Below are 144,179 nucleotides of genomic sequence, written 5' to 3'. Positions count from 1 at the left end.
GCTGGTCAGACCTAAACGTACAAAAAAATCACCTACTGCTATTTTGATCTATATACGTTAATTATATTTATCTAAGCGTGACAAACTTGTTTTGTTCATAGGGGAGCAAAAAGAACTGTCAAAAAAATTTAATTTTTTTGTTTTTAATGCAATGTTTAAATTATTTCAAATGTTTCATAATGCCTTTGTAAATATTTTTTAGATCCTAGCCTTTAAAGTAAATAAACAACATTTTCAATTAATTAGAATTAAAATTTGTCTTATTTGTATGGGCCTTTTTGCGATTAAGCCATGACGAAAACTAATTTAAAAAAAAAAAACATTTAAATGATGTATTGATATATCATTATAAAATTTCACAATATTCATTGCTGTAGTTAAATGCATATGCCTCACTTTTTAGCAGGGTATTCCTGTAAGAAGACTATATACATATATCAAATATAAATTCAGAACGATTGCTCGCCTGCTGCTGCTTTCATTTCAACAAGATCGGGACGGAACGGAACGCCAGCCAAGCAAGTATAGAGCTGGCTCCCAATATCGTCCCGCTGTGTTTTTGGCCATGTTGCGGAATACACATAAATTTGTGACTTAAGCCAGTACACCCGTCAGCCCCCCGATTACTGGCCACCCCAGGGGTGCCACATGGTTGCGTGTAATGTAACAATGCGACGTTGCGTGCTGAATTTGTGGGCTGTGTGTGTTGCATAAAGTAGATGTGTTTATAAAGCGTTGGACATGCTGGTAAGCGAGCTTGTCATCTAATTTCAACAAGAATTTCAGCGGCTTTGCGGCATTTGGCGCTAATTAAACCAAATGCCAAAGATGCTCAATTCACGCCCAAGTGTTTATAGCCATAAACAGAAAGTTGCTCCGATTACGCGCTCAGTTCTAATGCGGCTTGTCTTTCTGTGTCTGTGCTTTGGGCATGTCTGTGCTTGGGGCATGGCAACCAGCTGCCATACAATTTGTTATTGACTGGCCGTAAATGGACTCTCTCCAACTGCCACATCGATTTGGAGCTGTTCTTGCACTTGGACTTGCAGCAGTTAACTGTAACCGTTGGTTGTCCCCGTCTGTGATTTTCATTTCAATTGAGTTATCTGCGACTCATACGGCCAAAACGGGCACACGTTAGGCTTAAAGCCAAAGCCAAAGCTAAAGCTAATTTGCGGTTAGAGCTAATGAAATACAGACAAGAGCCCGACAAGAACCCGTCACTGACACCCAGTTCGACTTCAGATCTAATTCCAGACCGAGCACAACTTTGCCAGCTGGCCACCCACTCGTCAGCAAACGAGTTCCAGACAAAAAAAAAAGTGGAAAACAAAAAAGAACACAAATTTTTGGGCAGGCCAGGCCAGGCCAAACGGTTGGCTAATATATATGTAACGGCTAACTGTACACGAAGCGACAATATCTATGGCATCATCGCGGGTTAGCGGCAGAAAAAAAACCCGCAGGCACATAAGATTCGCCTTGCGCTAGCTTGAGAGCAACAACTGTTTTATACCCAGTCATAGAAATAATTAAAGGGTATATCTCATTGTTAGTTAAAAAATATTGTACATCAAAAATAAAAGTAAGCCTTTTGACGAGATTAACATTAGTTAAGTCTTGAGCTTCAAGTTTAAGCTAATATCAATTATTTTTAAAGATGAGAAAACAAAATGGTAAAGGTATTCTATAAATTATTTATACCTAAGCGTTCAGTGTTTTGTGAGCTTTTAAACTTAAACTTTTGTTGAAGCTTATAAATGTAAGCGTTAACTTTAAAGTTCAAATAGCTGTCATTAATTTAATACGCAGTGATAATGATCTACTTAACATTTTGTCAAATTTGTTAATTCTTACCATGCCAACAAATTTATTGCAGCAAAGAGTTTCCTGTAATGTGTTTATATTGTTTTCAGCGAATACAGGGTATACCTGAATCAAGCAGTTACAGCAATAATATTCAGTCTTGTTTACACAGCTTTAGAGCCGGCGTTTGTCTGTGTGCAGTTGCAGCCGCGTGTGCACACAGATAAAATCATACGTAGAGTTTTACTTAGTTTTCCTTGTATCTGCGGCACGACACGAATCGGATTGGATCGGATCGCCCAGAAATGCTTTCCCAATATGCCTAGGCCTGCGCACTAGCACTTGATTTTGGCTTGTAGCCTTCGCCTGTCCACACATTGCACTAATTATGTGGTGTGCTCAGTGCTGTGTGTGTGGTGTGTGTGTTGTGCACAAGCACAAACTAGCGGTGCGGTGCAATCTAGCAAGCATTTCCGTGGGCGAGCTGGCAGGTACATTTTCGGGCTGCTGGGAGAGTTCTGCGTGCCGCCAGCTGTAGAGTTGGATCAAGTCGGGGCGAATTGCTGTTGCATCCATAAATTAGAAGTATGTCATTTGGCAGCTACCGCAGGAGAGAAATCCAGAATCCAGATTGCATTCGGCCATAATTTCATGACCAAGTCAAAAGGCCAAAGACGTAACAAAAACCGCAATACAGAGTCGCAGTTGCAGTTGCAGTCGCAGTCGCAGTCGCAGTCGATGATATCCAATTTCGTAATAAAGCATAACGAATTATGCACTCGACTTGGTTTATTTCAGGCAACTCTTCGCTGTTGCTGTTGTTGTTATTGTCGGTTAACGGTTCTGGTTTTGGCTGGCTGCCTGTTTGGGTAGCGCGCACTGAAAGATGAAATTGCATGCTGCAAATTCTCAGGCGGCGGCTGCAGATACTTTTGCATCTTATGCATTTGCTGGCAGAAAGCAGCTAACTCTCATCGAATATGCGATTTATGCGGCAATTTGTAAACGAAAATGGCTTTTGCCAAGAATTATTATTGTCCATCATGGCAGGCCTTTCTGGTCAGCCCGGCCACAGCCCTCACCCGCGCTCCAATGGAATGCCATTCCTGAAGCCACAAAGTTGAAAGCCTTTTAGAGCTCCATCAGCTGCACTTAGCAAATATTACGAATACGAATATTTCAGTTGCCGATTACGAGAATCAAAGGCCCATAAAAACAAACAATTTTTTAGTTGTGTTTTTGCGGTTGGTTATTGCTATTTGTGGCATTTACATTTAAATCGGCTTATAGACGTATTCAAGTAAATTCACGTTTTGTGGTCACCAAAGTGATGAATTGGCAGAGCATCCTCCATTAGAACAGCTATCATGTTGGACATACATCGTACTAACTCTTAACTACTTGCCCCATGCAATCAGTCAAAGCAAACGATTTCCGTATTCATTTAAAATTTTCGCATGAGCATAAAACGTTCCGAGACATAAACTTTTGTTCTATGCAATGCAATTTGCACACAAAAGAAATACTTTGAATATAAATTAAAATACTTATTTAATTTACTAAACAGTCTTCAACATGCTAATAAATATTTCGTTAAGTACAAAATGTATTGCATAAGATCAGAATTAAAAATTTTGTTTTTAACAAAATACTTCAAAAATTGTGAGAGAAGAATCAATTAGGGATAGCCAACATAAACAAAAAATATATTACATATTGATCGGCAATACTTTTAGTTTTCTTAGTACGATCAAAAAAACCCAAGCTTAAAAACGTTTTAAGAATGGTGGTATTTTATTAATTAAAAACTTTAAGTCAGCTAATTATTTTAATATGGAGCACAAAGGCCTTCTAAATCAACATAGCATTTCGAGACATTACACGTTCTTTACCCTTTAATATCGTAAATTCTCTCTGGGCATGAGGAAGTGTCAGCCTTAGCTCTTCTAACACTTTAATAGTCGTAGGGGCCACTCTATGGTCAACTCCGACTTCGAACCAGGGCCAATATCATTGTGTGCCAATTTCAGCTGCAGTGCGTTCGGGGCACATTAAATTTTAGCGGGCCAGCGCGAAAAACGCATAAAAGTCGCAAAGTGGGAAGCCTTGAACTTGACCCAGCCAACAAGAGCAGCAGCAGCAACAACATTGCCAATAACAATAACTACAAGAGGCAGCGGCCAATAAGCGAGGAGCTGTTGCTGTTGCTCTTGCCGGCGACGTGTGTCAGGGGACCCGACTTGGACTTGGACTCGATGCGCTGACATTGACGCAGATGGAGGCGCAGCATTGTTGTTGTTATTGTTGCTGTAGTGCAGCCAGTCAGCCATGTAAGAGGTTCGGGTTGAAGACCAAAGAGCGCAGCATGAAATGTTATTACAACCAGCGACGGGAGTGACGGCAGGGCGGGAGGGTTTTCAAGCAAGGCAAAGGCTATGGGGTGTGGGCAAGGGTAAGGGTATCGAAGCAAGGGAGAAAAAAAAAATTAAACCTTTTGACACAAGCGACGCTTGGACGAGCAACGCAACAGTTGATGAAGATGATGAGGCTGCTCTTGTTGCTGTTGTTGTTGTTGTTAGTGTGGTTAGTAGAGTTGCTGTGTTGGTGTTGGGCCGTCGCCAACATGTGGATGCTGCCAATTACTTGTTGTAAGCCATCAACATCAAGCGATTTGGCTGCGTACCCACCTAACCACAACACCACCAACTGTAGAGCTGCTCAGCCGGGATAGCTGGGATACATCACTCTGTTGAGGCTGCGTCCGCTTATGCTTGTTGGCGGTGTTGGTGGTGTTGATAGCCATCTTCTTCAGCTTAATTTAGCATGTCTGCGCGGTTCAACACTTTGCACAGCATTCCCAGACCGCAGCCCGCAGTCCGCAGTTCGCAGTTGCCAGCTCGCAGATGCTGCAGTCCCTCTCCAGCGGACGTGCCCATTTGGCAACTTGATAATCTCTTTCTTAAGCGGCAGCGCCAATCACTCAGGCGGCACTCAAACGTGAGCGCTGTGTTCCTCTTTTCTGTAATTGTCTTAAATCAATCACAGAAAAGTGTTATTATGACAGCGTTATTAATCGTGACAGCGCAAAGCGCAAATTGCGCCGAACAAAAGACTCTCTGGCAACGAACTCGCCGCGTCCATAGTTACCAGCGCCTAATGATTTTGAACTTGCACCGCCATTTGCAGTTAATTCCATAGCCAAAACCACATACATGCCCATAGCTGTTCCAAAGTCTAGCCGCCAGCCACAGCTCCAGCTCCAGCTCCAACTCAACTCGGCGTCCGGCCACATGCGGCCCACGCGGCGAGCGCCATTAAATGCAAATTATTTCATTTCTGTGCCAATTGTTGTGCTACTTTTTTTTGGGTTCCGTTCGTGCGCATCATCAAAAGCAAATCATCAGCGAGAAATAGAAAAATAGAAGCAGAGGAAATGCTGTTTGTGCTTTTATTGATTTTTCATGTACCGCTGAGCTCGTCATAATTGCGAAGCGGCTCTGATTAGAATTATACAACAGCGGGCTGGGAGATGGGAGCTGCGATCTGAGAGCTGAGAACTGGAAAGGTAGATGGAAATGTGATTGCAACTGGCAGGAAATTGAGGTCAGTGTTATGATTGTTTTGTGAATGAGTTTTTTGCAAGCTTTTGTTTCAGCCATAGCCGCATAGCTTTGCAATTTGCGCCACAAATTGGCTCAGACAAACAAAAGTCCATTGGCAAAAGTCAGTCAGAGAGAGAGAGAGAGAGAGAGAGAGAGAGAGAGAGAGAGAGAGAGAAAGAGAGAGAAGCAACAGCGCTTGAGGCTAATCAAGTGGAGAGCTAAGCAAACAATCTGTTGGACTGTCATTAGAGGCCAAAAACTACACACACAAAAAGTTCAGTAGTTGCAATTTGGTCTAAACAAATGTGTGGGCGTGGCAAATGAGTTAAGAGCGGCGCATGTTTGCCCCGACCAACATTCGCGCCTTTCTGCCAGCAAATTGACAGGAAAAATATTTTCTAACTTGCCTTGCCGCGATGCTGCTGCTCTCCTGCTGTTGCCACTGATTTATTATTATTTGTGTGTGTTATTTGGCGCGTGTGTTTGCCACACACACCTCCAGCTCACGCCCCGGCCGTAGATCATCGTAGTACAGGCGCATATTTCAGTTGACAGTTCATTTGCCTGCCTTGATTGGCTTGCCGACGAAGGGGGCACACGCATGAGGTAGGAACTGGCACACACGCAGTTGTGCATGCCACAATTTATGACTGCCAACTGGCTGCTGCTGCAACTGCTGCACATTGGTTGCTGCATTTCTAATTAGCATTTACAAACGGCTGCTGCTGGTTTCGAGTGCCCTTCGGGACATGTTGTTGGCTCATTTGAAGCCGAAGTGCTGACAAGCAGCGAGTGCGAGTAGCTAATTTGTCGTTGAAAGGTATTTGCTAAGCGCTTCAGCCGCTTGCAGCCATTTGCCGTGAACTCAAAAGGATTTCAGTGTTTCAAATCCTATGTTTATCAAACTGTTGGCATTGCGTGATTTTACTAAATGACTTTTAATGGCATTTGCCGGCTGCCAGCACACAAATTGCATAGACAATGCAAAAAGCAGCTGATCATCGGTCGCAATTAACCCATCACTTAACATTCTAATGCAAAGAAAAAACGCCAAGATCGAGCTAAGGCAAGACACACTTGCCAGTTGACCACGTTTCTTCACTCCACGCAGCAAATACTTATCCTAGTGCTGCTTTGGGCTAGACACGCGGCCCCATAGCTGAAGCCTCTGCTGTCAGGCGTCATCTGGTCGACAGCGTTGTCTGCATACCAAGGCGGCGCTAATCAGCAGCCTGCGTCTGCAATGCCCTGTGGCTGTGTGACACCTCCGGCCAACGACCGAGTCGCGGTTAGCATATAGTTTTTATGGGCCAGCAGACATGTAAGCTGCCTAATGCCATAACCCCACCCTTCCCGTCTTACTATCGATGACAATCATAGTAGACGAGTCGATATTTAAGCCGTGCACAACCGATGATCAGTGACTGGTTTTGGCCAGGAATGAAGCGCCAACAGGTTTGCAGATCATTGGCCATTTTGCCTCTAATATTTGGTCATGAATTCGCAGTTATGTGAGAAGTGATGATGACTGCTGTGTGACTGTCAATTAAGTGGCCAACATTTGATAGATTCCCATTTCCGAATCCTCCAATATCCCGAAAGTATGTCACTGCATTTGTGTGCCGGCCGGTCTTAATTGGTTGTTCGGTGGGTGATTCTTTCTTTTAACCAGACAATCAATCATTTTAGCATGGCTACTGTTCGTATTGCCATCCACTTTCTTCCTCTAGATAGCACCTGACGAGTCAACTGTACCAACTTGACAGGCGAATCATTTGGCCTGGCCTGTCTTGGCTTAACTTAGGTACAGAGACAGAGACAGAGACAGACGAGTCGACCCTAGCGGCGATTTGGCCAACCGAGAGACCCCTCATTAAAACTACTTAAGTTGCTGCTACTTCAGAGATCTGAACGTCTGTGGGGGACCTTCAGCGTTCGGATTTAATTTGCAACGAGCATGCAACAATTTCATTTTTCAATTTTAACTGTAAAAACCAACACGTTATCCACGACGTTGTAAACAAATCAATTTGCCAAGTAAGGACCACACTAGATTCATGCATGACTTCGACTTGGATTTCAATTAAGCCAATGGGATACCTTAAATCAAATCTACCAACCCCCAGAGATGCTGTACGTAATCTAGAGATGGTACGAAAGGAGATTTTAGATATGTGTACAATGGAAAATAATAAGAAGCGTGTGAGACTCTAAAAGCCAATTTGAGCTACTCAATAAAAATTCCTCCAAGGTGAAAGCTGAATTATCTTCTTAACCAATTGTTAACATAATAGGAACCGTATTAGATTATTCTTTTAGTAGTTCTGAGTTTTCCCAAAAACTTTTAACGAAACCATACCAATTAATTAAGTTGCAGTCGTGTCTTCTTGGCTTTTGAACGAGCACGCAATACGTATTCAGAGCACGGTTTATGTTCATCTCTAACCAAAAACCCCGAACGCACAACTCGCCGGAGCTGCAAGTGAAACCCATAATTAAAAATTTCAACTTTGTCTGAAATTAATTTTGAATACCGCTCTCGCACAGGCGAAGCAGACAGACAAACACTTGACTTGGATGTGGCTGCTTTTGCTTTTGATGACGCGCCGACGCCGCGCAAATTGCCTAGGCACGTCCAAAGGGGCCTCACACATAAGAATCAGAGCTGTTGCAGCTCGGAGAGTGACGCGCGGATTAAGTTGAGCATTCAAATTGAAACTGACAGCCCGGCTCGAGCTCTGGCCAGCAGCTAAGCAGCTGGTACGGAATGTATCCTGCCAACTAGCTGTCCATAAAAGTGCCAGGCCCCATTTGGGAATCTGTTACTTTGTTCGCACGCACTGTAAACTTGTAAAAATAGTGCCAAAGTCATAAAAGTGGCAGCCATAAAGCGCATATCGAGTTATATGGCGGCATAAATTCAACTGTGCTACAGCTCTGATTTAACCTTATCTTATCGAGCACTCTGCTTGGCTGCCCTCTTTGGAGATGGGCCCAACTTCAATGCCAAAATGCTAATAATTAAATGCACATAAAAATCGTGCAAAAAAAACATTTGCGAGCCACTGACTGCTGTTTGAATGATGCATAAAAAAGCGGCGATAATTTAATTAGTTAAAAGTGCTAATAGCCACAAATAAGAGGCGAGTCGAGTACTCGTACTTATGTTTGAGCTTGACTTTGTGTTTGTATTTGTATTTGAATATGAGCTACTGCTGTTTGCATACACTAATTGCCACAAACAACTTGAGTAGGTGTTGGAAGTGGGCTGGTCGGCTGCCGGTTACGCAATCAGGTCAGCTGCGTCACGATTTGCATTCAATTTACCCACTTTGGTGGACGCATCCGCTTAAAAAAAAACAAAAGACTAAGGGCACGAACAACACCAAAGCTTAATATAAAAATTTAAGTTATGTTATGGAGTTCTTCCTTCGGTTTACTTTTCCTAAGAGGCACTTAAAATAAAATACCTTGTATATATGCAACTTAATGACCTTATAGAGTATAGACTATAGGGCAGTAGACGGGATCGGAAATGGCATATCAGTTAAGCTCATCAATAACTAATAATAATTCGCAACCCATAAACTATAAAATTTATCTATGACTTGTTTTACTTACGGATGCAAGCTTAACGGCCCGAGAGATTAAAGCTATCTATAAAAAAGGCAAAATCGGCACAAATAATAGAATCTCTTGCATATGGTATTACACATTTAGAATTACACGGTAAGCGTTAATTATAAGGCATACAATAATAGCGGATTTACATGATGTCATTGCACCAGTCGATGAAATCGAATGCCAAAATTTGACACACACCATTAATAAGCGTATGGATTTATGTTGACTGGAGACAAGTCACCGGCATCGTCTGGCGACACGCAGAGGTTGGAGGACACCCACGCAGGCGTTGATTTTAAGCCGATTTCAAAGCCAGACAAATGTGAGGCTCAGCAAAAGAACAACCATTTGCACGCCCAAGCTTAATATGAAATTCAATATCTTTTTTTTGCCATTAGTGTGCTTCGCTTTAACAAAGTTTCAGTTTGGGTCAGTGTGCGCCAGTCAAGTTCGTTGCTTAAGTCTTTCGTTTTGGCCAACACAAAACTCACCACGAACATGCTCGTGACTACCGCCGCGTTGATCACTGTTGTTGCCAATTGGAAGTGTCAAAACGGTGACGTCACAGCTGTAAACAAAGCTAGCCCGGCAAGTTAAGCCGAGCCGAGCCGCAGCAGCAGCTAACTTCGAAAACCAAAACAAACCGAAGCCGGCCACGTGATTCGCGCCAAACCAAAACTCGTTCCAGCTGTCAGTTGCTGACACTGGAACGCGGGCTTGTTTACAAGCGAGAGACTGAGAGCACGAGCGTTAGTGAGAGAGAGATTCGTCGCTCTCCCACTCACGTGCCGCCTCTGCAATTTGTGCATTTGGTCAAGTTCAAGTGTGGTGGCCACTGGTGAATTTCTCTCTTGCCGGTTTCGTCTAATACCTCTCCGTCTCTTCATCTTCAATGCCAGCGCAAACGTCTCCATCTTTTATAATTGCAGTTTGGTGAGACGCTCGCGCTCAGTCTTGCTGCGCACCTCGTCGTGTAAAGTGGTCGTCGTCGTCGTCTGCCTGACTTCTTTTTCAGTAAGTCAGTTAGCAACAATTGTCAGCTCCTCTACGTCAATTGCTGTCCCGCTCTAGCTGTGGCTTACGTAGTTACGTTCGTTGACCGACCGCCGTCAGCCCGCGTTCGCTTACGTCATTCGCCGCTTACGTCGTCTCTCACTGGGGGTTCGCAACAGCAGCGCCTGCGCAACTTGCCACATTCCGAGTCGCGCTTACTACCGAGCTACAAGTCGCCCACTGTGCGCACCGCAAAAAAAAAAAAAACACTCCAAGAAAATTTGCGAAGTTGTTTTCGTTTGCGTCGGGTTAGCAACAATAAATAAAAAAATTTTAAATTATTTTATATAAATTAAAAACTTGGATACGAGCAATTCCATTTAAATATTAAAATACCGGATTTAACAAATTACAACAGTATTGTTAATGAAATTAAATTAATCTTCCAAAAAGTTCGAGAACTTGACTTGCAACGATTATCGGGTTACTTTAAAAAGGGTTCTGCTGATTGAAAATAAAAAAAATAAAATAAAATGAAAGAAATTTTAATTGATATTTACAATTAGTATATCAAAAGAAACTTTTAATTTGTAAAATTAATTTACAAAAAATAATTTTCATTTTTTGTTTAATTTTCAGTTAATGTTCAATTAAATAAAATAAAATTACTGCTTAATGCTTGAACGTCAAAGATATAGCAATATAGCATTAAGTCTACCTTTGTTTGTTTAAGTTTAATTTAAAAATTAAAAAAAAAAGGAAAAATTCTAATTTACAAAGAAAGTAATTACAACCAGCACTACTTGCAACAAATTACAATTTAGTTTCACTAAATTTTCTTATTATCAACTTAATACCAAAATAAATACTTCTTTATTACAACCAAAATAATTGGTAGATATCAAAACCTATGAGGTTTTATATTATTTGGAATAGTTTAAAGAACGAAATCAGAAGAACCTTTCAGCTTAAGTCCTAAGTCTGTGTGTGCTGTGTTTTATTGACAAATTTAAATGCCGTCAGCAGTTAGCATATTTCGCATTTAACATTGTCGACATAAATACAATTAGCTAAATTGGCAGCAATAAAATTAAAGTGCAACTGCAGCGAGTGGAGACTAAAATACGAATATCGAAATCAAAATAAAAATAAAATAAAAAAAAAAAATCAAAAGGCAACGCCAACGCTGCAAACTGAACAACTTTATAAAGCTAAGCACGAGCCGCCCCGACAATTGGCATGAGTCGGCGGCATCGGCAGCTGTGAGCGTGGGTCTTGGTTGTTGTTGTTGCTGGCATGCTGCCACCTTGGAATAGGCAAAATTAACTAAATTACAACATCAACGAAACGTAGGAGCATCAGCAGCAGTAGCAGCAACTAAAAACGAAGCAGCAGCAAATTTGTTGCACATGCAAATTTATGTGTAAGTGAAGCGGCAGCAAAGTAAAATGCAACAGCAACAGCAACAGCCTCTTGGACCAGGCAAATAATTGTGTTTAAATAAAGCTGTAGCCAAGAATTTCGTCTAGGCCTGGCCAATGGCCACTGGTCAAGTTGCTGTTGTTGTTGTTGTTGTTGCTGCGGCTGCTGTTGCTGTTGCTACTGCTGCATTAAGCCATATCCGGTTCAGCTTCAGGTTCGGAGCACTATGGGCACTGCCTGTCTAAATTTAGCGCTTAATGAAGCTGGTGGTGCTGCTGCTGTTGCTGCGACTGCCGCTGCTGCGTCTGCTAGAGTTGCAGATGCAAATTATTGCAGCGCAAGCAGATCTAGAGTCGCATTCGCTGCCACAAGCCCTTGCGCACTAGTTTGTAATAATTCATAAAAATTGGCAAATTAAACGCCAACACAACAAATGATCCGCGTGGCGACTGCAATTTGTATGCAACGCTGGGGCAACATGCAAAAAAACAAATAATGACCAGCAACTGCTGGGGCATGCAACAGGCAAATGCTACAAAAAACAGTTGGGTTTCTGTTGCACAGTCCCCAGCGATGATAAATGTGCGCCCACTTTGCTTATTTATGGCCACTCAAATTGAATGCAATTGATTTTTTTCGCTCTCCGCTCACTCGTCCATCTTGTACCCGCGTTGGCGTTGCATAACTCCCAACCCTCAACCAACTCTTACAGGCCCTTAAGAAAAACTGCCCGAAACAATTCATAAAGAACTAAACATACATAAGAAAAATACTCGTCCCATTCGTGTGTTTTGTGTCCGTGTATGTGTAAAATGATTTTACACTGAGCACGAGCAATATTTTACTAAAAAATATTATATACAAAGTGTTTCTAAATTGAAACGTTAAGAGAAGAGCTGACATCATTTAAAGCAGACCAACAATTTTTTTGCGGAGACATGAGTTGCAGCAAATTATTGGTAAGTCCAGTATCCAAATATCTTTCTAGTTATTTGTTTTTTATTGTTCGCTAATTAAGTCAACATTTAATATGCATACATTAAAAGTAAAGCCACAAAATTTAAACCGCCCAAATGGCAACCGCAAGCAAGTTGAGTATCTACGAGCATTTGGGTTTCAAGTTGACAATTTATTTATTATTTTCCGTATGTTTAAATTTTAAATTGTTTCGAAGCTGCGGTAAAACATTTTAAGGGGCGGTCTCAAAATTTATTGCTTGGTTGCAAAGAAACTTAATATTAATGTTCATTTAGACTGATTGTTGAAATTATTAACTAATTGACTATTTATGTATTTTTAAATTGACGTATATGAGTTGAAAAATAGTTTTCATTGCTTTGCAAATATGTCAAGTTTTGCTTCAGTTCACTCGTCAAAAGTGACATAAAATGACATTTGTACTTATTTTTTGCAAGATTTTGCTATTGTTTTCTTTCATTTTGGTTGAGGCGATGGTCTGCTCAAATAACTAACTAACTATTTCTAAGCTTTGAATACATTACGTTTTATTTAAAAAAACACAAGAACATACAAATTTTGTAGAATGAAGGAGATATTTCAAACTAAAGATTTCAATTATTCATAATTTACACACAACCATTAAAGTAGATTTTTAAAAATCTCTGGATTTAAACATAATTGTGCGTTAAGTTAAATTTAAATGTTTTCGTTTGAATAGAAAAATTTTAACTAATACAAATATTTTTAATGACAACATACCACATAATTTAAAAAATGTTTTAAATGATTATTCAACTTATGTGCATGCTATACCAAGATATTTCAGCTCATCAGCTGTCAATCAAACAGTCACTCAAATCACTCCGTCTGCCATTTTTTTTCTCTTCTTACAATTTATACGTTTGCTGTCCATTGAAGCAGCACGGTAATATCTACCGCCCCTTGAAGGTCAGCAAAAAAATAAATACCAAAAACAAAAAAAACACTTAAGCGGGCGGCACATGATAAAAAGTAAATTTTAGTTTTAAGTTTCAATTGTGTAGACAATTATTTTCGCATGTTTTTACTTTAGACTCTTTTTTTTTTAACAATGTGAGGAAAAAATTCAGATATTTTTAAGTTTTAGTAACTTGTTATACCATAGCTAGAGCCTTAACTATGATATACCCATCAAAAAATGTATTAATTTGAGAAACGCATGTTTAGATATTGTTATAATTATTTAAAAATATTCAAATTTAAAATATATAACGCAGAATACTTGAACTTAAAATTTGTTCAAGAAATGCCTAAAAAAGTTGATCCAGCAAAAATGAAACGCATTATTATATTATATTATTATGTTCAACGAAAATGCGCCATAATGGTCTGTGAAGACACAACTTAATTGTATATCCACCTTCAACTCAATTTGGATGCCGAACTTTGCAATTTTCGTCCCTCTCTTTTTTAATATATTTAAACAATCCAAAGCTTACATCCCGTAACTAGTCCATTTATTTTGTCAAATAAGTCTGCGGAATTGGCAACACGTTTTTATTTACTTATTACATTTATTTTGTGTTTTTGTTATTTTTGTATTTTTTTTTTCCTATTTGTGCAATTCATTATTTATTTTAGCTCAAAAAAGAAAAACAGAATTAATTGAGCGTTTGTCTTGTTTCAATGAAAACGCAAGAGAACTACAAACAAATTTCGCATTGCCGCCTGAATAGCCACAGCCTTGAGATAAACAACAAACTTTTGTTTAAACAATACACAGCCGCATTCATTATTAATTCCGTATATAAATAAGTTTATATATGTGAATAATATGTATATTGAATAATAGAGGTAAACGTGGCACTTGCACGAACAATCGACCTAATATTGAGTAATTTTCTGATTGGGTCTTAAAAATAAATCTATTACGCAGATGCTGCGAGTTGCTCGTAAATTACAGCAGCTCCTAATTGAATTAAAGTCATTTTGAGGAGGCGCATCCTGCCTCCGTTGGTGTCTCGAGAGAGACATAAATTCCGCCACCTTCGAAGCGCGGGGCTATTTTTGGTGTCCATGTGCCAGGAGGCCAGACGGCTCAGCTCTGGCTGATGCATACAGGACCAGCAATATATTTATTGTAAAGCCCGTTGAACATAATCATTAAGCGCAATTTACCTACAAAGTTTCATGCCGCCAACAACGTTGGCAGAGGGACGGACTGACAGGCAGCCTGTGCAAAATGATTATTACCATACGCCCCGCCAATGGGATTGGGTTCGGAGGCCAGCAGTTGAGCACGAGCGCAACGAAAGACTCAAGACACGAACTTGACTTGCCACAAATACAAAGTGTGGCAAATTTAACTCCACACTTCACATACATAAATAAATAAAGTAAATCAATAAATAAATAAATAAACAACTGCAACTGCTTGATCGTTCGTACAAAGAAGTGAAAGCTGCTGTTGTTTGGGGCTGGGTCCGCCAAGGCATTTGGCATTTACGAAACTCTTTTTCAACTGCATATAACGGACAACTGTCAATAAATAATCAAAATAAGCCAGAGCCAAAACCCAATACGGACAATTGACTATTTTTGGTAACTGGTCGCTTGTAAAAATATACGAATAAGTTCCGCTTAAAGCAATTTCGAGCAGTAAGCATTTCATGAATTTGTGAAATTGTCCAATGATGCAATCGCTGCACAGTCTTTACCGTTACAAAAATGTATTTTATGTGGGTGCCAACAAAATGTTGCTATAGAACTGATATTCCTTGATTTCAGTCGCTTGATATTAACACTGCACGTTTTAAATGTCAGCAAAAAATAAAATTAAATGAAGACAATAAAAAATAAAATGGCTAATGCAAAAGCCAAACGAGTTTCTGGCCAAATAAAATTTGCATATAAGAAAACGCAGTCACCGAAAATTAAATTATATTAAATCACTGTGCACTGCTGAGCGCTGCTAGCCAAGTCGCTTCCAAGTTGCTTGCCTTGAGACCACATATCGCGCTACAGTTCACAGACGTGGCAAAAATACAAGTCAGTACTTGCGTCACAAAACAAAGAGAGCCGCTCACTGGGCATTAGAAGCAGCAACAGGCACACAGCTGACCGCATCTAGTCTAAGCAAGTAAGAATGCTTCGACAACGAGATACCCAGTACACAGAATTGTTGTTGTTACACAATATTTCTAACAGCATGTTTATAGGCACGTCTCTCAAGAATCATGTGCGATGGGATTATAATATTAAATCGATTGGCGAAACATCATGTATGGTCCGAACAGAAACATATACCATTTACTCTCAGAAAAACGAGTAGGTTTAAAAAACTTAGTTGTCTATAGCTGCGTCTCACATATATTCGCACAATTACTTGCCCCTCTTATCTGTTCACAATTGAGCCAAGCATCCATTAAATTACGATCAGAGTCTGTAATAAATGCCATCTATTAGCAACGACCTTAATTATGGGCAACATTTTTGAAATTATGCGAAAGCCAAACAAAAGACTCAGGACACAAACTTGCCACTGTTTATACCAGAGTCAAAGTTTATGACATCTTAATTAGATTAATCGAAACATAAAACAGCTGCTGGGTAGAAATAGACACTTGAATCTCTCACCGGGAGTCCACGGCCACTGGAAGAATATTTATGGTTAGCATAAAATTTAAGTGTTATATAAGTTAGGCGACGGCCGGCTTCAGTTTTCTTATGATATTTAAGCCATTGTAACAGTTGACTATAATGATTAATGCCTATTTGTTGTGAGCCCTTCTCAGCATTCTTTGGGTATGCACGAGTAACGGAAACTAGTTGTATTATTAAACGCAATTACTGTCAATAGGTTTTTAGCCTTCTTTCATTTTGGCCATAATGAATTGCACGAATTTTCGAGCTTGTCGGCGCCCAAAAAACCGCCAAAAGCCAAACCCCAAATGCGAAAGTTCAAAGACACGCACCAGACAAGCTGAGGGGGAGTTGCGTGTGTGCCTGAGGGGGGTTGCCATTCGTTTTGCCATTAAGAAAATTTATTTACGTCTGTGTCTTATTTTTTTCCCGAAAGCTCTTAATAGGATTTTTATTTAACATATGTTTTCTTCCTCTCCTCTTTATTTGCTGCCCCGAGACGTGCCTCGAAAGCTTGAGGCTTCATTGATGCGTGCTGATATTATTGATGATGTCATATCGCTTTGAAGGGGCGCTGTGATTGGTTGTGCCTTTCGATGACTACAAATATTTAAAGTGACATTAAATTTGGGATGTGGGAAAAGAGGCAAAAAGAAACCTTTTGCTAATCAATGTAAAGCCTAATGAAGATCGTCAGAGCAGAATTTACTATCTTTAGGCTAACTCTTAGCTTTTTAACAACATTTTTATAACCTTTGACAAAGTTTGTGCGCTCTCTTAGCACCCTTATATGCCTATAAAAGCAGGCACATAAAAAACCCATTTGATTTTTAAGTCAATTCAATGACTATTAAATTCGAAGTGGCGCTCTAAATAAATGGCAATCTCTGCAGAAAAAAAACAAAATTAAATAGAATATGTAAATACTTTAGCATTTTTACAGCTTGTACTTCAAAGTTGTATTAAGTTTTTTTTGTACAATATTTTTTCCAATTAATTATATATTTGCCGGGAAGGACTAAGAGTGTTCCGATGCAAGTACTTATCGCATAAGTCTTATTTGGAATGGTTTCACGTTTGGTCAAGAACAGGGATCGATATATAAACTTGAGTACATATATAATACTCATATAATAAATAAATAATTGCAAGCTTAACTTAATTTATTCAGATAAGGATGAAAAAATTGACTTACACAAATTCAGATCTTTTAGAAGATGCAAAGATAATTTTCATTAAATAACTGAAATAATTTTGAGCAGATTCATTTTTTTAGGAAACTGACCGTTATCTTCATATATTTCGCAATATTAAGAACCTGAAATTATATATGTGTATGAGTCAGTATTGTGAAATAGAAAACAATTTAAGATAAAATAATTTATTTTCTTATAAATTGGCTATTATGTGAGTCAGCTTCTAGAACAAATACTTGAATAGTCGTAAAGGCCCGGCTTAGCAACAAAAAATAATAATCAAGTTGGGCCACCACAGAGCCGGCAACCAAAAAGGAATGCTCCAAATGTTACGCCCACGCCAATAGGCAACAGACAGCGTCGACAGAAAACAAGCTGGACTTAAAAGCATAAACTTATAAAATACGCCAACTTATGCCACACACAAGAGCCACAAACATTTTTATGGAGACATCAAAATCACAGCTCAGCTGCCTTAGCCGCATCTTGAGCGAATAGTGTGAACAGTGTGAGTTGAGGGGAACTTGGGAACTAGGCAACTTGAGTATTTTGATGCGATATACAGCAAATAAGCTGTGAACTAGTCGGATTCTGTGTGCCTGCATTTAGGCAGAGCCATTATCATGATGATTAAAACTTATTATTGGACCTGTATTACTATTATTAGTTGGAGCTGTGCCAATGTCCAGGGCGGTTACACGCACGCCGCTGCCGCTGCCGCCGCTGTTGCCTCCTTTCATAATTCTCTGCGCCTAGGCCTCCCCGCATGCCGTATGCATATTTTTAACCAGGCTGCGATTGCATCCAACATGTTATTAATACGTAGAAACAAATAAGCAAAAACAATAAGAAAGAGCCGTTTGCGGGTCGCTAGCTAAGGCAGAGGCTCAGCAACAACAGCAACAGCAGAAACGCGTTACAATTCTGCGGGCTACACCCCAGAGTCAGTGGCTGAGACGAAGCTGAGACCAGCTAAGAGCAACAGCAGCGCATTCACCTGGAGCTATAGCTGGAGACGGAGCTGGAGCTGGAGCTGGAGCTGAAGCTGAAGCTGGAGCACGACGACGGCTTTGGCTATTGTTTTGTTCGGCTTGGATTTACCTTGATGGTCGTTCACTCTACCTACAACGGCAACAACTTTTACTACTAACACACACACACATGTGGTTTGGGTTGACTTTCAGCGCGCCATCAAAACAAAATATGAGCGAACCGCGCACATTCGCGCAGCCGGCACTAAAAATCGCTCAATAATATGTACACTGGCCAACTAGCAATTGAGCCAACTAGTTGGGCCACGGCCCCGTATCTGATAAATAGAGTGGTTCACAAAATGCTGACCGGGGCCACAGATCTGAGCCAGGCCCAGTCGCCCAGTCTCAGCGGCAGTCCCAGTTGTAGTCTCAGTCCTGGGCCATTTGTATGTTGCCGTGGCCAAGCCTGTTTTTTTTTCTTTGCTGTATTTTAATACCCTTGCACTTGGGTTATTTTACATTTATGGGCGCATTTGCAATCTGTGCATTATAAAGTCTATTTACAATATGTTATGTTTTGTGCGAAGATCTTATATGAAGCACAAAAGTCAAAATATTTCAATTCACATGGTCTTTTTATCCATGGGCTTTTAAAGGGCGTTTAGCATAACTTGGTATAACCAATAATTGTATTCATTCAAGCATAATATTTAAAAGTATATACCATTTATATTTTAATGAAAAGTTATATGCATATAAACATTTTTAGTAGTGGCTCATTGGAATATCATAGAAAAGAATTGCGCGACTCAACTCGAAAAGTTAGTTGAGTTATAAGTGATGCGAAAAATAAAATTAGTCTCAAAAAATGTTGACATGTGTAAAAGCCTGTAATGATTTTTCAGTCTTCAGCATTTGTAACTTAAGGTAAAATAACATTTAATAAAATTGAAATGGCGATCTGAATTGGTTAATTTTTTTTGTATTATTTCTAAATTTCATCACTCCAGAAAATAAATATTTTATCATCATAATTTTACTCACATCATTTTTCTACTCTCAATAGAGAGCCATCACTAACAATATACACCAAATTTTGATTCACGATTAACTCTTTTGCTGAAGCTTACTTTACGTTCCTGCCTATGTGCTAAGGTCTGACTGTCTTTCGCTGTGATAAGGTTCTGTGCCTACTTCTAATTCGTATAGTTTCACATACTTGACAGAGCATTTGCAAATCGGCATACTAACCAGGGCTGTGCGGTTTGTTTGTTGTTGCTCGCAATGTTTGCGAATAACTTTTTTGCCCGGCGTTGCTTATCACGATTTGTGGCCATATTATTTCAGTTTTTTCTCGTTGTTGCTGCTGCTGCGGCCGCGGCTGCGGCTGCTGATGCCGGTCGTGTCGAGTTATGCAGCATGCATTTTAACGCATATTTTGTAATTGTTGCTGCTGCCGCTGCCGCTGTATGACCTTTCGCCAGGGCGCTGCCTAAGACACATTTGCATGTGCACACACACGTATCCATACCGGGCTCACACACACATGCACAGGCAGCTACACAATCAGCAGGTAAACTCGTAGACCAAATCAAGTTCGTTGGACGGGGGCAGTTCATTGGCCCATCCCGAAGAGGCAACCGCAATTCTTAAGCTGCTTTAGCTTGCTGCCTCAATGTCTAATTACCAAGTGCGCTTTGCTGCCAACAGCTGCTTCCCGCAGCCGTTGCCGTTGCTGCTGCTGGTTGTTCATAATTACCAACAAATGAATGTTATAACCATAAAAATTAACTTGACGCCGCAAAAGTTATGCTTCAGTAAAACGCCTTTTTTTTGGACTTGGCCACAAAGTTGAGCGGCAGCTAGAACAATGAGAACAACAACAGAAACAGCAAAGACTGAACTTCAAAAAACAAAAAACTTCTTAATCATTGCTCGCTTTTGGCTTCGGCTTTGTTTTTTTTACCAGTTGCTCTTCGCGTCTAATTATTTACACGCTCCGCGCATGCATATCGCTTACCATTATTATAGCCACAGCCACAGCCATGGCTAGAGCTATAGCTATACTTATAGCCCTGGCCCAAAGTGTCCAGAACGCCCCCCGAGTCATCGCAAAGGGGCACCGAGAACAAAGTGTTTAAAATCTTGTACAGTTTAGCAGATTCAAACGCTTCGCTGAGCTTCATTTCGAGGGGCGGAGCAAGTGTGTGAAGAAGGATGGAGGAGGGGGCCGTGTTACCTGCAGCTTGCATTACATAATTTCGTTTACCGTTGTGTAGCCGTTTGATTAATTTACAAGAACAACTTTGAACGTTGTCTCTCTTGAATGCGCAGCCAGCTGAAAATTTATGCAAGTTCGTTTCCTAAGTCTTTTGTCTGCCTAACTGTTCTAAATGCAATTGCGCAAATGTCCCGCTAATTTTTCATATGCTATTGACAGCTGTGGCACAAAAGCGACGAGAATTTGTCTTGTGAAAGAAAAACAGATTTGGCATATAAAAATATATAAAAAAATGTAGCTTAAGTTAAAATGACTTGCATCTTGAATGAAACTGTATAACAAACATCAGAAGGTATGGGAAGACCATTAATTTTGGGTTCTCAAATATAGCCATAAATGTAAGAAAAAGCTGGAAAATTGCAAAACTTTATGCAACTTAGTTTAGTTAGCAGCTATAGTCAAGCAGTTTCCAAAGAGTATTCACCTATTGTTCCCCTAATAAGAGAAAGATATGGACCCTCAAAACATAAGAGAATCCACTGCAACTTAACGTTCGTTTTATACAATTATGTATTTATCAAATACATGGCAATTTTAGTAATGAACACTTTGCTGTAAGCCGCTTAATATGACGGAATATTAAGAACATTGAAGATATAAAATATAGCTTACAGACCCCTGCGCTACTTGGTATTACCAATCTGGTTGCTTCAGAAATTCGCTCGGACCATTTCAGCAGCATAATGTAATAAGGAAATGCAGCGTCAAAGTTCTAGTTGCCAATTACTGGAGCAGCCAGATCATATACGGACTCATAAACATGCGCGCCTTTACATGCTTCAGATAACCAACAAAATGCTGTTATTTATATTCTAATTAGGAGCACATTTCGAAATATCTATCAAAAGTTAGGCCACTTGGCGGGCTACTTTTCACACTGTCTGCTTGTTACCAGCTCACGTAAATGGCTGATTAGGCACTTTTCACATGGACAAAACCCCAAGAAAAGTATATTTTGTATGTCTTCACAGCGCGATGTTTTGTAGGCGTTTCGGCCACGTCCCGTAGAGAAAATAAAAACCGACAGCGTCATGTTCGAAGTGTCGGTACCGGCTACCAAAAACTATCAACGTATGATGACGATGATGATGCCTTTATACGCAAGTGTCGGAGTTTCCAACTATGCCAGAGATACACGGCCAATTTTCATTGCCAAAAACAACAACAACAACACAAACAAAACACGTACAGAATATTCTCTGCTTTTGTTTTGTGGCATCCTTTAGGCCAACAAGTTGTCCGGCAAACACAAAGAGCGTTCGGCTGTGTGCGTTTGTGTTTGTAACTTCAAAGGAATTTCCATAACCGCTAACATTCCATGTGTGTTGTTGCTACTGCTGCTGCTGCTGATGCGCCTAATGGCCAAAGACAACGACAACAAAAGAGGAAACACATACATAATTCTCTCTTTCTCTCATTTTATCTTCTTTCAATGCCTTTTGCTTTCTGCGGCTGTACGTAACGAAAATGAGCGCAAGCCATAATGAAAAAGCGGCAGGAAAAACAGAAAACAACCAAACAACAAATACCTAATGCACAACAAGACGAACAGGTTTTCAGGGCAGCCCGAAGATGCGTGCGTGGAAAACTGTGGAAAATGCAAAGAGAGACGCAGCACAATTGTGCTCCACTCTCTGACCGCAACTTGCCAGCGCTTAGATGTGCATTGTCCGCGCTTGACCCTCAGCGGACTATTTGACACAATTCAACTGTAAAATAAAAGCAAGAAGGATCGGCTATCCAAACCCATGCTTAAATGCCCTAGAAGACGTACGGCTAACTGTTTTGCAATTATGTTAAGAAAATTGTAAAGCACGTATTTGCTGAGCTTAGCGAAGATATACGAAATAGTATTTCAAGTTTGAAAGAATTTTGCTTAAGTGTGGCATTGAAATATTTATTATAAAAAAAAACAATACATTGAATAAGTAGAAGTTTACTTCTGAGCTTTACACATTTCATAACATAATTGTTATACCCTTCACAAGGGTGTAAGAATCAAGACAAAAACCATAAATGGTTAAATTTCAAACTTAATTTATTTGTATCTATTATATAAAGTAGATCAAATTAAAAGAGTATATATGTTTCGGATATAACCACAATATAAAATCGGATTAGTTTCGAATTACTTTTGAGCACTTTGCTTAATACGAATCAAATCAGAAAGAGTTGCGATTTGGTAAGAAAGTTGCATAAAATAAAACTGATTACCGTTAAAAAAAAAAGAGTTGTCATGGAAAGTCAAGCAAGGATCTTATAACCGTATTTATATGGTGCTCAGTGGAAATTCTGCACCAATCCACAGATTAATCTGTCATTGGCAGCATCTCAATCTAATTAGCACACTTGGGGGGTATATTAGAGTAAACAGAAACTGCTTTTAGCTGGCATATATAAACGTTCCATAGTGGAAATTCCGCATCAAGCTATAGATTGATCTGTCATTGGCAGCATCACATTCTCATTAGCACACATGGAATATGTAAAATTTACAGGGTATATTATAGCCAATGGCATACTTGGTTGCAGCTAGCTTTCAGTTATCTCATCGCAACCACATTCCACGCACGCATGCGTCGTGGCGCATTAGGCTGCTTAGCATGTTCGAGTGCGAGTGCAAGTACGAGTGCGGATGTGAGTGTGAATGAGTGCGAGTGCGAGTTTGAGTACTCGCTCCTATGTAGGTTGGTGTGGCAAGCAACGGTACTGCAACTGCAAGCGACTGCCGGCGGTTTTTGGTTGAATCCCAGGTAATTTGCAAAGCTGCCAAGCGAGGCGCATTCAGCCAGCAGGGGTAGGCGCATGGGGCGGATTCAGGCTCATCACTTGGCCATCTAATGTCTAACTGCATTTAGCTGTCAAGTCAACTTGTTTACGCTAAATGCAGTTGGCAGTCGTTGCCGCTGCCACTGCCACTGCGGCCGCTTCTGCCGCTGCGTTGGCGTCAACTACCGTAGCTAAAGTTGTTTTTTGGGTCAGCCGCATCAGCACGCGCCTCGCATAGGCGCTTATATAAATGCAACAATAACAAAAACAAGCGGGCATAAATCATATGACGTGCGTATGTGCCTTGGCCTGGCCAATTATGCAAGGCGCGTAAATATTTAGCCAGCTTGTGTACAACAAATAGTGAAAATCAGCTTACATTACAACGTGGCCAAAGTCAAAACAAACTGCAACAAACGTTGTACTTTTTTTGGCTTAAACGAAGCATATATAAACAACCGGCATTTAAAATTTACGATGCCTACGTGGCATTAACAAGCGTCGGGCAACGTGACTTTCAGCTCAAACATATAGCATAAATTAAATAAACCGACTGCACCGAAATTACGCCCAACATATCTTAAAGATGTATCAAAGATCTCCCCCCATAAGGCCAAAACGTGAGCGGCCACTTGCAATGAGCGAAGCGAATCTGCAGCACATTTCAGTTTTCCAGCTTTAATTTGGCGGAAAATAAAAACACATGTATTAAAAAGTAAATGGGCAATGTAATCTTCCTGTATATATTGTATAATGAGACTGCGCCAAAAAACGTTTCGATGGTTCGGATCACGGTTCAAAACAAATTCTGGTCTTAAAGTTTGATTTGGACTATTGAACAAATAAGCTAAGCTAAGTTGTTCTTTATTCACCTGGATTGGGTTCGGCTTACGTTTCGCTTCATGGTAAAAATTAAATACACTCAAAACGGTTCGGCTCAATCGGTGCACAGTCATATTTCAATCAGATATTTAACTGATGAATCTGAATTGATCTATTTTTATGTGTACACTTCAATAATTTCAAAGTTAAGTTTCCAGCCGGTTCACAAGTATTAAAAATATTCTTTGAATAATTGTACCATTCAAAATGAATATTATTTATATATACTATTTGCAAATATGTCTGTTTCTGAAGTGTCCTACTTAATTTTGTTTGTAAGAAAATAAATATACCAAATCATCGGAATATCATGTAGATTAATATCGTCTTTTATTTTACACCCCATCTGTCAATTGCCTAATGGTCCAACTTTTTCGTTTACTGTCAGAAATATATTGAGGTCAGAATAATATACAAGTAAAATTAATGTTCCGCAAGATATAAAACGATTTGTATGCCAGTGTCATAGATCAATAAAAAGATTGCAAAAAATAGTTTATCATGATTGTTCTGATTGGACTGAATGTGTTTTGAATACAAAACTAGTCTTGCAATTTGAAATCCATTTATTATATGACTTTCAATTTATGATCATATGATGTTCAAAAAACAAGTTTGATTTTTTATATAAGCAAATCTTTTTTTTGTGCCTTATCTAAAAAAAACATTCATTTTGGCCAAATCTCGAAGCGCGTCACTGTTCCAGTTTATAAACCATAATTAATTTATTTTCAATATCAACTCAATTTATCAGTTGACTTGACAAACACAATAACAAATACAAATTACCTGGCGACAAATACGGCTGCCTCTCACTGCACTCTCTCGAGCAGCAGCTTCTCTCTCACCTTCCCTCTCTCTCTTTCTCTCTCTCTCTCTATACACCTCTATTTCTCTCGGGCATAGCACAGTTTGCAAGCAACTGTTATACACGCCAACAGAAACTGATTTTCAAATGCCCAGAGACATTTAAACGAAACTAGTTTTCCTTTTGTGTGCTTGGGCATTAGAGACGTCAGCAGGGGGCAACGGTTGCCGTCAGCTGTTTGGCTGTAGACTTGGCTCAAACGCTTAGCTGCAGTGCGGAGCGTAGACAGCTCGCTCAGTTAGTCTTAGCCGGCACGTCGCGTTGTGTGCACCTCGACAAAAGTTTTTGTGAAACGGTTGGTTTTTCCAGTGGCAATACCCCCCCTCAACGCGTTCTCTGGCCCCATATCTAGAAACTATTGTACAATACACATTTGCACAGCTGTTGTCGAGTTTCTTGGGTGTTGTGTGTGTGTATATGTGTAGTTGGTATAATTGTATTCCAATGCAAAAGCCATCAAAATTAGCAACAATTTCTATTGCTATTTGTTTAATTTGTTGACGCCATGCAATTTGCGCTAGAAAAAACAAACTGAACACTAAAAACGATCTGCGCTTACGTAATACATGGATAAACTATTTGCTTTTTGGCTGTTGTTATGCGAATTTATTCAATTTTTTTTGCAAATTTATTTTTTGCGAATTAGTTTTGCGAATTTTTGCAAATGACTGCGTCGATTTTCTAGCAATTTTATTTGTGATTTGGGGCAGAGCATTTATATTTTCTGGCGATAAGTAAATTGCAAATTGCCGGCGTCATCAGCCACGTTTGAGTTGCTTTCTAGCTCAGCAGCAACAACAGCAGCAGGTGCAAGTGCATACAAAAGACTTAAGCAACAAACTTTCCTTTCCCCTCCTTCATGCTAAAAAAGTCGCTCAGCGTTTTGCCATAGTGTAATGCTAATAAAGAAGTAAAAAACTCGTAAATAATCATACAAAATAAAACAACAACTTACATCATAAGCAGCTCGCAAGTTGCTGGCACACTTTTCGCAGCTGCAACAACAACGAATGCGCAGGAAAAAAGCGCACAGTCGCTGCATTTAATTAATCAAAAAGAGCTTTTGCTTTTATGAATGAGCGAAGTGAATCAGTGAATATGAGTGAATGAGTGAGTGACTTATCGTGAGGCCCTGCCCTTGCTTTGACTTTTGTCATCCTGCCTCAGAACTGCGACTGCTGCGCTGCTGCTCTTGCTGCTGTTGCTGCCTCATATGTTACAGCAAAGAACATAAATTATGAGCGGCTCAAGGCGGCTGCTCCTACAGTTACGAAGTATTCATAGTATATAAAAATATGACTTATTAATAAAAACAGACAACAGCAGCAACTTAGGGCCCGAACAGCAACAACAACAACTTAATAAAGCCAACAAGCTGCTGGCGCCAGCGGCTGCCATCAACTTGCAGAGAATCGAGACCAGAGTAGCTCGGAGATCGGAGGCACTGCCCCGTCGTAAATGTTGATGTTTTGTTGATTTTTCATTAAATGTGTTAAATATGCCAAGTGTAGGACGGCGCGTGTGGGTTTTTCTCATTTTTTTTTTAGCTGCACTTGTTTGCAACGGTCTACACAGGTTGCTGCTACTGCAGCTGATTGCTAAATAGCTAACCTAATAAACTTTCCGAGCTTTTTATAGCAATAGTGGCACTCATTTTGAATGATTGGACTATATTTAATAAATATTTTGAGGATGTTTTAGTTTCGAATTGATTTGGCTCGTTTCCAAATAGCCCTTATTTTCAATTAATGTAGAGCTAAACGTCAGCTTCACAGAGCATTCCTCGCTTAACCATCTGCTTTTTTAATTATGCAGTTGGAGCGATACACTCACTTTGAAGGTACTTTGTATGTGGCACACGTTTTGCGCTTATGTTGTTTCATACTTCATTTGCAGCATGCAATAATTGCGGGGCGTACAAATTAATGTGCGGACAAGACGCTCCCAAAAACGAGAAAGAGAAAGGAAAAATGGAGAAGTTAAAAAAAGTTACCGTAAGATGGGCTATCAGACAGTATCGGCCCTTTTTTAAGGTGTATACGGAAATAACTTTATTACAAACAAAATTACAAAAATAAATTGCCAAAACACAAGCCTTTTGTTTCACTGGACGGACATGCAGAGCGATAGCTGTCTGATAAAATGCCGCAACAGCTTGCTAGAGTTGAACACATGGACGTTTCTAGTGTCTGCTGAATGGCCCAAATAATTGGACACCCACGAGCAAGGTCAGGCCAAGCTGCATAAACAAGTTCGTTGCCTAAGTTATTCGGGTTTTTTCCAAGAACTACCAAAAAGGCAGCCACGTAAAGGGCAAAGTTTAAGGTGTTTAATTAGCATAGCAACCAAGCAAATCGAATGAGTCAAAGCTGACGCCTATAAAATAAGCCCACTCGCACCGCTCGGTGCCGGCCAGCGAAAGTTCAGCTTGAGAAATTCCATGAAACATGTGTAGAAATAAAATGTTTAAGACGCCTACAAATGCTATCAACCTGTGGATGTGTGTGTGTGTGTGTGTGTGTGTGTGTGTGTGGGTGTTGTAGGCGTGTAATGTGCGCCTGACACCAAAATAGTTAAATGTGGAAATACAAGAAATTCAAGTGAATATCAAGCGCAAAAATTACGTCAATCAAAAAGTCAAAGCAACTGGCAACCAGCAGCCAGCAGCCAGCAACTGGCAGCGCGCCAGCCGCAGCCAGCAAATATCAAAGCTAAAGCTAAGAAAAATGTTTTCTGCAAAGGCGTCCATACAACAAAATGTGAAAAAAGAAAAAAATATTGCTTGGTTTTTTCTGTTTTTTTTTTGCCGCTGAGCGGTCCAAGCCAAAAATGGACCATGCAGAGCCACAGCAGCAGCAGCAGCAGCAGCGCAGTTAGCAGCGTCGCAGCAGCGCAGCGTGTGGGCAGCAAAGTTGCCTAACAACCAACAACACGAACAACACCAACACGAACAACACCAGCACGAGCACTAGTCTCAAGTCTCCACTGGTCGTCAAAGACGACAACTTCGACGCTTCGGGATCGGGCTGCAGCTCCAGCTTCAGCTCGAACCAAAGGCGAATTCGAATTGTGTTTCAGTTCGTTTTTAGCGCGCGTGCGGTGCGGTTCTCTCTCTCTCATTCATTCAACTGGCTTTCAACTTCTCGATCAACAGCTGAACAGTGTGCGGGGCTCTGAGGTCTGCAGTTAACCATCATCAGCAGCAACTGGCAGCCAATCGCAAGGCAAATTTAATTTGATTTTTCAAAAATCTGCGCCGTTTAATTACAGTGAAAGTTTTGTGAAGCGTCCGCAGAAATAAATTTTTCAAATTTTACCAGTGAAAATTTCAAGAAAAACCCCCAAAACGCAACGCGACGCGCGCAAATCAACGGCACCAGCCAAGTGTTAAAAGAAAAGCGTCAATATTTCTGAAATATAACAACAACGAAAATACCAAGTGTCTGTGCACAACTCAGTGTGTGTGTGCACTACCTGAGTGTGCCTGTGTGTGCGTGTGTTTCAAAGCGCATTTGGCAGCTGTGGCGCAGCCAAAAATCAAAGTCTCGAAACAAATTTTGCTGGCGTTGTTTTTCGTTGGCAGCTGTTGGCAGTATGAACTGATTTTGCCCGAATTTTGATGAAGAAAATGGTGAGCAAATATTTTTTACTCTTTTCATGGTGTTAAATTTAAGTAAAGCTAATTAAATTTGCAAGAACAATTTATTTGGAGCTGAAATTTCAGAGTTGAGACGAAGATGAAATATTTTAATTTAAATAACTATTTTCATGTTTGCTGTGAAATAAAATGACCACACGGGCTTATAAAATGGTTTATTTTTTTATCAAAAAACTATGAAAATCCTTTGGGATATTTTTTCGTATTAAATAAGTGTCTTTAGATGTTAAAACGTGAATCATTTAAATAATTTTTTTAAAAAAAGCCCAAGACTTATTTTCTAGATAAAAATTTGTGATCTCACTTAGTAACTGATAAACAAATCCATTGAATTTGAATGACAAACGGCCGTTGCCAAGTACGAAAAACCCCAACCAAACCCACATCAAGCAAACATTTCACTTTCATTTGTGCAAATCTCCCTTGCCTTGGTCAATTGTTATTGTGAGACGCAGATGAAGATGAGGATGAAGATAATTATGTAGTTGCTTTGTCACTAATGTTGTTTGTTTTCTCTGCAGCGCGCAAATAGGGGAAAATATGACAAATGCCCGCTTGACACACTTTAAAGCCGTCACCAAATAGAAATTCAAAATATTTGTCCAGCAAATGACGAAAGAAAACAAAAAACCATAATGAAATTTACAAGTAACCAAAAATAAAATTTGGCGTTAAGGTCGCCGCACCAAAATCTTTGAATGATGCGGCGTTGTCTAATATGGACTTGTGGATTGCTGATTGAAAGCTCGAGTGCTGTGGCTCAAAGACGCACATTAGCAAGATTTTTAGTACCCACGACTTCGGTAAAGTTTATTGACGAAGTTTTGAGCTTATCTTGGCCTTTGTTTTCCTTTTATTTTTGCTTGGCTTATTTTCGGTCAAATGCAAAAACTGCCACTGCTTGCTACAGTCTGCAAACTGAGCTCATTTGTCAGTCGGCGCCAGTTCGGACTTGCTGCTAGTCATTTGTAAAATTCATTGTTTAGCAATCTGCACAGTCGTGTGTTGGGATTTTTTTTTTACTTTTTCACAAGTTTGTGGCTCATCTGTGGGCCACGGCGGGAAGATCCAACCAACTGACTGACAAACTAACTGACTCGCTTTGGCTGCTTTGTTTTGTTTTCTTCGGCTGTTTAAATTGTGGCGTTGCAAAGCTGAAGCGAAGGTGCAAAACTTTCACTTTATGTATTATTGTTTTGCGTGCGAGCTGCGGCTTAACGCAGCCTCGCAATTCAGAAAGAAATTGCAATATTAATGACCATAAATTATGAGCCTGACTCAGGTCCCCCATTTGCTGCGTGGGCTGAAATTGCCGCCATTAAAAGAGCGAAAAGGTCGTGGAGCTTGACGTGTAATTTTACGCAAATACAAGAAAGGCTGACTTAAGCTGCACAACAATGTAGAGAAGACAGTTGTAAAATATGTCACTAAAATTGTTTCTCTGTGTATGCTTATCCGAAAGAAATCGAAAATTGTACCACTCCATCTGTTTCACGATTTTGCTATGAGTGTAACTTCTTCTTCTGACTAGTAGCTTCTCCAAAAGTCACGACTTATACGTTCGATTGGGTGAGGCAATTTGTTATTTTTTATTTAATTTTTTTTTTTAGATAAACTTGAACATTATATTTTTCACAACTTTTCTTTGCACATATATTCCATTATATTATATTATTATATATACGTGTATCACATCTACTTTAGATGGTGCATAAAAGAAGAACTTGACAAAAGTAAAGCTCTCAGCTTGGAAGCCAACAGACATTTTTTCTAGTAAATATATCCTGAATAAAAATGTATGTAGCTTCTAGAAAACAAAAGACTTAGGCAACAAACTTGTTGAGTCCAACTCGAAAGTTGATCACAGTAAAAACTAATCGATTTGAGCTACAAAAAGCCTTCAGAAACTGACTCATGCACCACCTTTGGTCACATCAACTTGTATTGTGCACCCCACACAGTCTGTTGAACTTTAGTGGCTGCGGCTCAAGGCCATTCCCACCGCCAGCGCAAAAACTCGCACGAAAAGCCGCAGCAGCCGCAAATTCTAATAAATTTTGCAGAAAAACCAAATCAATTTTTTTTGCACAGTCTTCTTTTACGGCAAGAATTCTCATAAATTGTGTACGACCAAAAAAGTCAAAATGTGTGCGCGCCCACAAGCAGATCAACGAGCGTCAGATCATTGTTGGAGCAGACGATGGTGCCACAGTTTCATCTAACAGCAGCAGCACCAGCAGCAGTCGCATCATCATTAGTCAGAGTCGGAGCCAGCCAAGGCTGTAGTCGGCTTTTACGAGTAGTTTGGCTAAATTGGCGTGTGGTGGGCGTAGTGCTGATTGGAAAAGATTTTGTTGCGTGGGCTGCCTCATGACACAATCGTTCATAGCTGAAGCCACTTGAAGTGTGTTTTTCGTGGCTAACTTGCACTTGCTATGCGTTTTCGATTTCTGGACAAGAGGGCAACCTACTTTCACCAGAACTTGGTTTCGTTTTCAATGCCTTATACGAGTGGTGGTCCCAAAACTCTTGGGCTTTCAGCAAGCTGTCAGCTACTGCCAGACGCAGACAAAACCAGAAAAAAAATCAACTAAAATAAACGAGCATCAGCCGTTTTGCAAAAAAAGAAAGAAATATGCGCTCAAAAGCAACAAAAGCGAAAGTAAAACAGCGACCAGTTTTTTTCCTTGTTTTTTTTTTTTTTTGTTTTTTGTAGGGCTGCCGGATCGAAATGATGTCATGACTAAAAAGGAATTGCCAAAAATTAAGCTTTTTCTGTGGTCTGTCTTGTCTGCATCTGCGAATTGCAGGCCCCGAAATTGTAGCAATGAAAAGGTACAGAACAGACTGAAGGACAGACACTGTTTTGTTTTATGCAAAATCATGCAAACTGAAACTGAACTGTGAAACAAATGCAAAAGTAACCAGACGACTTTGGCCCAGCCCAGTTCCAGTTACAGTTTCGGATCGGTACAAACGCCAACGTCAGACTACTTTGTTTTTTTCATGAGCTTAAGCCGGTGCCAGACCCTGAGCCGAAACGACGCCTGCATATAACTAGCTGTAATGCCGTTTTTATATTTCATTTTAAGAAATCCACAACAAGCCTTTAAATTTATGACTCATATTAGTTGCCACAAGCAACAGCAACTGCAAAAAAAACCAACACGGAACCTTTTAGATTGCAATTTGCAACAATTTTCGCTGCAACGGCAAAGCACCAAAGCACCAAAAACTAAAAACCCGTTCAGACACTTAAGATTGGCGCCCAATTAACGGCGTCATTTAACTTTCAAACACAGTAACAATCGCAAAAATCCCGCTGCAATTGCTACTAGCAACGGGAGCTCTGGCAAGTTCGTTACCTAAGTCTTTGGTTAGCGCCTGTCTAGTGCAATCGGGCTGCCTAATAACTTCATTTAAATTAATCTAGCTAATCACTTCGGTGCGTATGTTAGCGATTTAAAATTCAATTACAGTTGCCGCTGCGTTTGAAGTTGCGACCACATAACCAATTTCCATGTGGCCCCCATGTGTGAGTCTGTGGCAGCAACATCCTGTCGCCAGCCGGTCATATCCTGTATGCCGGCTGTAAATTGCAAAAACCGCATATGCTAATCAACTGGCACAGAGGCTGGGCCAAACCGCAATTATTAAACTACATTTACATGCCTATGCACTCGGCCTAATCGAATTGCCATATGAAGTGCTGAGGGTCGCTTCTTCCCCAATGCCCAGTAGCTAGCTGCAGCGCTGTCACCAATACTAGACAAGCAGCACCAGCAGTAGCAGCACTTGACGCTTCTCGCTAATTGAGCCGACTGGGCTTTAATGGGGGTTGACAGGCGTTTGCGGTAGTTTGTAATACATATGCATGAAGTACATGTATGTATTTATTATAATTAACCGCTAGAAGGGCGAGAGACAAAAGAACTTTGCCTACGTGTTGAGTGTTTCTGGTTAATGTGAGAATCCTGGACGAACTATCAGTTCAGCTGCTCTTTTAGCCTACACAACAAGTCTGTTGTGTGTTGCTCGGAGTTTGACTTTAACTGCAGAAGCTATTTGTCACAATTGAGTGTTATTGATCAAAGGGCTTTTCTTAATTAGAATATATTTGCTTGTCATACGGATATTTCAATCAGGTTTGCTTGCAACCGTTTAAAGAAGTTAATCTCTGGGCTTTTTAGCTTGTAATCCACTAATCAAGGGGTAAGTGTAGATACGGGCGATCCTCCGTTTTATACTGCTTTGTGCAAGCTTCATATCCGTGTCAGCACTTACACAGAGCGATGCCCGTATATCATATAGCCGGTCACAAGACAATCCACTAGATATGGAGCTTATTATATACATATAAAACTCACTATACAACTCCTAAGCCTTGCCTCATCTGCTTGAGGAACGTGTGGTTGCCAGGTTAGCCAACTGTTAACATTGCATTTGCTCAAGATTAAAGTGAACTTCACAGCATCAGCTATTCATCAAGTAGATTCCATGCCCGAAGAAAAATTAAAATAAAATCAGTTTAGAATTTATAATTATATCCGCCTAGTGAATTACAGGTACATATATATATATATATGTTGTAATGAAAAAAATAAAACTTGATAGATTATAATAAGAAATAATTACTTGAGCACTTTTTTTTTTAAATCATTATTTATTATTTATTTTTAAAGGAATAACCTCTATTTGGCCTTCCAATCTTTCAATTTAAAAATTATGATTTAACCCAACTCCGGCTTCATTTTGATCGGGCACTACAGTTACGCACAAAAATGTCATGATTCAACGTTGCGAAGGTCAACAACTGTCGCAGTCAAAACACTGGCGACAATTTGTGTGCTTTAAAAACATGCACACACACACACACACAAACGCACAAGCACACTGATACGGTACCACACAATGTTTGGCCTTATGCCGTGCGTAGGTTTTACGACTCAGTTGGCTTGATTAAAAAGTATTGTGGCGAACGCCAATTGGCTTATTACCAATAAGCTGAGCTAAGAGAAGAAAAACTCGATTTGCATATGAATCAAAGCGATTCTAACAAGCGAACATACAACATTATAAACCTAACTCATTTGCAGAGGCGTACCTAGGGGCGTGGGCTGTTGAACAGCCTTCAATATCCACACTCAGCCACACTTAGCGAACGGCCCCCACATAAAAGAAAAAAATACATTGTAATTAAAAGCTGTTACACGCAAATGTAGCGTTGATTGATTTTGAAAACTAATTAAAGAGGCTTTGGGCTCGGCCGCAAAGTAGCCAAAGAAAGGGACGAGTCACTTCCTTACGTACGAATGTCAAATTTGAAGAACGCGCCTAAAGTGTTTGAAAACAATGAGCCATAGGATTTCGTTTGATTGATGTGGCATGGTCGCAACGACGCTCATCAACTAGCTGTTCTTAGACTTAATGTGGTCTTTTGTTTAGCTAAGCAATATTCGTTTTTTCTATACCCTGTGCTCAACAGATTTATACCGAGGGTAGTATATTCAGGCGGGCACTTGAAGTATTTATAGTCTGCAATCAGCATAGACCTCAATCCAAATGATTAAAAAGTTTTTAAAATGAACAGGGTATCACCGAGCTAAGAGCACCTACCTAGTGCCCATTTAGTTTATTTCTTATTTTTCAATATTATGGTTAGAAAATGAACAGCGCAACCTCGTGCAGCTAAGCTCGTTGCCTGAGTCTTTCGTTTCGGAGAAGGTGGTCAACCTAGCCGGCTAATTGGTGAGCAAAAGAGCGAACAAGAGCAATAATGTACCGCCAGACAACAAATAACAACATGTAATGAACGCAGCTTACAGTTCACAGCAGTTCGCGTTTTTTTTTCCGTTGTTGTTCAACTCAATGAAAAGTAAATTGTCCGGGCCGCCTGCTTTGTACATGGACATGGACATGGACAGCATCCGAGGAGGTCCAGAAAGCAACAAAATAAAAAAAAATATATATATTTATATCTATATATATGTGTATGTTTGCAGTTTTGTACAGCGAATAAATTGTTGGCATATTGCAAGGCAGGGCACATGAAATTTATGCCATTTTAAAGCGAGAAATGAAACACGCCCCAAGTGCATTACAATAAATTATATAGAAATATGAGTTCCAGCTTGAGCGACCTCTCTCAACCCCTGATGTCCTATGGCTCTCTCGCTTTTTCCGTCTGTCCCTTTTATATTTCTCAAGTGCTCCATTATAAAGCAATTAATGCTGGCGACTCGCTCCACTTTGCTTATTTTAATAATTCATAAAAATAAGCGCATAATTAGGACGCTTGGGTGGCCCCGCGGCACGACTTCGACTGCTCCTTTGGGCTATGCTCATTAAAAATGGCATGCGCTAAAAATAGCCAGAAACAAACATTTGTGGTGTGTGTCCCGGGCTCGAGTCGCCACATATTTTCATATTAATTATCCTAGCCAGCCACTTGTACAGCTGTCCAGCCTCAACTCCTGCCAAGTCTCAGTCACCGTCTATTCTCCAGGGAACCAGATGCAAAGTGCTGGCCTAGCATATGCCGATATGGCGACAGTAGCCGAACCGGGCCAATTCGATGTTGCCCGTGCGCAGATTTTGCCGATTGTCTGCCATTGACTTTTAGCGATAATTAACACCTCGCTACGAGCCCTAAACCAAATTGAAAGCCAAGTCGGGACAGCTGCTGCTGCGCGCGACAAAAAATTACAAAAGCAACAAGAAAAATAGTAAAGAACTTGTCGCGTTTTTTTTAATGGTCGATTTTACATTTATTTTATTGCTGAAGCAAACTGGAACTTTGCTTATTGATTTGCATTTTTACAAGCAACTCCTTGTTCCTGTCCACAGTTTGCTATTTTTGTATATTTAAATTGCTCCTTGTCGTTTATTTTTTAGTTAGCAGCCAATTCCAAGGTCTTGTGCTTTGACAAGCTTACAATTCACCCCAAGTTACAAATCTGAAAAAAATGCAGGAATCCTAAACTTAGCCCTTGGCTGATGTTCAAGTCTTGTAACGATTAGTTTTGCAACCAGCGAGGGGGTGAAAGAGTGGCAAGCTTAGAGAACAAATGTGATTTAATAATTTGTCTTCGAGAAAGTCTTTCATACATTAAAGATCTAACATTTTATTCAGAATTTTCCTAAGAGTTCCTGTTCCAAAATTTTAAATTGGATTTCTGTGAAATTATCCTAAAGCAAATCGAGCAAAACAATATCGAGCTAACGGGCTAAAATATATTACTACAATTTTGGCCTTGTCAAAAGTACACAATTGAAACAAAAAAACGAAAAAAAAATAAGAAATTCATGTCATAGCGTCAATTTATTAATATGGGAAAAGTTCATAAGTACATAAGCGTTTTTGTAGGCATTCGTTACAATTTAACAAATTACTTCAGGTTTGTTGTCTGCATTTTAGTATTATACAATTTAACGATACGTCATCTTTTGTGTGCTTTGTAAGCTCTTGGAGCACATTTTCATGTTTTTCAGTGTATACACATTTTTGAATTTATTTTCGAGTAGGAGGCATGGTTTTCTTTCTCGTAACCAAGTGTGTTGACCATGCTGGTCACATACTTAACTATATGCGTTTTTGTCAGCCACTGTGCGAGGCAACTGACTCATGTCTGGCCCTTGGCCAAGAGCAGCCAAATGATATTGCGTTCGATTCAATCAATGCATAAAAAACACGCACACACACACGCAGAAGAGTCGCCCACGCGCTTAAAGACACAGGCGAAGGGACAGTGTGGGACACACAAAGGTGATTGGGCTTGGGCATTGAATTGGGAATTGGAAATGGTCAAACGGCAGCATTGGACAGCACTTTTCATAACATGGCCGTAAAGGTAAAGGCGACTTGGCAGGCGTATCAAAAAATTATGCAGAGCACATACCACGCACACAAACGCATACTTGGCACTATTATACAATAGGCAAGCAAACAACAACAACAGCGGCAATTGCATAAAACTCTTTTTACAATGCGTCGCCGTCATCGTCGTCGTTTTCAGTTGTGGCATAAACCCAAAAGAGCCAAAGAGGATCGCAATGGCGACGCCGGGTCCGGGCACGTACGCACTGCCAGCAGCAACTAATGCCCAAGTATATAAGCTGTTGTTGTTGTTGTTATTGTTGTTATTATTGTTGTTATTTATTGAAGTATATGCCAGTGCGCGTTATGTTTTTGCTCGGTGCCGCCGCCGAACTCTCTCGCTGCTCGCGCGCATTTGCAATTTACAACACAAATAAACTTGGCCAAGAACTGGCAGTGGCGGCAGCAAGAAGAAGAGGGACATAAAGAGTACAGCAACAGCAACAACAAAGGTTTACTTCCGCCGGATAAGTACGTAAAAATCATATAAATTAGAATTGTAAGCAAGCGACCATTAACGCGACTGTGCACTGTGCATGCGTGTGTGTGCAAGTGGGCGTCTGTGCGTACGTGTGTGTGTGCTGTCTTAGCGTTTATTTAAATAAGTTTCCGTTAGGTATGATTGATTCAGGCACTGCTTAGTCACCCTTAGCTGTACAGTTAAGCTCAGGCGACACTTGCAATTGTGCCTTCCGCGCAAAAACAAAAGACTTAGGCAACAAACTTATTCAGCTGCCTTTCTATTGCCCCCATGCCATTTATGGTGCAGTTGGCTGCAGTCAAGACGGCGTCCATATATGGAAGTCCGGCATGCCGCCAACAGCAATCACTGCAGTTGCAAGAGGTTCGCCTCGCCGGGCGTAGGCGAAAATTGGAAAGTCAAAAGGCGCCAACATGTCGATAGACTAAACCTAATGGGAAGGGGGGCAAAGTTCAGAGACTCAACAAACATATGTACAAGTGTGAGTTGTTGCAGCTGGTGCTGCATTTTGTGCAGACAATTTACAGCATATTGGACATTTACGAGGCGCAGCTTAGACACATTGTGTCATAAATTAAGGCTCAGAGTTGCCAACGCTGTTCAATTTAAAATCCCTCAATGTACATAAATAAATATTGACATTTATGTTTAACGTTGCTCATCTTCTTTTGCTGGGCTTGTTTTCCTGAAATGCTATAAAAAAATATATACTAATTAACACCTTTGGCATTAAGAGGCGGCCGCCAGAGTTGCTAGCTAATTTCTGGGTTAAATATTGAAAGCCATGCCAACAGGCAACAGAAGTAAAAAAAACTGAAACAACAAAGTCATGCAGTCAGCGCAAGCAATGAAAGCGAAATCTCAGTGCCCCTCAGACTCCCGTTTTCCGACGAGTCGATTGCCGACACTCGACTCTCGATTTGCGATTCTTAACTGCCGACTACTGACCATTCCTAAAAAATAAAAATAAAAGAAAAAGAAAACGAAATAAAAAAGCATGCGTCGCTTGCAGTCGACATTCTTTTTAACAAGTTGCCCGTTGACCAAGACCTGAAAAGGGTCTGCTGCTCGGCTGAGAGTTGGTAACGCAGAGCAGTCAAGTTAAATACGCCCGCCGTGTCCACTTTGGGCCTGGCCCGGACGGAGGCAGCAAGAAAATATCAGAAGATCAAAGGCATTTAACAGCATGCGCTGTACGTCCCAATGCAAACAATCAACACGACTGGCCACACGGGGTAAAGAGCGGGGCAAGAGTGAAAGAGAGAGCGAGAGAGATCGCTGCCTTGGGCATCATGGCCAATGTGGCATGGCTTAAGGCCTAAACCTGTGCACTTAGTTGGAGGACACGTACAGGATAAATTAGCAAATATTTGTTTTGCAGTTGTGCTGTTGTTGTTAATGCTGATGCTGATGTTATTGTTGTTGTGTTTGCTGTTGTTGTTGTTTCAGCAACGCGTCGCAGATTTTATTTCTTATTTAAGCAAAAATTGCATTTAAATTGTTTTTGCTGTAACTGCCGTCGCAGACAGCAGACGTCGTGCAGCTACTTTGTAGAGGTTAAACACTTAACCTTGACATTTCCACTGGCCATTGGCCAGTTCCTTAAGCAGCAGACCGACTGCACCCACAGCTAACTGCTGCAGTTGCAATTAAACGCATTTCGCAATGTCTCAATTATGTCAAGCAATTGTCACAATCTTGGCACCCTCTTTGTAGCCATCTTAAGTTGTAATGCAGCCCAATTGATTTGCAAAAAAAAAATACACACAACGCGCCCAACAGCTACATAAACAAAACAGTCAGCACACCATAAACAAAGCCTCTGCTCCCCACACTCAACTACCCCTCTCGGTCATTCGGCAAGCAGACAATATATCAAGACATTGCTACTACAAATAAGTTGACTACACGGGCTGCTGCTCCATTGTAATGGAATAAAGAGATTTAGTAGCTTTGCCTAGGCACAGATCGAGGTTTAAGATTTCAGCACCCAGCCCAACTGCCAGCCACACTTTGTGTGTCCTGCTGCGCCCTCGACTGCACCCCAACCTGTCCAGTTCTCTCCTGTCCTGTCCTTCTGTGCGTGCAATGCTCCCTCAACAACTGTTTTGCATGCCTAAGCTTTAAGCCAGTGCCGCATATTAATCTTATCAAAAACTTGTCAACAATCCAATCCCAACCCATCCAATCGCCTGCTGACAACAAATTCGCATTGTTTCTGCATCTGTAATGTCTTCATTGCATGCATTAAGACTCAGAGCAGCTGGGGGAAACTATGAAGATCTGATATAATAATATGTAACTAGCTGTGGGGTACATAAATATTGGTTTTAAAGGTTAAGTTCAACAGATGATGCAGAGACGGAAATTTTTTTTTCACAATTTCAATAAATACATTTCAAGATTATTTTTGGAAAAATCATCAGCGTCTAATAGAGGTTTCTTAACTAGGTTAAAGGTAACTTATTGCATTTTCCGGGTAGTTATGGTTCACCGATCTACATATGTAGTTATGCAATAAACATATAAATAGGTATAGATAGATATAAATAGAAATAGTTGCTATTATAAAAGTTTTATCGAATTTTGGACTTCACCAAAAGCAACATTTTGGAATTCATATATTTTAATTGAATATTTAGGATTTAAGATTTTAAAGATTGTAATTAAATAAAATGTTGTATTAATTAGAGTATCTGCAAACGCATAATTCGTTCATGATCATGCTTCTATGACCTAATTTAACAGCCAATAAAATATTTAATTGGGAACCATAAACCATTAAAAATTCTATAAAATATATTTGATTCATAAATTATATAATGGAACAATATTGTTTATACCAAGAAAGCCCCTCATATCTTGGGTATTTCTATATAATGGCCCTGATATATTCAAGAGCTGGTTAGGTTTTGTGGCTTCCTACAGTTTGTTTCGTATGATACGATTTATGGCCAGGTCGCACATAAATTCCTTGCCCCACTAACGACTTCCTGCTTGAGCGCAGGCTCACCTAAAAACCCAAAAAAAAAAAAAAAAAAATAAGAAAGAGAAGCCAACTGGATTGATTAATTATGGGCCAATGTAGGGTATTAGATCCTGGCCTGACGATGCCGAGTGAGCGGTTAGCCTGCAGCCAGTTTGTTGCCTAAGTCTTTCGTTGCGATTCACCAGAATTTTATGTATTTGGGTTAATGTTACACAAAACCACAGCAAAAATGCTTCTGTTGTTGTTACTGCTGCTGTTGTTGTTGTTTTTGTTTTTGCTGTTGGCATTTGCATTGCTTTACTTTGATTTTAACACACAAATTTTCCAAGTATTTATTTAATGTGCACCACAAACGGCGTCGCTCGACTGCAATTTCCTTCCGTCGACCGTCGAACTGCGCATCTTGATCTGACCATACGGACCAAGCGGCCAGCAGAAAGCTGTTAGTGCAGCAGGCGCAATAAAAACTTTAGAAGCAATGAGGCTTAGTGCGTTCTCAGGCCTGGGCTTCGGCAACAGCAAACTGGTATGCTGGCTGCCGCTGGCTATTTCAAAATCTAACTGTTAACTTGAAAAGTTGAACGTACTTGCAGCATGCAACATGCAACGGCGGCTGCACCCACGGCACTACTGCTAACCGCAGAGCGCCGACTAACGAAACGAGTTGAAAGCCGTTTTCCCTGTTAGCCAAGCTAGCCAAGTCAAGCCATGCAGCGGCAGCAGCAGCAGCAGCAACTCTTGAAAGTGGTTTCTTGTCTAACTGCGTTAGTTTTGACTTAAATTGTGCGCCCGAGCAGGGACCAATTGACTGCACTACCCGAACCCGTACGCGGCGAACTACCGGGCTAATGGCTCTACTCCGGCCAATCGCTGAGAGAGTTCTCAGCTAAATGTCATAGCGGCGGATGCTCAGAGCATTTATCATTAATCAAAAGCCCAAGCAGATGTCAATATTGCCAATGCGGAAACTGCATTGCGCATAGCGGGCATCAGGCCCGCTACCGACACCGGTACCGGTACCGACGATGCCGAAGCCGATGCCGACACCGGGCATTGGACAACGGCAACAGTTGCCGGCCAGGTGGCCATTTCCGCTGGCCTTAGCTGGGTTCCTTATTTTGACACTGCCCTCGCAACGGCAATTATTACTGCTGTTGTCGTTGCTGTTGCACTGATTTATGAGTTTTTAATGAGCGGCAACTTTACACGAATTGTTAACAACACTCTCGACTGTCGACTGCAATGTAATGCCATAAAGTAGCTACTCTTAACCAGTCGTCGGTCATTGGTCGACACGTACCCGCACCCTGACATTTAAGCCGTGCGAAATGTTGTCTCCGCAATGAAGATGCGCAAATGATACGCCAATGGGCGTTGGAATGCGAATGGGCAATTTTTTACCACGACCCTTTTATACACATTTTCGGGCATAATAGCTAAGTCATCCAGTCGGCGAAAAAGTGAATATGGCGAGAGTTAAAAAGATTTCTGAGATGAAATTTGCTGTGTAATATATGGGGTGGTCAAATTAAAATAGTCGCTACCCAACTATCGTTGTCTGATCTCCCTAACAATATATAGCGATAATTCGTGACAAGTAAGCTCTTTGATGTTTCTAATGTTTTTTTCTGCTGTCCCAAGAAAGACCGTGGCATATAAACTCATAGAAAATTGGGTTTTCACATACAATAAGTTAAATAAGCCCTTTAAAACAGAGTAAGAGAAAGACTTCTAAAATTCATATAGCTCTGTCATAGATAAGTGCATGCAGTATTCGTTGTAAATAAGCAGAATTCTCTCCGCCTCTCTCTCACACAAACTCTCTATCTCCTTCAATCTCTCTCTGCCTCTCTTTCTTGGTTTTGTTGTCGTTTTGTGTGATTGATTATGCATTTTTATGTGAACTGGTTGCCACTTGCAACTTGTTGCAGTTGTTCATGGGCCATGCGGGCAGGCGAGACGATAATTCCGCTGAAGCAATGAGCCCGCAGCTGATGGAGACAAGCCGGCGGCGGTGGCAGCGGCTTCGTCAGGCAGGCGCAAACTGCTGTCTACGGCGCTGTCAGTGACCTTCAGTTGGCGGCAGTCAACCTGCAATTAGACAAACTGCACCAGCCAAGCCGCAGGATAAGTTTGCAGCCTGGAGGCGCAGGCCTGCCACATAAGATTTATGTGGCGAATGCTGCAGATCCTCTGCCCGACAGTTTTGACATTGAAAAAGCATAATTAATTGATCAGCCCACCAGCAGGTGGGCGTGGCCGGAATCTGCTAAGCCTAAGCAAGCTGATCGATGGCATCTGGCCAAGTGTAATGACTACACTCAAAAAATTAGGGCTATTGCAATTTGAATATCAGTCAATGTTAGTAAATAAATGCCAAGTCGTGACATGCGAATACGAAATGGTTAACAGCAACAACAACAAAACCCGACTACTGTTAAATGAGTTCAAACTAAAAGAGAACAACTCGCGTCAGCATCCGGTTAAGCAATTGATTTTTGGGTGTGTATGTTGACGTGTCTTAACCTCAGCAAAAACCTTAGAGACACACACATTCATACAAACACACACACACGCACATAGCTACTCAAAACTGTGAGCAAATGCACATGAAATGTTTGCCTTCAGAAACACATTTTTCAAGCTATCAGCATTTATTTTTAATAAAGATGCGATCAGATCAGCTGTGTGTGTGTGGGTATATATCGGGGCATGTATGTGTTGTTTTTTTCGGACGAACAGGCAAAAATGTGTCACTCGCTTCTTTGACTTTGATTTAGTGGCTAGACAGGTTAATACAAGATGAGATCATCGCTGGCGACGCTCTCGATGACGCCGACAGCAGCGAAGTAGAGACAGGGGCTACTTGAGGAGAAGGCGGGTTCCAAGCAACGGTTATTGATTTTTTAGCTCGGCTTTTGCTCAAGTTGCCGCCGGCCTTCGTTCAACATTTTGACATTGTACATATATTTTAATTTGGCCGCTATAAAAATATATTTCAAATAAACAATGAAATTGCCGTTAGATCAATCGAAACTGGAAATTAATGATAATTGAAATTAAGAGCAATAATATATATTTTTTAGAAAGAAAACGTGTTTTGAAAAAACATATTAGCTCAAATATAGTTGTGTTTTGGTAGCTTGTGACTACGAAATAATATCCATCCAATCACCTGTTGATAGAGAGCATAAAAGGTGTGGTAATGAAAATGTTTAATCAACATTCGAGGCGATCATCTGCTTTTAAATTAAAAATGCTTTTACTTGCGAATGCGAAGCTTTTGAGTATTATTGGCGAAATGCATTTTTCTGATTCGAGTTTTAGCTATGCAAAGCATCATTTCAAGACATCTTGAGTGCTTGTATGACCTTTAGATAAATTAGAAACAAGTTTTATAAATTAATTGAAATAAATATATACATTAAGCTAACTACTAGCAGGCACTTCAAATGTTATCCAATTGAGTTATTCCATGTTATTTGTAGGGCCTGGGCTTATAGCACTTGGCATTTGCCCAGCATTGTTAGATCTTCAATCAGCCTTAACGAACAGCAACAGCAGCAATAACACCAACAAAAACCAGAAGAGCATTCACATTTATCAGGCACATTTATCAGCTTGTCAGCCGGAAGGGAGCTACTAATCCCCAGCTGAGCCAACAGCCCGACCCTCATACCAATTGGTGCTCAACCCAAGCAACCAACCAAATTACGCTCATTTCGCGGGCAACATAAATTTATCAAGCATCACTAAAACTATATTCGCAACTACAATGTGAGTGCACATAAAATGCAAGCGAGAGATCGAGAAACTCTAAAGTACTCCGCACGGTTCCTGCTTTAATTAAGTGATCATGGACATGGACAACATACAAAAGCGCCCAAAGGCCACGGCATAAACGACCAAACAAGATTAACCAAAAAGGCGATGGCCTTCAACATGAGCAGAGACCAGAGCCAAAGCCCGGCCAGAATCTAGGCCTGGATCGTTTCAAATGTCGTTAGAAGAGAGCGAATCTATTGGGTTGAGATGAGTTTGCGCTGCACTGCAGTAGTTATACCCTGTAAAAGTTCTTTTAAGAAATGTTCTTGATTTGCTGAGTCAATCAATCTAGGTTCATTGTCGGCTAACAAATTAATAACTTTTCCCCATTCTTCCATACATCTTTAAGTTATGTAGTACCCAATGTAAACAATGTAATACGAGTCAGATTGAATATTCTAGCATATTCCTAATAAATACAAAATTGATTTTATAAATTGGTCTCTAAAGCACTGCGTACAGAGTATCGTCCCGTAGTTCAACTGACTCGTCAACGAAATCAAACTTGTTCAAGGTTTATTTCCTTTGCCTGGCAATCGTGCAAAGCGCATGTAATTTAGCTTAGAGTGTGTATTTTATTTAAGCGTTTATTAGCTGATAAACCGAAATAGATAAATCGTACGACCAGGCTGGGCCAAGACTAGGGCCAGGCCCAAACCTCAACCAAGGCAATGGAAAAGCCGCTGCTTGTAGCACGTTGCTTGGACTCCGTTGAAGTTTTTATTGTGTGCCTGGGGCGCAATTTATATATGTTTTTGCAGAATACACGCAGATAATGGCAAATATTTTAACATATGCACACGTTAACGTTCACGCCAAGTTAAGAAAGTTGTTTGTTAACGCCCAGATGAAAGGGCAAACTGGCTGCATAGCATCAAACTCCAGACCTCAAACCGTGCCCAGGTCCATCTGTATGTGCATAATAATGGATAGTTTCTGTTTTTTATGATTGCCGCGTGTAAATTCTATCTAACGTAATGTCTGCGTGCCAGTCTCGGTTCAACTTCCGGTACCAGCTGTTGATTATGTCATAATTATGTGACCACCTACCCGACTATCCGACGGCTGAGTGCCATATAAAGATGCTATCAATTTTCACACAAAATTATTACATTTTCCCCCCAACCGTCGTGACAATTTTGTATTGCATTACGACCATTCTACCAATTAACAGGTCTTGCCTTGCCCATTTTGTGGCTGCCCGTCCGATGCCGGCCAAAACCTTATGAAAATCAAGCGAAGCAACTGAAAACTGAAAGTGGAAAATGAATGCGTGAGAAAACAAACAGCAACAACAACAATGTCTTATGGCCAGTTCACATATATGTATATATAAATATATATATATTTTTCGCCAGAGGCGTTTTTTCTCCCTGGTTTCTATAATTTTTATGCTGGTCTGTGTTTGCAGTGCCGTTGTATAAATTTTTCAGAGAAAATGCTGAAAGATAAACGCAGACGTTGCTCATGTTTGCGCATAAATTTCAAGTGTCATTTACCCGTCTTCGCACTTGCCGCACATTTTTGTAAGTGTATTTTTATTTGTCTTTTGACGATTGTTTCGCTTTTTGGTTTTTGGCACCTGTCCCTGATGACCAGGCCAATTTTTGCGGGGCTCTTCAGCTGCGTGTTTGAAATTTTAAGTTAATTATTTGTGTTTGTGTTTCTTGTTTTGTTTTGCGCTCTTAAGCAGGAAATCGCATTACAATATTTAAGTATACCTTTCCAGCACATTATGTTTACTTAACTTGCTTTTAATTGTCTTTTTAATGATTTTTAATGTGTTTTATTCTTATTTATGTCATTTCAGCAAAAATGAAAATATTTTTGCCACTAGTCACGTGGATAGTGCTACTACTCTCGAGTACAGTAAGTATTACCCTAACAAAAACCATACAGTGTTCGTTTCCAGATATTCGTGTTGTCTTGAAATTAGCAGATTTATTAACCTTTTTTCTTAACATCTTTCTTAAATTTATATTACTAAAAATAACGTTTAATTTTTTTATACAAATATCGCGTTACTCGCGAATTAGCTTCACCTCTGAAGCCAAAGCATATTAATTCTTTAGGCTTACAAAGGTGTGGCTGCTCCGGGTTCAAAGGGGAGACCAGTTCTGGTCAAGCCGTAAATATTATTGGTCTTGGATCAAAGCTGAAGCATTGTCAGTTAACACATGAACAATAATTTATTTATGAGTTTGTCCAGAACTTTAAACACCTTTCAAACACAGATCAAACAATCCCCTTTGGATCATGACAAATTTACGAGCAGACAGCTTATTATGATTAAAGTCTTATACAATACACACTAATGAAAAATGATCTCAGCTCTCGCCGAGTAGTAAAGACCCAAATGCTTATAATGATGCAACCCAGCGCGTCGAAGGTTTCATGGCCTAACGGTACTCGCCCGGCCATGCAAATGAGCATTAACAAAAATTACTACCACAGTTTTTTTGGTTCTAAGGCTTAGCCAAAAAGAGATTTATTAAATTTTACAACATGCTGTGAAATTAAAGAAAAGAAGAAGAGTCACGAAAAAAGAAAGAACTTTTGAAGATTTGAGACTTGAGCTAAGCAAATAAAATGGCAGCCCGGAGAATAAACCAGCAAATAGCATTTGATAGTTGATTTAATAGCTGAAACGAGAAAACATGCTCGTGCGAGTAGACGGTGTGATGATAGGGCAGATGAAATGAAGAACAAGTGAAGAATACGCAAAATTTAAGAAAGTGCTTGACTGCGAGATGCTGTTTTAGGAATTTGACTCTTTAACAAATGAAAATGCCTTCAAAACAATATAGAAAATATAAAACAATTTATCAAGCTTAAGCACTTACTAGACTTTTAAGCTATTTTTAACGAGATTCGAGTATATCGAACGCTACTCACAATTTTAATCACAAGCGTAGTTACCCTTTCCAAAAAATACAAAAAAAAAAAATCACCAGATCAACGATCGTCGACTGAATGGAACAGAGAAATGGGTAAAGAAGAAGACCCAGGCCACAAATCGTTCGAAGAAAGCCAAAAACGTAATGAATAAAAATAGCCGCATTAACTGTAAAAAAGCTTTGATAGTCATCGATTTATGCAGTGGTCTAAAAAGAGAGAAAGAGGAAGAGAAAGAGAAAGAGAGTGAGAAAGAACCTGAACCGGTGCTTCGTAAATTGGCCAAAAGAATGCTCTAAGCCTTAAGCTAAGCCACAAGTTCATTGACATTCACCAGCGCACGCATTTGTTGGCTTTTCGCGACACTCGCTCAATGGATGAAACTTTTATGATATTTTTTCATTGATGTGCCTTGCTTTCTGTTTGTGCGTTGGGATTTAATGATATGTGTGCGAACGCGCAGAGCTTTGATTTAATCGATTAGGCTGGCGGGCAAAGACAAAACAAAAGACTTAGGCTGCAAACTTGCTGGTTAACTTAGTGATACACAAAATGCAAGTGCGCACAGCAAATGCCCATCGACAGTTAGCTATTATAACGGATGCACTTGAGCGTTGACGGTTGCTGTCATTGTCTCAGTTAACTTGGCTAACAACTTGCCAACAAAAATTGCATTGTGTGCGACGGCGCACCGCTCAATGTCATGGGAGCTCCGCTGCGGCAGCATCATCTTCACTGCAACACACTCACACCTTTAATTGTTGCATGTGATGATACGACTGTTGCTGCTGCGGTTGCTATTGCTGCACTTGAGTGCATGCGCTGCTCATTGTGCGGCCTGTCAATTGATAAAAGTCGCAGGCGGTAGGCAGCGGTTAGCGGGCGGCGGTCGTCTGCTAGCAAGTAGCTGCCGGCTGCTGATAGCTGGCATCTATTGTTTAGCAAGGCCGCTAGCGTTGCATGGCGTGAAGCGAGCACAAACCAATTGAAAAACCTCAACACACAGCGCACATACGACGACTAGAACTTCCACACACAACTGTGCGGTACAATGTTTTTTGATAAAAATCTACCTAAAACAATTCTCAGACTTAACTTGAACTTGACAGCAGCAGCGAGTGCTTCATGCTCACACCTTTAGTTTTTATTGCACTCTTTACTTGCCGGGATTGCTGCTCATTAGCCAGCTAGAAAGGTGCTAAAGCGGCTCACGTGTCTTGGTTTTAAAATGGAAGGAGCACAGACCAGCCTCGCAGTAATTGGTTTGATCTGCAATTTTCTGAGCATCAGTTAGACTGAGATTGCTTTCCAGTTGTGCCCTAAAACTTTTTACTAGCCCGATGTGCTCAACATATTTGCAGCCCGAAATTAAATAGGAAAAGTGTGCTGGTAACTCGAAGAGCTCTAACGAATAGATACTAAATAGAAGGTCTTATGACAATGGAAAATATATAGCACACTTTCGAGAAATATCCGATTAGTATTTCTAAACTAACTTAAATAAGAGTTTACTTATTTTTACGAAATGCATAAAAAGTGATATTTATCAAGAAATCCATATAAATGATAGCTACTAGAAAGTAATTTTTGTAAATAAAGGCAACCAGAACATTTTATCGAAATTGATTTATATGTTAAGCGATTATTAAGCGACGAGCTTACTTATGTTAATCATAAGTCAAGTTGATATTTGCAGCTTTAGTCGTGTGTCTCTGCAGATGGGTATTCACCTTTCACCTGTTTTCAAACGCAAATTTATGAAAAAATGGTATAGTTAATAAAATTATATGAAATAATATCAAAGGTGTCAAATACCTTTAATCAGATGCAATGATAAACGTAGTAGGAACTCAAACCCGACTCTGTCATAAAATGATTACATTGAAATGGAACGCCGAAACGTAGGAAGTAAAAATTGATCGCGCTGCGAGTACAAATCGTACAAATAAAATATGCGAAATATAAGAGCCATAATGTGTTACCCAAATGAAACTTGTTTTAATTCGTTTTGCAGGAGCGCAAAATGGTCTTAAGTGACAAACTCGTTTTCATAGCCATCTAATGTTGAGCGCTGGTAACAGTAACAAACCGTACCGTCAGTCAGTCAGTCACTCAAGCACCACACACACACACACACACACACACACACTTATAGAAAGGTATACAAGCATACTGAGAAAATATGGCAAACAACTTTTGTTTTTGTGTGTTTATAAAAGTAAAATCAGCCAAGTGTAACAATTAAGCGTTGGCAAAACAACACACAGCACAAGACGATATATCTACGTAGCTTTGAATGCAAACCTGTATGAACATTCTGCCCATATGGACCGAATCAAGCTGCCGCTGTTGGTTAGGAAATCTCGTTGAAGAAGCTCTGACGTTGATACGCCTGCTAACTTTACTGTATCTAATTTGAATTTAAATTAGTTTCGAGTCCCACTAAAAGCACAAAATACGAACGAAACTTGGTAAACACTCCGAAGGTTGCTGCTGCCTTTTCGAAATTGAGGTTAAGCTTTGGGGCTAGAACTGTCCGAAATTTGACAACATTATTTAAGAAACCCAGAAAATACGAAATCAGTTTCCCGATGGGGTTGCGCTTCGAAATAAACTGATGCTCAGAGTATACAATATCAGTTTACTGATCCGAGGCTGCGCAGTATCTATATTAGTATATAGATTTATCTTTCATGTCAATAGCGAACTGTTACTTTCCACGTATAAATTCATTTTGAACCGGTGTAGCTAGTACTGTTTACATAACCGACGATAGGCCCTGTCAAGGATCACAATTTTACTTAGAATTATATATATCAATTGTGAGCTGGGGTAAAACATGCACTTTATACACCAAAATACCAAATTGAGCAGCACAACTAAAATATTTCCACAAATTTGAGTCTAATCTATTTCGTTTTAGTGTATGAAACACTTTATTAATAAAATAAACCTTCTTGCTTGCCAGGTACATTCACAACACCAACAAACACAACCCTTTAAGACAAATCCAAGCAAGCATAGTCGATTTCGAGGCGAAGTATTCTTTCTGAATCTCGAAGATGGCTATTTTGGCTGCCAAGTTAATGAGTCTACAGACTATTTGCAACTATACGATCTATCGAGAATATGCGACGGTAATCAAGACTGTTTTCTTGGTTCCGATGAGCTGAGCAAAGAGCTCAAATGCACAAGTATGTATCAACAGACCCCGCCACACCACGACCCTATGGAATGGGCTTACTTAAAAATAAACTGCTTTTCTTCCCCAGATGACTGTGATAAGGATGGCACACAGTGCACAAACGGTGTTTGCCTGAATGGTGTTTGCCATTGCAATGACGGCTTTGGCGGCTGCAATTGCGTCGATCCGGGTAAGTTTAACTGCGCTCTTCGAACAATGTGGGCTTGTCTCATCTTACATAACCGTAAACCCACTCTCCTTCACAGATGAGAACGAATGCAAGCAGCGTCCATGCGATGTGTTTGCCCATTGCACAAACACATTGGGCAGCTTCACGTGTACCTGCTTTCCGGGCTATCGCGGCGATGGTTTCCATTGTGAAGGTAAGTGCCAGCCATGCTGTTAGCATAAGCTTAATGACCGACCAGATCCAACAACCACCGAGACCCGACAACAGTACAAATGATTGTTGTTGCCGTTTTGTACTTCCGTCAACGTCTGTTATATTATTTTTGCCTGGTTAGCTGCCACTGCCGCTGCCACTCTGCCTGCCAGACCATGAATTAGTCTAGGTTACCCATAGATCTTAATGCTAACGGTTTATTTCGCTGGAAATCTCTTCAAGTCAAGCCGTTTCAATCGTCTCAAGTGCCCAGCCTCTATTTGAAAATGTAACAAAAGACGCGCCGGCCATCAAAACAGCAACAACAATAACAGCATGAAAGCTTTTCCCTCAGCTTACAATGGCCCAGCAATGGAATCTCCTCTGTATACTTATCCAGCGGAGCAATAATAACGACCGTGTAGCGATTACACTAGTGTACCTTATAGCGTCTTTGTTATGAGTCTGTTATTGTCGGAGTTGTGAACATTGAAACTAAAGAGGCGTATGGAAACGAAGCCGTCAGAATCAGTATTAGATCATCCAAGTTTCAGTTTAAGGCTTTCTAATGGTCCAATAGAATTGCAACTCTATATCAATAATGCGATGAATCTTTCTGCCTTAACCTCTAAGTACCAAAGAGTATTGCTTAATAATGAAGATACCTTAGATGAGATTTACAATATATTTTATTATTCCTATAGGATAAACAAATACCCTTTTCTGATTTTACTATGACAAAAATGACAACTATTTTATTTGGCTTTTGCTGATTTCAAGCATTTACCATGCTTAAATGTTAATGTTATAGAACAAATATATTTAATATTCTTCTTATATCATTGATATTGGTTTACTTTTTCTGCTTCTATTGTAGTCCCCACCTACTCTTCTCCCGACTGATATAGTTTCAAATACAGGTCTCGGGTTAATGAGATTAATTCATCTACTTGTTCTCTTTAAATTGCTCACAGCGTGGTTCCGAAAACCCTTCGGCGCACCTGTTTGCTTGCCTTGCCTATTCGACAGTGAAAAACTGGCAGCCATAATTGGACTGGGCCTAATGTTGCGTAATGAAAACACATTATGGAACCACAAAGGAAAAAGAGCACGAAAAAAATCTAAAAACTACAATAATAACTTGAAAAGCAGAAGATTCTAAGCGAGGTACCACTTACCGCGAGACTCTTCCTATAGCGGCTGCTGCTGCTCCCGCTCAAGTTGATGATGATGATTGCAATGATGGTGGTGGCTGTGGTGGTGGCGGTGGCGGTGGCCGCAGTAGGCATGAAAACCACGAACATTTGTAGCAATGCTTTCGCGCCATGAAACAGACATAGACATAATCGTACCTACGAGCATACACGTCTGTTAGACGTGGAATCAGTGTCATGTAATCTGACCCCAAACATGGACACGCCAGAACTTTCAACACTCAAGAGCATGTGTCTAGCTGCGGCTACGGCTGCGGCTGCTGCTGATGCCTCTTCCCGCTTCCCGTTTCCCGTTTCGGACGATACAATGCGATAACGAGCGCAAATTTCACAAACGCTCTGGCATTACCCCACTAAGTATGAAGACGTTGCCGAGATTCTAGATTACATGTGACGACTTCTCGCAGCGACTGTCAGGCGACTGGTGGGGGGAGGGGCAGTAGGGTGGAGTCACAGTTTGCAACGACCGGCAGGCATGCATAAATTCTGGCCAGTGGCATGTGACGCCAGCATCGCATTTCAGTCATACGAGCATTATCTAATTCCTTTCCGTTCCCCAACGTTTCTTCTCTCACCTATTACACGTATTCATGATGCATTTCATTACGCCAGCGCGAAGTCTGAGTCTGAGTTCCACAGAACATCTCAAATTGTCTGTAATCATTTGAATCAACCTGTTTTAAATATGCTGAGAAAGTTTCGTCTACCCATGTGCGTGGAATAAGTACTTGAACCCCACTTGAATGCCACTAACACGCACTCTCGGCTTTCCCACCAACTGCAGCGAATCAAAGCCACTACGAGTATATCTAATTAAATCTTGATGAATTGACTTCAAAACGACGCTACATTAGTAGTTAATTACTTTAAATTATTCGCAAGTTGACTTAGAATTCCCACTGTGAAAAAATTTCCAGTGCGCACAGCTTTAGAACTATTATTGAACTAAACCCGATTATAGCTTAAACAAAAATTTAATCACATCATATTATGCGAAATGCCGTTTGACACCCTTGTAGTGGGAATTATTATTTCTACACATATCGAAAAAGGCCCCCCTTTTTAAATCAATAAAATCATGTCGTACTTTTTTTTTGTTTCTGTTTAAGTCTGTCAGTTTTTTTAGAAGTTAAATTCAATCGGATCGTCTTCATATAGCATATAAATTCCATTAGCAAATTTGAGTTCTTGTATGATTAGCTTTTTCATTTTCAAGGATTTTTTAGCTACCTTTGGATTGCATCCTCTTCTATTATTTACTATCATATAACTCCCATAGGGACAATCCGTCAATGGATTTAGTGTGTAAAAATAAAAAATTAAAAACAATTATTTTTGTTTATTGCACATATTGGGCAGTCCACAACTATCTATATTTTATGGAACTGGCAAACATATTTAATGTCTAGGAAAATCCCAACCGTCTGTATATATCCAGTTTGCATTGCTTTCTCAAGTTCACCCAATAAACTTTGCAAGAAATCATGGCCAGTCTGAAGTTAGCCAAGCCAGTTCTCCCCCCACATTTGAGTGCAGATGGGGACACATTTTGCGTGGCGGGAGATTACGCGCCTACCTGTTTGGCTGCCGGGTCTAACGGTATGAAGTGGGGCTGCCACCTGTTGCAGACCTGGTGGCACATTCGCATTATTTCATGTTCATAACTTAGATGCGTGCATTTGGCGATGGCTTCGTTAACGCAACGCCAAAGTCCAGTTATGCAATGAAGCCTTAAGTCTGAAGACGGGAAAGACAAAATTGCAACACACACAGACAAAAGTCACACACACACATTGGCACCCAGTTTGTTAGTTTGTGGCAAGTCAATAGCTGTTTCTAATGCATTTGTCTTGCAACGCGCCAACCAGAAAAATGGAGTGAGTGCCTCGAGTTGAGTGCTAAATTTATAACCATTTTTGCGGCAGTCAAGAGACTGCAACAGCAAGAGCAACAGCAACAACACGAAATAATCTTACAAGTTGTTGCAGCTGTTGTTGTTCTCTTGCTGTGTTTATTGTGTGTTGTTCTTGTTTTTATTTAAGTTTGTTTGCCACGTTCACCAGGCGGCTGCTCCCTTTCGTTTCGCTAACTGGGGCAGATCATTAAAACGGATAAAATAGATTGTGGCCCACGTAGCGCAGCTTTGGCGGCATTGGCAACGCATGAGGCGGTAGCATTGTCGGCGCTTAATGCTGTCCTCAAAAGCCGCAAACAGCACTGCCTTCAACGCCAGCTCCAGCTCCAGCTCCCAGCTCCCAGTTACAAGAGCTACAGTCAACTCGACGCACAGTTTCCGATCAACGTCAGCTGATAAGAGTCGCTAGTTTTTAAAGAACGGACGTGTTTAATCTGCAGTACAGACCTATATATCGTATATAGTGAATATATATAAATATGTATGTATATTGGCTTTTGGTACTTTGCACTTTTTGCATATCAAAAATGGCAGCAATTAATTGCCGTGTCGTAGCTGCCGCTGATAAGCCATGAAAATGTCTTAAGGCGTTGGCATTGACACGCCTCATTATAGATGTCGCCCCTCGCTCCTCATCTCCCTTCCATCACAGCATGTTGCCACATTTACGCAGCCAGTAGGCGGCGCTGCCAATTGAGCCACCCATGACTTCAACTTCGACGCCGGCTGACATCACTTGACTGAGCCGACTGTCGGCCCCGACCTTGATCTTTTTGCCTTACATACTTAACGCATAATTGCGCCACAAATTTAATAGCTAATTTTATTTTGCCCTCATGTTATGCACTATTTATACATGTTTAATACCCTGTACGCGCTATTTAGATGGCGTTTTCGACCTATATATTTATAGTGGACCAGTCAAGATATCTGCGCCCTTTTTTTCTAACAAATACATTAGCTCCAACAAATCCCATTTATTGCACAACTTAAAATGTTCTAAATCTTGATACTAATTATTTTAAAAATGTGGCTAGGCTTTTGTCATTTGTATGTGTTTATGACCAGGAACTAGGTAACTTCAAAACTTTGCTGAGGGTATCGCTAGTCGAGCACTCGCGACATGAGCATTTTAAATTGTTTCTTATCCGCTTCAGTTTTTGCTCAAGTTCAAATGTTAGTTAGTTATGCTTCACCATAAATAAGACACATAGACTTTTGAGTTTTGTGTGTTTCTGTCTGTTTCTATTTTTTTTTTAAGCAGCCCATCATCGTACAGCAGTCGAGCATGAAAGTCATGTCCGCTCGTAAATTGCTGCTTTTCTATATGCGAATACACATACTCGAATATGCGACTGGTATCTGTAAAAATAGTGCAAAAATTTGTGGCACGAATGTCATAACTCAAATAAAAAAACAACAACAAATTGCAAATGCTAATTAGTTGAACAATTACATAGATTTATTAGATGGACGCCAGCCAGACCAGACGACATATAACAGACCAGACCACGCTTTATCATCCATGTAGATTTTTGTTTAGCATTTCACAATACTCGAACAGCAACGGCTGCTAATTAGTGTTGATTAGTGCAGTTAATAAAAGTGCAGAATGTTTGCCAAGCCGACTAAACTTGATTGTTATATAATTCAACCAGAATGGGAATTATAGAAGATGCCGAATATTTGATACTCTAGGCGAGCCTGTCAGCTATGTGGTAAAAAAATCAAATTTTAAACTAGTATTTACAGAGAGGCTTGACATAGAGCCTTAACTCTCCTAGTTCGCATACCCTGAAATATTTACATTCTTAGTAAGAGCCTAAATTGGCTTGTTGCAAGTAAATTGTAGCATAAGTATCATATCTTAAAAGGTACAAGAGAACGTTACTCATTTCTATCAGCGTTAAAATAGCCTTAATAGGGTATTAAAACTGTCAGTTCTTAGTGAAACAATTTCTAACTTCTTCAAATGCCACTCAAAAAAAAGGTGGTTATAATCAAGCCTCAAACTCCAAAGTCAGCCGGAAATCAGAACCATGTATGGCTGAGAATACGAGAGAATTATGTCAGCATCGTTTTCAACATGCATTCAACTTAATTACATTTAGTCACGCATATTTGATTGGTTTTCAACCGGAGAGCTACAACATTTAGCCCAAGGCTGGCCCACGCCCACATCGAATGGAGTAGAACTTTGCCCCAAAAATCTCTATTATAATTAGTTGCTGAGGCGCAAATAAATTGAATTTTGCACCTGACGTCTAGCGTACTGTAAAATATGAAAGCTGGCAGCAGGAGCCACAGCCAAATGGCCAATGGCCTTTGGTCAATGGCCTAAGCCTGGGCGTAGGACTCGGACTGAGGCTGGACTGCGGTGCCTGGACAACCTTCTGTCTCAGCCTTCAGTAACCGCATTGCATAAAGTAATTAAACTGACATTGAAACTTAGAAGAACATAGAATGCTTCCTGCTTCTGGCTAAACTTCTGGCCAACGCTACCAACTGCCAACTGCCAACTGGCAGACAGGCGAACGAAGACGATGACATTGAGTAATCAGAGTTAGCAATTGCTGGCGTTGCAGCAGAAAATCATGGAATGCAGCCATATCAGTTGGATACGGAGAGAGAGATAGAGTTGATGGGGGGAATACCAGTTTTAGAGTGATGATCCTCTTAATTTATAAGCTAAAAACTAGTAATTATAACTGCGCAACATGCTCGACTGCTCATAATTACAAGGCACTCCACTCACACACATCTCACTCTCTGTACACGTCCTTGTCTTTGGCTTTTGCCAACTTTTGTACTTATGTCATATTAGCTATAAATGTACAACATCTCTTATCCATAAGCCCAATGATTAATGGCCCACAGTTAGCCAAAGAGAACTCCATTGGGTAAATACATTTGTATCTTTATGGGGCCCTTTGCCAGTTGCCGCTTCATTGGCTTCGGGGGTATTCAATTGAATTCTTAATGTTCTGTATGCTTTTTGAGCGGAAAAGCTCAATGTGGTACTTCCGCATGAGCTGACTATGAATTCGTTCAATTAATAAGCACCGTCCTCAAGCAGAATTAAGCAATTAAATTCAAAAACAAACCAAAATTCCCAAATACAAAATAAAAATAAAAAGCAAAGCAAAATTTTAATAATTGTTTAAAATCTTGGCGATCACTTACCCAAATAAGTTCCCAACTAGACAATAATGAAGCTTCACTATTCATCTGAAAGGGAAAAAGGAAAGTTGGATTAATGATTTATCTAATTATAAGAGTACATTATGAGTGTACTTAAGGCTCTAATCACAAGTGCCCTAATCTCGACTCACAACTAATAAACAGTAAACAGTATGTACTTAGATTTATAATGAAAACTATAATAAAAGATAACAATTAGCTCACGTAAAACTGTCTAAAAAGCATATGTAAAAATAGACGACAACCTTTCAAGTGTCATTCTAGCATTAAATACTTATTATCGATAAATTGGTGTCACTTAAATCATAATGTGCTTGAAGGCAAATTATGATATTTAATTAAGCAAAATAAAAAATAAACATAATCTGTGCTCGAATAAATTTAATTACGATTCGTTGTCAATGGTCTTGCCCTGTGCACACTGTATGCTGAAGATCTAATTGGTTTGGTAAATGTATGCAACTGGTGCATCCTGCGCGCATTGACATTGCTGCTTGGTTTGGCTTAGCTCTACATGAATATATACAGTCATGTAAATGACACTGAAATGTCATGCGTAACATGCAAATTTCAAATGCCAAAGCCACTTAGTGGTGGGTCGTTCAGATGGGCCAACAACGCAGCTACATGCGATGCGCAGTCGAGCGGCAAGTGCGTAGAACGCCGCCATGATAGCAAGTTTGTAGCTTAAGTCTTTCGTTTGGTAGGGCTTTTAAATTTTAATTGCGTCTCATTTGTGTCCAAGCACACTCGATTAATCATGCCTTTTCTATTATGATTGTTGTTGCAGACATTGACGAATGCCAAGATCCGGCGATAGCGTCGCGTTGCGTGGAGAATGCCGAATGCTGTAATCTGCCGGCGCATTTCCTGTGCAAGTGCAAGGACGGCTATACGGGAGACGGCGAGGTGCTGTGCACTGACATCGACGAGTGCAGCAATCCGCTGGCCTGTGGCGCCCATGCCCAGTGCATCAATACGCCCGGCAACCACACGTGCGCCTGCCCCGAAGGCTTTGTGGGCAATCCTTATGACGGTTGTCAGGATGTTGATGAATGCGCATATCCGAATGTGTGCGGACCAGGTGCCATATGTACGAATCTCGAGGGCAGTTATCGCTGCAACTGCCCGCCGGGATACGATGGCGATGGACGCGCCGAACAGGGCTGCGTCGATCTGGACGAATGCGCACGCACGCCATGCGGACGCAATGCGGATTGCCTAAATACGGATGGCAGCTTTCGCTGCCTTTGCCCCGATGGCTTCAGCGGTGACCCAATGCACGGGTGCGAAGGTGAGTACGATATATACGCTGAAAAATGTATTATCATATTTGACATATTGCCATCATATTTTGAAAATTTTTGCACTATTGTTTTGGCCGAATACGCACACATGCACTACACCATACACATACATACATGCCACTTGCAACATAAATGCACCGCAATTTGATTCATTAATATTATTAATGCCTAACACGAATAAACGCCAGCAGATGTCGATGAATGCGCCATTAACAATCCATGCGGTTTGGGTGCTCAATGCGTGAACTTGGGCGGTAGCTTTCAATGTCGTTGTCCACTGGGCTTTGTGCTTGAGCATGATCCGCACGCTGAGGCGCCAATGGTGGCCACACCCACACTACAACTGGGCTATGCCGATGGCGATACACTGATAACACCAGCCCCAACATCGGGCGCCGGCTTGGCCTGCCTGGACATCGATGAGTGCAATCAGCCGGATGGTGTGGCCAAATGTGGTACCAATGCCAAGTGCATTAATTTCCCAGGGTCATATCGCTGTCTCTGTCCAAGCGGATTTCAAGGACAGGGCTATTTACACTGCGAGAGTTAGTATTTGCCTGTTTGCATGTTTTGCCAAAAGTCAGAAAGTTCAATTCTCATGAACTGAGAATTTGGCTATCGGCTCAGAGATGAATGCGAGTCAAGATACGTTAGTGTTACATACGATCATAATTAGAATACAAAACAGCAATTTTCTATTATTAAATGAAATTAATTAAATTAAATGTCACTTGATATTGCAATTTCTTACTAATTCAAATTTTTACGTTTAGAATCCTAAATGTTGATTGTTTTGTATTTTGGCTCGCGCCCATCTCTACTTTATATTATAAAGAGCTTCAAAGCTTTGCTTAGGCTTGCAAAACGCAACTTCAATTATGCATGGCTTTTGTAAGCTTTAGCAGTTGCTCTCTACTCTTATATACTCTGTGCTTCCTTTCGCCATATGCTTTCAGCTGCTTTTTTACAAGTATTGAGAGCTTCCAAACCTCGCTTTTATTTCCGCTTTCCCCGACAATATCTTCTATTTCCCAATCCAAACATTTTTTCCCACACCCGCTCCCCCGACTTTCACGCTATAATTTCACATACTTCATAATATTGTATTGTTTGATTTGATTACTAATTTAATTAATTACAATATATTTAACCGCCTCCCTTCTTGACCCGAAAAAAAACGCTACAAAACACGCCAATAAACACGCGTTGCCTGCTCCCCTCAAAAACACGTACCCCTCACCCCTTGCACAACGTGACCGTGAACGTGTGCAGACATCAACGAATGCCAGGATAATCCGTGCGGAGAAAACGCGATATGTACGGACACCGTCGGCAGTTTCGTTTGTTCGTGCAAACCGGACTACACCGGTGATCCGTTCCGCGGCTGCGTGGATATCGATGAATGCGCCGCACTGGATAAGCCATGTGGACAGCATGCGATCTGTGAAAATACCGTACCGGGCTACAATTGCAAATGCCCGCAGGGTTATGATGGAAAGCCCGATCCAAAAGTGGCCTGCGAACAAGTCGATGTGAACATTTTATGTCGCAGCAACTTTGATTGCACAAACAATGCCGAGTGCATTGAGAACCAGTGTTTCTGCTTGGACGGATTCGAGCCCATTGGATCCAGCTGCGTAGACATTGATGAGTGTCGCACTCACGCAGAGGCCTGCGGCCCTCATGCCCAATGCCTGAACACGCCTGGTTCCTATCGATGCGACTGCGAAGCAGGCTACGTGGGCAGCCCTCCGCGAATGGCTTGCAAGCAGCCCTGCGAGGATGTGCACTGTGGTGCTCATGCTTACTGCAAGCCGGATCAGAACGAAGCGTACTGTGTTTGCGAGGATGGATGGACCTATAATCCGAGTGATGTGGCCGCTGGATGCGTGGATATTGATGAGTGCGATGTGTTGCACGGACCCTTTGGTAGCTGTGGCTATAATGCCAGCTGCACCAACACACCAGGTGGCTATAGTTGCGCTTGTCCACCCGGCTTCTCAGGTGATCCACACAGCAAGTGCCTAGATGTGGATGAGTGCCGAGCGGGTGGTAAATGCGGCGCTGGTGCTGATTGTGTTAATATGCCAGGAGGCGGTTACACTTGCCGCTGCCCCGAGGGCACAATTTCAGACCCGGATCCGTCAGTGCGCTGCGTCCCCATCGTTAGCTGCGCCACCAACGAGCAGTGCCCAGGAAATGCCATCTGCGATGAGACCAAACGCTGTCTGTGTCCGGAACCAAATATTGGCAATGATTGTCGACATCCCTGCGAGACGCGCGACTGCGGCGCCCATGCCCAGTGCATGCTGGCCAATGGACAAGCACAGTGCCTCTGCGCGCCAGGCTATACGGGTAATGCAGCATTACCAGGAGGATGCAGTGATATCGACGAGTGCCGCGCCAATCCCTGCGCTGCCAATGCAATTTGCAGCAACACAGCCGGCGGGTATTTGTGCCAATGCCCAGGTGGATCCACTGGTGATGCCTATGGCGAAGGCTGCGCCACAGCCAAGACTGTAGGCTGCTCCGATACCAGTCCGTGTGCCTTAGGCGAAAGCTGTGTTCAGGATACATTTACAGGCAGCAGTGTTTGTATTTGTCGCCAAGGATATGAGCGTAATCCCGAAAGTGGCCAGTGCCAGGATCTTGATGAGTGTGGAGCACAGCGTGCAAAGCCTGCGTGTGGCCTGAATGCACTCTGTAAAAATCTGCCAGGCAGTTACGAGTGTCGCTGTCCACAAGGATATACCGGTAATCCCTTCGTCATGTGCGAGATCTGCAGCAGTCCCGAGTGTCAATGCCAAGCACCGTATAAGCTGCTCGGTAACAGCTGCGTGTTGGCTGGTTGCTCTAGTGGACAGCCATGCCCCAGCGGTGCGGAATGCATTTCTATAGCGGGTGGTGTAAGCTACTGCGCTTGCCCCAAGGGCTACCAAACCCAGCCGGATGGAAGCTGCATAGATGTCAATGAGTGCGAGGAACGTGGTGCTCAGCTATGCGCCTATGGAGCTCAATGCGTCAACCAGCAGGGCGGCTACAGCTGTCACTGCCCCGAGGGCTACCAAGGAGATGCCTACAATGGACTCTGCGCGCCGGCACAGCGGAAATGTGCTGCTGATAAGGAGTGCGCCAGCAATGAAAAATGTATACAGCCAGGCGAATGTGTTTGCCCGCCGCCCTACTTTCTGGATCCACAGGATAACAACAAATGTAAGAGTCCCTGTGAGCGTTTCGCCTGTGGCATCAATGCCAAGTGCACGCCATCCGATCCACCGCAGTGCATGTGCGAAGCGGGATTTAAAGGTGACCCACTGCTCGGATGCACCGATGAAGATGAGTGCGCCCACTTGCCCTGCGCCTATGGTGCCTACTGTGTCAACAAAAAGGGCGGCTACCAATGCGTCTGCCCCAAGGGATTCACCGGTGATCCCTACAAGAGTGGTTGCATACTGGAGAACGGCGTACCAAAGAGTACCTGCCTTAACAACGAAGACTGCGCTAGCAATCTAGCCTGTCTGGATGGCAGCTGTCTCAGTCCCTGCGCCAGTCTGCTATGTGGCTCCAACGCCTATTGCGAGACGGAACAGCATGCAGGCTGGTGCCGCTGTCGTGTAGGTTTCGTCAAGAATGCCGATGGCGATTGTGTATCGCAGTGCCAGGATATAATCTGCGGTGATGGCGCGCTTTGCATACCCACCAGCGAGGGACCCACATGCAAGTGCCCACAGGGCTACTTAGGCAATCCCTTCCCGGGCGGAAGCTGCAGCACTGATCAGTGCACTGCCTCTAGACCCTGCGATGAGCGTCAGATCTGTATTAATGGACGCTGTAAGGAACGTTGCGAGGGCGTTGTCTGTGGCATTGGCGCCACCTGCGATAAGAACAACGGTAAATGTGTCTGTGAGCCTAACTTTGTGGGCAATCCTGATCTGCTATGCATGCCACCCATCGAACAAGCCAAATGCTCACCAAACTGCGGCGAAAATGCGCATTGCGAGTATGGACTAGGCCAGAGCCGTTGCGCCTGTAACCCAGGCACCTTTGGTAATCCCTACGAGGGATGCGGCGCCCAGAAAAAGAACGTCTGCCAACCAAACAGCTGCGGACCGAATGCCGAGTGCCGTGGTGCGGATAATCAGATTACATGCATATGTCCACAAGGATTTAACGGTAACCCCTATGTGGGCTGCCAGGATGTGGACGAGTGCGTCAACAAGCCGTGCGGTCTAAACGCTGCCTGCCTTAACACAGCGGGTAGCTTTGAGTGTCTCTGTCTATCCGGCCATGCCGGCAATCCATACAGCAGCTGCCAGCCTATTGAGAGCAAGTTCTGTCAGGATGCTAACCAGTGTCAGTGCAGCGAGCGCGTAGAATGCCCCGATGGCTACAGCTGTCAAGGTGGCCAGTGCAAGAATCTATGCTCCAACACAGCGTGTGGGCCGCGTGCAATTTGCGACGCAGGCAAATGTTTGTGCCCGCTGGGCTATGTGGGAGATCCGCTTGACCTGAGCCAAGGCTGCAGTATACGCGGCCAGTGCGGCAACGATGCGGACTGCCGCCACACGGAGATCTGCTTCCAGCTGGGTAAGGGCTTGCGCAAGTGCGTGGATGCCTGTTCCAAGATTCAATGCGGTCCCAATGCGCTGTGTGTGGCTGATGATCATCGTTCCTCCTGCATTTGCGCCGACGGATACTTTGGAAATCCGAGCAATCTACAAGTAGGCTGCCAGCCGGAACGCAAGGTTCCCGATCTTGAAAATAAATGCAAGACAGACAAGGATTGCAAACGTGGTTTTGGCTGTCAAACAGATGCACTAGGCAGTCGCGAGTGCATTAATTTGTGCTCCAACGTTGTCTGTGGTCCCAACGAACTTTGCAAGATCAATCCAGCCGGACACGCCATTTGCAACTGTGCGGATAGCTTCGTATGGAATCCAGTTGTCTCATCATGCGAGAAGCCTTCGCTACCCGACTGCACCAGTGATGAGAACTGCCCAGATGGCTCCGCTTGCCGCCCTGACGTACTAGGTGTGCTAAAGTGTGTTGCCATCTGCGATGCGTTCACTTGTCCGGCCAACTCAATTTGCGTTGCCCGCCATCATCAAGGACGATGTGATTGCCTAAGTGGATTTGTGGGAAATCCCAACGATCGCAATGGCTGCCAGTTGGAGCGCAAGCATCAGTGCCGTAGTAATGCTGAATGTCCCGAATCGGAAGCGTGCATTAAGGACGAATCCACGCAGTCGCTGAGCTGTCGTTCCGCTTGTGACAGCGTTAAATGTGGACCACGTGCCGTTTGTATCACGAACAATCATCAGGCACAGTGCCAGTGTCCACCAGGCCCCTACGCAGGTGATCCGTACGATCCCTTTAACGGCTGCCAGAGCGTGCCCTGCGTCTACAACCATGATTGTCCAACTAATCAAATGTGCAACCGCATGACGCACACCTGCTACGATGTGTGCGATGAGGAATCCTGCGGAGAAAATGCTATTTGCCTGGCCGAAGATCATCGCGCCGTCTGTCAGTGTCCGCCCGGCTACCGTGGAAACCCACTGCCTGAGGTAGCTTGCGTTAAGCAAAATGGCTGTGCGCCTGGCAGCTGCCATCCCACGGCAATATGTGAGGTCACGCCCGATGGCGCCAGCTGCAAGTGCCCACCCCTATTTGTGGGCGAGCCTGAGCCCAATTCCAGGGGCTGCCGTCCAGATGGACAGTGCCCCAATGGCGATGCTGACTGCCCGGTAAATACAATCTGCGCTGGAGGGCGCTGTCTAAATCCCTGCGATAATGCCTGTGGAGCCAATGCGGACTGCAAGGTGGTCAATCGGAAGGCGGTTTGCAGCTGTCCGCTGCGATTCCAGCCTATCTCCGACTCTGCAAAGAACGGCTGCGCACGTAGTGCGTCCAAGTGTCTCACAGACGTCGATTGTGGAGGAGAACTGTGCTACAATGGCCAGTGCCGCGTGGCATGCCGTAACACACAGGACTGCTCTGATGGTGAGAGCTGCTTGGGAAATGTTTGCGTTGTGGCCTGCCTGGATCATAGCCAGTGCGCCAAGGGCTTGGCCTGTATGGAGGGTCACTGCGCCATCGGCTGTCGCAGCAACAAGGAGTGCAAGCAGGAGCAGTCGTGCATTGGTAACAAGTGCATGGATCCTTGTCAATCAAGCACCAGCTGCGGACCCAATGCGCTCTGTAGCATTGCCCAGCATCGCAGTCAATGCACCTGCCCGGATGGCTTCGAGGGCAACCCAACACCCGAACAAGGTTGCGTGCGGGTGCCCTCTCCCTGTCTCGCCAGTAACCAGTGTCCGAGCGGTCATATGTGCATTGGCAATCAGTGTAATCTGCCCTGCACCAAGACCTCCGCCTGCGCCGTGGGAGAACGATGCTACCAGCAGGTCTGCAGAAAGGTCTGCTACACCAGCAACAATTGTCTGGCGGGCGAGATCTGCAACAGCGATCGCACCTGCCAGCCTGGCTGCGAATCGGATGCGGATTGTCCACCTACCGAGCTATGTTTAAGTGGAAAGTGCAAATGCGCCAATGGATTTATTGGCACGCCCTTCGGATGCTCGGATATTGATGAGTGCACGGAACAGCCATGCCATGCCACCGCGAAATGTGAAAATGTGCCTGGCTCTTATCGTTGCGTCTGTCCGGAGGGCACCGTTGGAGATGGTTACACACAACTGGGTTGCACAAAGCCGAGAGAGTGCAACAAGCCTGACGACTGCGCCAATAGCTTGTCCTGTATTCATGGCAAGTGCACGGATCCTTGTTTGCACACGGTATGTGGAGCCAATGCGCAATGCCAAGCGGAAGCCCATGAGTCAGTGTGCACCTGTCCTGCTGGCTATCTGGGAGATCCCAATGACACCGGTGTCGGTTGTTTTAAAGTAGAGTGTATTGATCATGTGGACTGCGCAAGTGATCGAGCCTGTGATGCAGAGACTAACCGCTGTATTAAGCCATGTGACCTAATCAGCTGCGGTAAGGGCAGCTGTCAGGTGTCAGATCACAAAGCCGTATGTGAATGTAACGAAGGCTACCAGCTTATCAATGAAGCTTGTGAGGATATCAACGAGTGCTTACACCAGCCTTGTCATAGCACAGCTTTCTGCGACAATCTGCCCGGCAGCTTCAACTGTAAGTGCCCCGAGGGACTAATTGGTGATCCTCTGCAGGCGGGCTGTCGCGATCCAAGCGAATGCCTCAGCGATGCTGACTGCCCGACCACGGCCAGCTGCCAGAACTCCCGATGCCGTAGTCCTTGTGAGCGCCAAAACGCTTGTGGGCTAAATGCAAATTGCTTAGCCCAGTCTCACAATGCCATTTGCAGCTGTCCTGCCAACTCGCGTGGTGATCCGCAAGTAGAATGCGTGCACATCGAGTGCGCCGACAATGGCGACTGTGGCGCTGATAAGGCCTGCCTAGATGCCAAGTGTATTGATCCCTGCTCGCTCCCGAATGCCTGTGGTGCGCTGGCTCGATGTTCGGTGCAGAATCATATTGGTGTCTGTGCGTGCGAGTCGGGCAGCACTGGAGATGCTAAACAAGGCTGTGTGCCGCTTCAATACTGCCAACAGGACACTCAGTGTCCACAGGGCAGCATCTGTGCGCACGGAATATGCAGTCCTTTATGCAGCAGTAATCGCGATTGTATTTCGGAGCAGCTATGTCTGCAGGGCGTCTGCAAGAGCACCTGCAAGACGAACACCACCTGTCCACAGTTCCAGTTCTGCCAAAACAACATTTGCGTCAAAGAGATGGAGTGCAGTGTTAATAGCGACTGCGGCGAGGATGAAACTTGCCTTGTCGATGCCTACGGACGTGCTCGATGTGAATCTGTCTGCCTTGGACGCTCTGCTTGTGGACGCAACGCGGAATGCATTGCGCGCTCCCATGAGCCCGACTGCATATGCAAGGAGGGTTTCTTTGGGGATGCCCGTTCTGGCTGCCGCAAAATCGAGTGCAGCACTGATGCTGACTGTTCCAACGATAAAAGCTGCGACAATCATATGTGCAAGATCGCCTGCTTGATTGGTCAGCCGTGCGGAGAGAATGCACTTTGCACTACCGAGAATCATCATCAGGTGTGCCACTGTCAGCCCGGATTCAGTGGCGATCCGCGCATCCGTTGTGATATCATTGACTTTTGTAAGGACGCGCCGTGCGGACCCGGCGCCCGTTGTCGCAATTCGCGTGGTTCCTACAAATGCACCTGTCCACCTGGTCTCGTCGGCGATCCCTACAACGAGGGTTGCCGCAGCTCCGTCGAGTGCGAGACGCACGACGATTGTCCCCCGCATGCCGCATGTACCAAGACTAACGGAGTACCCAAATGCCAGGATGTGTGCGCTCAGCTGCAGTGTGGCCCCAATGCGGAATGTGTTCCGAAAGGTCATGTGGCGCACTGTGCATGTCGCAATGGCTACGACGGCCAACCCGCTGACCGGCTGGCCGGTTGCAAGCCATTGCCAATGCCCTGCCAAATCACTAGCGATTGTCCCACCAACACATACTGCTCAGAAAGCGTATGTAAACGTAAGTACTAACACCAAACACCAACCCGAGCACAAACCCGAGTGGCTAAAACCGACTACTAGACATTTACCAGCTACCAACTACCCACAAACTTAATTAACTAATTACACACTTACAAACTAGCACAAATATTTGTTGTGGGTTGTGTTTATAGTCAAAAGATATGCATACAAGGCCAGCTTAGCGAAGAATCTCTTCTTCCTGAGCAGGCGTTGAGCATAATAAGCCATTGGCTTAAGACTCAATACTGCAGCAACTGCAAGAGCTACTCTCGCAGCTCTGGTCTAACTTTGGACTGGCTTTGATCACAGTGCTACCCGTAGCATAGACTAACTGTAAACTAAACAACAATATATACACACGACAACAACACCACACGTACAAGGCAAGACCGTAACGCCAACCAAAAGCTAGGCAGCTAAATCCAATTATATCTTTGCTAATTCTATCGAATCTACCAACAGCTGCCTGTTTGCTTGACACCGAGTGTGCTCCATCGGAAGTGTGTCAGGGCGGTCAATGCTTTGACCCCTGTCAGCAACCGCAGGCATGTGGCCAGAATGCCGAATGCCTGATGCTGAGCCATGTGAAACAGTGCCATTGCCCGGAGGGCTTTACTGGCGACGCAGCCAAGGAATGCGTGCGTGTGCCGGTGGCCTGCGATGGTGACTGTGCGCCTGGTTACACCTGCCGCGACTCAATGTGCCTGCCCATCTGTCACAATGATCTGGAGTGCGCCTCCAATGAAAAGTGCCTGCGTGGCAACTGCATGTGTAAGTAGTTTCTAACCGACGAAGTATTCTCCTTTAATTTTCATCTTTCTCTAGTAACCTGCCGTGTCGACAACGACTGCTTCCTGGGCCATGTGTGCCTGCATAACAAGTGCGTCTATGGCTGTCACGTGGATGACGATTGCAGCGCTTCCGAATCCTGTCGCAACGATAAGTGCGTCAATCCCTGCGTTGAGAATCCTTGCGGACCCAACGCCGTATGCTCGGTGTCAAATCATCGCGCCAGCTGCAGTTGTCTGGACAATATGGTGCCCAACCCCACACCCCAGGTGGGTTGTGTGCGAACGCCCCCTCTGGAGTGCCATGAGAACCGCGACTGCAACAATGGGCTGGCCTGTTTTGAGTCCGTTTGTCGTCCACTGTGTGCCGACGATGCCGGCTGCCTGACCAATGAGCGTTGCCAACAGGGTGTCTGCAAGCCGCTCTGCCGCCATGATAACGAGTGTGCCAATGGAGAGCTGTGTCTGGGACTTAACTGCGTCACGGGCTGCCGCTCCGACCAAGGCTGCCCCAATCATTTGGCCTGCATTGGCCAGCAATGCGTAGATCCCTGCTCGGAGCCCACTGCATGCGGCACTAATGCACTTTGCCAGGCCATCGACCATCGAAAGCAATGTAGCTGCCCCGAGGGACTCAGTGGCAATGCCAACGTGGCATGCAAGGCGCCACGCACTGCCTGTGGTCGCAACGAGGACTGCGATGCAAATCAGCTCTGCTATGCAGGCAGTTGCCAGGGAAAATGCCGTAACGATCAGAACTGCCTCTCGGATGAACGCTGTATGCGCGGCACATGTCGCACCGTGTGCAACACGGATAGCGCCTGTGCTCAAGGTCAGATCTGTGAGAATCGCGTATGCCAAACGGGATGCCGCAACGATCTCAGCTGCGCTAGCGAAGAGGCTTGCGTTAATAAGAAGTGCCAAAATCCCTGCCAAGCACCTGGCCAGTGCGGGCAATGCGCTGAATGCCTTGTCATCAATCACGGTGTCCAGTGCCAGTGTCCAGCTTCATTCATTGGCGATGGCCTAACCGGCTGTCAGCTACCGCCCGAGCGTTGTCATCCAGGTTGTGAATGTGACGAAAGCGGCGCCTATTGCGCCGCAAAATGCAGCCGCACTGAGGACTGCGACTGTGGACAGCAGTGCGCACGCGGCAAGTGCCGCAACAAGTGCGGCGCCAAGCGTCAGTGTCCGCTGGGACAGCTGTGCGAGCGCGGTGCCTGCATTGCCGGCTGCAAGTCGAATGGAGACTGTGCTGCTGACCAGAGCTGCCTTAATGGCAAATGCGTTGATCCCTGTGCCGATGACAGGGCCTGTGGTCGCAATGCGCTGTGCACAGTGTCCGAGCATCGTATGCTATGCTACTGCCCTGATGGCTATGAGGGCGAACCAAGCAAGGAGTGTGTACAGTTCGAGTGTCGACAGGATAACGACTGCGAGTCGAGTAAGCGCTGCGATCAGGGCAAGTGTCGGAATCCATGCCTCGAGTTTGGAGCCTGTGGCACAAATGCGCAATGTCGTGTGGTCAATCGTAAAGCCCAATGCTCATGCCCACCAGACTTCTTTGGCAATCCCGCCAGCGAATGTCAGCCACTAGATGGCGGCTGCTCGAACAATCCTTGCGGCGTGAATTCCAAGTGCATTGAGCTACCCGGAGGCTACGAATGTGCCTGCATGGATGGCTGCATGGGCGATGCCCACAAGGGTTGTCTATGCGAAGGTACATTGGTTAATGCTTGTCATGAACAACCCTGCGGTCTAAATGCCGCCTGTCGTGTTCTAAGCAACGATCAGGCCGAATGTTACTGCCCCGAGGACTTCCCCAACGGCGATGCCTATGTGCACTGTAAGTGACTTAATATTTAAAACGGGTTGGTTATAAAAACATACATCCCATGCTTCCAGGCCATTTGACCCCACCAAAAGAGGACTGCCGCACGCGAGGCTGTGATATTGGTGACTGTGTGCGCCAAGGCTATGATTATGTCTGCCAGCAGGGTAAGTGGCCCAAGTCTACATTATTTATAATACCTTTAGTAGCTAGAATACAGCTAATTCTAATAATGTTAGCCAGCGTTTCCGACAAAGTTATCGTTGGTTAATATACTATATTTCATTGGAGTAATCAGTTAGCGTTATTATCGTTTATTGTTGCCGTTATTATTGACATACATATAACTGGAGTTCAGTCAGTAACAAAAACCGATATTGTTGTTATAATATGTATTTGGTTTGATTATCTAGCTATGAGTTGTTTATAAAAACTTTAAAACCAGCTAATTTCACTAATTTAACAGCTTTTACAGCTGCCACAAAAAACTTAATTCAAAGTTCCAGTGTAGTGTGTGTTTTAATAATGATAAATTAAATTAATGAAATTATTAATTAAAAATTTAACAACCTATACACATGTTCCAAGTTTTCAAGTGTAAAAGATTTTTTTAATCAAATCCCCGCGCACAATAGACACACACACACACACACATATATACCCACTAGTACAAGAAACACAAACAAAACACAGCTACACAACTCAAATGCAATTATTTAAAACAGTTTCTTTAAAATAAAAACTAAATAGTTATAATTTCAACACACTTGCTTAAAAGTGAGTGATAGTTTTTAAGGAAGGTTTCCATATGATAATCATATATAAGTATTTTATGACATTCTACCCACCACTGCTAAGATCAACGCATATGGGAGATCGTGGAATGTTGCTGTCGCTATCGCGGTTACCCAATCTGTGCTTAGAATTCATTTATGAAACCCCATTTTTCGCAAAATAACTGCAGCAAAACTTTATATTAATAATATAAGCAAATTTTGATTAACTATACGGAAAACATTAAAAACGACATTTAGTGCATTTTTCAACTTTCGTTTCGTTAAACTTTGGCAGCCCAATTTCATAAAGCTTTAAGGCTTGCGATTATCATTTAGCATTCATTTAGCATATACTCAACGCCTTAGACACATAATTTCGTATAATTGGCTTTTAATAACCCATATTTTGGAGTGTTGCATGTGGCAACACACCCAGCTCCGCGGCATACATCACCTTAGGTTTATGAAATCGTTTAACGCACAGATCAGTAGACAAGTTGGTTCATCTTTAATAAATATCGTATAGTGTTAATATCGAATGCCGCGATAGCGATATGTAGCCCTTAATCACAGCCGAAACCGGGCACTAAAAGTGCAGAAAGAACAACAAACAACAACACTAAATGCAACGCTTATTATAAAGAAATAATTAAAAAAAAAAAAACAATAAATCCTAGACACATCCTTGCTACCCACGGTAAACAAAATATTATCATCGATATCCTTGCTCCCGTTAATCCCATCCTGTGACTCCTATGCTCTATCCGACCGACCCCAAAATGTACCCTATAAAATAAACCAACATTGTTATCCATTATTTTGCCCCCTGCGCCATTCTGTCGTTTCCTTCGCTAAAACAACAAACAAATACAAAAAATTTTACAAATCTATTATTACATTTCTCGAATGAACAAAGTCTCAGATTGGGAACTGTGGACGGGACAATTCTCACACATGGTTCACATATGCTTAAAGTCAATTTTTGTTATTGTCAGTTCAAGTGTACTATAGTACTGAATATAAGTCTCATAAAATCGTATGTATAGATAAATTACAACTACTACTTTTCAATTCATTTCTCAAAGCAAGTCTTACAATATTTGCATTAACCGAAGATAAGGCCGTTCATTTTTGTACAAAACTCCTAAATTACTTGTAAATTTTAAGATCCATGCTCTGATTGCTTCTACCGCCTACATAGCACACTTTAGCTCGTCTATTGGTTGAAAATCGCTTCCGAACAGATGCAAATCTTTAAAAAACAACAACAAAAACTGTAACTAAATTTAACTAACACTGCAAATATATTTTGGTAAATTTGACTAGTCTTTAAGTTGTATATACAGAAATTTGTATATGTGATTAATCACAAATGTACATACATGCGTATACAAATGTGCCGTGTCTTTGCGGCCGTCCAACTAACCCAAAAGAATAAATATAAAACAACCTGTAAATATTTAAATACCAAATTTATCAATTGTGAATTTGAATAACATATCATAAAAAATAAATCCAGTAAATCTACCTAACTACTTTAACGTACTTTTCCAAATTGTACTTATCGATTTTCTACTACTTTCCGCTAATATCGCTTTAGTCAAACGTTGTACCTTCTAGACCTTGCAGTTTGATATATATCATTCGTATGCCTGCGTTCAGTTTTTCTACCTATCTCGCTAATTTCGTCTTATTCTATATCTCTCTTCCTACCTTTATCATGCCTTATTCACTCACCCAATCAATCACCAATAACGTGTCTCTCGTGAGGGCAGAGCGCATGTGTTGGATGTCGTGTAATTTTTACCATAACTCAAGAAATATATGAAAATCTTCGCTTTAGACCAAAGAGATCATTGCTAAAAAAAAGAAAAAAAAACAATAAACATGTCCATATATAAAAATGCAAATAATTGGGCAAATCAAGCGCAAATCTCTCTATCTCTACACCAGTATAAACACACTCGTTATATAATAATTGGTTATTCATCAAGGATTGTAACTATTGCTCACTCGATCTTATTATTATCTATAAGGCTGCTCGCTCGCTCGTTTGCCCGCTGCTCGAAGACTTACCAAATTCATACCAACCAACAAAAGCAATTAATCACCATACCAATCAAATAAAGCAACCTATTATACAATTATATATACATATTTGATAATTTAAGCTTCAAGCTTTTATAGAAGCTTATTAGAAGCAACCTGAAATAATGTGAGATGTTCCCTTCACAGTTCTGCAATTTGATGTTGACATTGACAACAAATCTTAAACAGTGTCTACTAAAACTTTTGCTCCCTACTTTTAAGATCAATAACTGCACCCAACTGAATATAATTTATCTAAAATTTTTTTTCTGATTTCTTTTACAATTTCTTTAGTCTTTTTCTGATAACAATTCGTTAAAGACCCCCAATATATATTTAATTACTTTAACAAATCCTGTGCACAATACCCAAATCCAAACTCAAAACCACAGCAATCCCACTGACATATTTCTGAACACACACCCCCAAACCCCCACCACAAACATAGTACTCAAAACAAAACCAAATCAAACCGAACCAAACAAAAAAAAATCAATCGAAACAACCAACACTGGATTATACTATTAATATATTGATTTGTTTAAGTTTTTCTATTTTTGTTTTTAGAAAATATTAGCATTAAGTTTCTTATCTGACCCCACGTTTGCATACCATTTTGTCTGTTTACACTACGTACCCCTCCCCCACACTTCAACCGAAACACACTCGCTTGTCTGTCTAATTCCAACAACTAAATCTAAATGATTTCGATTTTGCACTCTTACTTAAATGAACTTCAATGTTTCGTAATTTAAACAATGCAAAAAAAAAAAAAAAACAGCAAACAACAAGTACATTTTTTAGGATACCTCTATCGTATATGCCACCGAATAGTTGAGTGATCCCAACGATTAACATAGTATAAACAACCAACAACCTGTCTATCTCTCTCTCTCTCTCTCGTTCTTCGCTGCCGCTGTAACGTTACGTTTTAGACACCGATCAATGCTACTCAGATACGGATTGTCCCAGTGAGAAATCATGCCTGCAAGGACACTGCACCGATCCTTGTACAATGCGTGGCGCGTGTGGCATAAATGCGCTATGTCAGACAGTGCTGCATCGTCCGCGGTGCTCCTGTCCCAGCTGTCACATAGGTCGACCCGAGGTCGAGTGCAAGCCGGATCCGAAATGTGTGCCAGAAGACACAGACCCCAAGACAAAGGAGCAAATACCATGCGCCAGTGATGCCGAGTGTCCAGAAACCTTACAGTGCGGTCAATTCGGCCAATGCACAGATCCTTGCAACAATCCCCTATTTATTTGTGAGAGTAATAAGAAGTGTGAGACACGTCGCCACCAGCCCGTTTGCATATGCAAATCAGGCTTTATTGTCAATGAGTATGGTGAATTGACCTGTGCACCGGATAAGCGCGAATGCTATCGCGATGATGACTGTGCCTCGAATATGGCCTGCACGGATGGCAAGTGTCGAAACCCGTGTATAGTGCCACTGGGCCGTGCCCCTATTTGTGCCGAAAATAAATCATGTGAGGTACAAGATCATAAGCCTGTATGTATTTGCATGCGCGATTGCCAGCCATCGATATCAATATGTTTGCGTGATGCTGGCTGTCCAGCGGGCTTGGCCTGTCGTAATTATCAGTGCGTCGATCCGTGCAAGTTTGCCACGTGCGCATCCAACTCGCCATGCATTGTCGAGGATCATAAGCCGATATGTAAATTCTGCCCAACTGGATTTATAGCCGATGCCAAATACGGATGTCAAAAAGGTAAAGCACAAACGTACTCTCTCTCACAACTCTGTCAAGTGAAAGTACCTTATGTCTCTGTCTCGTTTATCGTTTATCTCTGTTTCCTGCCTCTCACACGCTCTCACCTTTTGCTAGATCTGTCTTATTGTCTGTCCCCTCAACAACAAGCACACACACAAACTATTACTTGGCGAAATATATTGACCGAAGCCAATACTCCAAATTTCGTGCCTTGTCAATTTATTTCCCGATATATTGTGTAAATGTATATAAAAGTGAGGAATTAACAATCTGTTCTCGTATTAAGCTTTCGCCTGACTATATTAGGTTTAAATCAATATCTGAATATGAATTTCGAAAGCTAAACCACGAACCCTATTATCAAATTAGGAATGCTCTTAATGCCCATATAGCTTCAAACCAAAGCGCAATAACAAAATAAGAAAAACTGTTATCAAAATTATTATGATCATTTGTGATCATACCCCCCAATAAGGGGACGAATCAATAATAACAGATAGAAATACAAATAAACTCTTCTGAACATTCACACACGCTCATGCTCACAATGATATTAATCAAATCAATTAATCAAAATGCCTCTTGAAAACTATAAATATCTTAACCCATGACTCTAAATAAACGGTAAATAGATGTAATACTAATGGTATAAAACAAAAATATATATTCAATATGTAGCTAACTAATAGTAAAAAAGAAACGTTTCTAATTTGAATACACCTAACCGTAAAATAATTTGTACTAAAATAATGTACTGAAAGTTTTTTCCACAGCTTCGACTGTACACGAAATATTTAGTTAAAATCTTCAAACATTTAGTAATCCCCAGGTACCCCTGTATATATAGTGCACATTCCTCCTTTGTTGTAGCTATACACTTACCTATTTATATCGAATTAATATGTAAATATTTTAACGCATTGTATTTTTAAAATTTTATATTTTTATTTGAAATATGTACAAAAATACTCAAATCCCAAAATATTGAAAAAAATCAAAAACAAGCAGCTAAGCCAGGTGGCAACTGTTCCACAAATGAAGATTGCAGTGATGCACATCAATGCGGATCGTCTGGTCAATGTATCGATCCCTGTAACATAGCTTGCGTGGGTGCAGTTAAGTGCACAACAAAAGCTCACAAAATTGCGACATGCATTTGCTCTACAAATTCAACAAAAAATATGACTTTAAACTGTTCACATCACAGTACCGAATCGGAATCAAACGAGACGATAACAGACCCAACAACCATTAAGTATACAGTGATGATTTTGGCAAACCAAACAGAAATGCGTACTCGTTATACCGACATAGAAGCTGACAGTGAGACTACTAGCTCATTCGATAGCACAACAGAGTCGTTCAAAACCACGAAACAGTTAGGCATTGTGAATTCGTTGAGTCAAAAAGACATTGTGCAACAGGGTAAAACAGAACAACACAGTACCTCAGAAGCACATACTGAATCAACCACTTTAGACGGTTCCACCAAAACTACACCATTAGTTGAAGGAGAACATAGAACTACAGAAAGACTGACTTTCATTTCAACTGAAAGAACTCTTTCCCCCGTTACTCAAACATCGTCTGCTCCTCAGACAATGGAAACCACATTTCCATCGAGGGAACAGTTTACTTCTTTTCCCACCACAACCCAAAGAACCTCGCCTGGATCGCCTGTTCCTAGTGTCGACGAAGAATCCACAGTTACAACAGAACTAATAACCCAAGAAACTACAGAAACAACTCCAACTAAAAACACAACTTTAGAGACTTCTATTTTACTGACAGAGCTTAGGAGCACTACCACTCCATTAACAATAACTCAGCATGGTGTTATGCCTGAACTGACTACCATTCCAACTCAGAAATATCCGTCAGTTGATTTTCAAACGTCCTCTTCAAATGACATACCGACAACTACCCGAACATCTTTCACTAGCACTTCTCTACCAACTGTCTCTGAGGCATCCACAGTTCTTATAACTCAAACAGAACCGACTAGTCATGAAACTTCGAAAACAACTCAAACTAAAAGAATACCTTCAGAGGCTACCTCGTCAGTGACTGCATCCAGGGAAACTACCACTTCATCAACAATTGCTCAGCATGGAACTATGCCTGGACTGACCACCATTTCGACAGAGAGATATCCGTCAGTTGTTTCTCAAACTAATCAAACAACCATCACTAGTACTACTGTACCAACTGTCTCTAAAGAATCCACAGTTCTAATAACTCACACAGAACCGGCAAGTCTTGAAACTTCATATACTACTGAAACGGGTGTTATACCTTCAGAGGCTACCACCATAGTGACTGCCTCCGGGGAAACTACCACCTCATCAACAATAGCTCAGCATGAAACTATGCATGGACTGACCACTATTTCTACTGAGAGATACCCATCAGCTGTTTCCCAAACTACCGGGACAACCGTCACTAGTACTACTGTACCCACTGTCACAGAAAAATCCACAGTTCTTATAACTCAAACAGAACCGACTAATCTTGAAACTTCGAACACAACTCAAACGGATAGAATACTTTCAGAAGCCACAACCTTAGTGACTGCATCCGGGGAAACCACCACATCATCAACAATAGCTCAGCATAGACCTATGCCTGGACTGACTACCATTCCGACTGAGAGATATCTGCCAGATGTTACTCAAACTACCCAAACAACCATCACTAGTACTACGGTAACAACTGTCTCTGAAGAATCCACAGTACTAGTAACTCAAACAGAACCGACTAGCCTTGAAACTTCAAATACTACTCAAACAGGTAGAATACCTTCAGAAGCTACCACCTTAGTGACTGCATCCGGGGAAACCACCACTTCATCAACAATAGCTCAGCATGGAACTATGCCTGGACAGACTACCATTTCGACAGAGAGATATCCGTCAGTTGTTTCTCAAACTACCCAAACAACTTTCGCTAGTACTACTGTACCAACAGTCACAGAAGAATCCACAGTACTAGTAACGCAAACAGAACCGACAAGCCTTGAAACTTTAAAAACTACTCAAACGGATGGAATACCTTCAGAGGCTACCACCTTAGCGACTGCATCCGGGGAAACCACCACATCATCAACAATAGCTCAGCATGGAACTATGCCTGGACTGACTACCATTCCGACTGAGAGATATCCGTCAGTTGTTTCTCAAACTACCCAAACAACTTTCGCTAGTACTTCTGTACCAACAGTCACAGAAGAATCCACAGTACTAGTAACTCAAACAGAACCGACTAGCCTTGAAACTTCAAATACTACTCAAACAGGTAGAGTACCTTCAGAGGCTACCACCTTCGTGACTGCATCCGGGGAAACCACCACTTCATCAACAATAGCTCAGCATGGAACTATGCCTGGACAGACTACCATTTCGACAGAGAGATATCCGTCAGTTGTTTCTCAAACTACCCAAACAACTTTCGCTAGTACTTCTGTACCAACAGTCACAGTAGAATTCACAGTACAAGTAACGCAAGCAGAACCGACTAGTATTGAAACTTCAAGAACTACTCAAACAGGTAGAGTACCTTCAGAGACTACCACCTTAGTGACTGCATCCGGGGAAACCACCACTTCAACAACAATCGATCAGCATGGAACTATGCCTGGACAGACTACCATTTCGACAGAGAGATATCCGTCAGTTGTTTCTCAAACTACCCAAACAACTTTCCCTAGTACTTCTGTACCAACAGTCACAGAAGAATCAACAGTACTAGTAACGCAAACTGAACCGTCTAGTATTGAAACTTCAAAAACTACTCAAACAGGTAGAGTACCTTCAGAGGCTACCACCTTAGTGACTGCATCCGGGGAAACCACCACATCATCAACAATAGCTCAGCATGGAACTATGCCTGGACTGACTGCTATTCCGACAGAGAGATATCCGCCAGATGATTTTCAAACGTCCTCTTCAAATGACACAACAAGTACCCATGCAGCATTCACAAGCACTGCTGTACCAGCTGTCACAGAAGAATCCACAGTACTAGTAACGCAAACAGAACCGACAAGCCTTGAAACTTCAAATACTACTCAAACAGGTAGAGTACCTTCAGAGGCTACCACCTTCGTGACTGCATCCGGGGAAACCACCACTTCATCAACAAAAGCTCAGCATGGAACTATGCCTGGACTGCCTACTATTCCGACTGAGAGATATCCGTCAGTTGTTTCTCAAACTACCCAAACAACTTTCGCTAGTACTTCTGTACCAACAGTCACAGTAGAATCCACAGTACTAGTAACGCAAACAGAACCGACTAGTATTGAAACTTCAAGAACTACTCAAACAGGTAGAGTACCTTCAGAGACTACCACCTTAGTGACTGCATCCGGGGAAACCACCACTTCAACAACAATCGATCAGCATGGAACTATGCCTGGACAGACAACCATTTCGACAGAGAGATATCCGTCAGTTGTTTCTCAAACTACCCAAACCACTTTCCCTAGTACTTCTGTACCAACAGTCACAGAAGAATCAACAGTACTAGTAACGCAAACAGAACCGTCTAGTATTGAAACTTTAAAAACTACTCAAACGGATGGAATACCTTCAGAGGCTACCACCTTAGCGACTGCATCCGGGGAAACCACCACATCATCAACAATAGCTCAGCATGGAACTATGCCTGGACTGACTACCATTCCGACTGAGAGATATCCGTCAGTTGTTTCTCAAACTACCCAAACAACTTTCGCTAGTACTTCTGTACCAACAGTCACAGAAGAATCCACAGTACTAGTAACTCAAACAGAACCGACTAGCCTTGAAACTTCAAATACTACTCAAACAGGTAGAGTACCTTCAGAGGCTACCACCTTCGTGACTGCATCCGAGGAAACCACCACTTCATCAACAATAGCTCAGCATGGAACTATACCTGGACTGACTGCTATTCCGACAGAGAGATATCCGTCAGTTGATTCTCAAACGTCCTCATCAAATGACATAACGACAACTACCCAAACAGCTTTCACTAGCACTTCTTTACCAGCTATCTCTGAACCATCGACAGTTCTAATAAATCAAACAGAACCGACTAGTCTTGAAGCTTCAAATACTACTCAAACGGATAGAATACTTTCAGAGGCCACCGACGTAGTGACTGCATCTGGGGAAACCACCACATCATCAACAATAGCTCAGCATGGAACTATGCCTGGACTGACTACCATTCCGACAGAGAGATATCCGTCAGTTGATTTCCAAACTACCCAAACAACTTTCGCTAGTACTTCTGTACCAACAGTCACAGAAGAATCCACAGTACTAGTAACTCAAACAGAACCGACTAGCCTTGAAACTTCAAAAACTACTCAAACAGACAAAATACCTTCAGAAGCTACCACCTTAGCGACTGCATCCGGGGAAACCACCACATCATCAACAATAGCTCAGCATGGAACTATGCCTGGACTGACTACCATTCCGACTGAGAGATATCCGTCAGTTGTTTCTCAAACTACCCAAACAATTTTCGCTAAAACTTCTGTACCAACAGTCACAGAAGAATCCACAGTACTAGTAACGCAAACAGAACCGACTAGTATTGAAACTTCAAGAACTACTCAAACAGGTAGAGTACCTTCAGAGACTACCACCTTAGTGACTGCATCCGGGGAAACCACCACTTCAACAACAATCGATCAGCATGGAACTATGCCTGGACAGACTACCATTTCGACAGAGAGATATCGGTCAGTTGTTTCTCAAACTACTCAAACAACTTTCCCTAGTACTTCTGTACCAACAGTCACAGAAGAATTCACAGTTCTAATAACTCAAACAGAACCGACTAATTTTGAAACTACGAAATCTACTCAAACTGAAAGAATACCTTCAGAGGTTTCCACTTTAGGGACTACATCCATGGAAACTACAACTTCATCAGCAATAACTCAGATTGATACTATTCCTGTACTGACTACCATTCCGACTAAGAGATATCCGTCAGTTGTTTCTCAAACTACTCAAACAACTTTCCCTACTACTTCTGTTCCAACAGTTACAGAAGAATTCACAGTTCTAATAACTCAAACAGAACCGACTAACTTTGAAACTACGAAATCTACTCAAACTGAAAGAATACCTTCAGAGGTTTCCACTTTGGGGACTACATCCATGGAAACTACTACTTCATCAGCAATAGGTCAGATTGATACTATTCCTGTACTGACTACCATTCCGACTGAGAGATATCCGTCAGTTGTTTCTCAAACTAACGAAACTGTCATTAGCACTACTGTACCCAGTGTCACAGAAGAATTCACAGTTCTAATAACTCAAACAGAACCGACTAGTCTTTTAACGTCGAAAACTACTCAAACAGACAAAATACCTTCAGAAGCTACCACCTTAGTGACTGCATCCGGGGAAACCACCACATCATCAACAATAGCTCAGCATGGAACTATGCCTGGACTGCCTACCATTCCGACTGAGAGATATCCGTCAGTTGTTTCTCAAACTACCCAAACAACTTTCGCTAGTACTTCTGTACCAACAGTCACAGAAGAATCCACAGTACTAGTAACTCAAACAGAACCGACTAGCCTTGAAACTTCAAATACTACTCAAACAGGTAGAGTACCTTCAGAGGCTACCACCTTCGTGACTGCATCCGAGGAAACCACCACTTCATCAACAATAGCTCAGCATGGAACTATACCTGGACTGACTGCTATTCCGACAGAGAGATATCCGTCAGTTGATTCTCAAACGTCCTCATCAAATGACATAACGACAACTACCCAAACAGCTTTCACTAGCACTTCTTTACCAGCTATCTCTGAACCATCGACAGTTCTAATAAATCAAACAGAACCGACTAGTCTTGAAGCTTCAAATACTACTCAAACGGATAGAATACTTTCAGAGGCCACCGACGTAGTGACTGCATCTGGGGAAACCACCACATCATCAACAATAGCTCAGCATGGAACTATGCCTGGACTGACTACCATTCCGACTGAGAGATATCCGTCAGTTGTTTCTCAAACTACCCAAGCAACTTTCGCTAGTACTTCTGTACCAACAGTCACAGAAGAATCCACAGTACTAGTAACGCAAACAGAACCGACTAGCCTTGAAACTTCAAATACTACTCAAACAGGTGGAATACCTTCAGAAGCTACCACTTTAGTGACTGCATCCGGGGAAACCACCACTTCATCAACAATAGCTCAGCATGGAACTATGCCTGGACTGACTACCATTCCGACTGAGAGATATCCGTCAGTTGTTTCTCAAACTACTCAAACAATTTTCCCTAGTACTTCTGTACCAACAGTCACAGAAGAATTCACAGTACTAGTAACTCAAACAGAACCGACTAGCCTTGAAACTTCAAATACTACTCAAACAGGTAGAGTACCTTCAGAGGCTACCACCTTCGTGACTGCATCCGGGGAAACCACCACTTCATCAACAATAGCTCAGCATGGAACTATGCCTGGACTGCCTACCATTCCGACTGAGAGATATCCGTCAGTTGTTTCTCAAACTACCCAAACAACTTTCGCTAGTACTTCTGTACCAACAGTCACAGAAGAATCCACAGTACTAGTAACTCAAACAGAACCGACTAGCCTTGAAACTTCAAATACTACTCAAACAGGTAGAGTACCTTCAGAGGCTACCACCTTCGTGACTGCATCCGAGGAAACCACCACTTCATCAACAATAGCTCAGCATGGAACTATACCTGGACTGACTGCTATTCCGACAGAGAGATATCCGTCAGTTGATTCTCAAACGTCCTCATCAAATGACATAACGACAACTACCCAAACAGCTTTCACTAGCACTTCTTTACCAGCTATCTCTGAACCATCGACAGTTCTAATAAATCAAACAGAACCGACTAGTCTTGAAGCTTCAAATACTACTCAAACGGATAGAATACTTTCAGAGGCCACCGACGTAGTGACTGCATCTGGGGAAACCACCACATCATCAACAATAGCTCAGCATGGAACTATGCCTGGACTGACTACCATTCCGACTGAGAGATATCCGTCAGTTGTTTCTCAAACTACCCAAACAACTTTCGCTAGTACTTCTGTACCAACAGTCACAGAAGAATCCACAGTGCTAGTAACGCAAACAGAACCGACTAGCCTTGAAACTTCAAATACTACTCAAACAGGTGGAATACCTTCAGAAGCTACCACTTTAGTGACTGCATCCGGGGAAACCACCACTTCATCAACAATAGCTCAGCATGGAACTATGCCTGGACTGACTACCATTCCGACTGAGAGATATCCGTCAGTTGTTTCTCAAACTACTCAAACAATTTTCCCTAGTACTTCTGTACCAACAGTCACAGAAGAATTCACAGTACTAGTAACTCAAACAGAACCGACTAGCCTTGAAACTTCAAATACTACTCAAACAAGTAGAGTACCTTCAGAGGCTACCACCTTCGTGACTGCATCCGGGGAAACCACCACTTCATCAACAATAGCTCAGCATGGAACTATGCCTGGACTGACTACCATTCCGACTGAGAGATATCCGTCAGTTGTTTCTCAAACTACCCAAACAACTTTCGCTAGTACTTCTGTACCAACAGTCACAGAAGAATCCACAGTACTAATAACTCAAACAGAACCGACTAGCCTTGAAACTTCAAATACTACTCAAACAGGTAGAGTACCTTCAGAGGCTACCACCTTCGTGACTGCATCCGGGGAAACCACCACTTCATCAACAATAGCTCAGCATGGAACTATGCCTGGACTGACTACCATTCCGACTGAGAGATATCCGTCAGTTGTGTCTCAAACTACCCAAACAACTTTCGCGAGTACTTCTGTACCAACAGTCACAGAAGAATCCACAGTACAAGTAACGCAAACAGAACCGACTAGTATTGAAACTTCAAAAACTACTCAAACAGGTAGAGTACCTTCAGAGGCTACCACCTTCGTGACTGCATCCGGGGAAACCACCACTTCATCAACAATAGCTCAGCATGGAACTATACCTGGACTGACTGCTATTCCGACAGAGAGATATCCGTCAGTTGATTCTCAAACGTCCTCATCAAATGACATAACGTCAACTACCCAAACAGCTTTCACTAGCACTTCTTTACCAGCTATCTCTGAAGCATCGACAGTTCTAATAACTCAAACAGAACCGACTAGTCTTGAAGCTTCAAATACCACTCAAACTATACCTGGACTGACTGCTATTCCGACAGAGAGATATCCGTCAGTTGATTCTCAAACGTCCTCATCAAATGACATAACGACAACTACCCAAACAGCTTTCACTAGCACTTCTTTACCAGCTATCTCTGAACCATCGACAGTTCTAATAAATCAAACAGAACCGACTAGTCTTGAAGCTTCAAATACTACTCAAACGGATAGAATACTTTCAGAGGCCACCGACGTAGTGACTGCATCTGGGGAAACCACCACATCATCAACAATAGCTCAGCATGGAACTATGCCTGGACTGACTACCATTCCGACTGAGAGATATCCGTCAGTTGTTTCTCAAACTACTCAAACAACTTTCCCTAGTACTTCTGTACCAACAGTCACAGAAGAATTCACAGCTCTAATAACTCAAACAGAACCGACTAATTTTGAAACTACGAAATCTACTCAAACTGAAAGAATACCTTCAGAGGTTTCCACTTTAGGGACTACATCCATGGAAACTACTACTTCATCAGCAATAACTCAGATTGATACTATTCCTGTACTGACTACCATTCCGACTGAGAGATATCCGTCAGTTGTTTCTCAAACTAACGAAACTGTCATTAGTACTACTGTACCCAGTGTCACAAAAGAATCCACAGTTTTAATAGCTCAAACAGAACCGACTAGTCTTGAAACTTCAAAAACTACTCAAACGGATGGAATACCTTCAGAGGCTACCACCTTAACGACTGCTTCTGGGGAAACCACCACGTCATCAACAATAGCTCAGCATGAACCTATGCCTGGACTGACTACCATTCCGACAGAGAGATATCCGTCAGTTGATTTCCAAACTACCCAAACAACTTTCGCTAGTACTTCTGTACCAACAGTCACAGAAGAATCCACAGTACTAGTAACTCAAACAGAACCGACTAGCCTTGAAACTTCAAAAACTACTCAAACAGACAAAATACCTTCAGAAGCTACCACCTTAGCGACTGCATCCGGGGAAACCACCACATCATCAACAATAGCTCAGCATGGAACTATGCCTGGACTGACTACCATTCCGACTGAGAGATATCCGTCAGTTGTTTCTCAAACTACCCAAACAATTTTCGCTAGTACTTCTGTACCAACAGTCACAGAAGAATCCACAGTACTAGTAACGCAAACAGAACCGACTAGTATTGAAACTTCAAGAACTACTCAAACAGGTAGAGTACCTTCAGAGACTACCACCTTAGTGACTGCATCCGGGGAAACCACCACTTCAACAACAATCGATCAGCATGGAACTATGCCTGGACAGACTACCATTTCGACAGAGAGATATCCGTCAGTTGATTTCCAAACTACCCAAACAACTTTCGCTAGTACTTCTGTACCAACAGTCACAGAAGAATCCACAGTACTAGTAACGCAAACAGAACCGACTAGTATTGAAACTTCAAGAACTACTCAAACAGGTAGAGTACCTTCAGAGACTACCACCTTAGTGACTGCATCCGGGGAAACCACCACTTCAACAACAATCGATCAGCATGGAACTATGCCTGGACAGACTACCATTTCGACAGAGAGATATCCGTCACTTGATTTCCAAACTACCCAAACAACTTTCGCTAGTACTTCTGTACCAACAGTCACAGAAGAATCCACAGTACTAGTAACTCAAACAGAACCGACTAGCCTTGAAACTTCAAATACTACTCAAACAGGTAGAGTACCTTCAGAGGCTACCACCTTCGTGACTGCATCCGGGGAAACCACCACGTCATCAACAATAGCTCAGCATGGACCTATGCCTGGACTGACCACCATTCCGACAGAGAGATATCCGTCAGTTGATTTCCAAACAACTTTCGCTAGTTCTTCTGTACCAACAGTCACAGAAGAATCCACAGTACTAGTAATTCAAACAGAACCGACTAGCCTTGAAACTTCAAAAACTACTCAAACAGACAAAATACCTTCAGAAGCTACCACCTTAGCGACTGCATCCGGGGAAACCACCACATCATCAACAATAGCTCAGCATGGAACTATGCCTGGACTGACTACCATTCCGACTGAGAGATATCCGTCAGTTGTTTCTCAAACTGCCCAAACAATTTTCGCTAGTACTTCTGTACCAACAGTCACAGAAGAATCCACAGTACTAGTAACGCAAACAGAACCGACTAGTATTGAAACTTCAAGAACTACTCAAACAGGTAGAGTACCTTCAGAGACTACCACCTTAGTGACTGCATCCGGGGAAACCACCACTTCAACAACAATCGATCAGCATGGAACTATGCCTGGACAGACTACCATTTCGACAGAGAGATATCCGTCAGTTGATTTCCAAACTACCCAAACAACTTTCGCTAGTACTTCTGTACCAACAGTCACAGAAGAATCCACAGTACTAGTAACGCAAACAGAACCGACTAGTATTGAAACTTCAAGAACTACTCAAACAGGTAGAGTACCTTCAGAGACTACCACCTTAGTGACTGCATCCGGGGAAACCACCACTTCAACAACAATCGATCAGCATGGAACTATGCCTGGACAGACTACCATTTCGACAGAGAGATATCCGTCAGTTGATTTCCAAACTACCCAAACAACTTTCGCTAGTACTTCTGTACCAACAGTCACAGAAGAATCCACAGTACTAGTAACTCAAACAGAACCGACTAGCCTTGAAACTTCAAATACTACTCAAACAGGTAGAGTACCTTCAGAGGCTACCACCTTCGTGACTGCATCCGGGGAAACCACCACGTCATCAACAATAGCTCAGCATGGACCTATGCCTGGACTGACCACCATTCCGACAGAGAGATATCCGTCAGTTGATTTCCAAACAACTTTCGCTAGTTCTTCTGTACCAACAGTCACAGAAGAATCCACAGTACTAGTAATTCAAACAGAACCGACTAGCCTTGAAACTTCAAAAACTACTCAAACAGACAAAATACCTTCAGAAGCTACCACCTTAGCGACTGCATCCGGGGAAACCACCACATCATCAACAATAGCTCAGCATGGAACTATGCCTGGACTGACTACCATTCCGACTGAGAGATATCCGTCAGTTGTTTCTCAAAGTAACGAAACCGTCACTAGTACTACGGTACCCACTGTCACAGAAAAATCCACAGTTCTAATAACTCAAACAGAACCGACTACTCTCGAGACTTCAAATACTACTCAAACGGATAGAATACCTTCAGAAGCTACCACCTTAGTTACTGCATCCAAGGAAACTACTGAAGAACCGTCGATTAGCACGATGCCTTTCTTTTATTCATCAATGGGTTATCCGCGCAGCACAACTACTCAAAGCGTTACAGTAACAACTATGTTAGGCTTAGGTTTTCAAGAAACGACACCCATAACGGAAGGTACGCGTATTTATTTTGGTGTGCCAAATACCACAGACATGACTCGAACAGAAGAACACACAACACAACTGTTTTCAACTTGTATCATAACTGACGATTGTTCGGACGATGAGATATGTTTGAAAGCATTCTGCATTAGACCCTGCGAGTATTACAAAAACCTTTGTAATGCTCAGAATTATTCTGTTTGTCGTACATTGAACCACACCGCTATGTGCTATTGTGATACCGACGCAGATGTAAATAAACCCGGTTGCTCTATTAATGCAGGTAACTAAAGCTGTGTTTGTAAATGTTAAGACTTTATATCGATCCACATGTTCCTTAAAAGTGAATGAGTTGCAAAGAACCCCAGGGTTGCGGTAAAGAATCTTATTGGCATCCGAGGCTCCAACTACTTTAATCGCCAATGCATCTGGCAATACGTAGCAGCCAACTTCAATTTGATGTCATATTGTCTTCTTCTTCTTGTTTTTATGGACTTCTTATCATATCTCCTCCCACTTATGCCATAAATGACCAGCCGAACTTGTTGGCTGGCACGTGCATGTTTTATTCTTTTCGTTCTGTCCCTAGCAATTCAATCCCAGTGTTTTCTGTGTGCCAATATGAATGGCATCAAAACGCTTCAAACTCTACTGCATTTGTACTTCTTCCCCCGGCTCTTATCACTGGCTCCTCTGCTGTTATTCGTATATGTATGTATATGCCTGCACTCACCACAATCACCCATCACGAAAACACCACTCGGACTAGCTCTTGAACACTATGTATGTGTTCGCTAATGGAGCAATAAATGTATTCACCAAAGTTTGAATGCCGATTAAGTAGAGATCACTCTTTCTAGTTCTTGTTCTCGTTCATGTTAGTTGCCTGCTTTACGTTTGCCTGCCTGCCTGCTGCAATTACGTGTATCATCAAGCCCTACATCATATTACATCATGTGGAATGTCCTTTGATTCCTTACGGAAAGCGATCGATGTGCATGTTATATGTCAGCGTTGCGATCACATCATATTTGTGTTATATAAGAAAATTTGTGTTGATTTTTGTTGTATTTAGTACATATGTTTGTTTGTATATATTAATACACTTTATAGACAATTTCACATAATCGCGTGCAGTAAGTTACTTATCTTAATATAAAATGATTAATAAATTGTATGGCATGCCAGGTGACAGTACTAATCGGTGTTGTATATGCTAATGCTTTTCTAAGAATGCACTAACCCCAAATATTTAAATATTTTTGCTTGCTTGCCTGCATGTGTATATGTTGTTTTGCAACAGCAACAACAGCTGAACAAAAACATAACAACATTTTATAGTATCTACTTATAAGCTTTATAGTATTAGATGTGCTAGAAGGTGCCTCAAGTGGCAGCATTAGAACACATATTTGAATTATAATAATTTACTAACAGTATTGAAACAAGACAAGAAAAACTACCTATCAAACAGGTTTCTTAAAAAATATAAACACTGAATTAAACATTTTAAAACGAATGTCCTAACCGAAAGCCATTCCTTATACCTCAATTAATGCAAACAATTTACTTTACCATGGAACATGAAATCGCACAAACAGAAATCGGTTGCGCCTCCAGCGACGAATGCCCAACACAACAAGCATGCGTGAATGCTCTTTGCGTGGATCCCTGCGCCTATGAGAATCCATGCGGTCGCAGTGATGATTGTCGCGTTGTTGCTCATCAACCAGTTTGTGCCAACGGTGGGTTTTGTCACAAATTTTGGTGCCATTCAATAAAAACAATGTTTTTATATATTTATATTTTTCGACTTTTAGACTGCGAGTGTCAGCGCAAATCCGATTGTCGGAATGGTTTCGAATGTGATGGTTGTCACTGTCGTGACAGTAAGTACAATGGTATTTAGTCAAAATTATTGGATTGTGTTATTAAATTTAAATATTACAGCAACAGGTCGCACTCCTGGCTGTGAGCACTGCCCACCAGGCGCAAAGTGTGATCCCACAACTGGTGCTTGTATTAAAGGTATGTACGATTTTTCGTTTTTTTTTTTTCAAAATTAAGTGGTGAATTCAGCATTAATCATACTAGGCGACTCCTAAACACTAACAAGTGTAAATATTATATTGTGTATATATTTGTATTATAAAATAACTACCCTTTACCCATGTAAATATGTCTCTCTCCCTAGCTAATGTAACAATAACAACTAGTACTACCAAGAAAACCACAGTGAAACCGAAAACAACAGCACAAACAACAACAACAGCTAACCCAAATACAGGTGATGATATGTTGCCAACCTTAAGCAAGGGTACCACCACTAGCACCACCATCATCACTACTAGCACTGAAACGAGCACAGTCATAGGCGCTACTAACAAAACCAGCACAAGTAAAACCACCATTGAGACTACAACCATCAAGTCGGGGCACACGAAAGGCTATCGGGATGGTGAAAACAATATAACAGATACGCCAACACCAAGACCCGTGATTACAACAACCACACTGACTAGCAAAGATGGTGGCAGGCGCACTACAACCCCAAAAATGAAGACGACTCGACTTGATACCTCAAATGAGATACCAGAGACGACAACTATGACCAGCACAACGCCTTGGCCCACGGAACTACCAACTAGAGCAGGCACAACAACGGAAATCAACGATCTAAACATGGTGTATACAACAACATCTACACCACCACCGAACACCACAGATATTACAGTTATTAACCCATGTACAGTAGATACTAACTGTGCTCCTAACGAGCACTGTAAACTGGGGCGTTGCAAACCCAAAGGTATATACATTCGTCTATACAATTGGCTATGCTATCACTTTCGGTACCCAAAATGTTGTAATATTCTAATTTTATTTCTATTTCTTTTGTATCCTTTTGTAAATATATATACAAATTTCAATAATTTCAATACACATGTATAAGTACCAAAGTGACTAGTGTGCATCTCACATAACCGTAATTTTACAATATTTTAGTTTCCAAAACATGAAAAGAAACCTGACAAAGCTGTAGGATTTATTATTTTTCAAAATTTAATTTACCTGTTCAACTCACTTCACCAATCTTATGATTGCTTTATAAGATAAAATACATATTTTGTTGCAGCTCAACAAAGTTATATTTACGAAAGCCATACATCCTTTTGATGACTCTTGTATAGTTAGGTCAAAGTGCCATTGCACATATAACAAAATATATTAGTATTATATCAGACACATAAATTAGAATAGCATTTCACGACTCAGCTCTTTATAATAGTTAATTATTATAAGAGCTTACTTCTTATGTGAATACTTTACGACAAACCGTCTGCAAAAAAATTAAATTTGAATAATTGCTTTACATTCTGCACATAATATAACGAATACATGATTTTCATACCCTGTACATATGAGAACCCTCCAAAAATAAGTCTAACCTATTTACATTTCAATCATAAGTTAATAAGTCAACATTATTAATAAAAATGTTAACCAAATCAATAATTTCTAACAAGTAGAGCCACCTGGCACGCCTAAAACACCCGAGCCATGCCAATCAAACAATGATTGCATTGAAAGCGAGGCCTGTTACATGGGTTTGTGTCACGATCCCTGCGAATTTGCAAAAATTTGTGCTTCGAGTGCCAAGTGTACAGCAAAGAGTCACCGACCAATTTGCAGCTGTCCGCAGGGTCATGAAGGCAACCCGATGGTCAAGTGTGTACCAACTCAAACTTCAAGTAAGCAACTAATTAATTAACCAACAATTTCATCAATTACATTAAACTTAATACAACTAAGAACAGTTAGAGCGGCCTTTTGAGACTGATAAATTCAATTACTCATCTTGTCTCGTATCTTTCACAGTGGAATGTACGGACAACTCAGATTGCGGAATTACGGAAGCCTGCATCAATGAGCGTTGCCAGCACCCTTGCGACGTGCATGATCCATGTGCCCAGAACGCGGTTTGTATCAATGCCAATCATGCAGCTGATTGCAGTTGCCTGGACGGCTATCAGGGCAACGGTTTTGTCGGTTGCCAGCCAGGTTAGTAGCTATAACCAAAACTTGTTGCACTTTTGCTTTCCTAAAGTTATTCAATGCTAATATGACACAAAATGTTTAATTTCCCAAAATGTCTCTCTCTTTCATACACTGTACAAATTCCCCGTACACCTGTCAACACATGTATAAAATTTGTACCGCCCTGACTCACGTACAAAAAAACACGAATTGAATTATAAATACACGAAAAAAACCGCACCGTAACCTTAACTAAAACCATAGCACGCACCCACGTCTGTCAATACAACGAGGATTGTCCACCCAACAAGCTATGCGATCGCCTTAATCGACGCTGTATTAATCCTTGCCAAGAGGATTCGTGCGGCGAAAACGCCGAGTGTGTTCCGGTTAACCATGGCATCGATTGTCGCTGCTTACCCGGATACCTAGGCAATGCGTATGTTCTATGCCAGCAATCCCAGGGTTGTCGCTCCAATTCCGAGTGTGATGTCAGCCAGGCATGCATTAATGGCAAGTGTATATCGCCTTGTCAGTGTGGTGCTTATGCCCTGTGTGATGTCATCAATCATCGAGGCATTTGCAAGTGCCCACCTGGATATAATGGTAATCCAGAGGTGGGTTGCAGTCCACCGCAGAATCCATGCGATCCCAACCCATGCGGTCTGAATGCGCAGTGTGAGTTGGACAACGGAAATCCCATATGCTTCTGCCCCAAAGGACTTACGGGTAACCCGTTCAAGAATTGCAGTAAGTATCTTTTGAGTTTCTTTAATTAAAAACAAATGTAAACCATCGCTAAATCGCAGTTCCTGAGGGCGATGAATGCACACCCAATCCTTGTGGTCCCAACTCTGGTTGTCGTCGCGTCAACGGTGCTCCAGTTTGCTTCTGTTTGCCAGAATATGAAGGTCAACCTCCACTCATAGCTTGTGAGTTACCCTCAAATCCATGCGAGCCCTCTCCGTGCGGGCCCAACACGCAGTGTGCAGTACTGAGCAACGGATTCTCCAAATGCACCTGCCTCCCAGGCTATGTGGAAAGTCCAAACACCATACGCGGCTGCGTGGAGCCAATCAATCCCTGTGAGCCTAATCCGTGTGGTACAGGTGCCATCTGCGACTCATCCCGCCAGCCTGTCTGCTACTGTCCGGACAACAAGATTGGAAATCCGTTCAGAATTTGCGAGAAGCCAGCGGTCTCTGTTGAACTGTGTCAGCCCGGTCCATGTGGTCGCAATGCTGACTGCTATGTGGCCGGAAATCGCGAGGAATGCTTTTGCCGTTCGGGCTACGTTGGAGATGCTTACCAGGGCTGTATGGAACCAAGTCGCACTGTGTGTGATCCTAATCCCTGCGGACCCAATGCCAACTGCGTTGTAGCTGGTAATGGTCAAACAGCTTGTGTGTGCCCTGAAGGTTTGTCTGGCGATCCAACATCCGACGCCGGCTGCCATGGCTACGAATGTCAAGTGGATGCCGACTGTCCCCATAACAAGGCCTGTATGGGCTTCCATTGCTACGATCCCTGCCCTGGTGCCTGCGGTCAAGGGGCCAATTGCCGCGTGGAACAGCATCATCCAGTTTGTTCTTGCAATGCTGGCTTAACCGGCAATCCTGGTGTGCGCTGCTTTGCCTTGGATTTGCCAAAGGCCAGCCCCTGTGTGCCTAGTCCATGCGGTTTGAACAGCGAGTGCAAATTGCTAAATAACCGCGCTGTCTGCTCATGCTTACCTGGATATCTCGGCGATCCTCAGACCGGCTGTCAGCCGGAATGCGATATTAACTCGGACTGCGGGGAGTTACAATCCTGCATAAATCATAAGTGCGTGGATCCGTGTGCTGGTACCATCTGCGGTATTAATGCTATTTGCAATGTGCGTCAGCATACACCTGTTTGCCATTGCCTCGATGGCTTCGCTGGAGATGCCTTCCTGCAGTGTGTGCCTGTTGGTATTTTGAAGAACATCTCACGTGATCCTTGTGCACCCTCGCCTTGTGGACCAAATGACGTGTGCTCCGTATTTGGCGATGGTGTCGCACTATGTGATCCTTGCTTTGGACCCAATGCTCAGCAGAATCCCCGCTGTAGACCAGAATGTATTGCGAACTCCGACTGTCCGTTTGATCGTGCATGCTTGGGTCAACGATGTTTGGATCCCTGCCCCGGCTCCTGTGGACGCAACGCTATTTGCAACGTGTACGAGCATAACCCAGTATGTGCTTGCCCTAACGGACTCTATGGCAATCCCTACGAACAATGTGCGCCACCCTCGCCAATTGTACCAACACCTTCGGCTAGTTGTGCTAAGCTGCAGTGTGGTCCCAATGCCGACTGCAAACGCCAAAGTGGTGGTTTGGCATGCGTCTGTCGCAAGGGTTACTTTGGAAATCCCTACTTTGGCTGTCGACCCGAGTGCGTGCTCAACAGTGACTGTTCTGCGGACAAATCTTGTATGAACTCCAAGTGTGTGGACGCTTGTGTCGGAGTCTGTGGCGTCAATGCCGTGTGTCGGGTCGTCAACCATGCACCAGTTTGTGTGTGCGCCGAGGGTTATAGTGGTGATGCCTTCGTGGCATGCAATCCATATTACTTGCCACCGGTGCTACCGCCTACCGATCGTCGTAATCCGTGCGAGCCCTCGCCTTGTGGCCCGAACTCGCGTTGCTTGGCTTCAGCTGACGGTTATGCCGCTTGCTCCTGTCTACCCAATTTCAAGGGTGCTCCACCAGTTTGCCAGCCAGAGTGCGTGGTCAGCTCAGAATGTGCACCTAACCAGGCGTGCATCAATCAACGCTGCGCCGATCCTTGCCCAGGCACTTGCGGCATTGGTGCGAGGTGTGAAGTTCTGAATCATAATCCGATTTGCTCATGTGAGGCACTCTTTGAGGGTGATCCATTCGTGTCTTGCTCGCGCGTGCCTGAACCGCCACCAGATGGCAAATCACCAGCAAATCCTTGCGTACCATCGCCGTGCGGTCCCAACTCCATATGCCAGATTAAACAGAACCGACCAGTGTGCTCGTGCGTTGCCAATTATATAGGCAGTCCCCCATACTGCCGACCCGAGTGCACGCTAAGCAGTGAATGCCCCACCGATAAGGCATGCATACAGGAAAAATGTCAAAATCCATGCGCCAACACTTGTGGACACAATGCCCGCTGCACGGTAGTTGCGCACTCAGCTCATTGCAGCTGCGACGCAGGATACGAAGGCGACGCCTTCGTGGGCTGCTCAAAGGTCATAGAACAGAGTGAGTTAAAAATTTAATTTTTAATGGTTATACGTAATTATCTTTATTAATCAACCACAGAACCACACGATCATATCAATCCCTGTTATCCAAATCCGTGCGCAGAGAATGCAGTGTGCACACCGCATAATGACGCCGCTCGGTGCAGCTGCATTGAGCCCTACTTTGGGGATCCATACAACACCGGCTGTCGGCCAGAATGTATTTATAACTCCGAATGTCCATCGTCTTTGGCCTGCATTAAGCAGCACTGTCGAAATCCTTGCACAGGCGCATGCGGTCCCAATGCCGAGTGCGGCGTGATCAACCATTTGCCCACTTGCAGTTGCACGCATGGCTTCGAGGGCGATCCCTTCGTAGGCTGCAAACGCACTCCCATTGGACCCGTCAGCGTGTGTGAGCCCAACCCTTGTGGACCAAATAGTATATGCCGCACAGTTGAGGGTCATCCAACATGTAGTTGTCAAGTTGGTTACTTTGGCGCACCACCCACATGCCGCCCGGAGTGTGTAGTTAGCTCTGAGTGTGCTCAGCATTTGGCATGTATTAATCAAAAGTGCGCCGATCCATGCAGTGGCACATGCGGCTTCAATGCCAAATGTCAAGTTAACAATCACAATCCCATCTGTACTTGCCCAAATGAATATGTAGGAGATCCATTCGAACAATGTGTTCCTAAACGTAAGTAATGGAAACCAAACCACTTTCAAGTCAACTTTTTCTCAACTTATGATTCTTATTACAGCGCCTGAATCACGACCCGCTGTCAATCCCTGCCTACCAAATCCTTGTGGGCCAAATGCCATGTGCCGTGATGTAAACAATCGTGCAGAGTGCTCTTGCTTAGAGGGCATGTTCGGTGCACCACCCAACTGCCGACCCGAATGCGTTATTAATCAGGACTGCCCCTCGAATCGCGCCTGCATACGCCAGCGCTGCGAAGATCCTTGCATTGGCACTTGCGGCTTCAATGCGTTGTGTAATACCCAGCATCATCAGCCCAAGTGCAGTTGTCTTGACGGTTACGAAGGCGATCCGTACACGGGTTGCAATATGCATCAAAGTGAGTACATCTTATTTTACTATTTGCAATCCATTCGAAGCGGTTGGTTGCATTACTGTGATGTAACCCAACCGCCCATTTGCCTGGTTAATGTTAAATGTTTTTTTCAGTGGTATTATAGACTAAGGGCTTATGGGTCTCATTTCATGCATGTTCTTTGTATTGTGTACATATCCTTTCATCACTCTTTCATCTACCTTTACCTTGTACCCACAAAGATTTGAACATGAAACTTAGAAACACTACTAGGCTTTTTCTATGCTTTAAAGAGTTTCAGAGATTTGAATGTGCTTATGGCAAAGAATCAAAAATGTATCATGTATGCAGATACCAGTTATTTTAAAAGTCTTAATTTGGATAAAGTTGATTTTAAATGAATATTAAAAACAAAGTGCAATATATTTTTAATATATTGCATTTTATTTAATGTAGAATAATAAATTTGTAGACCTGGGTACAGGGTATTATCTACACCTCAACACTCTCGCCTAGATAATTTCTAGCTATTTGTTATGTATGTCAATGTCTAGCTTGTAAGTCTATTCTGTATATTTATCTATATCTTTAATTTGTTATATGCATCATCAACCTGCTTGCTATTTCTATGCCATGTCCATGTTTATACCAGTTGTGGTGCCCGATGTACCCTCTGATCCATGCTATCCATCGCCATGTGGTGCAAATGCCATTTGTCGCGAACGCAACGGTGCTGGCTCATGCAGCTGCATTCAAAATTATTTTGGTGATCCATACATTAATTGCCAACCCGAGTGTGTGCAAAACAGCGACTGCCCCGGTAGCAAGGCTTGTATCAATATGAAGTGTCGTGATCCCTGTGCGAATGCGTGCGGTTTTAATGCGGTTTGTCGCGTTACTCATCATCAACCCGTTTGCAGTTGTGAGCCAGGTTTTACAGGAAATCCATTACGCGCCTGCGTGGAGCGACCCACAAGTATGCACTCCTAACAGAGCGATATAGAGTCTCTGATTAAACTATGATCTCACATTGCTGATTGTAGATATGTACCTGCCATTGCCCAAAGATCCATGCAGACCGTCCCCCTGCGGCCTCTTTAGCACCTGTCATGTTGTTGGGAGTCGTCCAGTCTGCGCTTGCCTGCCAGATTATATGGGCAACCCACCCAACTGCAAGCCGGAGTGTTTGACAAGTGCAGAGTGTACCTCAGATAGGGCCTGCATTAATCAGAGATGCCGCGATCCCTGCCCCGGCACCTGTGGCTACAATGCGCGCTGCCGGACATCGAATCATTCGCCCATCTGCAGCTGCTATGATGGTTATACTGGTGATCCATTCCATCAGTGTGTGCCCGAGCAAAGTATGTCTTCCATAGGCCCCTTGTTAGACAGCATCACTTAATATATTTCAACCTTGCCATGCTTGTAGAGCCAGCACCCATTCCCGATCCCATACAACCGGTAAATCCCTGCGTGCCTTCGCCCTGTGGCCCTAACTCACAGTGCCAAGTCGCAAGTAGCGGTGCCGTCTGCGCCTGTCTCAACAACTACATCGGACGTCCTCCTGCATGCCGGCCCGAATGCAGCATTAATTCTGAGTGCCCGGCTCGTATGGCCTGCATGAATGCACGCTGCGCCGATCCATGCATTGGTTCCTGTGGCAATAACGCGATCTGCCATGTCAGCTTCCATGCGCCCGTGTGTATGTGCCAGCAAGGCTACACAGGAGATCCATTTTCCGGCTGCTACAAAATCTTAGAAAGTACGTCCCGTTCTTTAAACACACTTTCCCCGAACCTTTTATGTCAATGCACTCATTCATGTTGTCTGTTAACTACACAGCACCCGTAGAAACCACACAACCCTGTCGACCCAGCCCTTGTGGTCTGAACGCTCTTTGTGAGGAGCGTACTCAAGCTGCAGCCTGCAAATGTTTGCCCGAATACTTTGGCGATCCGTACGTCGAGTGCCGACCCGAGTGTGTGATCAACTCGGATTGCCCCAAAACGCGCGCCTGTGTCAACCAGAAGTGCGTTGACCCATGTCCGGGTATGTGCGGCCATAGTGCGCTATGTGCCGTATTTAACCACGCGCCCAACTGCGAATGTCTGCCAGGCTATACAGGAAATCCCATAGTGGGCTGTCATTTAGTACCCGAATCGCCACGATGTAAGACTGACCTCATACGTTAGAAGCACGTTTAGAACAATCCTAATTAATAGCGCACTCTTTAATGTGTCTAGATCCCGATCCTATTGTACCCGAAAATCCATGTCAACCCTCACCATGCGGTTTATATAGCAACTGCCGCGCACTCAACGGTCATGCAGTTTGCTCATGCATTCCAAATTATGTGGGCGCACCACCTAACTGCCGGCCCGAATGCATGAGCAGTTCGGAATGCAGCCAGGACAAGTCCTGCATTAACGAGCGCTGCAAAGATCCTTGCCCTGGCACATGCGGGAACGATGCGCTATGTCGCGTCGTAAATCACAATCCCATTTGCTCCTGCATCCCTGGCTACAGTGGTGATCCTTTCGTACGCTGCCTACTCGAAGAAAGTAAGAAAACATCGTTGCATCCTTTCATAAAATACAAGCTTGCCTCGGCTCGCTTGCCTCATTTCATCTCATGCGAAGAATCATATCTGCCAACCATACTATATATATATCTATAAATCTTTCTTTCCTTTATGTACAATTTGATATGGCTTTTTGTGGTGCATGCTGTTATCATATATGGTGTATTGGTAAATGTAGAACGCCCCATCATAAGCAATCCCATCGATCCGTGTGTGCCTTCGCCATGCGGACCCAACTCGCAGTGTAGGGTGTCGGCGGCTAATGAGCAGCCCGTCTGCTCATGCTTGCAACATTATGTGGGTAGGGCCCCAAATTGTCGGCCCGAGTGTACCTCGAACTCCGAGTGTGCTGGGAACTTAGCCTGCATCAATCTACGCTGCCAGGACCCCTGCGTGGGCACCTGCGGCATTCAAACAACCTGCCTTGTAAATAATCATAGACCAATTTGCCGTTGCCTCGATGGCTACATCGGCGATCCATTCTCTGAGTGTAGTCCACAAAGTAAGAGTTTAACGCGCTGTGAAGAGCCAATTCCTTATGTTAAATCTATGCATTTTCCCAGTTATCATACCGCCCGAAATTGCTGAACCCTGTAATCCCAGTCCTTGTGGAGTCAATGCTCTTTGTAAAGAACGGAACGGCGTCGGCTCCTGCACCTGCCTGCCTGAATATAGTGGCGACCCATACACAGAGTGTCGTCCGGAGTGTGTGCTTAACAGCGACTGTTCCAAAAATCGTGCCTGCCTTAATAACAAGTGCCGAGATCCCTGTCCAGGCGTATGCGGCATTGCCGCCGAGTGTCACGTCATCAATCACTCGCCCAGCTGTAGTTGTCCATCCGGTTATACGGGCAATCCGTCACAGTACTGCCGTGAAATACCCAAATGTAGAGTATTCCTAAAAAAATCGGATAAAATCGGTCTAGTAATATTTCACCCCAATTTTGTAGTGGCGCCACCTGTGCAACCGTGTCAACCATCACCATGCGGTCCCTATAGCCAGTGCCGCGAGGTGAATGGTCATGCAGTCTGCTCGTGCATTGCTAATTATATTGGTGCACCGCCTGCCTGTCGTCCCGAGTGCTCGGTTAGCTCCGAATGCTCGCAAGACAAGGCGTGCATTAATCTGCGCTGTGTAGACCCATGTCCAGGCACTTGCGGTAATGAAGCCGTATGTAAGGTGACCAACCACAATCCTATTTGCTCCTGCCCAGCTGGCTATAGTGGCGATCCGTTTGTGCGTTGCGCACCTTGGCAGCAAGAGCCCGAAGCTCCCAAATCCAATGAGAATCCTTGCGTACCAAGTCCCTGCGGTCCAAACTCGCAATGTCGCGTGGTTGGCGAAACGGGCGTCTGTTCATGCTTGCCCAACTATATTGGACGTGCACCAAATTGTCGCCCGGAATGCACACAAAACTCGGAATGCCCCAGTAATCTGGCTTGTATCAACGAGCGTTGCAAGGATCCATGTCCCGGCTCATGCGGCTTTAACGCTTTTTGCAACGTGGTGAACCACTCGCCAGTTTGCACCTGCGAAAGCGGCTACTCGGGCGATCCATTTGCTGGCTGCAACCCGCAACGTAAGCCTTTAGCTCCGTCGAGTTCTCCCAGAGAGAAGATCTAATTTCTTGTCTGCTATGTATGACCCTTAGCTATCGCCACGCCTGAAGAACGTTTAACACCCTGCGTACCTACACCTTGCGGTCCGAATGCGGAGTGTCGAGAGCGCAATGGGGCTGGCTCCTGTACGTGCCTACCAGAATATTTTGGTGATCCGTACAGTGGCTGCCGTCCGGAGTGCGTAGTGAACAGCGACTGCGCACGTGAAAGATCTTGCATCAATCAGAAATGCGTTGACCCTTGTCCGGGTGTTTGTGGCTTAAACGCGGAGTGTCGCGTGTCTAATCACTTGCCCAGCTGCCTCTGCTTAGCTGGTTATACTGGAAACCCATCGAGTGCATGCCGCGAAATACCACAACTACCTGAACCACGTAGGTTTACAAACCAACTAAGGATCTTGCGCACAACTTACATCTTACTCTTTACCATTCCTAGCTGTTATCAATGAAAATCCTTGCGTGCCTTCACCCTGCGGTCCGTACAGTCAATGTCGCGAAATAAACAACCATGCCGTCTGCTCCTGTCAGCCCGGTTTCATTGGCTCTGCGCCCAACTGTAGACCCGAATGCATTGTTAGCTCGGATTGCGCACAAGATCTTAACTGTCAGAATCAGAAGTGCGTCGATCCATGCCCCGGCACTTGCGGCATTGAAGCGCGTTGCCAGGTTATTAACCACTATCCTGCATGTTCCTGTGCCCCAGGCTATACTGGAGATCCCTTCAATCGATGCACTCGCGTTCTATGTAAGCATGAGTAGCACAAGCTGATGCTTAAGCCAGTTGGACAGTGAGGGATAGGGTTGAAGTTAAATTTGTGTATAATCCTGTCCAGCTGGCGGAGGCTATCTGTTTATTTCCTGCATGTATATAAATCCTTCACCTTAATGTTCTTTATTTTTTCTAATTTATGTTTTTATTTTATGTACACTCTACCAATTTTACTCTACACTATCTGAATTTCCCAACTATACTATGTATGTGTGTAAATGTGTTTGTGCTTCCACCTACTTCAACTATCTGGCTTGGCTTGGCTATGTAGTGGAACCAACACCCAAAGAATCTGGTAATCCCTGTGTGCCCTCACCCTGCGGACCAAACTCCAAATGCGTCGATGTGCACGGTTCACCTGCATGCTCCTGCCTACCCGACTATCTCGGACGGCCACCCAACTGCCGACCCGAGTGCATGTCTAGTCCCGATTGTCCAGCCAACTTGGCCTGTGTTAATCAGCGCTGTGCTAACCCATGTATCGGTGCATGCGGGATACACTCACAGTGTACTGTTATCAAGCATAACCCGAACTGTCAATGCGAGCCTGGTTATACCGGAGATCCCTTCTCAGGCTGTGCTATTATACAACAAAGTATAAATCATTCTAGTCCTTATGCAACCCATATCTCTAATATACATTTACATTATTTTGTCCACATTTACTTACTACAGTCACGCCAACGGAAGCTCCTCGTAATCCATGTAATCCAAGCCCATGTGGTGCCAATGCTATCTGTCGTGAACGCAACGGTGCGGGCTCCTGTGCATGCTTGCCTGAGTACTTTGGTGATCCGTACAGTGGTTGTCGACCGGAATGTGTACAAAATGCCGATTGCGATCGATCACGTGCCTGCATCAACAACAAATGCCAGGATCCCTGCCCCGGTGCCTGTGGCATCAATGCTGAATGTCGCGTATTAAACCATGCACCCAATTGCATGTGCTTCGATGGTTACACAGGCGATCCACATCGTTCGTGCGCACTTACTGAAGTCGTAACCCGCCGTCCGGAGAATCCTTGTCAGCCGTCACCATGTGGACCCAATAGTCAGTGTCATGAAACTAACAGCCATGCGGTATGCAGTTGCCTGGAAGGTTACATTGGAGCACCACCCAGTTGTAAGCCTGAGTGTGTAGTCAGCTCTGAGTGCGCACAAAATCGTGCCTGTATCAATCAGAAATGCGCCGATCCCTGTCGCGGCGCTTGCGGAGATAATGCCAAATGCCAAGTGGTTAACCACAACCCCATCTGCAGCTGCGTGCCAGGCATGACCGGTGACCCAATCTCGGGATGTGTGACTGATGTGGGTAAAAGTACCGAGAATCCATGTGTACCCTCACCTTGTGGTCCGAACTCAATTTGCCGTGAGATTGGACAGCAGGCAGCCTGCTCCTGCCAGGCGAACTATATTGGACGTCCGCCCAGCTGTCGACCAGAGTGCACTAACAACGATGAATGTCAAAATCATCTGTCCTGTCAACAGGAACGTTGCATTGATCCTTGTCCCGGCTCATGTGGCAGCAACGCCGTATGTCAGGTTGTCCAACACAATGCGGTTTGCTCCTGCGCCGATGGCTACGAGGGTGATCCTCTTTTTGGTTGTCAGCTCATTGCTCCAGTACTGCCTACTCAACCACCCACATCACCCTGCGAGCCCTCGCCCTGTGGTCCACACGCAGAGTGCCGAGAGCGCAATGGTGCCGGCGCCTGCTATTGTCACGATGGTTTTGAGGGCAATCCCTACGATGCTCAACGAGGATGCCGTCGCGAATGCGAAGCCAACGATGACTGTAGTCTAGCACAGGCATGCGTGCGCTTTAAATGCATTGATCCGTGCGCTAACATGTGCGGAGAGTATGCCATATGTACCGTAGATAACCATGTGCCCACCTGCAATTGCCCGGCGGGCTATAGCGGTGATCCGTTCTTTAGCTGTCGACCAGTACCGGTTACACCTCCGCCACCAGTAAATCCCTGCGTACCATCGCCATGCGGCCCGAACAGCAATTGCCGCAGTATCAACAACCAAGCGGTGTGCTCTTGCCAATCAGGCTTTATCAGCCAACCACCAAACTGCCGACCCGAGTGCGTTGTCAGCGCAGAATGCGCCTCAGAGCGTGCCTGTGTAAACAATAAGTGCGTAGATCCCTGCCTCCACACGTGCGGAATACGTGCCATCTGCAGCACGAAGAACCACAGCCCTATTTGCTCATGTCCACGCGGTATGACTGGTGATCCATTCGTGCAATGTTCCAAAATACGTAAGTATTCAACGGATTCGATGAAAATTCTTAAAACTAACAGTTGATTCTTTGCAGCGATTACGCACGATGTGACCACACCTGAACCGCCTGCACCTTCCTGTGTGCCCTCACCTTGCGGCCCTAACTCTAAGTGCCAAGTTGTTGGCGGTAGTCCGGCCTGCTCTTGCCTACCAGACTTTATTGGCGCTCCGCCGCGTTGTAGACCTGAGTGTGTGCTGAACTCGGAATGTGGATCCACTGAGGCGTGTATCAATCAGAAGTGTCGCGACCCTTGCCCAGGCTCCTGCGGATTTGAGGCCAAATGTCATGTACTTAATCATCTACCAATTTGCAACTGCATCGACGGCTTCACTGGTGATCCGTTTGTACGCTGCAGTAAACTGCCAGAAGTAAAGGTTGTACCGCGACCCGATGATCCATGCAGTCCCAACCCCTGTGGACCGAATGCCGACTGCTTTAGCGGTGAGTGTCGCTGTCAGAACAATTATCAGGGTAATCCCTACGAGGGTTGTCGCCCTGAATGCACACTGTCTGCGGATTGTTCCCGGGATAAGGCTTGCATGCGCAACAAATGCGTGGATCCCTGCCCAGGAACCTGTGGCAATAATGCTGTCTGCGAGGTTATGAATCACATACCCGTATGCTCATGCCAACAAGGCTATGAGGGTGATCCGTTCACCAACTGCCGTCCAAAAACTATTGAAGCTACGCCAGAGGTCAAGGCCTGCTCGCCCTCACCCTGTGGTGCTAATAGTCAGTGTCGCGATGTTAATGGACATGCGGTCTGCTCATGCCTGGAAGGCTTCATTGGAGCACCACCTCAATGCCGACCTGAATGCGTCGTGTCTAGCGAGTGCTCAGCAGTGCAAGCGTGTGTCAACCGGAAGTGCGTAGATCCCTGCGCTGGAGCATGTGGCATTGAAGCACGCTGTGAGGTTATCAATCACAGTCCTATATGTGGCTGTCCGCCAGGCACTACTGGTGATCCATTTAAGGGGTGCACTGAAATACCCACACAAAAGGACGTAGATCAAGAGCAACCTCCAAGCGATCCATGCGTGCCATCCCCCTGCGGACCCAACTCAATATGTAAAGCCGATGATAAGGGACCTGTATGCCAATGTCTTCCCGAGTATTTTGGATCACCCCCCAACTGCCGTGTAGAATGCATCATCAATCCAGATTGCCCCTCCACACAGGCCTGCATAAACAACAAGTGTCGCGATCCCTGTCCAGGCTCCTGTGGCACTAATTCCGAGTGCCGCGTTATCGGCCACTCCGTTTCCTGCTCATGCCCGCCTGGCTATGCCGGCAATGCTTTTGTACAGTGCGTGTTGCAGCGTGAGGAGCAGCCGAAGCCTTGTGAGCCTTCACCATGTGGTGCCAATGCCGAATGCATCGAGCGCAATGGCGCCGCAGCCTGCAAGTGTATTGACGAGTATCAGGGCAATCCCTATGATGGCTGTCGACCAGAGTGCGTGCTTAGCTCAGACTGTCCCACGGACAAGGCTTGCATAAGGAATAAATGCCAAGATCCCTGCCCCGGCATTTGCGGATCAAACGCTCAATGCTACGCGCTCAACCATGTGCCAAATTGCGTTTGCAACGATGGATACACTGGCGATCCGTTCTCCAATTGTCGACGCGTCGAAGCAACAATACCAGCACCAGTCGGTGACCCGTGCAAACCTTCGCCTTGCGGCCCTAATAGCAAGTGCCGTTTATCCAATGGCTTGGCCGTATGCTCCTGCTTGGAGACATTTATTGGCGCACCGCCCAATTGTAAACCGGAGTGTACAGTAAATGCCGAGTGTCCACAGAATAAGGCGTGTCATAAATTCCGCTGCGCCAATCCGTGCGCCGGCACTTGCGGCATCAATGCCAAGTGTGAGGTGATCAACCATAATCCCATCTGCAGCTGTCCACAAGACATGACTGGTGATCCGTTCGCTCGCTGCTATCCAGCACCTGAACTTGCCGAGCCCAAGGACACCCCCAAGGAAAAGAATCCATGCCAACCTTCACCCTGCGGCCTCTATTCGGAGTGCCGTGTGCGCGGCGACCAGGCATCCTGCTCATGTCTGCCAAACTACATTGGAGCACCTCCCAACTGCCGGCCAGAGTGCATTGTGAATACAGATTGCGCCTCAGATCGTGCCTGCATTGCAGAAAAGTGCCGCAATCCCTGTGAAGGCTCCTGCGGCATCAACTCTGAGTGCCGTATACAAAATCATCTGGCTATATGCACGTGCCGCGATGGCTTTACTGGTGACCCGTTTGTGCAATGTGTTGAGGTTGTTGAAAAAACCACACAGCCACAAATACCATCACAGGATCCCTGTGACCCTTGCGGTGCCAACGCCGAATGCCGCAACGGCATTTGCAGCTGCCTGCCTGAATACCAGGGTGATCCATATAGCGGCTGTCGTCCAGAATGCACACTCAGTACCGATTGCTCACCAAACAAAGCTTGCCTGAACAAAAAATGTGTCGATCCATGCCCCGGCACCTGTGGCCAGAACTCACAATGTGATGTCTCAAATCACATACCTATATGTAGCTGTTTGCAAGGGTACACGGGTGATCCATTTGTCCACTGTCGCCAAGAGACTCCTGTGGCCAAGGATCCATGCCAACCAAATCCGTGCGGACCCAATAGTTTATGCCATGTCTCTGCCCAGGGTGCTGTTTGTGCCTGCCAGCCGGGCATGTTGGGCTCACCACCGGCGTGCAAGCCCGAATGCATTGTTAGCTCAGAGTGTTCGCTACAAACAGCTTGCATACAGAAGAAGTGCGTTGATCCCTGTCCAGGGGCTTGCGGCCAGTTTGCGCGCTGCCAAGTGATTAATCATAATCCGTCTTGCTCTTGCAATACGGGCTATACGGGTGATCCATTCACGCGCTGCTACCAGGAAGAACGCAAACCCACGCCAGTGAGTCCGAGCAATCCTTGCGTACCACCACCATGTGGACCGAATTCGGAGTGCAAGGAGCTGAATGGAAATCCAGCTTGCTCGTGCGCAGCTACATTTATTGGCACTCCGCCAAACTGCCGACCGGAGTGCACCATCAATCCAGAATGTTCACCAACTAAGGCATGCATACGGCAGAAGTGTGCCGACCCTTGTGTGGGCGCCTGCGGATTTAATGCCCGCTGCAACGTGGCCAATCATCAACCCATTTGCACATGCGATGTAGGCTACACTGGAGATCCTTTCACGGGCTGCCAACCGGAACAAGGTAGGAAACCGTTTTTATTTACTACACACACAATATAGTTGTTAGGTCAAGGCGTAAACTTGCTTGGTTTTGGTTGTTTTAATGGACGTTCATCGCCCACCTGCTTAATAGTCACAGCTTTACTGAAGATTTACTGCAATTACACGTATTCGCAACTGTTTACGCCTTAATAGAGAAATCTGAATGTGAAACTGACACCCACCCAGTGCTTATTAAAATAAATCATATCTTATACAAATATTGTTATTATAATCTCCCCTGATCTCAAGTGATACATGTTCCTCCCATATGACCCATCAGTTTCACATTCGTTAAATGCGCAATAGAATTATTAGCAAAGGTGTTGTTGATGTGTTTAGTGATGCACATAGAGTTGTTTCAATTACAGTGATTGTTTGGTTTAAGTTTTTTTCTAAATAAAACAAAGTAAAATTATAGAGCCTGTAATATAAATATAATTTGTCCGTCATTCTTGATTTTTTACCGCCTATATGATTAAAGAAATTTAGGAAGTAAGAGGCATATAAAGAATATCAAATATCATAACCAATTAAATTAATTAATGGGTAATATATATAGGTTCGACTGATTTTTATTTCTCTTAAAATTTGTAATTTATCAAAAAAAAATATATATATATTTTGAATATCTTTTATAAGTCGACGTACGATATGTTAGAATTTGTAACATGCTCATGCATCGATCAAACTCGATTTTTATATGTTTTAGCACTACTTGCGTGTAATTCACAACCAATGTGCACCGAATCACTTTACACACTCACCCCTGTTCTAATGCGCTTAGTTATTGAGATATTTACACAAACAATTTACACGAATTTACATTACAATTTTTGGCTATCGCACACACACGCACAATGCATTGCAAAAGAAGTGTTTTCAAAATCCTCAAAGTATTCAACCTATTTATCAACACTTGAGCAAAATGCAATTTTAAATCTACACAGTTCTGTACGAGTTGTCTGAACTGTTGTTGGCTTTGGACGTGTTTGTGTGTGGCAGTAGTCAACATATTTAATTAATTTAAGATAATATTTTGATATTTTATTATATTTGCTTTTAAACGCCCTTAACGCCTGAACACAATATGCAAACTTGCCTCGCCTTTTTGTTGCCTTATATATATATATACATCTGCCTCAGTTGACCGCCTTGAGCAGACCTAACCCTTGACTTTGTTATTTTAATGCTTTGGAAAGTAATATTTTGATCCAGTTGTTCGAATCAATGTTGAACCCATGAAATGCTTATACTTATTTGTTTTGCTTGGCCCAAAATCGTACAAATCCACAACCTTAACTTTTGAATTTTGTACCCTAACCCCAATTGGAATCTCTAAAAATACCCAAAAATTTTCCCAAATTGAGTACTGCGTTGCTATCGACCAAAGTGTTTTGCCTTTTTTACCTTAATTGTAACAACGGTTCGCCAAAGGACTATACACAATTACAAGAACAACATGAAACTAATCAGCGCATAATGATTATTAGCAATTAGTTATTATTTGAATAAGAACTTAGATCTATAACTCTGTAGTGCCAAATATTTAATTTAATTAACAAATGCAATAAATCGATTGATATAAGATGACACGAAACACTTGTTTTAATTACGTCTTGCCACGTATGAAAACAAAATATGCATTTTACGTTATGCAACACTGCACAAAACCACTGCGCACAGCACCACAATACGCAACGCACAGCGTTTAACAGCACTAAAAACTAAACCTAACGCGCCGAAAGCACTTTAAGTGAGAAATTTAAAAATATTAATTGAAGAAAACCAACACCTAATCCGTGCTCTAATCCCACCGCCAAAAACCAAAACCCCGATTGGACTAATAAATTGCAAAATGCTTAAGCTAAAGGCACTGCCAGGTGTGTTCGTTCGTACTAAAATTGAAATACTATGGAGCAACTATTAAAGTTTTTGCCAACCTTTCTTCTCTTCCAACCTCTCTATCTGTAACAATCGTTCCCGAGAACAGAACGGATAGTCAATGAACAGGTCACACCCTGCGAACCAAATCCTTGTGGATCGAACGCCGTCTGTCGTGAGCGCAATGGTATTGGCTCTTGTCAGTGCCTTCCCGATTACTTTGGCGATCCCTATCAGTCCTGTCGACCTGAATGCGTACGTAATTCCGACTGTCCATCGAATAAGGCGTGTCAACAACAGAAGTGTCGCGATCCCTGCCCTGGCACTTGTGGCACAAATGCCGACTGCCGGGTAACGAACCACCTTCCTACGTGCACATGTCGCAGCGGTTACACTGGTGATCCGTATCGTTACTGCCATGTGGAACCAGTTCAACGTAAGCCCCACCTAACTCAGCACCTGAACAATAAGTACAAGATACCCTTTACAGCTATACGTCTGGCCGAACCCACTCAACCCTGTCGTCCCTCACCATGTGGTCCCAACTCCCAGTGCCGCGAGCTAAATGGCCAAGCGGTTTGCTCCTGTCTTGAGCTCTACATCGGTTTGCCACCGAACTGTCGACCCGAGTGTGTGTTGAGCACTGAGTGCCCCACCGAAAAAGCATGCGTTAGTCAACGCTGTCAAGATCCTTGTCCGGGCACATGCGGCATCAATTCCGAATGCCGCGTTCATAATCACAGTCCTCTTTGTCAGTGTCGTCGCGGTTTCACGGGCGATCCTTTTACACGTTGTTATACCCTGCCACGTAAGCAAACTAGTCCTTTTTTAAATAGATTATGTCATAGCCATATTGATTTTCCCAACTCAGCACCCACCCCGGCCATTGACCGCGTTGAACGTGATCCTTGTGTGCCGACGCCCTGTGGCCTTAATAGCCAGTGCCGCAATGTACAAGGCGTTCCATCCTGCACATGTCTACTAGAATACATTGGCACACCGCCAAACTGTCGACCAGAATGTACTATTAGTGCAGAGTGCGCCTCGAACATGGCATGTATACGCGAAAAGTGTATTGATCCCTGCCCTGGGTCTTGCGGCTTTGGAGCGGAATGCAGTGTCATCAGCCATACACCGATATGTACTTGTCCTTTAGGTTATACAGGTGATCCGTTTAGCAGTTGTCGTCTGGCACCACCAGAGCCCGTGATAAGTGAGTTTTCCATTCAAATACCAAAGGTCAAGTATCTCTAACTCGTTATAATCTCTAGACGAATATGTTGACCGTTGTCAACCTTCGCCGTGTGGTCCAAACGCCCAGTGCAACGATGGTATCTGTAATTGTTTGCCCGAGTTCCATGGTGATCCGTATACCGGTTGCCGTCCGGAATGTGTGCTTAACTCTGATTGTCCGCGCGATAAGGCCTGTCTACGCAACAAATGCTCTAATCCATGCCCGGGCACTTGCGGCGAGAATGCCATTTGCGATGTCATTAATCACATACCCATGTGCAGGTGCCCCGATGGTACAGCTGGCAGCGCCTTTATACGTTGCACGCCCGTTCCGAGTACGTCGATGTGAAGAACTATTTCTGCCTTCCTTACTAATATTCGACATTCGTCTACAGAAAATGTTATCACTACCAATCCTTGCCAGCCGTCGCCTTGTGGTCCAAACTCTCAGTGCCGCGAAGTCAACCAGCAAGCTGTGTGCTCCTGTTTGCCAAGCTACATTGGTGCCCCACCCACCTGTAGGCCCGAATGTACCTCTAATGCCGAATGTGCGCCTACCCAAGCGTGTCTCAATCAGCTTTGTGGAGACCCATGTCCTGGTACTTGCGGGGTGGGCGCCAACTGTGCTGTTGTCAATCACAGTCCCTTCTGCACCTGTCCTACCCGCTTCACCGGCAATCCCTTCATACGTTGTCAACCCCAAAGTAAGGGAATTTTCTAAGAAATCTTTGAAAAATACTTCTATAATAAGCCATTCTTAGTTGAACCTGTACGTGACAATCAGCCAACTGATCCATGCCGGCCATCACCCTGTGGCCCCTATGCTCAATGTCGTGCCATTGGCGATGCACCCGCTTGTTCCTGTCTCGAAACCTATATAGGACGTCCACCGAACTGCCGACCAGAGTGCGTCACCAGCTCAGACTGCAGCAGTCAACTGGCCTGCATCAACCAGAAGTGTGCAGATCCTTGTCCAGGGCGCTGTGGCTTGAATGCTGACTGTCGCGTTGTCAGCCATGTGGTGCAATGCATCTGCCAGCAAGGTTTCATTGGCGATCCCTTCGTCCAGTGCAGTCCCGAAATTGAACGCGACATCGAAGTGCGTACACCCTGCAGCCCCAGTCCCTGTGGAGCAAATGCCATTTGTCGCGAGCGTGACGGAGCTGGATCTTGCCAATGTCTGCCGGAATACTTTGGCAATCCCTACGATGGTTGTCGACCCGAGTGTATGCTAGACTCTGATTGCGCATCGAATCGTGCCTGCCTGCAGCAAAAGTGTCAGGATCCTTGCCCCGGTACCTGTGGTCAAAACGCCGCCTGTCAGGTTATTAACCATCTGCCATCCTGCAATTGTCTACCCGGGTACATAGGGGATCCCTATCAACTTTGTACACGTCCTGTCGAACGTAAGCAATCACCCACATTTCCAATTGGCACTCTTAACCGTTGCACATATATATTCGCTGTAGCTATACGTAACGAATACACGAATCCGTGTGAGCCCACGCCGTGCGGTCCTAACTCACAGTGTCGCGTTACAAATGGGCAGGCCGTCTGCTCGTGTCTGCCCCAGTTCATTGGCGCCCCACCTGCCTGTCGACCCGAGTGCACAATCTCATCGGAATGTACTGTTGATAAGGCCTGTCTGAATCAGAAATGTGTCAATCCCTGCGTGGCCAATACCTGCGGCAGCAATGCGATGTGCCGTGTACGCAACCACAGTCCTATCTGCACTTGTGTCAGTGGCTTCACAGGCGATGCCTTTACAAAATGCTTCCCAATGCCACGTAAGCCAAGTTATCTAATACTCGATAGCTGAACTCTACCCAAATCTATTCGTGTCCTGCAGCGCCGCCAATTGAAGTACAACATGAACCGTTGCGCGATCCTTGCGTGCCTACACCCTGCGGCCCGCACTCTGAGTGTCGCAACATTAATGGAGTTCCAGCATGTTCCTGCCTAGCAATGTTTATTGGTCAGGCACCAAATTGTCGTCCAGAATGTATTATTAATTCGGAATGTCCTAGCCAACAGGCATGCATTAATCAGAAATGCCGCGATCCCTGCCCAGGTGCATGTGGCTTAAATGCCATTTGTAGCGTAATTAACCATACGCCGCTCTGTGCCTGCAGCGAGGGTTACATTGGTAATCCATTCACTATCTGCAATCTCAAGCCACCAGAACGTAGGTGTTTAGTTTGTACCCCAATATATTCCAATATGACACTTTTCACCGTTTTGCAGCAACTTTGCCACCTAAAAGGGACGATCCGTGCAACCCATCACCGTGTGGTGCTAATGCCCAATGCAACGGTGGTAAATGCACATGCATAGCTGAATACCAAGGTGATCCAAATGTCGGCTGTCGCCCGGAATGTGTTCTCAATACAGACTGTCCACATAATCGTGCTTGCATACGAAATAAGTGCATTGATCCCTGCCCTGGTACTTGCGGAATAAATGCGATTTGCGAGGTGAACAATCATGTGCCTATTTGTCGCTGTCCAGATCAAATGTCAGGCAATGCATTCTTTGAGTGCCGCCCTGTGCCAGCACCAGCGCCACAGAATCCCTGCCAACCTTCACCATGTGGACCCAACAGCCAGTGCCGTGTGGTGCAACAGACCGCTGTCTGCTCTTGCCTGGTCGACTATGTCGGCAGTCCGCCACAATGTCGACCAGAATGTGTTACCAACTCGGATTGCGCGGCCAATCAAGCTTGCCAAAATATGAAGTGTCGTGATCCCTGTCCCGGCACCTGCGGCTTTAATGCTCTATGCAATATGGTAAATCACAGCCCCTTCTGCAGTTGCCCCACGGGTATGTCGGGCAATCCTTTTGTGCGATGTGAACAGATTAGTAAGCCACTTCTAAATGTAAGCAACTTGCCAGAGATACAACAACAACTCTTTACAGTAGTTCCGCAACGTGATGTTACGCCACAAAATCCGTGTCAACCGTCGCCCTGTGGCCCCAACTCTGAATGCCGTGTCTCAGGTGATTCGCCATCTTGCTCTTGCCTGCCCGAATTTTCGGGTGCTCCACCAAATTGCCGACCAGAATGCATATCCAACTCGGAGTGCGCCACCAACCAAGCTTGCGTCAATCAGAAATGCGTAGACCCTTGTCCAGGACTTTGTGGTCTTAACGCGAATTGTCGTGTTTTCAGCCATACGGCCATGTGCCTTTGTGATAGAGGGTTCACAGGTGATCCATTTGCCCAGTGCAATGCCATTATTGAAGCAACAGTCGAGCAGATACAGCCCTGCAATCCGAGTCCTTGCGGCGTCAATGCAAAGTGTGAGGAACGTGGTGGTGCTGGCTCTTGTCAGTGTCTACCTGAACACTTTGGCAATCCCTACGAGGGCTGCCGACCAGAGTGTGTGCTCAACTCAGACTGTCCATCAAATAGAGTTTGTCAGCAACAAAAGTGCCGTGATCCCTGCCCAGGCACATGTGGCCAGAATGCCGAGTGCCAAGTTATTAACCACTTGGCCACCTGTAATTGTCTAAACGGGTATACTGGCGATCCCTATAGTTTCTGCCGTATTGTAGAAAACGAACCACGTAAGACTGTCCTGATGACGAAAACTATGGAGCGAAATGCTTACACAACATTTCTTACAGCCGAACCTGTCTATGTGAATCCCTGTCAACCATCACCCTGCGGTCCCAATTCGCGTTGCCGCGAAGTCAACACGCAAGCGGTCTGCTCCTGTCTAACGGAATTTGTTGGCAGCCCACCCGCCTGTCGTCCTGAATGCACTAGTAGCTCCGAATGCGCAGCTGATAAGGCTTGTGTTAATCGCAAATGCGTTGACCCGTGCCCTAATGTCTGTGGCCAACAGGCTGAGTGCCGTGTTCGAAACCACAGTCCCATCTGCACATGCCTAAATGGATTTACAGGCGACGCCTTTACTCGTTGCTATAAAATGCCGCGTAAGCCAATGAATACAAATGAAGTCGCAATGGAATCTGACTGACTATTGAATGATATTTTTAGCTCCATCTGTTGTGGCAATTGAACGTGAGCCTCTTGATCCTTGTGTCCCCTCGCCTTGTGGTGCTAACTCCCAATGTCGTGACATATATGGAACACCATCGTGTTCCTGCCTGCCCAATTATCTGGGCACGCCACCTAGCTGCCGACCCGAGTGTTCCATCAATGCTGAATGTCCGAGTCATCAGGCATGCATCAATCAAAAGTGTCGCGATCCTTGCCCCGGCTCCTGCGGGCTTAACACACAGTGCAATGTAATCAACCACACTCCAATTTGTAGTTGTTTAGTGGGTTATACCGGTGATCCATTTATTGTTTGCAATCCAGAGCCGCCTCAGAAAAGTAAGAACTATTTTTAGATTGAACTCAATAGCAAAAACTAATCCTCAGTTTACATAATAGTTGAAGTCCCACCTGCACCTCAAGACCCATGCAATCCCTCACCATGTGGTGCTAATGCCCAGTGTCATAACGGTCAATGCACCTGCATATCTGAATACCACGGAGATCCTTTTGTCAGCTGTCGTCCGGAATGTGTTCTCCACGCGGATTGTGCCCGCAATCTCGCTTGTGTGCGTCATAAGTGTGTTGATCCTTGTCCCGGCACTTGTGCGTCTACTGCCATTTGCGAAGTGCTCAACCACATACCCAACTGCCGCTGTCCCGATGGCATGGAAGGCAATGCTTTTGTAGCGTGCAACCCCGTGAAACGTAAGCCATCAGCTATATGCGGTTGTACCTGTTTCCAGTTCGACTATACAGTGTTTAACCTTTTGTAGAACTCGACGTCGTGCAGAACCCATGTCAGCCATCACCTTGTGGACCAAATTCTCAGTGTCGAGTGATAAATCAACAAGCCATCTGCTCTTGCATTACGCCTTTCATCGGCAGTCCACCATTCTGTCGACCCGAATGCACATCGAATTCAGAATGCCCCTTAAATTTGGCGTGTCTCAATCAAAAGTGCAGTGATCCATGTCCTGGTGTTTGCGGCCGCAATGCCCAATGCCATGTGACGAACCACAGTCCATTCTGTCGTTGCGTGGATCACTATACTGGCAATCCGTTTGTTAGCTGTCAACCGATTATCGAACCCCCAGCGCCGCCACCGCGACAAGCCTGCCAACCTTCACCCTGTGGACCTTACGCCGAATGCCGCGAGATAAACGAGACACCCTCATGTACCTGCTTGCCCGACTACAGCGGCACACCGCCAAACTGCCGTCCAGAGTGTGTTACTAGTTCGGAGTGTCCAACACATCAGGCTTGCATAAAGCAGAAGTGTCGGGATCCATGTCCTGGCCTGTGTGGGCAAGCGGCTGTGTGCCGCGTGCTATCACATACTCCGAGCTGTTTTTGTCCTGACAACCTGGAGGGTGATCCCTTCGTACAGTGTGTGGAGAAGAGAATTCAGCAGTTGGATCAGTTGGACCCGTGCAATCCTAGTCCTTGTGGAATAAATGCTCGTTGCACATCACGACAAGATGCTGGCTCATGTCAGTGTCTTGAAGGATTTTTCGGCAATCCTTACGAAGGATGCCGACCTGAATGTGTGCTCGACTCCGATTGTCCGTCGAACCTTGCCTGCCAACAACAGAAGTGTCAAGATCCCTGCCCCGGTACTTGTGGCCCCAGTGCAGTGTGCAATGTGCTCAATCATGTGCCCAGCTGCAGTTGTTTAACTGGCTACAGTGGTGACCCATATCGCCTGTGCCAACAGGATCGTCAACGTAAGGATACTCAAACCCTAGCAATTGAAACAATTTAGACATCGATGTCTATTACTTTCCTTCATAGCTATCAAGCAGTATGTGAATCCCTGCCAGCCCTCACCCTGCGGCCCCAACTCCCAGTGCCGGGAGAGCAATGAGCAGGCTGTTTGCTCTTGCCTGCCCGAGTATGTGGGTGCACCGCCAGCCTGCCGACCCGAATGCACCATATCATCGGAGTGCGCGGTGGACAAGGCGTGTGTAGGCAAGAAGTGTGTAGATCCCTGTCCAGGTACTTGTGGCGAGAATGCCCTATGCCGTGTGGTCAACCATAGTCCTATTTGTTCGTGTCGCAATGGTTATACTGGCGATGCCTTCTATCGCTGTTTACCTATACCTCGTAAGTGCTCCGCTTGTCTTCCAATATATAATTTTAAACATTTCGATCTGGGTAAAGCCGCGCCGCCCACAGCAGTTGTGCAACAGCAACCGATTGATCCTTGTGTACCTTCACCTTGCGGTCCGTACTCCGAGTGTCGTCCACATGGCGAGGCCCCATCGTGCTCTTGTTTGAATGGTTATCTAGGCGTGCCACCCAACTGCCGCCCCGAGTGTCGTATTAACTCAGACTGTCCCAGCAGTCAGGCCTGCATAAATGAAAAATGTCAGGATCCCTGCCCTGGTTCCTGCGGCTTTGGTGCCATTTGCAGTGTCATCAATCACACACCAAGCTGCACATGCCCAGCAGGTTATACCGGCGATCCATTCAGCCATTGTCAGCCGGAACCACCACCAAAACGTAAGCTTGGTACTAAAAACAATGCCAACAGTACCATAATCTCTTGCTCTATAGCTGTGGAAGCCGACGATCCTTGCAATCCCTCACCGTGTGGTCCCAATGCCATATGTAATGCTGGGACGTGTACCTGTCTGCCTGAGTATCAAGGTGATCCCTACAGCGGTTGTCGTCCTGAATGCCTGACTAGCTTGGACTGTCCGCGAGATCGCGCTTGCGCTCGGCACAAGTGTTTCGATCCCTGCCCAGGCACATGTGCACCCAACGCCTTATGTACCGTGATTAATCACATACCGATGTGTACATGCCCCGAAGGCTATGCAGGCAACGCATTCCTTCAGTGTCAGCCTATAACACGTAAATATGACACAATTCTAAAGTGACCAATTGGAGTGACCAATTTGAATCTTTCACTTGACAGCAGCTGCCGTCGTACAGCCCTGCCAGCCTTCGCCATGCGGACCGAATTCGCAATGTCGAGAGGCCAATAAACAGGCCGTCTGTTCCTGTGTGCCTGGATATGTAGGCACACCACCATTATGTCGGCCTGAGTGCACTAGCAACTCGGAGTGTTCTGCTCAGCTTGCCTGTGTGAATCAAAAGTGTGTCGATCCATGCCCCGGCGCCTGTGGTCGCAGTGCGACATGCAGTGTAGTCAATCACAATCCGTTCTGCACCTGCTTGCCACACTATACAGGTAATCCATTTTTGGGCTGCCAGGTAATTATCGAGCCACCACAGCGTGACACTGTGCCCGAAGATCCTTGTCGTCCATCACCTTGTGGAGCCAACGCTGAGTGCCGCGCCATTGGGGAGACACCATCCTGTTCGTGTCTTGCAGAGTTTGTGGGGTCGCCACCTTACTGCAAACCGGAATGTGTCGTGAATTCCGAGTGTCCTAGTAATCGGGCGTGTATTAATCAAAAGTGTCGCGATCCTTGTCCGGGCCTTTGTGGCGCCAACGCTATTTGTCGCGTTGTCTCACATACAGCTATGTGTGTTTGTGACGCTGGACTGACGGGCGATCCCTTTACACAGTGCCAGCCAATTGAAAAGGATGTGGAGATTATTAATCCTTGCCAACCATCGCCATGCGGTGCCAATGCCGAGTGCATACAGCGCAATGGTGCCGGAGCATGTCAATGCCTGCCCGATTACTTCGGTAACCCCTATGAGGGTTGCCGCCCGGAATGTATTCTTAATTCGGACTGCCCATCGAATCTTGCCTGTCAGCAGCAAAAGTGTCGCGATCCCTGTCCAGGTAGCTGTGGACAGAATGCCGAATGCAATGTCGTCAATCATACGCCGATGTGTTCCTGCGTCGCGGGATATGTTGGAGATCCATATCGCTACTGTAACCAGCCTGCAGCACGTAAGCTAGTTTCAATCTATTAAGTAGAGTTGTCTATCTAACTTGGCGTAGCTGTTGTAGTTACTAATTCGAAGCGTATTATCTATTTGCCTAACCCTAACTCTAGCACTTGTTCACGAGTATGTTAATCCATGTCTGCCCTCGCCTTGTGGCTCGAATGCCCAATGTCGAGAGGTGCAGGGTCAAGCGGTTTGCTCCTGTCTTCCCGAATTTAAGGGAGCGCCACCCAATTGTCGACCCGAGTGTACCTCGAACGCTGAGTGCCCAGCCAACAGGGCATGTATCAATCGCAAGTGCGTCGATCCATGCCCGGGTGTCTGCGGCCATCAAGCGACTTGTCAGGTGCACAATCACAGTCCCGTTTGCATATGTCCTGCAGGCCTGATGGGCGATCCTTTCGTACGCTGCCTACCTCGACCAACACGTAAGAAAACTGTCTGCAAACATCTATAAACAGTCTATGTAACACGAATTTGTCGAAATATTAGCTCCACCACCGCCGCTTCGAGATGTGGCGCCCTATAGGGATCCCTGCGAACCCTCACCTTGTGGCCTGTACGCTACATGTCGTAGTTACCATGAACAGGCGATTTGTTCCTGCCAGACCAATTATTTAGGCACACCGCCGCATTGTCGACCTGAGTGTACCATCAATGCTGATTGCGCCAGTCACCTGGCTTGCATTGGCGAACGGTGTCTTGATCCCTGCCCTGGAGCCTGCGGTCAGTACACTGAGTGTCGTGTGATCAATCATACGCCTAGCTGTGTTTGCCTGCACGGCTACGTTGGGGATGCCTTTGTGGCTTGCCAGCCTGCACCACGTAAGCAATTGGGTTAAAGCTTTCGACCTCCAGTACATCAACACATCTACAATTTATACAGCGCCACGAGCCTATGAAGAACCCAGAGATCCTTGCAATCCCAGTCCCTGTGGCAGCAATGCAGTCTGCTCGGGAGAAGGCCAGTGCATGTGCATTGCCGAATATCAGGGCGACCCTTACATCGCTTGTCGTCCAGAATGCGTCCTCAACTCTGAATGCCCTCGCAATCACGCTTGTGTACAGCAAAAATGTGTTGATCCCTGCCCGGGCACATGTGGCGTCGGGGCCACTTGCGAGGTTTTCAATCACATTGCCATGTGCCACTGTCCTGTGGGCATGACTGGCAATGCATTTATTCAATGCAGTGCCCTACAAAGTATGTTTATAATTCCACCCTTGAGACAAATAACTAATCTACTGAAACCGCTCTTCAGTGACCGTCTATCAGAATCCCTGCCAACCATCACCGTGTGGTGCAAACGCTGAATGCCGAGAAAGGCAAGGTCAGGCCATCTGCAGCTGTCTACAAAATTATTATGGCGTACCACCATCTTGTCGACCCGAGTGCACCACCAATTATGACTGTGCCCCCAGTCGTGCTTGCCAGAATCAACATTGCGTTGATCCCTGTCCAGGCGCTTGTGGGGCTTACGCCGAATGCAGGGTGGTCAGTCACAGTCCCTTCTGTAGCTGTCAGCCTGGCTATACGGGTAATCCGTTTGTGCAGTGCCACATAATTAGTAAGTTCTCAAAATTCCACACAATTCAACTTAATTGATGCAACTGTCAAAACTACAGTCGAACCACTGCGGGATATTGTGACCCGGGATCCATGCCAACCGTCCCCTTGCGGTCCTAATAGTGAGTGCCAACGTAATGGGGATATACCATCCTGTTCGTGTCTTGAGAGCTTCTTTGGAACTCCACCAAACTGCCGACCCGAGTGCTTGTCTAACTCTGATTGTGCTTCATCCCGGGTTTGCAGAAATAATCGTTGCACGGATCCTTGTCCAGGCCTTTGCGGCGTCGGTGCTGTATGCCATGTGCTTAGTCACAGCGCTATGTGCTACTGTCAACAAGGTTATAGCGGTAATCCTTTCGTTCTCTGCTTACCAATTCAACATGAGCCACCTGAGATGATACAGCCTTGCAATCCCAATCCCTGCGGCACTTTTGCCGAGTGTCATCAACGAAATGGCATTGGCTCTTGCCAATGTCTACCCGAGTACTATGGCAATCCCTATGAAGGCTGCCGCCCCGAATGTGTGCTTGATTCAGACTGTCCATCTAATAGAGCCTGTGTTAATCAAAAGTGCCGTGATCCTTGCCCTGGCAGCTGTGGCCACAATGCCGAGTGTTATGTGAGAAATCACTTGCCAACTTGCAATTGCCTTAGCAACTATGTGGGTGACCCCTATCGCTACTGCACTCTTGAAGAGAAACGTAAGCATCTCTTGGCTTTGATTTCCACCCTTATTGGACACATTTAATTTTTCCAGCCATTCGCGAGTATGTTAATCCCTGCCATCCCTCACCCTGCGGTCCCAATAGTCAGTGCAAAGAGGTTAATGAACAGGCTGTTTGCTCATGTTTGCCCGACTACGTAGGCACTCCTCCTGGTTGTCGTCCTGAGTGTACACTGTCATCAGAATGTAACTTCGACATGGCCTGCGTACAGCACAAATGTTCTGATCCTTGTCCTGGCGCTTGCGGCAGCAATGCGCTATGTCATGCCACAAATCATGCTCCGATGTGCGCCTGCCAGTCAGGATATACCGGAGATCCGTTCACGCGATGCTATCCCGTACCTCGTAAGTCAATTGGTCTATGCTCTGTGCCACATCTACTGACCCAATTATACGGTAAATTTAGCACCACCCACCCAGCTGCTACATGAACCTGTGCGTGATCCCTGTCAGCCGTCCCCATGTGGAGCTAATGCTCAATGTCGTCAGTTAAATGGTCAGGCCATATGTAGCTGCCTGTCTGGCTATTTTGGGGTACCGCCGAGTTGCCGACCCGAATGCTCACAGAGTGCCGAATGTCTACCCAGTCTGGCATGCATAAACCAGCGCTGCGTTGATCCGTGCTCTGGTTCCTGTGCCTACAATGCGATCTGCACTGTGCGCAACCACGTGCCCAGCTGTCAATGTCCCGTCAGTTATGTAGGGCATCCATTTACATCCTGCCATCCTGAACCACGTAAGAAAAACAACACAAATGTTTGGGTCCACTTTCATCAATTTTGATATCTTAACTATAGCCAAGCCCATTGTGACCGACGATCCCTGCAATCCCTCACCATGTGGATTCAATGCCCAGTGTAAAAATGGTGTTTGCACGTGTATAGCCGAATACCAAGGTGACCCCTATGTGGGTTGCCGTCCAGAATGCGTACTTAACGCCGACTGCCCTCGTGATCGTGCGTGTGTCCGCAATAAGTGCATCAATCCCTGTCCAGGAACCTGTGCTCCTAACGCCATATGTGATGTACTTAATCATATTGCCATGTGCCGTTGTCCAACAGCCATGACAGGCAATGCGTTCATCCAGTGTGAAACACCGCCAAAACAATTCCTGCCACCGAAAAATCCTTGTGCACCTTCACCATGTGGACCTAACAGTCGTTGTCGTGAGCTCAATGGTAACGCCGTTTGTTCCTGCATTGAAGATTATGTGGGGAGCCCACCTAGCTGTCGTCCAGAATGTACACGCAACTCGGATTGCTTGCCTAGTCTAGCATGCCAGCAGCAAAAATGCATCGATCCCTGCCCAGGCACTTGTGGATACAATGCACTCTGCCATGTAGTCAACCATGCACCCATATGTAGTTGTCCACCACTGCACATTGGCAATCCTTTCCTTGGCTGTTTGCCAACACCACCACAGAGAGATGTCATTCCTGTAAAGCACGCTTGTCAGCCCTCGCCATGTGGACCCTACGCCGAATGTCGGGCTGTGAGTGACCAAGCTCAATGCAGCTGTCTAACCACTTACATTGGAGCACCGCCTAACTGTCGACCGGAATGCGTCACTAACTCGGAATGCACATTCGATAAAGCGTGTGTTAATCAAAAATGTGTGGACCCCTGCGCGGGTGCTTGTGCAGTCAATGCCGTTTGTCATGTGCTTAGCCATGTGGCCATGTGCTATTGTGCTCCTGGTTATACAGGCGATCCTTTCACCAACTGCCACCAAACTCCTATTACTCAAAAAGAGGAAAGCACACAGCCCTGTTATCCAAATCCCTGTGGTGCCAATGCGCAATGCCGTCAGGAGGGCAATGCAGGCACCTGTCAATGCCTACCCGACTACCATGGCAATCCATATGAAGCTTGTCGACCTGAGTGCGTCTCCAATAGCGACTGTCCGTTAGACAAATCATGTCAACAGTTGAAATGTCGCGATCCTTGCCCGGGTGTGTGCGGTCTAAATGCTGCTTGTCAGGTTCTTAACCACCTACCCACATGCCATTGCCTAAAGTCTTTCGTTGGTGATCCCTATCGATACTGTCAGCTCCCCGAGAAACGTAAGTGTAAAGCTAACAGAAATCCCATACAAAATCATATACAAGACCTATTGTCCTTTAGCCATTGTGAAAGAGTATGCAAATCCCTGTCAGCCCTCACCCTGTGGTCCAAACTCCCAGTGCCTCGAGAAGAACGACCAAGCTGTCTGCTCATGTTTGCCGGATTATGTGGGCACACCGCCCAACTGCCGACCTGAATGTGTGACCAGTGGCGAGTGTGTTTCAGATAAGGCCTGCATTAATCAAAAGTGTCGGGATCCATGTCCTGGCGTCTGTGGTACCAATGCCGACTGTCGTGTCTACCACCATGCGCCTATTTGCAGCTGCCGTCCAAACTTCCAAGGGGATGCTTTCACGCGCTGCTACCCTGCACCACGTAAGAGCTACCATGTGGTCGATATAAGCTCCAAATCATATTTTCTTACCCTGCTTACAGCCCCATCCATTGTCCAGTTGAATACATATACGAATCCTTGTGTTCCTTCGCCATGTGGTCAATATGCTGAGTGTCACGATACTCAAGGCACTGCTGTTTGCAGTTGCTTGCCAAACTATTTTGGCAGCCCACCTAACTGTCGACCCGAGTGTAGTATCAATGCTGACTGCCCCGCTCATCTGACCTGTCAAAACCAGCGCTGCCGTGATCCTTGTCCAGGCGCCTGTGGCTTCAATGCTCAGTGCCTGGTCATAAATCATATCCCCGTTTGTCAGTGTGTACCGGGATTGACTGGCAATCCGTTCGTTTCGTGTCAAGCCCCACCAACAGTACCCCGACCACCTGTGATAAATGACGATCCATGCCTCCATGTAAGGTGTGGTCCCAATAGTGTTTGCAGCCAGGGACAGTGCAGCTGTCTACCCGAATTCCATGGAAACCCATCGGTTGGCTGTCGTCCGGAATGCATATTGAGCACGGAGTGTGCCCAGAATCTCGCCTGCGTGCGCCAAAAATGCATTGATCCCTGCCCGGGCACATGCGGCTCGAACGCAATATGTGAGGTTCACAATCATGTGGCCTTGTGCCACTGCCCAGCTGAAATGACGGGCAATGCTTTTGTACAATGCTTGCCATTGCCTCCGCCGCCTCCACGTGTTGTTTCCGATCCCTGTCAACAATCACCTTGCGGACCCAATGCACAGTGTCGAAATATTAATGGACAAGCTGTCTGCTCCTGCCTGCCACAATTTGTGGGTGTGCCACCATCATGTCGTCCGGAATGTATTAGCAATGAAGAGTGTCCACTACACTTGGCTTGTCTGCAGCAGCGTTGCAACGATCCTTGTCCGGGTGCCTGCGGTCAAAACGCTGAATGCCGAGTTCTTAATCACAGCCCGAACTGTCGTTGCATCAGCTCCTACACTGGGAATCCGTTCATAGTATGCCATCCACAGCCGCCGCCGCCTCTAACACACGATGTGGTTGATCCCTGCAAGCCCTCGCCTTGTGGACCGAATTCCGAATGCCGCAACGTTGGAAACAATGCTCAATGCAGCTGCCTTGTTGGTTTCATGGGAATACCGCCCAACTGTCGGCCTGAATGCGTTAGCAACGCTGACTGCCCTACAAATCTGGCATGCTTTAACCAAAAATGCCGTGATCCTTGTCCGGGCGTATGTGGCAACAATGCCGAATGCTACGTCATCAATCATACGCCCATGTGCGTCTGCTTCAAAGGCTATACTGGCAATCCCTTCATTAATTGCGATGTACAGCGTGATATTATTGAATCACCTACGCCCTGTGTACCAAGTCCTTGTGGCTCAAATGCGATCTGTAGCGAGTTGAATGGCGCTGGCGCCTGTGAATGCTTGCCTGAATTCTTTGGCAATCCCTACGACGGCTGCCGACCAGAATGTATTTTGAATTCGGATTGCCCAAGCAATTTGGCCTGTGTCAATCAGCATTGCCGCGATCCATGCGCGGGTATCTGCGGTCCCAATGCCATATGCCATGTGCGCCATCATCTGCCGCATTGCAATTGCCTTAATGGCTATGAGGGTAATCCCTATAGCTACTGCAATGTCATCCCCGAACGTAAGCAACTCAAATATGGCATATCTTTCACTCATCGTATTTACCCGACGTTTTTACTAATAGCCCTGCATGAACCTGCTCCGCTGCATCCCTGCCAGCCCTCACCCTGCGGATCTAACTCCCAATGCCATGAAGCAAATCAGCAGGCGGTTTGCAGTTGCCTGCCAGACTTTATAGGTACTCCACCAGCTTGTCGACCCGAATGTACCATCTCCAGCGAGTGCACCCTTGACAAAGCCTGCAAAAATCACCACTGTGTTGATCCCTGTCCAGGAGTCTGTGGCCCCAATGCCGCGTGTCATCCGATTAACCATAGTCCCCACTGCAGCTGCTTGCCAGGTTTTACGGGTGATGCCTTCAGTGGTTGTCGAACAATAAGTAAGATCCTGATGCCAGAATGAGTTTGGCTCACAAATATATAAACACAACAATATTTTTAGCACACGCCATTAACTACGACAATCCAAAGGATACAATCCATGATCCTTGTGTGCCGTCACCCTGCGGCACTTTTGGACAGTGTCATGCTCAAAGCGGTCAAGCCGTGTGTCGCTGTCTGTCCGGTTACTATGGTGCTCCGCCCAACTGTCAACCAGAGTGTATAATAAACTCCGATTGCGCTTCTCACTTGGCCTGCATAGGTGAAAAGTGTCGCGATCCCTGTCCTGGCTCCTGTGGTATTTCAGCACGATGTAACGCCATCAATCATACGCCCATTTGCAGCTGTCCCGTAGGCTATGAAGGCAATCCTTTCGTTAGCTGCGCACCAATACCACCATCAAATGACCCACCGCCACGTGATGCCTGCAACCCCTCGCCATGCGGCTCAAATGCTATTTGCAACAATGGGCAATGCTCTTGTATTGCTGAATTCCATGGCAATCCCTACATTGGCTGCCGACCCGAATGTGTGCTTAACACGGATTGCGCACGTGACAAGGCTTGCCAGCGCAGTAAATGTGTAGATCCCTGTCCGGGCGCCTGTGGCGTAGGCGCTATTTGCCAGGTGCGCAACCATGTGCCCATGTGCCACTGTCCCCCGGGCACATCCGGCAATGCATTTGTACAGTGTGCTTTAGTACAACGTAGGTTTTGTTGTAGTACCTCAAAATTGTTAAAACTTAATTGTGTACCCAATAATTTAGCTGATCCCATCGTGCCCGTCAACCCATGCCGCCCAACACCCTGTGGAAGCAATGCTCAATGCCTTGTGGCAAATGAGCAGGCAGTGTGTTCCTGCCTGGCCGGCTTCTTTGGCACACCACCGCTTTGTCGACCAGAATGCAGCATCAACTCGGACTGTGCGCCTCATTTGGCCTGCCAGAATCAGCACTGCCGCGATCCCTGCCCTGGTGCCTGTGGCCAACACTCGCTCTGTCAGGTTATACGTCACACGCCACATTGCAGCTGCCCGCCCGGCTACACGGGAAATGCATATGCGTTGTGCCAACGTCTACCACCGCCCCAAATTTTGCAAAGTGATCCAGTCAATCCCTGCCAGCCTTCACCGTGCGGTGCAAATGCACAGTGCACTTCCACACCAGATGGCAGCCAAGCGCAGTGCAAGTGCCTGGAGCACTATATTGGAACCCCGCCAAATTGCCGGCCTGAATGTATTACTTCATCGGAATGCTCCAACCAATTGGCCTGTATTGGACAAAAGTGTCGCGATCCCTGTCCTGGTGTATGCGGCCAGGCCGCCATCTGCCAGGTGATCAGTCATGTGCCATCCTGCGTTTGCATAGCTGATTATATTGGAGATCCATTTACCAAGTGTTATCCGCGCCCGACACTCGAGCGGGATCAAATTAATCCATGTGTACCTAGTCCCTGCGGCAGCAATGCCGTCTGCAGGCAACAGGGTAGAGTTGGTTCCTGCCAGTGCTTGCCCAACTACTATGGCAATCCTTATGAAGGCTGCCGACCCGAATGTGTCCTTAACTCCGACTGCTCGAGCCATTTGGCGTGCCTTAATCAACATTGCCGTGATCCCTGTCCTGGCAGCTGTGCACCTAACGCCCAATGCCAAGTCGTCAACCATGTTCCTATATGCAGCTGCTATCCCGGCCACATTGGTGATCCCTATCGCCATTGCCGGCTGCACCAGTCAGAACGTAAGCATTCTTCCCAGTTGTCAGAAATTTGCACTAACTCAACCAACAATATATTATTTGCACCCATTTGCACATCTCCCACAGCCATTAAAGTGGTTTACGTCAACCCCTGTGAACCCTCGCCCTGCGGTCCTAATGCTCAGTGTACGGAATCTCATAATCAAGCAATTTGCAGTTGCTTGCCCGATTACTTTGGTACACCACCCGCCTGTCGACCCGAATGTACTACAAATTCTGAGTGTCCTACAAATAAGGCATGTGTCAATCAGAAATGTCAAGATCCCTGTCCTGGTAGATGTGGATACAATGCCATCTGCCAAACACTACATCACCGAGTTTATTGCTCTTGCATCCCCGGCCACACTGGCGATGCATTGGTGCGTTGTCGACCCATACCTCAGCCCGTTGTGGCACGCGAACCATATCGTAATCCGTGCGTTCCCACACCCTGCGGACAATACGCGCAATGCCGTGTGGTCAATGACCAAGCGATCTGCAGCTGTCTGTCTGAGTATTATGGCACGCCACCACACTGTCAACCCGAATGTATACTCAACTCCGATTGCCCCGCTCATCGTTCGTGCATTAATGAAAAGTGCCGAGATCCGTGTCCGGGCGCTTGTGGGCTATACGCTCAATGCAGTGTTTTAAATCACGTGCCCAGCTGTACATGTCCCAGCGGGTATATTGGCGATCCATTCTATCGCTGTTATCCAGCACCGCCTGTTCCCGCTCCAATTGCCGAAGATCCCTGCCAGCCATCGCCCTGTGGTGCTAATGCCCAGTGTGCGGACGGCATTTGCAGCTGTTTGCCACTATACACGGGTGATCCGTACGTGGGTTGTCGGCCCGAATGTGTGTTAAGCACAGAGTGCGCCTTAGACAGATCATGCGTGCGCAATCGCTGCATTGATCCCTGTCCTGGCACATGTGGATATAGCGCCATATGTGAAGTGCACAACCATGTGGCCATGTGTCATTGCCCCGGCGGTCTGCAGGGCAATCCATTCGTTTTGTGCCAAACACCGCCATTGCAGACATTGCCAGCACCGCCAGTGCAACCCTGCCAGCCATCGCCTTGTGGTGCGAACGCGCTTTGTCGCTCAGTTGGAGATCAAGCGATTTGCAGTTGTTTGCCAGGCTATTATGGCAGTCCACCAACCTGTCGCCCCGAGTGCACCACCAACCAAGAATGTCCTCTGAGCCTGGCATGCATGAATCAAAACTGTCGCGATCCGTGTCCGGGAGTCTGCGGCCATCAGGCTGAGTGTCATGTGATAAACCACCGACCTCAATGTGTTTGCCCCACAAGCTACACAGGCAGTCCATACACACAATGCCAGCCTATTAGACCAGCTCCGGTTGTAGTCCAACGTGAACCACTTGATCCTTGCATCCCCTCGCCTTGCGGCCCTCACTCCGAGTGCAGCAGTGATCAAAGTGTAGCAACTTGTCGTTGCCAACCAGAGCATGTAGGCGTGCCTCCTTATTGCCGTCCCGAATGCATTTCCAACAGCGACTGTCCCAGCGATCGTGCATGTATTAATCGGAAGTGTCAGGATCCTTGCCCTGGTCTGTGCGGCTTCAATGCCATATGCCGCACCAGCAACCACCAGCCAATTTGTGTGTGTGCACCAGGTTTACTTGGTAATCCGTTTACTGCCTGTCAATTACCGCCCCCACCCACGCCGACTCCTACAACGACTGTTATAAAAACACCGCAATATGAGCAGACTGCGGTTAATCCTTGTGAGCCCAATCCTTGCGGCGCCAATGCGCTCTGCAGTCAGCATCACGGCATTGGCTCTTGTATCTGTTTGCCTGATTATTATGGCAATCCTTATGAAGCCTGCCGTCCAGAATGTGTACTCAACAGCGATTGTCCCTCGCACAGAGCTTGTGTGCAACAGAAATGCCGTGATCCTTGCCCTGGCACATGTGGTTTAAATGCAGAGTGTACTGTAGTCGACCACCTGCCCCAATGCAGCTGCTTCAGCGGCTACACTGGCAACCCATTGAAACACTGCGCCCCTTTGCCGGCGATACAGCAATGTAAGCGAAACATGCCAAACAATTCCTATATCATGTGTCAAAATTTCATAATTTGTTCTAACCTTTTAGCTCCTGTTAATCAAATAAATTCTTGCGAGCCGTCCCCTTGTGGTCCTAATGCACAGTGTCTTGAAAGCAATAAGCAAGCTATTTGCTCTTGTCTCCCTGACTTTTATGGTAGCCCACCTTATTGCCGACCCGAGTGTACCTTAAACTCTGAGTGCGCCTTCGATAGGGCTTGTGTGCAGTACAAGTGTACCGATCCATGTTTAGGAGCCTGTGGTCTTAATGCCGAATGCCGAGTACATTACCATAGCCCCATTTGCTTCTGCAAGCCAACGCACACTGGAAATCCATTTACTCGCTGTTATGAGAGTCAAAGACGTAAGATCCAATGTGATACAGCTGTCAACTGCAACAGTCCATTTTATAATCATCTTTCAGAAAATGTAGCTCCCCCAATAGTGAGACCTTTAATTTATGATACACCAGCACCACCCTATCCAATTGTTATACCCGGTGTGGTTTATATTTTCTCTGGGCCACAGCCGGTAACCCCATCGTACCCAGCTACAACATATACCACAAATTCCCAAGTGCCAACAACATACGAATCGAAACCGGGTATCATTAATATACCGTCACTAACACCGCAAGCCACCCATAAACCAGGAATAGAGAATACTCCTTCGTTCCCACAACCGGTGCCACCAGCTTCCCAACATCCTATATTCGTTCCATCACCTTCGGTACCTTCAACACCTGCAACGCAACCAGGATTAATTAACATTCCATCAGTACCTCAACCTACATATCCGCCACCTCAACAAGCGATACATGATATAAGCCATCCACCACAGCAGCCACAACCTCCCGAACCAGGAGTCATTAATATTCCGTCAGCGCCTCAACCGATTTATCCGACAACACAGGGGCCCATTATTGTACATTCATCAAGTCCAACGTCTCCTGCACCACAGCCGGGAACTATCAACATACCATCCATACCACGGCCAACTTATCCATCATCACAGCCTCCAGTCTACGATGTGAACTACCCAACGTCACAACCCACGCATAAGCCAGGAGTAGTGAATATTCCATCGTTCCCACAACCGGTACCACCAGCTTCTCAGCCTCCCATATTCGTGCCCTCACCTTCAGTGCCTTCCACACCTGCAACGCGACCAGGATTAATTAACATTCCATCAGTACCTCAACCTACATATCCGCCACCTCAACAAGCGATGCATGATATAAGCCATCCACCACAGCAGCCACAACCTCCCGAACCAGGAGTCATTAATATTCCGTCAGCGGCTCAACCGATTTATCCGACAACACAGGGGCCCATTATTGTACATTCATCAAGTCCAACGTCTCCTGCACCACAGCCGGGAACTATCAACATAGCATCCATACCACGGCCAACTTATCCATCATCACAGCCTCCAGTCTACGATGTGAACTACCCAACGTCACAACCCACGCAAAAGCCAGGAGTAGTGAATATTCCATCGTTCCCACAACCGGTGCCACCAGCTTCTCAGCCTCCCATATTCGTGCCCCCACCTTCAGTGCCTTCCACACCTGCAACGCAACCAGGAATAATTAACATTCCATCAGTACCTCAACCTACATATCCGCCACCTCAACAAGCGATACATGATATAAGCCATCCACCACAGCAGCCACAACCTCCCGAACCAGGAGTCATTAATATTCCGTCAGCGCCTCAACCGATTTATCCGACAACACAGGGGCCCATTATTGTACATTCATCAAGTCCAACGTCTCCTGCACCACAGCCGGGAACTATCAATATACCATCCATACCACAACCAACTTATCCATCGCCTCAGCCACCAACCTACGATGTAAACTACCCAACACCGCAACCGACTCATAAGCCAGAAGTGATCAATATTCCTTCTGTTCAACTACCGGCGACACCAACTCCACAGCCTCCTATATTTGAGCCATCACCTCCAATTTCAAGACCAGCACCAAAACCTGGGATAATAAATATACCTTCCCCGCCACAACCATCACCGCCGATTCCAGTTTTTGATGTTACCTACCCAACACAACCTACGCAACCAGCAGTTCCTGGAGTTATCAATATTCATTCTGCACCTCAACCAGTCCCAACCCCTGAGCTAACGCATCCAGCTATATACGATGTATACTATCCACCGCCACCACAAATACCTGGAGTTATAAATATTCCATCATTACCACGGCCAATTATACCAACACCAACACCTCCTGCTCATAATCCGTCGCCTGCAACGTCAACTTCAACGCCTGCACCACAACCAACAGTTATTTATGTACCATCTATACCACAACCAACTTATCCGACACCTCAGCTTCCAGTATATGATATAAACTACCCGCATGAACAACCAGCTACAATACCTAGTGCTGTGAATATTCCTTCAGTTTTACAGCCAGTCCCATCAGTACCGCAGCCTCCTATATTCGTTCCATCTCCTCCCGCAACTTCTGCACCTGCTCCTCAAGCAGCAGTAATAAACATTCCTTCAGTAGCTCAGCCTACGTATCCAACAGTACTGCAGTATGATGTGAGCCATCCAACCCCAGAAACGTCTCAGACGCCAGGAGCTGTGAACATTCCTTCCATCCCACAACCAGTACCACCAGTTCCTCAACCTCCTGTATTCATTCCATCTGCAGTGTCTTTGACGCCTACACCACAACCGGGAGTTATCAATATACCATCTGTACCAACATACCCAACATCTCAACCTCCGATCAACGTTATTTCCTCATCGGCTCATCCCTCTCGAAAACCTGAAGTCTTAAATATTCCTTCAGATCCACACCCAGTAATTCCACCTCCACAGCCTCCTATATTCGTTCCAACTCCAGTGGGAGTTACTCCTATAACTCCGCCGCATGATGTTAACTACCCAGTAAAACAACCAGATTCCATGCCAGAAATCATCAACAATCCATCACCTGCACAGCCAACACCTAACACCCCACGTCCGATCAATAATATTTTGACACCAAGTGCAGAGATCAATCCGTGCTATCCCTCTCCATGTGGCCCATACTCGCAATGCCACAATCGTTTTGGAGTAGCCGCGTGTATTTGTCTACCCAATTACATTGGAACTCCGCCAAATTGCCGTCCAGAATGCGTCGTACACTCCGACTGTCCTGCTCACTTGGCATGCATAAATGAAAAATGTCGCGATCCTTGTCCAGGCTCTTGTGCCTACAACGCTCTATGCCGAGTACACAACCATGTGCCTAACTGTTTTTGCCCGGCTGGCTACACCGGCGATCCCTTCGTTTCATGCGATCAGTCGCCGGTGCCGGCCATTATGGAACGCGAACCAACTGCAGCGAAGGATCCTTGTTATCCGTCACCTTGTGGAGCAAATGCTTTATGCAATAATGGCATCTGCAGTTGTCTGGCCGAATATCATGGAAATCCTTATGTGAGCTGTCGTCCGGAGTGCGTGCTGAATACGGACTGTACCAAGGATAAGGCGTGTAGGAGGCAAAAGTGCGAGGATCCATGCCCGGGCACTTGTGGCTTAAATGCTGTGTGCAATACATACAATCATATTCCCTCTTGCACATGTCCACCTCAAATGCACGGTGACGCCCTTGTGCGCTGTGACCCAATGCCAGTACCGAAACCGGCAATGACAACTCCTTCCTCAACTCCCAGTACACTTCCTGCCATTATACCACCACGCATACCAATCAATCCCTGCCAGCCCTCGCCGTGCGGCCCCAATGCACAATGCCGCACAAATCAGCAGCAAGCCATTTGCTACTGTCTGCCTGGTTATCAGGGCACACCACCCTCATGCCGTCCGGAGTGTAGCAGTAACTCGGATTGTGCTCTTGACAAGTACTGCTTGAACCTCAGATGTCGAAATCCGTGTCCAGGCGCTTGTGGCTTACGCGCTGTATGCCACTCGCAGAACCACAGTCCCATATGCGTGTGTCCACCCCCGCTTACGGGTAATCCCCTAGTAGCCTGTCAACCCATAGGTATGCCGCAAAACATCAAAACCTTAGCAATCTCTAATGCAATTTTTTCAGTTATGCCACCAGCACCCACAAAAGACCCCGTCGAAGTGAATCCCTGTCACCCATCACCTTGCGGTCCCCACTCAAAGTGTGTGGCCACACCACAAGGCGCCGAGTGCAACTGTCTCGGAGAATTCATAGGCACACCACCGCATTGCCGTCCCGAGTGTGTTAGCAGCGCTGATTGTGCGAGAGACAAGACCTGCTATAATCACAAATGCATTGACCCTTGTCCCGGTAGCTGCGGTCAGCTGGCCTTGTGTCGCGTCATAGCTCACAGCCCTAACTGCTACTGCCCCGAAGGTTATATGGGCGATGCGTATATCATGTGCGTGCGATCCACGCCACCTCCAGCAACAGTTTTACCTAAACCCATACCATGTAATCCGAATCCTTGTGGTGTGAATGCCATTTGCCAGCCGCAATATACCCAAAGCGTCTGTCAATGTCTGCCCGACTATTATGGCAATCCCTACGAGATTTGTCGACCCGAGTGCATTCGCAATTCGGACTGCACAAGCGATCGAGCTTGTGTGAACGAGATATGTCGCGATCCTTGTCACGGTGTCTGCGGCATTAATTCATACTGTCAAGTTATCAATCATGCGCCCATATGCGAATGCCAACCATATCATGTGGGCAATCCCTATCACAGCTGTCATCTAATGACGCAAGAACGTAAGAAAAACTATAAGAACATGCAAACTAAATTCATGCCACTAAAAACAAATACCCTTCCGCGAGTTCTTTGCTTAGTAATCAGCAACAATGCAGTACTCAATTCTACGATTTACCCTTTCGTCTGAGTTCTATTTTTAAGGTCTCATTATTATAAACTTAAAATGGCCATCAGAGCTCACATTACATAAGCTCCAGATGTTTCTGATATTGCTCTTTGACCATCAAGAAATTTACGACTGGTTTTCTTTTCTCCTACCTTATTACGAATCGACTCTATAACCATTTCATTATTCAATATTGCAATCAAAGATCTGGTGTTCTTCCGTGTTCTTCTCTCGAGTTGTCCTTTATAACTATTGCGGTACCAAACTTATCCAGGAGTTGCAACCATATGTCAGTAATAAACTATAGCTAACCACCCCATTATCCAACACGTAAACGCATACGACTGCTTGAACTAATTAAAAACGCTTTTGAATTGCTTTGTGCTTTTAGAATACGCTTTGCTTCGCTATTACCCCCAAATATGTACAGAAACTAATCTTAATTTTCACTCCGTTTAGCCACGCCCCCTGTTTATGTAAATCCCTGTGAGCCATCACCGTGCGGCGCCAATTCACAGTGCCGAGAATCGCAGGGTCAGGCAATTTGCAGTTGCCTGCCACAGTTTATAGGTACTCCGCCCGCCTGTCGTCCCGAGTGTGTTATCAGTGCCGAATGTAGCGCGGATAAAGCCTGCATCAATCAGAAGTGTCAAGATCCCTGCCCAGGCACATGTGGTGTCAATGCCCAATGTCATGTGCGCAACCATAGTCCGCTTTGCTCCTGCCAATCTGGTTACACAGGCGACGCCTTTATCCGCTGCTTGCCGCTACCACCCAAACAGGCAGAGCCACCTACGCAGCCAGCCATGCCGTGTGTGCCGTCACCATGTGGACCCAATTCCCAGTGTCGTGAAGTAAATGGCGGCGCCAGTTGCAGTTGCCTGCCCAACTTTGTTGGTGCAGCACCCAACTGCCGGCCTGAGTGCACCATTAATGCAGAGTGCGGCAGCAGTTTGGCGTGTATCAATGAGAAATGTCGCGATCCTTGTCCAGGTGCCTGCGGCTTTGCAGCACAATGTAATGTAATCAACCATACGCCTAGTTGTTCTTGCCCCGCTGGCTACACTGGCGATCCATTTAGCAGCTGTCGGCTGTTGCCGCCCACACCGCCACCAACACCACCGAGTATGCCCCCTCTATTACATAAGGTGTTGCGTTCTCCTAACCCTGACCCCAACTATTTCACAGCGCCTGCCGATCCCTGCAATCCCTCACCATGTGGAAGCAATGCGCAGTGCCGCAGTGGCCAATGCTCATGCCTGCCGGAATATCAGGGCGATCCCTACATTGGATGTCGTCCGGAATGCGTGCTAAACTCCGAGTGTCCAAGAAATCGCGCTTGTGTACGCAACAAATGCATTGATCCCTGTCCCGGAACTTGTGCCCAGAACGCTCTTTGCGATGCGATTAATCACATTGCCATGTGTCGCTGTCCTGAGCGCATGACAGGCAACGCATTTGTTGCCTGCACGGCTGTGCGCGACGAGCCCCCAATTAATCCGTGTCAACCATCGCCATGTGGATCCAATGCACAGTGTATTGAGCGCAATGGAAATGCGATTTGTTCCTGCATCACTGGATATTTGGGTCAGCCGCCCAACTGCCGTTTAGAGTGCTACACCAGCTCAGACTGTTCCCAACAACACGCGTGCATCAATAACAAGTGTGTGGATCCCTGCCCTGGACAATGCGGCCTCAACGCTGTTTGTCAGGCTGTGCAGCATCGTGCCCACTGCGAGTGCATCGCTGGCTACACAGGCAACGCGTACAGCCTGTGCAATCCCATCGTTGTGGAGCGCAAACCGGAAACAGCCCGCGATCCATGCTACCCTTCGCCATGTGGATCAAATGCGCAGTGCCACAACGATAATGGTCAGGCGCGTTGTAGTTGCCTGGATGAATTCCAGGGAAAGCCGCCCAACTGCCGACCTGAGTGTTCCTACAATGATGAGTGTGCAAATAATTTAGCCTGTATCGGTCAGAAGTGTCGCGATCCATGCCCCGGTAGCTGTGGCCAAAATGCGCAGTGCCAAGTTACCCTGCACACACCCAACTGTCATTGTCCAGCGGGCATGACGGGTGATCCGTTCCGACTCTGCCAGCAAGTGCCCCAAAGTAAGAACCAATCGGCCAACCCAACAAGTTTGCATATTGTATATAGGCAGGGCAACCTTTCTCCCCCAACCACCACAACAACTCTATATAATCTTAATCTTACATATTCATTTACAGCTTTGCCGAAACCATTGCCTACACCAAAGAATCCCTGCAATCCATCACCGTGTGGCAGTAACACCGAGTGCCGTTTGCGTGGCGAAAGCTTTGTCTGCGAGTGCATTCAGGAGTATATTGGCAATCCTTATGAAGGCTGCCGTCCCGAATGCGTTGGCAACTCTGAGTGCCCAGCCAATCGCGCATGCATACGCAACAAGTGTGCCAATCCCTGCCCGGGTACCTGCGGCCAAGATGCGCTATGCAATGTCAACAACCATATACCCATCTGTTCATGCCCGGAAGGTTACACGGGTAATGCCTTTATGCAATGCACGCGACAGGTGACACCCCTGCCGCCCTCGGATCCATGCTATCCATCGCCCTGTGGCCTCAACTCAGTGTGTCGTGTGCAGCGGGATCAGGCTGTCTGCGAATGTCTGCCCGGCTTCTTTGGCAATCCATTGGGTCAGGGCTGTCGACCAGAGTGCACACTCAGCTCAGACTGTGCCAAGGATCGTGCGTGTGTGAACAACAAGTGCGTTGACGCCTGTGCAGGAGTTTGCGGCTACGGCGCCGTCTGCCAGACAATCAATCACAGTCCCATTTGCTCTTGTCCTGACAACATGGTTGGTAATCCGTTCGTGCAATGCGAAGCGCCACGTACCGTCGATGTCGATCCCTGCCAACCATCACCCTGTCGCAGCAATGGTATCTGCCGCGTACAAAATGGCGCTGCCACATGCAGCTATCCGGAGTGTGTTACTAACGAAGACTGCTCCCGGGATCGCGCTTGCGTCAGTCAGAAATGTCATGACCCATGTCTGCACGCCTGTGGCCTCAACGCTATTTGTCGTGTTATTAATCACAAGTCCGTGTGCAGTTGTCCTCCAGATTTCTATGGCTCACCGTACGCGCAGTGCGTGCGCCAAGTGCCTCAACTGGATCCACCAAGGCCAGAATGCACCAGTGATGGCGAATGCAGCAACGACAAAGCATGTATCAATCAGGTCTGCCGTAATCCCTGCGAGCAATCAAATCTGTGCGCACAGCAAGCACGCTGCCATGTGCAGCTTCATCGTCCGCTCTGCGTGTGCAATGAAGGCTACACTGGCAACGCCCTGCAACACTGTTACCTTCTAGGCTGTCGCTCCGATAGTGAGTGCGCGCCAACCGAGGCATGCATTAATGAGCAGTGTGTGGACCCGTGCACATTTACCCAGTGCGGCACCGGAGCCATCTGTCGCACCGACTTCAATCATCGTGCCCGCTGCCACTGCCCCGATGGCTACCGCGGCAATCCCCTACTGCGCTGCGAGCGACCCGAGTGTCGAAGCGATGACGAGTGCACCTTCCGTTTGGCGTGCCGCAACGAGCGCTGTGAAGATCCCTGCAATTGCGGTATTGGCGCTCAGTGCCGTGTAGAAAACCATCGCGCCCAGTGCCGATGCCCGGCCGGCTATAGCGGCAATCCAGCAGTAAGTTGTGAATTGCTGCCCGTCAAGCCTGAAGGCTGCACTATGGATGCAGAATGCCCCAGCAAATTGGCATGCTTCAATGGAGAATGCAAGAACCCTTGCGATGTGACCCATCCATGTGGCGCCAATGCCATCTGTGAGGTTGTCGATACACTGCCTTTGCGTACTATGATCTGTCGATGTGAGCCTGGTTACGTTGGTGATGCTGATATTGGATGTCGCAAAGGTGGGTAACAATAAAAAATTCCATTTAGGATTGTACCTTTGTTTGCTTTATGTTGAGTTTGCTTATTTCATTGCAGCCAAGTTGTAAAAAGTTAAATATACATATTATGTTCAATATGCTCCCTCCTTTTATCCGTTTACAGAGTTGCACAAATTATTCTTTTACACCGTATATTGTATATGCACTCTAAAACCTTTTTGAAACTATAGCACTCTCACGATAAATCGTCATGTTCAATTTAATTCAACTCATATTTAATTTATCGCTTTAATTTCATTTAGAACCGACACATGACCAAGGATGCGTATCACATGATCAATGCCAAAATACAGAGGCCTGCCGCGCTGGCAACTGTGTCAATCCTTGCCTGGATGCATCACCCTGTGCGCGCACCGCTCAATGCTTAGCGCAACAGCATCGCGCCATCTGCAGCTGTCCACAGGGTACCCAAGGAGATCCATTCACCAACTGCTATCAACCACGTATGTCACTTTCACGTTATCCCACATAGCTCTGTTATAAGCCAGTTTTTTTACTCATTTCTTACAGCACAAATTACAGCTGGTTGCGCCCACGACTCGGAATGTACGCCCACAACGGCATGCATCAATAAACGCTGCCAGGATCCTTGTGCCGAGGCCAATCCTTGCGCTGGCAATGCCGAGTGTCGCGTGCAAAATTCGCGACCTATCTGCTACTGTCCCCCTGGATGGGGTGGTGATCCCCAAGTTCAATGTTTCAAACGTAAATACTGTCGAGCTATACTTAGTGAGCCTGTCTAATCGTGTCTAAATATTTTCAGCGGAGTGCAAGATCAATGCTGATTGTCCCTATGATAAGGCTTGCCTTAATGAAAACTGTGTCAATCCGTGTACTCATGGTCAGGTGCGTTGCGGCAGCGGTGCCGAATGCCTACCACAGAATCACCAGGCTGTCTGCCGCTGTCCCGCCGGCACGCAGGGCAGTCCCTTCATCGCTTGCATTACTGGACATTGTCAGTACAACGAGGATTGTGCCGATAATGAGGCCTGCGATCGCCTAAATCGCGTTTGCCGTCCAGTTTGCGAGCAGGACACCTGCGCTGTGAATGCCCTTTGTGTGGGACGTCGTCATCAGCCACAATGCGAGTGCCGTGCAGGCTACCAAGGCAATCCCTTCGTGCTGTGCCAGGAGCCCAAACGTGATCCACAGCCGCAGTGTACCCAGGACGCCGACTGCCCATCGAAATTGGCATGCATTAATCAGCGCTGCGAAAATCCATGCGCCACACCACATGTCTGCAATCCACAGCAAAGCTGTGCAGTCCTAGACACACTGCCACTGCGCACCATGATCTGCAAGTGTCCCAGCGACACTGTCTCCGATAACTCTGGCAACTGTGTACCTATCCAACCTGTCATAGTCCCCGGCGGCTGTCAGCATAATGCAGAGTGCGCTAGCTCCGAGGTATGTTTGCATGGCAGTTGCCTGGATGCCTGTCGCCTGGAACGGTGCGGCGTTAACGCACAATGTAACGCGCGTGACCATTACGCGCAATGTAGTTGTCCGGCTGGTTACCAAGGTAATCCACGCATCGAATGCTACACAACAGACATTGCCATCCCTAAAATTCCGGGCGCCGAGTGTACACGCAACGATGACTGTCCTCGTGATAAGAACTGCCAAAACGAACGTTGTGTGAATCCTTGCGCGGCGGATGCCTGCGGTCTGGGCGCCTACTGTCATGTACAAAATCGGGCTGCCGTCTGCCGTTGCCCGCCTGGCTATACTGGTGATGCACGCGTACGGTGTCTGCCACGTAAGTCGATGCAGCAGTCTATTACCTTAAACAAACTTTTAATTCTCAATTAATTGCAGCTTCGGATGTCATCACGGTAGGCTGCAAGTCGAATTCCGACTGCCCTATTTCGGAGGCGTGTATCAATGCACAGTGCATTAATCCATGCAATTGCGGACCCAATGCCGAGTGCACTGTGAAGAACCATCATCCAATCTGCTACTGCAAGCCCGGCTATTCAGGCAATGCGCAGTTCGGCTGCGTACCTATTGGCTGTCAGTCGGACGATGAGTGTTTGGGCGATAAGCAGTGCGTTAATCGTGAGTGTATCAATCCATGTCTCGTTTCCGATCCTTGTGCTCTGAACGCGGAATGTTATGGCCGTAATCATCGCGCTAGCTGCCGTTGTCCCGCCGGCCTCGAGGGTGATCCATTTGTGCGTTGTGTACGCCTAGAATGTCACTCCGATCACGATTGCGCCTCCAACTTGGCCTGCGTTGCTAACCAGTGTGTGAATCCTTGCGCTCAGAGCCCTTGCGCTCAAAATGCTATCTGTCAGGCGCTTAATCATCGCGCCGACTGTCGCTGCCCAGAGCAAATGCCATTAGGCAATCCATATGCCTTCTGCGAACGCCGACCAATTGAACCAGTCTGCCGCGACGATGGTGACTGCCCCAGCGGATTGGCCTGCATCGATGCTAAATGCAAGAACCCATGCACCGAACTTTCACCCTGTGCACGCAGCGCCCACTGCAGCGTGCTGGACAGCGTGCCTGTGCGCACAATGGTTTGTGAGTGCCCTGAGTCACAAGTGCCGGATGCCAGCGGTGAGTGTCGCCAGCTTGTGTTGCAGAGTCCTCCCGGCTGCGAAAGCGATTTGGATTGTAACGAACAGGAGGCCTGTGTGAATCGTCAATGCCGCAATCCTTGCAACTGCGGTACCAACGCTATTTGTCATGTTCAACAACATCGCGCCGTGTGCAGCTGCCAGGATGGCTTCGAGGGCAATCCTTATGCCGCCTGCCGCTCCATTGGTTGTCGTGTCGACGGCGAATGCGACTCTGGAAAGGCTTGCATCAATGGCAATTGTATCAATCCTTGTCTACTCAACGATCCGTGCGGCCCCAACGCCGAGTGCTATGTACAGTCCAGTCGCGCCCAGTGCCGCTGCCTTAGCGGCTATCGCGGCAATCCATACGAGCGCTGCCGCGTCATTGGTTGTAGTAGTAACAACGACTGCCCCACGGATAAGACTTGCCAGAATGAGCAATGCGTTAATCCATGCGTGTATCACAATGTCTGTGCGCCGCGCGCTGAGTGTCGCCCACAAAATCATATGGCCGTGTGCCGCTGTCCGTCGAACTTCTTGGGTAATCCGTATGTGGACTGTCGCCCACAACCACAGCCCGTTTGCAAACTGGATACGGACTGCCCAGCGCGCCTGGCCTGCATTAACGAGCAATGCGTCGACCCCTGCTTAGTATTGGAGCCCTGTCAAAGACCTGCCCAGTGCCAGGTGACACCAACGGCTCCTGTGCGCACCATGATCTGCATTTGTCCCGATGGTTATATCAGCAGTGGCAGCGGCAGCTGCAAGCCTACCACTAGCATTGTCAAGGTGGGCGGTTGCATCTCAGATACCGACTGTGCCGCTGATAAGTCTTGCGTAAACGGTATTTGCCGAGATCCGTGCAACTGTGGTCTGAATGCTGAGTGTCGTATTAAGGACCACAAGCCAGTTTGTACCTGTCGCCAGGGCTACGAGGGCAATCCCGAATTCGAGTGCGCTAAGATCGAATGCACCATTAATTCAGAATGTCCGGCCACACATGCCTGCCGTAACCAGCTTTGCGTGCCTGCCTGCCAGGGCGAGATCTGTGGACCCAATGCCGAATGCCTAGCTATTAATCATCGAGCCGTTTGTGAATGTGCCCCTGGACATGGCGGAAACGCACGTTTAGGCTGCACACCGCTTGGCTGTCGCAACGACGATGAATGTCCTTCAGATAATGCTTGTGTCAATGGCAAATGCGCAAATCCTTGCGAGACTACGGCCATTTGCGCCAACGATGAGCTTTGCAAGGTCTATCAACATAAGCCTCAATGCGCCTGCCCGCCAGGAACTGTGCCTGGTCGCAGCGGCTGCGAACAAGAACGAGTGGTGCCCATCTGCATCAGCGATGCCGATTGCCCAACTCAACGCGCCTGTCTGCGCGGCGAGTGTGTGAATCCTTGCAATTCTACACAACCCTGTGGAGTAAATGCCGAATGCCGAGTCCTAGACACACTACCCGTGCGCACCATGATCTGCGAATGCCTCGAGGGCTATACTGGAAATGCAGCTGTGCAGTGCGATAAGCGCTCGCTCTGCGTCATCGAGAAAGGATTTGTGCGCGATGTCGATGGTCAGTGCGTATGCCCGCCGGGTAGCGCCCTTGACATATATGAGTACTGCACACCATGCCTGGTGGAGCAGGGCTATCGCATCGACGAAAGCGGCCACTGTGTATGCGCTTTGGAACGTGGCATGGTAATAGATGAGCGTGGTAGCTGCACTTGTCCAATTGAGCTGGGCTATCGCCTGACACCTCTGGGTGAGTGCCAGCCCGTGGAGCAACCTGAGTGTGTGAGTAATGAACAGTGCGCGGATAATCGCTACTGTAATCCAGAATCAAAGACCTGCGAGGATCCCTGCTTAACTAAAACGTGTGGTGTCAATGCCTTCTGCAATGCGGTGAATCATCGGGCCCAGTGCCAGTGCATCACCGGCTATACAGGTAATCCGGAGCTGCATTGCAATCACACCAATTTCCGTACCGACTTCCCCCGACCTGACATGGTTGTCAGTTGCTTAGCTGATGGTGTTCAAGTTGAGATTCATATCACCGAGCCGGGCTTCAATGGGGTGTTATATGTAAAGGGACACAGCAAAGATGAGGAGTGCCGCCGCGTTGTCAATTTGGCTGGCGAGACGGTGCCACGCACCGAAATCTTCCGCGTCCACTTTGGTAGCTGCGGCATGCAAGCCGTAAAGGATGTTGCCAGTTTTGTGCTGGTCATACAGAAGCATCCTAAGCTAGTTACCTATAAGGCACAGGCCTACAACATCAAGTGCGTCTACCAGACTGGCGAGAAGAATGTGACCCTAGGCTTTAACGTGTCCATGCTAACAACTGCCGGAACAATTGCCAATACTGGACCACCGCCCATCTGTCAAATGCGAATCATTACCAATGAGGGAGAGGAGATCAACTCCGCCGAGATTGGTGACAATCTACGTCTGCAAGTGGACGTTGAGCCAGCCAGTAAGTAGCGTAAAGTTATGACCGCAAACTAGAACCTAATTCTTAATTCTTCTACATTCTCTTCATTAGCTATTTATGGCGGCTTCGCGCGCTCTTGCATAGCCAAGACCATGGAGGATAATGTGCAAAACGAATATCTTGTAACTGATGAGAATGGCTGTGCCACAGACACAAGCATCTTTGGCAACTGGGAGTACAATCCGGATACCAACAGTCTGCTGGCTAGCTTCAATGCCTTTAAGTTCCCCTCCAGTGACAACATACGTTTCCAGTGTAACATACGCGTATGCTTTGGAAAATGTCAGCCAGTCAACTGTGGTGGCTATAATGCCTTTGGACGTAGACGTCGCTCCATTGCGGACAACTCTAGCGATACGACAGCCATTGCCACAAGTACAGGGGTCGAGGGTCAGTTGCGTGAGGAGATAACTATCTCTTCCAATGCCATATTGACATTCGAGAAACGCAGCGGTTCAGGCCTGAATGATGCCAACAGTGAGTACCCCTACCCAGTCACACAGTCAGAAGGCCCAATTTCTAATATGATATTTCTTTATTCAAATTCAGTCAAACCGGCAGCCCAGCGTGTGGAGGATATTTGTGTCTCAATGGTGGGCTTGATTATAGCTCTGGTTATCACGGCACTGCTTGCACTTGTCGCCGTCGCCGTGGCGGTCTCCTGTTGGCTCATGGCCTACAGAAGAAGGCCCAAAACATTGGCGCCATTGCCACATCCACCAGAGTTCCCTAATCCACTGTTCGCCAATGCAGACGCTGCACCCGAACCAACGCCGGACTATATCTCCTGAACCGTAAAGTAAACTAATAACAAAACAACCATAGACAAAACAAAACAAAAACACCTAGCTATAATAATAGTATGTAAAAACAGAAAAGATGAATATTTGAAAAGCACGTGCAAAAAGGTAGAAACGAAATTAAATTTCGCGCAAAAAATGCAATGATATGAAAGAAAAACAAAAGTAAAGTTGTGAGCAGAAAATATATTCGTTGGCGTTTATGAAACGTTGACGAAAAACGAAGCCTTAAATGAATTGTAAAAAAAAAACACGACAATAAGATAAATGCCACAAAAGGCATTGCGGAAATTAATTGAATAACTTAAGAAAATAATTTTATTATTTTGTATTAACATTTTAGTATTTTTTCCTTACTAATATGAGAATTTTGCGTAGTTGCACGACAATAGTAATTTTTTTTTTCATTTAAACAGAATTTTAGAACCGAAACTGCCAAAAGTGAAATAACAGATCAATACAGAGAGAAGATTTAGATTAAAAGAGCAGCTACAAACGAATTCTCGTCCTCTAACGACAACTTCTTCATTAGTCGATTATAATTACATATTGATATTTTGTTATATACATACATATACACACACATATATATATATATATATATAGCTAAAGACTTCCTATAAATATTTAGGGTGTGGGTAGTAGCAACAACACTTTGTATTATAGCACAAATACACACGTAAACACAAACACACACACACTACTACTTCCTGTGTAATTTAGGAATTGAGCTCGCCTTTAAAATTGAAAACTGCCTTAATTTTCCACTACACTAAACGAACAATGCACCCGAAAACAAAACAAAAAATACTCCCTAACAGTTCTTAAGCTAAAAATGGAGCAGTAAATTTCCACAGCCAAAAAACAATATAATCACAGGACAATATGTCAACGATTGTCTTTCACGGATTATATTGAAACAAACAAGTTCAACACATTCACACACACAGACAGACCACAAAAAAAAAACAAATGAACTTGGGCATAGTTCAGGCTGCTTCAAAAAAAAAAAAAAAAAAAAATGAGTATATGAAAAACAAAATAGAAACTGCCACGGAGGCGTCAAAAGCGCACAAAAGATTAATGCATAGGAGAGATATTTAAGGTTTGTTTTAATTTTAAATGCAACGCCGACTAATGGAGGATTTGAACTATGACTATAACTTTAACTCTACTACATACTACTATGATTAACCAATTATTTTTGTAGTTTTTTAGTCAATTAATATTAAATTGTTGTGATTGTTTTAAATGCAAATGAAATACTTCCACTAAATAACTAATAACGCGAAAAGTATAGCAACTACTTTAAAAAGGCAACGAATCGGCGTGTTTTCTGACCTGCGCATCCATCCAAGCACAGAACGCAGCTGTTAACGCGCCTGAAATTATGCAGCGAATTTTTTGTTTCTGGCGCCTGTTTACAGCGCGCAACTGTCGCTTGGGGGGATGCGAGATGCACGCCGCTATATTTAAATTATCTAAAATGAAGTTTTAAATTAATATTATTAAACATAAACAAAATGTATAGTCACTACTTTAAGCCGAACGTGAAATCACTTTTTTACAGTGGAAATACCATTAGAACTCGCACAACTTACACACACACCCACAGTAAGAGACCACTTGTAAATAATACAATACAGGCAAAAAATCGACGGTATTTTTAATAGCGCATTTTTGTGTATAGGTTTCTAAACAATCAGGCACTTCTGTCCAGCAATAGTAACATGCCAGAAATAAAATTATTTTCTGATTTCAATTACAAAAAAAAAAAAAAAAATCAATATATTTCAACTTGAACACTATTTTGCTCACAAATTACATTAAAAACTTTTATTTTTTCTTTATAAAACCGCTTAGCTTAACAAGTATCCCGCAAACAACTAGAATTAAGTTGACAAAACTTTTTGCACTGGCAGCAAATATTGATAAAGGAAAAAAAGAATTGTAAAAAGAAAACAATAGTTAAATTGTAATTATAATAAATTGTATTTAAATCGAAACAAGAAAAAACATATAATTTTAATCGCTTATTGTAAACTAATAAAAATTAAATGAATATAAATAAAGAAAATGTAAAAAAAAAATATTGAAATTTGATATCGCGAAGCGGACCAGATTACAGCATCTATCTACGAATCAAATCAAATGAATCAGCAATAATGCATTTAAAAGTGAGGACGCTGCTCTTGGTATTTATTCTTGCTTATGTTCAAATCTGGCAAAACCTAACGACAGTCAGTGTACATTAATATCCATAAAAACTCGAAATCCAATTTTAAATTGAACCAGGTGGCCTGATTAACAATCTGAAATTTATATTCTGTTTGAAGATCAAATAAAAAATGTCTCATTTATTGCCCGTTTACCTTGACATACGCCGCTGCAAATCTATTCCCCGTAGTCATTATCAATCAGCTTATCGCAGCGTCTGCCCCGCTAAGTAATCAAAAATGCAATCATCACGAAAAAAAGGAATACTTCACATAAACAGCTCAAAAATTGTAGTAAAATGAAAGCAGTTAGAGCTTCATTTGATTTCGGGTTCTCTTGCAATGCCCTATACACCATGGTTAAAGGTTATGTTTATTATGTATGTGAAAATCAAATATATAAGGAAACAGACAGGAAGTTAGAATATACTAGCTTAAGCGAAGCTTTAAAAAGTTCAGAATGCTTAACTCTGTCTTTGAACTTTAAAATATTATGAAAAACTAAAATTGTAGAAGTTAGGATTGCTTGAACATTCTTTCAGCCCTACAGACTACCTGTAGGAATATATCGAATTAGACCAATTTATTGAATAACTGAAGCGCTCTTTAATTATTTTCTGAAACGAAACC

General features: G+C 44.7%; 1 protein-coding gene across 10 annotated transcripts; it reads left to right on the top strand.

Annotated features, from left to right (window-relative positions):
* The first annotated feature begins 26,576 nt into the window (after window positions 1–26,576).
* On the top strand, window positions 26,577–143,384 carry dpy (fibrillin-like protein dumpy). Of its 10 annotated transcripts, XM_032438280.2 has the most exons (79): window positions 28,153–28,629; window positions 45,638–45,696; window positions 49,691–49,916; window positions 49,995–50,096; window positions 50,173–50,289; window positions 57,409–57,912; window positions 58,117–58,470; window positions 59,198–66,478; window positions 66,943–67,251; window positions 67,306–69,114; window positions 69,174–69,266; window positions 72,899–73,696; window positions 74,708–86,569; window positions 87,888–88,031; window positions 88,107–88,175; window positions 88,237–88,314; window positions 88,481–89,095; window positions 89,817–90,038; window positions 90,166–90,348; window positions 90,589–91,074; window positions 91,134–93,578; window positions 93,639–94,259; window positions 94,324–94,641; window positions 95,270–95,593; window positions 95,661–95,978; window positions 96,047–96,379; window positions 96,460–96,786; window positions 96,861–97,178; window positions 97,377–97,700; window positions 97,762–98,085; window positions 98,149–98,778; window positions 98,851–99,189; window positions 99,254–99,562; window positions 99,858–100,181; window positions 100,262–101,851; window positions 101,909–105,094; window positions 107,105–107,431; window positions 107,486–107,803; window positions 107,867–108,208; window positions 108,267–108,563; window positions 108,624–108,932; window positions 108,990–109,634; window positions 109,698–110,015; window positions 110,078–110,413; window positions 110,473–111,087; window positions 111,145–111,795; window positions 111,856–112,167; window positions 112,232–112,570; window positions 112,631–112,939; window positions 113,008–113,958; window positions 114,026–114,337; window positions 114,395–114,736; window positions 114,791–115,090; window positions 115,155–116,105; window positions 116,212–116,529; window positions 116,594–116,926; window positions 116,988–117,302; window positions 117,361–117,666; window positions 117,725–118,369; window positions 118,426–118,737; window positions 118,799–119,128; window positions 119,190–120,455; window positions 120,517–120,831; window positions 120,892–122,490; window positions 122,554–122,868; window positions 122,931–123,575; window positions 123,636–124,604; window positions 124,689–126,656; window positions 126,726–130,694; window positions 130,746–131,411; window positions 131,978–132,643; window positions 132,707–133,633; window positions 133,751–135,433; window positions 135,715–135,915; window positions 135,983–136,177; window positions 136,236–137,231; window positions 137,291–140,515; window positions 140,585–141,010; window positions 141,083–142,480. In XM_032438280.2, the coding sequence occupies exons 2-79, from the start codon at window positions 45,643–45,645 to the stop codon at window positions 141,322–141,324; spliced, it is 68,142 nt and encodes a 22,713-aa protein (XP_032294171.1). In that variant the 5' UTR covers window positions 28,153–28,629; window positions 45,638–45,642; the 3' UTR covers window positions 141,325–142,480. The 10 variants fall into 10 exon arrangements, with proteins under 10 accessions (XP_070065181.1, XP_070065182.1, XP_070065183.1 ...); XM_032438286.2 differs by lacking the exons at window positions 72,899–73,696; window positions 74,708–86,569; window positions 88,481–89,095; ... (2 more) ...; window positions 126,726–130,694; window positions 130,746–131,411 and having other exon boundaries at window positions 141,083–143,384; XM_070209080.1 differs by lacking the exons at window positions 95,270–95,593; window positions 95,661–95,978; window positions 96,047–96,379; ... (1 more) ...; window positions 96,861–97,178; window positions 97,377–97,700 and having other exon boundaries at window positions 26,577–28,629; window positions 58,114–58,470; window positions 120,517–122,868; window positions 122,931–124,604; window positions 124,689–131,411.
* The last annotated feature ends 795 nt before the right edge of the window (window positions 143,385–144,179 follow it).

This window comes from Drosophila virilis, chromosome 4 (assembly GCF_030788295.1).
Source record: "Drosophila virilis strain 15010-1051.87 chromosome 4, Dvir_AGI_RSII-ME, whole genome shotgun sequence".
NCBI lineage: Eukaryota > Metazoa > Arthropoda > Insecta > Diptera > Drosophilidae > Drosophila > Drosophila virilis.
This window is presented reverse-complemented; position numbering and strand designations above follow the sequence as displayed.

Coding starts and splice junctions, on each gene's coding strand:
- dpy (XM_032438280.2), top strand. CDS start 45,643: ATGAAAATATTTTTGCCACTAGTCACGTGGATAGTGCTACTACTCTCG. Junction 90,039..90,165: donor TGTACCAACTCAAACTTCAA/GTAAGCAACTAA, acceptor TATCTTTCACAG/TGGAATGTACGGACAACTCA. Junction 110,016..110,077: donor AAAATGCTTCCCAATGCCAC/GTAAGCCAAGTT, acceptor CGTGTCCTGCAG/CGCCGCCAATTGAAGTACAA.